The 144,179-nt window shown below is 42.0% G+C and overlaps 1 protein-coding gene across 1 annotated transcript; it reads left to right on the top strand.

The window, feature by feature from the left end:
• The first annotated feature begins 30,295 nt into the window (after positions 1-30,295).
• On the top strand, positions 30,296-137,173 carry vstm2a (V-set and transmembrane domain containing 2A). The gene is made up of 5 exons (XM_080489776.1): positions 30,296-31,142; positions 32,161-32,327; positions 108,795-108,845; positions 112,427-112,760; positions 136,026-137,173. The coding sequence occupies exons 1-5, from the start codon at positions 31,064-31,066 to the stop codon at positions 136,100-136,102; spliced, it is 708 nt and encodes a 235-aa protein (XP_080345902.1). The 5' UTR covers positions 30,296-31,063; the 3' UTR covers positions 136,103-137,173.
• Positions 137,174-144,179: the final 7,006 nt, after the last annotated feature.

Genomic DNA, 144,179 nt, shown 5'->3' with positions numbered 1-144,179 from the left:
CTGTTCATCTACTGAGCATGTGCAGAAGAACTATTTACTACAGTCGTGATGCACAGGCACAGTAGCAGCGTTTACGAAAAGTTGCATTCTCCTACATTTTCACACAGACAAGAGTAGAAGTGTTTTCAAAAAGTTGCATTTCAGTGACTCCGGTCATCTGTCGTTGTATAATCCCGCATGCAAAAATGCAACAAATGTTTTCAGTATTTACTTTGAAAGGTTTGTGTGTATGAGGCCCCACAATTGAAGAAAGTCTGCCATCTCCCTCACTCGCTTTGTTCACTTTTTAGCAAATGTGTTCTCGCAGGTAGATGAGCTCTGCTCTCTAGAATAATGAGCAGGCACCATTTTTTCTTCTCCAGACGCTGCCGGAAAACAGATAATGGAGTAGGCGTGGACAGACACGACTCATCATTTAAAGGTACAGAGGCAGGTGCAGCCTGTTCTCAATAGACCTCACCAGAGGGACTTTTAGACTGGTTAGAATTCAGGACCAACGAAATACAATTTAAATACAATATTGCTGGACCTCGGACACCTATATGAAATTATTGAAAAACTGTATAATATGGCATTTTTAAGATGTTGACGTGTAAACAGGACGTAAATGTGGTTGCAGTTCCCTCAAACCAAACATTTGCTTTGCTTCCTCTGGTGCCGGAGGAATTGAACGCATTTAAGACATTTTGAAATCGGACACTTTCCAAAGACCAATTGGAGAGTTGTGATCTTCAGAAGTAGAAGACTGAATTCAATGTGAAGCTTTTAAATCTCTGTACAAAACTTACATCCAAAATGATAAAGGGAAAAAAAAATAACAGTTTTGAGTGCTGACATAAGATTTCAAGTCAGAACTTTTGGACAGAGCGTCTGCCACTACAGGAAAAAAAGTCATGCAAACCTAAAATAACTTGATGTAGAAAACCGGGTAAAGAGAAGAGAAAGCGGTTGTCCGTGTTAAAGGTTCTACAGAGGCTGAAATGATGTTCAGATAATCACATCTACAAATACATGCATTCCCATTGTTTCAGTTATTCACCAATGTGAACTTGTTGACTTTTTTTCTCTGCAGCCCCCAGCTAAATATGACTCAAAGGAAGCTATCGCCAACAAAAGCTGCCACCGGGCCACTGCGGTTTAAAGAAAGTACAAGAGACTACTGATAAAATCTGAAGGAACAAACCATGTAAATGGGAGCCAAGACTGAAACAAGCTGAGGATGGCTCAATCCAGAGATATGTCTGATTATGCCCTCTCCCTTGAGCGAGAAAGCAACCAATTTAAACCTATTAAAACCATAACTGAAAAACAGGGCTGGCGGTGAATTACAAATCAAAGCATAACTTATACAACAGAGTGGTTGTTACAACAAGAAGATTTTCTCTTGGGAGGATAAATGAGAAGATTCTTTTGCTGCAAAGTACTTGGGTGACCTCGATCCAGGAACCCTATACACACGAAGGAAAGAAGAAGTACGGTCACAGCTAAATCTAATAAGACCTCATATCAAGCTGCGCTTACACATGTGCTCCCTACAGACATCAGAGGCGTCTATAGGTGTCTAAAGGTTACCTGGTGTGAAGGGGTCAGAAACTAAGAAATCCTGCCGACATCAAGGTATTGCACATTGAAAAAGGTTGTCACGGAGTGACGCTTTCGCTTGGAGGGTCACATTCTGCAACTTTGTCCATAACTAGTCATACTTCAACCATTTGCCTCGGGAAGCAGGCACAGATAGGTAATTCTCTCGGATGGTAATCCATATCGCTCATAGAGGAAATCATCAGGGAATGCCAAAAAGGTTTTTCCAGTCTCTGAACGCTTCTTCCTCCTCGAAGAGGCTCTGAAAATCTATGCACCGAGCTTCAAGGCCTCTTTGAGGAATGGCCATGTTAAATTCTGCCATAATTGATTGGTCAGTTGCGGGTCAGTGCTTTGGAAGACGTTGATCGCTTGCGGGGAATTTCATCCGCTTCAGAGGTATATTCAGTGCATAAATAAATATCGGGCAAAGTAAAAACAGAGACGTCTTTGTAAAACTAATTGACCCCGCCTCGTGCTCAACATTCCAACCCAAGACACTGGTCTCACATTGCAGAGTGAAGGGAGGTGGCAGACCAAGTACAACTGTGCAACAATTCAACAACCACTGTCAGACACGTGATAAAATCGACATGACAGTTTTCAAGTTCGAACAAGAAACCAAACCAATGGAGGGCAATTAATAAATGAAGATGGGTTGGGGTAAAGAGATTGTGACACAAAATTAGTATGGGCAAAACTTGCTAAATTATATATATATATATATATATATTCATCATGTAGTTGAATAGTTACAGTATTTTTCATCTCATACAATCTTGACAAAATGCAATGATGAACAAAGAGATCCATCCATCCACCCATCTATCCACCCATTCATCCACCCATCCAGCCACCGATTCCATCCATCCACCCATTCTAGACAGGTTGCCAGTCCATCCCAGAGCAACACAGGCAGACAACCACGCACACTCAACATTTACCATCGGAGCCAATACCAGGTCAAACTGCACTGTTGGACAATCAAATTTTAAAAAGGCAGGAGAGATTTTAAGCACAATGATGCTCTAAGGTGGATAAATATTTAAAATATTAATGACTCCCGTGAATGGTCTTTGCGTAAGAGTTGCCTCGAGGAAAAAAACACACATTCCCAGCTTCAGAGACTCTGAACAGAGCGGAAAGCAGTCCGGAGGCAGCGATGACTAATTTAACCCCTTCCACTGTGGCGGTCCCTGCACCGGGCTCCGGCTCAATCTCCGGTTAAAATGCAACGTGTCGGCAATTTTAGAAGGTTTCAGCGAATTGAAGGTCCACTGCAGAATAACTCAAGGCAAGTTTTAATGAAGTAAATATCATTGGCCAAAAAAACAACCTAACACTGAATTGGTCCAAATGGTGTGAGGACACTTTGCATAGCATTGATCCGTGCATGAACGGGTGAATAGAATGCAATATATAAGCAGTGGTTAGCGCTCTCGCCTCAAAGCGAGACGGTTCCGAGGCCTCAGTCCCTGCGGTTGCAACGTTTCTTTTGTGCAAATCAAATATGCGGTTTCATCAATTTCCACATCCTCATAATCAGTCTCATTTTCAGTTTCCACAACATTTACAAGTAGGATAATTCCTGAGCGGCAAATACACAACTTATATCAGAAAATGAGTTGTAATTAAGAACTAATTCTTCCTTTTCCTTGCTACTTTAACTGCTGGCTGTTTTTCCACTCAGCTGCAAATTACAGGCTTATTCAACCTTTAACCCTGAGTGTTGTTTCATAACTCGGATCATATCGATCTAAATTTACTGTGCTTGGATTGTTCTTTTGTTCAGGGAGTCTTTTGTGCTGTAGATAATGGAAGGAACCGATTATTGTTGGTGTTGAGTGTTATGACGAGAGACTGAGGTCAGACGTCTGTGTGGTTATCTGATGAATCGGCGGGCGAATCAGAAGACAAAGAGCAGATTCAGGCAGCACTTTGAGGATCAGACTTGGCTCATAATGCCAAATACATCTGCAACCGAATGGAAGAGAGACACCTCAGGCCTATCTTTATCTGACAACAACTTCCTCTCCATAGATCCAGCCTTTTAGTGCCAATGGCACATGGCCATCAGGATAACACTGATCAATGTTGCAGTCTAACCCAATGCTGCTGGTGATGGCTTATTGATGTCCTCACAGAGATGGTGCAGTTGGTGATTTAATGACAGATTGACTTGCAGGTTGAGGCTGGATCCTTTCAGAATGCTAAGTGGTGCAGTTAACCTTTTCACAGCAAGGATTTCTTCAAATGAAAGCTTGTTGGAGTGACGGTGTATGTGGAGTCTGGGTTTTCAATTTTCCTTGGACGGACCGATTCCATTTGATCACAGCATCATAAGACAGAGAGCGATAAGGATTCGACGATGGAAGTTCTTCATACGAAACTTGTTCGATTAGAAATGGAATTCATTCACATAAACAGGTCATTATTATACCCACCAGCAGCATTATGACAGTTCATCCTCACTGCAGCCATATTAAAGACAAAACTCAGATTCTGGACAGTTATCTTCTCAAAGGGGGAAATTCAGTCCCGAGGCTCTGTTAGGTCCTACAGATGTGGGGTGGAGTTTGGAGTGATTCTAACTGGTGAACGTTCCAGCCCTGCTTCTGCAGTATCTGACTTTGGTGATTGTGTTTTTCCATGATGCTTTCTGAGGAAGCTCCCGTTCTCCCGGGGATCCTCAGGAAGGAACTTTTCAAAAACATCTGCCAAGAAAAGCTCCTTTTTGAAAGCGCCGCTAGTGCAGATGCGCACCATGGTCATAGGAAATCGTTCTGCCCATGCACGAGAAGGACTCATTCATATCAATAAATACAGTATGTGCTCACTCTTGAAGCTGACAGTGCTTTTCTAACAAAGCGTACATTTACCGTACCATCATCGGATTCACGCGTGGAGACACACTTATTCCTTATCCAAACAGATACTACGAACGAAGCTTCAATGTTTACAGAGTGCAGTTCTCTGCGTTTATACGGTGGAGGTTTTATTACATAAAAGCAGCGCCCACTAGTGGTCCTACATGCCAACTAGAGCGTTCTCCGCATTTCTGCCATTGACGTCTCTCCGGGCATCGTTTTCAAAACAGATCTCTCTAAATGCAAAATGGTTCTTAAGCAAATGGGCCATGGGCCAGAACCAGCCTACAAGCGCATGCAAAACTACCAAGCAAAATAGAGAAAAGCAGAGATTATTTTAACAAATTTCTTCCAAGTAGTAGATGCAACAGAACTGAGACCCAAGAGGAGACATCGGTGAGGCTGTCATGAAAACTAGCTTCCTAGCATTAGCCTCAAAGCCATTCTGTCAGGGTGAGTTTGTAAAAACACCAATAATTCAACAGTTATAAGAGAAGTCTTTTTTGATATTTCACTGTATTTTGCAGCAGAAGGTTTTATTAAAATTGGCTGGTCATTGGTCATTTTCTGAAGTAATTGTTGAAAGCTTTTCGATGGTGGCTCTATTTTACCAGTCCAGCCTACTCAGGATGGAATAGGGTCATATGTGGCATCTGAACTAAAACGTGTTTGACACTCCTGGTCTAGAATATGGACTTTGTGTTCATGCAGTGACTTCAGTTTTGCCTCACAAAAGGACAAAGGACTGAAGATAAACAGGATTCCTGTGGTGGTCGTTTATTGTACTGAGCTATAATTGGGGATGATGAATCTTCACTAAGAAAACCCAAATAAAACCATAAGTTTATTTGTAGAATATAAACATAAAGCTTTCCACAAGCTCTCCGCCAAGTGGAACACAAAATTCAACCTTTTAAGGCTGCAGAGGTGGAACTTTCTCAGCGTTTCCTTTGGAGGACTGGGAGAAAACCGGGAGGACAGAAAGCCACATCCAGTCATTACACCCATGAGGAAGAAATTGCCAGGCTGGACTATCTCATGTAATTTACAGTCGGGGCGGTTGGTATTTCCTTGACTGCAATATTCTGTCATTGTCCTCCTCTGTTTTACGGTGAGTCACCGGCTGTTGTCTTGAATCATCCCCCGCATGCCCACACAAGGCGAGGCACAAACACTCAGTGTTGTGTTGAATGCAGGAGTTCCAGGGCCAGTTGTTTCAAAGTTAGCTCCGCGACTCTCTGCGTGCTTATTATTGTGCCATCCTGCCAGACCGTCCTCCCTCTAGTTTTGCCAGCATTCAATCAGAGAGCAAAGTCCCAATCTGCAATCTCGCAGGGCGTAATTACCACCGCCGCTGTAACAATCGGCTCTGCATACGGCGGCTGAGAATATGCACAGCGGTGTCAGAGTGAGTGTAGGTGTCTGCCGATAAGACTCGATGAGACGCTGGCGCTTCTGTGCGAACGCTTTGATTTGGAATGGCAAGCCAAGTTTCATTCTGGAAGACCTGCACAAATTTATCACAATCCCAGTACAACTGCAACTATTTCCTAACTCTTAGTCTCACCAAATTTTGCATAATTCAACCATGGTCTTCCTCCATTAAGCATTTTTTTCCCCCAATAATGGCATTTTACTGTTGTTTAGCATTTATACCAAAATGAAACAAGAATAATAAAACATCACATTCATCCACCCAGTCAAGTCCAAGTTGGGGTTTTGTCTCGTATCTGTATCGTTGTTGTTAAAGTAAAAAATTACTTAAACTCACATACCCGTGAACAAGTTGTATTTTTTTACACACCCTTAAAGTGGGGAAAATAGGGGACCCAACGAAATTGGGTTGTGGCAAAGTTATTTATTTTCCACGAAAACAAAAAAAAAATGCTGCAAAAAGAACCAAAACCAACGCTCATGGCTGCACCAATCATCTGTCTGGTTCTCTCGTGCCGTTTTCTCTTCGGCGAATGGCGTTTCGGTACACCCACAGGAAATTGTCGAGCCTTTTGCACATCTGATAACAGTTAAATACAAGACGGCAGGAGCCTGTTGAGGGCAGCTCCCGTAACAATAACCAATTCCTTTACGACTTCATACCTTATGGCATCCTCGAATATTTTTGTGAATTTTCCAATTTTCCATTATTTGTTGATCATTTCTCGCTGCAATAAAGATGGATATGTGTTCTGGGCAGAGGTGGCCTGTGAGTTAAAGAAGTCGCAGAGTACGGCGCCTTTCACAAAGAGGAAGAAAGGGTCATGAATTTCAAGAAAGACATATAGATTAACTACAATATGTACTTTCTAAGCTTATACAGTGTTCTACTTTGAAAATCAATGAATACACCCACACTTTGATAATAACATTCAAAGAAAGTTTCTCCTCTGAATATTTCCTGGGGAATAACTCACCAGTTACCACCTACATGTCTTTCACAATGAGCTCTATAAATATATGAACCCACGAATAAAAGAGCTTCAATTTAACATTCAATTTCCAGCTTACAAATGATGGTGTCTCATATCAGAACTCTCAACACACAAATAAGTGTGATATAAATACAAGTTGGGCCTGGAAATGATGTTTAATTTGATTTAACTATGAAAATGTGTGCTGTACTTTCACGTATTCCTTATTCGCCATCATAAGTGAGGTTTATAGCTGTTGAGGCACCAGGCACTGATTCCATCAGAATCAGATTTATAAGTACATGAACTCAACAGCGTCAACTATTCACTATTTCAACAACAGCAATTAACTGTAAGCGTAGTACATATTAGGCCAGGATTTTTTATTGATTTATTTATTTTTTATTTTACTTTGAAAAACATGCTTTCATGCCATCATAATTCCATCGTGAGCTGTCATGTCTCCTCCTCATTTCAAGTCTGTGTTTGACCTCTTTTGTCCCTCCTGTTTTATTTTGATACAAATTTTTTCTGTCTCTGTGCACTTGTCCTTCCTGTCTGTCGTCCCTCTGTGCACCTAAATGTTGTTTTTTTGTGTCTGTTGCCAGATCGTCTTCGTTCCTGTGTTCCTGTGTGAGGTATCCTGAAACTTCCTCGGGTTTTCTTTTTTAAAATCTTTTATTCTTGGGTTTATGGACGTTGCTGATGTTTCCAGGGATTAGCCTCTTGGGATACCCTCACCTCCTGATTGTTTCAATAAACTTCATGAATCTTCTTCATTCATCTGAGTTTGCTCTTGGGTTCACCACAAATTGTGACGGTACCAGAGGGAAAATGTTGAATGCAGAGTTTTTAGCCATAAATAAAGTTAAGCATTATTAAATGTCATGTTTTCAAAAAAAAAAAAAATTTTAAACTCTGAAATGTCCAAATTTCAAAGGTTTTCAAAGTTTTAGATGAAATCTTCCATTTTTGCAATCATGAACCCTCCCCACAAAAAAACGAAAGCCTTGATTACACAGCATTTTCAAGTGAAAAAATAAATATTTTATCACGTTGCCTCCGTTTAAATGACAGACGTAATTTGAATTTTTTTCGGCTCAGTTTGGGGCACCACCGTTTTCTTTCGCCCTGCGGGATCCAAGAGATGACCGGTCTTGTCACACAGTCCTACAGTTTCCTGGGCATGTGTCCGATCCACCTCCACTTGCCTCTTGTGCGCCTTTCTTTCTTGGTTGGTAATCCTCCTCATCACGGGTTACCGAAGGCCATCGAATCTCAAGGACAGAACGCAGACACCAGCTAACACACACCTAGACCCTCTGATGTTTTTGGTTCCCCTCCAGGTTTTGGTTCCCCTCCAGGTCTGAGGACCGAAGAGTAAGACAGCTTTAATCCTACTGAAGATTGTTTTGAACCAACATTTATTTTATAGCTTGCCTCCATTATACTAACAGGAAATTAACAAAAATGATTAAAAAAAAAAATCATGTTTTGAGAAAATAAATATTAGTTATAGTGAATTTATTTTCTCACATTTTGAGAGTAAAGATGTATGCCAGTATATGGCCCGCCAGGTTTCGTGTGCTGCATGGAAGCTTTCAGCTGTGTCCCAGGTGAAGGCCCGGACACCTTTTGAGATCTGCTGCTTCAGTCTTCAGACTTAGCTCTCGCTGCCTTGGGAAAAAAGAAAAACAAACAAAAAACCTTCCATGTAAATGTGTGTGTTGTTGTAACAAGGTCCCAGCCTTGTTTGGCTGCTGAGGATTTTTTGCGTTTTCAAAATGATATTAAAAAAAATATATTAAAAATGTAATCTTGAAATATTGCTTTGAAAAAAAAGGTTTGTGAACCCTGAACTGCTGTTGACCTCAAACGCATCCTGAGCCTGTGTAGGTTTTCTTTTTACTCTCCACATGCAAGAAATTGTGACGTAGAGTCAGTGTTGTAGTGGTTCCTGAAGAAGTAGATATGCTCACGATTTTTCCGTCTTTTAAAGCAGCCAAGAAACACCATTTTCAGGGCCCGTTTGGACGGCAATGGTTTCAAGGGGAATCGCAAAACGTTTGGGGTTTGGTCGATACTGCTACTGTGAAGGCACACCACAATTCTGGTCAATTGTTGTTCTTATTGTCAAGATTGACTAGCACAACAATGCTTCCTCCGTCGTGTCATGACTCCCAGTCCATATTCTCCTGGCACTTGTAGTTTTATTTTGACGGTCACCGCGTTAACGATCCAACTTGGTTGTCTGTCCACTAGAACGTCTGTGTTCTCCCATTGCTAATGATTATAGCACGTTGTTCTCTACTGGCGTGTGTGTGGTTATATTATGAAAAGAACCAACAGCGCCAACTCGTGGCCTGGCATGCTAAATGTTTTCAGTGGGGTTTTTTCCCGTTGCTGTGTAAACGATAACTTTCAGAATGCTAAACTTTTCTGAAACTAAAATAAAAAAGAAATTGGGCCTTAGAAACTGTCGCATGTCAGACGACTCTGTTAGCGCAAGTTCATACGCAATTCATGTAATTTTGGTATAATTTATTGATTGTAAATGTTTGACTCATCATGACCCGCCCTTCTCTGCCTCTGATTGGCTCGTCAACCCTCATGTGGCATAGAGAATATACAACAGTTTTGTATATTTGTGTAATAGTTGCATTAATTAAAAAAAAGAAGTAAACTTTTAATTTAAAAAAATGTATATGCACACTTTAGTGTGTTGTAGCTTTCATTGTTATTTATTTTTCTACTTCTGTACTTGTATGCTCTTGTTTTATATGGACCTGTGTCTGCAATAAAGATTATACAGACATCAATCAATCAAACCGGTGACAGCCAATTAGAGTAGGGTGTGTCACGGCTTTTACATCCTCGGAAAAAATGTAAAAAAAAAAAAAGCAATCTTACTCATAGATACTGCTGAGGGGTGCAGTCACCCGTTCACTGCTTTCCCTGGGAACACCCCACAATGCAGAACATCTGAAGGTGCTTTTGACCCAGCTGTCTAGACATCACAACGTTTATTCCTTATGAGATTCACTCAAATACAGCCCATTTTTTTCTGTCGAACACATCAACTCGAGAGACAAAATGGGCACTTGTGTGCCTGATTTATTCCAGCCACTAACAATTACCATGATAAAGAGGTAATCGGTGTTATTCACTTCACCTGCCAGTGGTCATGAAGCTCATTGGTGAATATATGTATTGATATAGCCGGATTTCATCTGAATCAGTCCCAAAAGTCCAATTTGGAGCAATTTGTGTCAAAATCCTAATATGATGTGCATAAATTTGTGTTCAGCAGTAGAAAACAAGACACATTTTCAAAAAATAACAACTGCATAATCAGATGTTTTCTGTCCGATTTTACTGCTCACTCAAATAACAGAGATGTGTTGATTTATTTATATATCTCTTTACAAACAATCTTAATGAAGCTGTCAGCAAACTGTCCACATATCCACGGGGAAATCTGCTCAATGGTTCCTTCCTCTTCTATTTCGTCTCCGTGACTTGAGCGAGTCCTGATTAGAAGCACCGACAGCCGAATTGAATTTATTTGAAATTATATTCTGGGTGATTAATTGCAATGACCCCCGACAACAAAGCTGTCAGCGCCGAGTCGATGGGTAAAATACAGTAGCAAACACACCAGTTAGTCATCAATAACACTTGTGATCAGATTTTCAAATTGGGTCAAACCTTTGGATTTAAAACAGATTTGCAGTGAGTAGTAAATACAAAGTGAATTCTTTATCGATTTACATTCATGATATCGTGATGAAGAGCCTTTTTGGTGACTTTCCACCAAATCACATTTAATCTTTAAAATGAGACTAACACAGCTTATGTTTGATATATTAATGAATTATTATCCTTATTATTATTATTAGAAAATGTTTTCCTTTTGGGCTCTTTTTGAAACAGTTTTCTATGTTTTTCCCCCCATTTTTGAGATATTTAAACATTTTTGGGGGTTTTTCTTGAGGTTTTAGCAATTTACCCCCCATTTACCCCATGCAGTTTTTTTGCATGTTTTTTTTTGGCAGTTTTTTTTTTTTTTTCCATTTAAAAATGACTCTGGTGTGTTAAGAAAACAACAATATTTGTCATAACTTTATGAAGGCTTGGTCAATACATTATCTGTATGTGTGTACACAGACATGTCTTTATGTACGTGTACGTCTTGCACTATATTTGATAATATGCATTTATATTTTTTTTAATAGTTTTTTGTTTCCTTTTTCTTTAATTCCCTGTTTTGTAATGTTTCCAATGTTCATTTTTTGTTCATTAAACAACAATAAAGCAACAGCAGAAACACTGAAAAGTATGTCGTTGTGATGTTGGTTGTTTTTATAATGAAACCAAACACACATGCAGGCAGAGAGGAAAATGCTATAAATATCAACGATGGCTAGAACACGGACATTCCAGTGGAGAGACGACCAAGTTGGATTGTTATTACGGTGACTGTCAAAATAAAAGTACCAAGTCCCGGGAGAATATGAACTGGGACTCATGGCACTCTGGAGGCCGCCATGTCGGTTATTGTCCATCTACTCATCCATGTGAACAATTAACTACAGATGTGGTTGCCAGTCGCATCTGGCCTGACATACTTTAAGTATTTGACTGTATATAGTAGGTTAATGACCCTCTCCAGCTCCACTCACAAACCTTTTGCCTTACAGTGTTTTCAAATGGGTGATCTGCCGCATGTTTCAGCATCCCTATAAAGTATAAATATAAAGTATAAATACATGTTGACATCATGCTGCTGAGAAAAACCGGACAGTCACTGAAAGCAATGTGGTCTGCATGGCAGCATACGTAAATGTAAAAGCTGTGAAAGTTCACAATATTTGCACGTCTACAAATGCAGTCCAATACAATCACCAATCCTGGCTTTTGAAGTGGGTACTAATAGCTGGGTCCTCTTAAGTCTAAAAGACAGCTCGCCCAAAAACCAACGGTAATAAATAAGCAAGTGCTTTCTTTTGCTTTTTTCAAAGTACTGGGTGGGGAAACAGGAGGTAGAGCAAGCGCCCGACAAAACCGTGCCGCATAGGCCAAATTCCAAACAGAGAAAAGCCTGGAGCACAAGAAGCAATGGAGCTCACAGGAAACACGATTCATTATCACTTTCCCCCCTGCGTTTGAGGAAGGTATGAATGTTCAAAATACAAAAGATTAGATGTCTTTTCACAATTTTGACCGAAGGCCAGTGTGAACCTGAAGCAAACCGGATTAAAAGAGAATGTTTCTCTTTTTTTCTCTCCAACCAGATCCACACCAGCAAGCGTGAAGTCAAATATCTTGATTTATTCAAATTGGAAAATCTACTGATCTATCCCGCATCTTGTACCAGCTTTACCCGGGATCAAATAAAGCAAAGTCACGAATCGCTGATTTGACCTAACGAGGATGTTTCCTCTCGACAATTAGTTGAAACATCGGCTGCGTCAGTGATCCAAGTCGACCCTGGGCCACAAACTGGGTTCGGGTTGAGGTCGTTCCAGAAAGATTTCACATTTACACGGCGATTCACAGCAGCGTTTCTCAAAAACGTGCGCATTTGTCGCCACCGAAGTTCCGTGGCCTAAAACCTAGAATCATCCAGTTCACCGGAGAAGAAAGTGACTAATTACTTGTTTGACTGCTATGTTTACTCTATTTGTGGAGAGACTTCACAGTATAGACACAATCTGTGGCGTTACCCTTGTAGAAATCCGGCCTTTAAGCCTTCTGACATCAGTCTTTGTGGATGGAAATCCCCGAAAGTAACTAAACATATTCTCTGAATAGTCTGCAGAGTCTAAATGAAGGTTAAAGTGTGAATCTGTGACACGTATATTGGCACTGACAAGTCCTTTGTACTGACTGATTAAGGCCTTTTTAGCATTCACAATGATCCTGCCTGGAGTGCATCTTTAACTTTGTGCCTGATCTGCTGAATACGGGGCTTTAATGGACAGCAGTGGAGGCAGCGTGCTCGCGGCCCGAGCAGCCGACACTCTTCCATCTGTTTATCTGAAGCCGTGATAGATGGGCTGTGGAAATTTCCCTCCTCCCTCGTGCGGCTGCAATCAGTCTCCCCATCACTACTGATAACACAGCTCGCCAAAAACACAGGCTCGCGACGGCAGCAGGTCCTCACAACAAACTGGGTTAATGATGCAGGAGGACTGCCTGTCACCCTCTGGACTCACAGAGGTCTGGCCTCGCCTTTCGTCTGTCCGTCACGAGCTTCTCTTTCTCCGTCTCCTCCCACCCTGTTCACTCCGCCGTGCCTGATGGAGGAAGGCGCTTTTGTTAACACTTCGCCGGGGCGAGGACACGTCTGCTTTTTGGTTCATACGTCTCATAATCGTTATTTATGGGCACATAAATCTGAGGCGGGCCAAATCGTACGGGGATGAATTAAGAGCGGTGCGTCGCATTAAACCGGTGAAGTGGGAGAACATGTGATGGAGAGCTTGTCGGAATCAGAGCCAAGGCAGTACTGAGGAATACACACAATCTGACAGTAGCAAAGCCACACAAATCTGACAAAACGTGTTGGTGATGAACATGCATGTCGAGTAAAGACTAAAAAGTGTCTGACCTACTCATTACCAGATCAATACCAAAACTGTAAACCAGTGAGTCCTTTTGGAAGATCTTTAGATTTGTTTGTGTTTCATTATTCAAAGCGTGAAAACAAAAGGTTCATAATTGGTCTTAGGAAGTCGGGAAGTATTTTTAGAGCAATTTTGTCCATGTTTAGACAATGTTTCTAAGTAAAAACTGAACACTTTTCTTTTGTTTTGGGCGTCCGTTTCCATAATAATGGTGCTTGGAGCCACTGAAAAGTAAGTAGTAGAATTAAACGATCCTTCTGCACATGCATGGGTAGATGGACATCAACAGTAATGGCGGCCTCGGGAGCGTCACGACTCCCAGTCCATATTCTCCTGGGACATGGTAGATTTATTTTGACGAGTCACCGTAATGACAATCCATTTTGATCGTCTGTCCACCAGACTGTCCGTGTTCTGCCACTGTTATTGTTGACAGAGTATTTCTGGAGAAGGTTTATATAGAGGAGTGGGCCAAAATCCCAGTGCGTGCAAACCTGGTCAGGGACGACAGGAAACACCGGACCTCAAGACTGTAAGCAAAGATTTCAATACCAATTATTAAGTTTGATTTTTCTGTTGTATCAAATACTTATTTCAGTAAAAATGCAAATGGTTTATTCAAAAATCATACGATGTGATCAAATCTACACACCTTTAGTGGGAACCCTTGCAAAATCAGTAGATGAAGTATTGTTAGGGGATACTGTGGATCGATGAATACAGCAGGCCATCTTTCCAGCACAAGGTTGCAGGTTTAATCCCCCATCATCCCACTGTCTATAAGTCCTTGAGCAAGACATTGAACCCCAACTAGCAATGGATGGACTTAACCAGCGGATATAAAAGTGAAATCCAGTTACTATTTGTTCTTGTTTCGTCTGACTGTTGGATGGACCGAGGCTGCAAGTCGATTCAAGAGCTGACGTTGGGCTCTCCATGTCCAGGAGGGTCACTGTCCTGCGTGTTTTGAGTGACTTTCTGCTCCGACATACCTGCGTTTAATGAATGCGTCATCATGTAGCTCTGCGGAAAGCAAGAGTGCCCACCTCTCCTCTCCAGTGATTTACTGCATCATCCTCTGGTCGTCAGTCAAGTCAAATTACTCAATAAAATTGGATGGCTGCTGCGTTTGCTGGCGGAATACCGACATGTTTTCGACACTTTTTCCTCATATTCAGCGACACTCAGAGTTGATTGTGGTGCAGAAGTGTACTCCTGTTTTAATGTCATATCTGAGAATTTTGTGGCTGCAGTCATAAATTTACTCTTTGTTTAGTATCCGTCCTGGCGGTACCAGAATGGGTGTATTGTGCTGATTTTAAACTCTATTGTCTTTCCTTGGATTTCTCCGCCAACAGTTGCTGCACTGATGCAGCCCTTCTTGTAATTTCTGTTGTTATGAAGGCTGCTCCTTCTTTCATTAGCAGCCTCTCAAGGAGAATATGTAAATTAATGCACAGACAGTTACTGCTTGAAGGAGCTCTTCAAGTCTCCATTATGATGTTTTTTTTTTTTTTTTATGTGATCTGATATCACTTCTCTTTGAGAAGCTCCATTCGAAAACCTCTGCGCCGGGTTCTGCAGAACCAGACTCAGAAGTGGAGACTTTCTGCTGTTGCAGTGGAGTTCCGGGGACAGAAACAGAGAGCGACGGGCAAGTCATTAATTACTTTCATTCAAAAGTCACAAGCTCAGGGTAAAAAAAAAAAAAAAAGTGGGTCGTTTTGCAGTGACACGTTGCTCATGCAAACAACGGCTGTTTGCTTGTGAAGTCATGGCAGCGTCAGATGTTACTGTTCGTGTTCCTTTCAGTCGGAAAATTCACAGGTATTCTTCAGGAATAATGCCCGCGCTCTGGGAATGATTGCGCTGCCTCAAGGTCTTCCCAGGTGTGTGGGACTTTAGTGAATCAGTAACAGTGCCGCTGCAGTTTGCGAGCACAGCAGACGTAAAGCGGAGCCACCTCTGCAGTCATCAAACCGGTTCCGCGCAAAGACAGAAGTGTTGAGTAAAGGGGACGGCTAAAAGAATTCCTAAGTTTCACTTGCATAATTCAAATGGCTTATTAGCAAAGTTATCACTGAGTAAAGTCGCCTAGTATTAAAACAATTGTGAGGGAGTCATGCATTCATTTGCAAGGCTGAGTGGACGGCTCTTATAAATAGAAGTGAAACTGCTTCCCGTCAACATTCTTTTTTTAATTTTGAATTTCTTTTCTTCGTCTCTTCTAAATCCCTTCCTTCGACCGAGGAGCCCAATCGGATTGCAGTTCCTCTTCTCCGTGGGCTCCAGACTCCATCCGACTCCAGCAAACTGTCTTGTTTTCTGCTGCGTGTTGCTGCGCATGATTTCATTAAACGCACGCCGAGCCGGGGGCCTCGTGTCCTGATGGAACAAGGGGGAAAAAAATTAATAAAATGAAAATCCCTCAAAAAAAAAATACAGTGGGCCTGCCGAAATCCAGCACGGCGAGGCAGGTAATTAGCATTAACTCTGAAATTGTGTCGTGATTTTCACGCTGCTATTAATTACCTCATCACTGGCAACGGCTGGGAGGAAACATGCCGCCTGAACGTGTCCCTCTAACTTTGTCGAAGAGATTATTTATCATCATGGGTTGTAATTATACCTGGGGCTCTGCGCGTTCAAATGGATTCGCCGCGGAGCCGCGAGCATAAATGTTTGATGAGATGTTTTCATTGATGTGCGACTGGCTTTGCATTGTCGCCACAGAGAGGCTGATACAGGTTCCCTCTCGTCACTGCTAGTGTTTGCCTCAATCACCACTGATAAGATCACAGACTCCAAAGAGAGAGAGGGAGATAGGGAGGCACTTTCACAATATACCGATTCCATGCGAATTTCTCATTTGTCAAAGGTCAGCTGTGTGAAACAAGCTGTGAGCGATTACGGTCCCCAACCCTGCATTCAATCAAATGGGCCCTCTGGGTCATTAATGTGCCGCCCTAAGAAGAACACAGATTGACCTTCTGCGCCTCAAGATCTGGCCGTTTCTTTTTATGAAAGTTAAAATTTGCCGTCTGTGCAGCAGATAAGCCAGTTTTAGGAACCCCTCCTGGAGTGTAGGTACATGAGCTAAATGGATATAGAATTGAGTGAAATGACAACACAAATGCGTGGGAAGATGTTGGGATTAATGCAAAGTCACTGGCGTGAAAACATGAGCTCGATAATGGGATGAAGCAGAGATTTATGAGAAGCTGTCACAATATCTAGTGTTCTCGTTCACTGAGTTTCCTGTGAAACAAGACTAGACAAATTGTAAATAAGTTACTGGTCCGAATATAACAAGAGAAAGGGAAGAGTGTTTGGAAAGTAGGTCAAATTAATCTGAGACACAGGAGGAGTTAGACTTAAGGTGATGGTGATTAATTCAGCTGACACTTGTGATAATTATCAAACAGCTAAACAATAGAATGAGAGATTATGGGCCCGTTTACACTGAAACAGTTTCACGTAAAAACACAAAACTTTCATTGCGTTTTCCATTTTGGAGCCACTGAAAACGCAACTTTTGAGAAAAGCTCCCAGAGTGTAATTTTCTTTAAAAGGTCAGGCGCCATCGTCCTGGAAACGGGTGATAACAACACTTTCTGGAAACACTAAGACTCCTTGTTGATGGCGGGAACGTTGCTGCGGCGCATTCTTACCAACATCGTGGTCAACAGTTGTTCTGCACATGCTCAGTAGAGACAATCAGAACAACGTTTCCTCCGTGGTGCCTTGACTCCCAGTCCATATTCTCCTGGGACTCGGTAGTCGGATCCAAAATGTGCTCCCGTCGTTAATGTTTATATTGCATTGTTGTCCGTGGTCCTCCATGCTAACGACATCGCTTTCAGCGTTTCTGCCATTTCGGTGTAAACGTGAAACTGCAACGAAAACGCAAAATGTGTTTTCCCTCGAAGCCCAGGCCTTCGTATAATATATCCCGACAGTTCACCTGCAAGCTGTCTGATCGCCCACCGGCCTGTCGGATTTGGCCACGCCCACTTTTCTCGCGAGCAATCTCCCGGCTTTGGAAGAGAGCAGGCGGAGGGAACCAAAGTGAATGAATGAAAATGAAGAAGAGCAGTGATGTGGATTTAAACTGAGTTTGCAGCAAACCAAAACACTAATGGGAGCGGGGCATGAGAGTTCAGGGTTGCAAAACACGTCTGAAAAGGCCCATGAATTTTTCATGCTACGTTCTGAGCTCCTTTTTTTTTTTTTTTTTAATATCTAAACACATTGCTCGGAGCACACATGCCTTGTTCCCATGATAATGATGATGGCCTGCGTGATCACTTATCGGTGATGGCTTTGTAGCATCGCCACAGATCTGAGAGGAACCACGGGTTGCTGAGGTTATTCCACTCTCTTGGATGTTCTCATCCTGATTACTTAAGTGATCAAAGCTGTTATATAACCTTGTAACAAAAACATACCGAGAGGACACGTTCAAGCATTTTAACGCCAAGCAAACACATTTCAGGCATTGCAGGTGTTTTCTTGATAACACTGGGAAGTTTTAATCTAAGCGGGGGAGAAAAAAAAAAAATACACCCTGCTGTGAGTCAATGGTGTGGATGCTCAGCTAAATACGGGCCGGCTATTGTGGCGGCCCCCAACCCTCGTCCGTGAAGGTCGTCGAAAGTGGCTGAATTCTAATCAAAGCTGAACGTCAGTCGGTGGGGAGGATGTCGGTTGGTGTTCGAGTAGGAGAATCTGCCCCGTGACGAAATTCAAAGTCAAGAGATGAAAACACGTCAGTAAAGTATGTGGAAAACACTGAAATTATTACTCATACAAAGAATAACAATGTAGGCAAGTTTATTTGTGTCGTACCATTCATTCACTTCACACTTTTTTTGAAAATCCAACCGTCAGCATTCTGTATAATGCTTTTCGCCCCTATTAGTAGTGTTATGTGCAGTTTCAAGTGCAGCGACGGATGCAGACAACAAAACCAACATATCAGGATGCATCATGTGCATTAATGCGTTGCAACATATCTCACTGTCAGCAATAAAGGTCGTACTTACACTGAACATTCCACGGTTCAAAGTCTGATATATCTTATTCCTCTGTGCTGGAAATCTCTCCCGCTGTTCAAAAACCATTAATGATACATAAACTGTTGCACAAACATGCGCTTTTATTACCATGAGCGCCACACACTCGATCTTATTCTGACTCACAGCCCTACAAAAGTCCCGCTGAAAATAGTCAGCCTTTTAACCGAATCTGAATAATTGTGCAAGGTATACCTGCAGTGGTTAACTATCTCATAAATATCTTATTGTATACTCTAAAATAGTAATAAAGGAACACTTTAGAATCAGAGTTTAGCTTTAGGTTGATCGAAGTCAAGGATGTGTTTTCACTTCTTCATTATTAATGACGTAAGCGACTGATGCACGAGAGGGACAACATTGAGCGTAACACCCAAGTCAAGGAGGCTTTACAGGTGGGAGACACAGACATTTCTTTCCATTTTCCTCTTTTCTGAACGCTTTTTGACTGGTTTTGCATTTGGCCGTGGTCAAGGTCACTAATGGGGTTGTAGTGCGACGGCTGGACCTCACAGAGTTCATACAGAGAATCCGACTTCTCCATGATCGGTACGTGGCAATAGCACAAGGTTTGCTTTGTCTCTGTCTCTGTCTCTGTCTCTGTTTCTGTCTCTGTTTCTGTCTCTGTCTCTGTCTCTGTCTCCCTCTCTCTCTCTACAGTGGCTCAGAACATTTTGCGTTTTTGCATATGACAGAAACACTGACAATGTGAATCTCTCTAATCTAGACATTACTGCCTCCTTTCTAAAATAAAAATAAAAACACTGCTGACAAAAAAGTTAAAGCTCGTCTCACTGACATCAAGATTTTCCCTGAAAGCTCTCTTTTGCCCCCCAACATACACTCTATTTGGGAATTATTTTTTATCCAAAAACTGTGACACATGGTACCATTAGACTATTGGGGTTCGGTTTCCACAAATAGAAGTTTATATTAAATCCAACTTTTTTGGGAAGTTCAGTGTTTAGGGACTTTTTGGAATACTCCGGGAATGTAATACGATACCCTGTTTTCACGCTGCAACCTTTTGCAAACGGTTTCCATTTAATCATCCATGTATTTACCTCAATTCACAATTTGTCTGATGGTTTCATAGTTACATACTGTCCATGACGTCTACAATTACCCACAAGATGAATCTCTGCTGTCTTGACAGGGTGAGTCGTGGACTGACCCTGAACCTTGATCTGTCTGTATGTCCAAAACAAAAAACACAAAATGTTTCCGCAGGAACAAGGGAGGTACAGCACTCCATTTAAAGTTCTATCTGGCGTTACACGCCGGGGCTCGGCTCAACTGCGAAGCACTTTTTAATGAATAACATCATCAAATGTCAAAAGACCCTACTGGCTTGTGTTGTTGGACCCCTTGCTCTGCTGAAATATCAAAGCCAGGTCATCACTCGCAGATCAAACCACTTTTGGAGGAAAGTTTTGCTGGAGGGTTGAAGGTTGAACCCGTCCACCTTTAAAAACCACCTGCATAACAATAAACTTTCATCCAGTTTTAGGGTCTTGGGGGTTGATCTTAACTGGCTCTCGGGCGAAACAGATTGCCAGTCCATACCAGGGCAAACAGAGACAGTCACACATTCACATTCATGTGCGAGGATAGGTTTGGTTGCTTTCACACTGGCTGTACTACTACTGGCTGTACTGCATATGTACCAGTGGGAAAACACAGCTAAAGCCTCCAGAACACTATTGCGTCTACAGCATGAATCCGGCAGCGACTTTACCTCCAGAAGCTCTGCGTTGAGGTTGTATGTATTATGAAGTAGTTCACAGTAGTTTTCACGCTCAGGGTGTGGAAGGATACGTCAAAACTGCATGAAACCAGTTGGCAGTGTATATTTTCCAGTTGCCTAACTGCAGTCATAACTGGAATTTAGCACAAGTATTGGCAGTGACACTGAATTTTTGCTTCGCTTGCAAGCCAGCGACTCAGAGGTGAAGATATTCTGCTTTTCTGTTGGGGGTTAGTGGATAGAATGACAGAAAATGACATAAACGAGAGAAAACTGACATAAAACCACTCGATTCATATTAAATCCAGTCCAAGTGAAAGTCCAAGTATGCACAGGGAAACATGCAAACTCACAAGCACAGGAAGGCCCACACAGGCCCAAAACCGAGTCGGGAATTTCTCTCGCCAACCGCTACGCCGCCATTAAGACTCTGACAAGAGCACTGAAGCACAAAATGTGGAGTAAAGGCAAATTCAGATGAATTCCTCATTTCATCTTGGCACACACGGGAGAAACCAGGACATTGCATACCGCTCACTGTAACGCCGGTTACTGTGGGTTGAGCGAGTGGGCGTTGCGGGTTGTTGGTATGCTCCGAGCTCGGCACCAGCAGATATTATAACCATGAAAACCTTGGAAAGCAAGATAACGAGAGATGAGACAGTTTGGTCCAAAGCATTATTATTGTGGCAGTCACATTAATGAACATTACTGAATGCAAAGGCAATTAATTACTGCTTGCATCATCACCCTGGAAAAAGTGTTTAATTATTTTTTGATGCACTCTGTTGCACTCAGCGAGCCTCGCCGAGTGTGCTCAGGCTGACAAAATGGATGCTGGCAGGGAACCAGCTAAACTGTGGTTTCACTGCCTAATGGCTATTGTACTGGCAGGGCAGATGGTGTTTCTTGACAGTGGAGATGCTCCGGGTGCTGCTGCAGCAGAGGTGACACCGCTTCATTTGAAAGGCTTTTCTGGATTTTTTTTTTTTTTTTTTTTTTTTTTTTTTACCCACCTAATGATCAATGTCTGCAGCCACTCAATATCAAGACATTAGAAGGTATGACACTATATATATGGATGTTCCCTCTCTAGCAGATTAAAAGCTGGGGTGGGTGTCAGTGAGAAAAAAAGCACAATGGATTGTTGGAAATAACGAGGTCGGTTCTCTGAGTCTCCTCTACTTCACAAAGGACAAGACAATTAACACCTGGGAAAGATGTTACCCAGTCAGTGAAGCCGTCTCTTCATTTGACTTTGCTCCGTCGAGGTTAAAATACATTTCACTCCCTCACAAATATTTCTACCTGTATTTCTTTAAAACTGGCTTTTTATAGAAGCCACCCCAGCGCCACCATGGCACAACTCAAAGCACCATCAGGTAGGTGGCTGCCTCGGGCCCCGAGGCAGGAGACATTCCAGCGCACGGCCACCATGACACGACCAGAGGAACCACCACAACATCAGGTAGGCGAAGTAAGCAAACTGCCGCGGGCGCCAAGCTGGAAGCGAGAACCCAGAGACGACTGACACTGCTCAGTGTCAATATGATGGAAGCACTTTGTGGTGAACCACACTAATGAGGCCCTCAACTCGCCGTTACCAAGAAGTGGGCCTCCACATCGTCGATTTCGACAGCACAATGTGAAACCCCTCTCATCACTGCGTTGTGAAGTTCTCACTGAGGGGGAACACTGCAAGCCGCTTTTCTTCCCGGTGCTGCTGCTGTGAAACCCGTTGAGTACACGGACTGTGTGTGTCAGAACACAGACGTTAACGGTTGTTGTGGCGGTGATTCCACTTGCCGTCATGCTGTATGTTTGTTCTACATTTGGTTTATTATTATTGTTTGTGGCCCTGTATGGTATTGAGTTATTCACTGGTTTTATTTAATTTATTTCTATTATGACGTCTAAGTTTTCAATTATGGGCATATGGGTGAGAGCATGATGCGCCCAGTACTAAGTCAGCCTGCTACCCGGTGTTATGACTGTTTGCAGGTGGAAAAATTAATCTTTGGGTCGTCACACTTGACAGGATGTGCTCTGTGCAACTGTTGCTTTGTGTTGCTTTTCCTTTTCTTATATGGTGACAGAACCTTGGAATGAGCTCGTGGCTAATGCTAGTGGGGTGGCTTTTGACTCCCTGTTAATTTTAATTTGTTTCAGCTCACTCCGTTCATGGACTGCGAGACCAGTGATGAACCTGTTTTATCAGTTTTTTGTTTCATCCCAGTGTCGGTAAAAGATGATCTGTACGGTTAAGTATCAGTGAAAGATCCCAGTGCTACCTTAATGTGATTGACCACAGCATCCAAGAAATAAGCTGGTTAAATGGGGAAACAATCCAAAAGTTTCCCAAGGGGATTAATAAAGTATGATTAGTTGATAAGCTACTTCTCAACACTCTCCCCAACATGCCTCTTGCTTGGTTCCCGCAGGGTCCAGAAATGTCCCTGCTGCTGGTCACATGGACCACCACATGGACCACGACTGAAAACTAAATTAAAGGAACAAATAACAGACATGAAGACAACGCGAAGAAAACACATTAAGACACCCGGAAATGTAGCAGCCTTATTAAACAGGGATAGGATTTGAGCCTCCTTTTAAAAACCGTCAAAAACGGAATAGAAAGATCCTGTTAAAAAGAATCCACTGAATTCAAACCACCTGGAGTTAATTAAAGGACCTCATAAATTTCTTGACGATAAAGGCCACGTTCACATGGCAGCATTTTGCAAACGATATCCGTATACATGCAAAAGGCAGAAACGCATAATAAGGTGTAATTTCCATGGCCACTAGTGGGTGCTATTGTCTTTTTTTTTTTTGTAATGAAACCACACACACATTCAGCAGAGAACAGTAGGCTATAAACACGAACAATAGGCGGACATTCCAGTGGACAGACGATTGAAGTTGGATTGTTATTACGGTGACTGTCAAAATAAAACTACCAAGTCCCAGGAGAATATGGACTCGGAGTCACGGCACGACGGAGAAAACGCTGTCCTTGTCCATCTACTCACAGAAATATTTTCAGAAAGTTCCATTTGTCGTGGTTCCAAGCACCGTTGTCACATAAGAGTTGAGGTGTTTTCATACTGATGACATGTGGTTATCCATTCTGAGCAACTCAAGCATGTGGTAGTATGATTATCTGAACACAAGGTTCTTCTTTACTTCCCTTCCTAAATATACGTGTTGTTTTGCTCCTGACCCTTTACCGACTTCACATTGGAATCCAATGTGCAGTATTGAGGTTGAGGTTCACAAATGCACATCTGGAAGCTGGTGCTTGGGTTTTACACCACAGCGCCAAGATTTTTTTTATCTGGAACCATTTCCTTAGCTCTTTCCTCTCAAATTGTTTCACATTACATGGCTGCTGAAGACTTTCCTGGAGGAGTACTGCCGCCCGGTTAATGAACTGTCACTCTCTTAATCAAACACAGAACGATTGTGGCTTCTTCTTGCTCCTTCTTCATTATAAACAAATTTAAACTGAGTGGAAAACAATCACTTGAAAAAACAATCAAACAATAGAAACTAGTTACAGCATCCATATTATTGACTTTTACCTCAAATGCACGATCATGACGGACAGCCATGTCAAACATGGTGTAATATCTGTTCCTTTCAGGGATTACTTTCATCTCCTCTGCAGAATCTCCAAACACACGTGAGATAACACTTGCAGGGCCCTGATCAGGTAGCAGCTGGAGCTCTGAAATCATCACGTGTCGTCAGTCGTTGATGACCCCGGCAGCATCGCTGAAAGGACGTCGCCATTGTGCATGCAGAGGTAGAGTGATACAGCTCAGCAGCGATATCTCCAGCCTAATTCATGCTCGCGTCTCAGAATCTAACAGAGAAGCACTTTGATGGCCCTTCAGAGTTTGAAGTGAGTTCCCGATTCGCGCATGCATCCACTTGATAGATTCTACACAACTAGGAGCCTGAGAGCCGATATGACGTTTCCATCCAGCCGTCTTATTGTGGTGGAGAGAGCTGCAGAGGGGCAGCACGTCCTGGACACAATGCATCAGCCCGTCACAAGGCAACACCATCAGACATCAGTGAAAGCTGAAAACATTTGATGTGTTTTATAGGGTCGGTTTAAACAAGAACGGAGCTTGGAATCACTGAAAACACTTTTTGAAAACGGCTCCCAACCTTGGAACTTTTTGAAATCAGATTGATTTCCATGGCAACGAGTGAAAACGTGACTTTTTGGAAATCCTCCCAAGTCCGAAAACGCTGCTACAGTGCATTGCCGCCACAACTCTAGTACTGTAAATAGTAGTTCTGCACATGCTCAGTAGAGACAATGAGAACAGTATTTCTTCCAGAGTGTCATGACTCCCACTCCATATTCTCAAGGGGACTTGGTAGCTTTATTTTGACAGTCAACATAATACAAATTCAACTTAAATGTTGGTCCATTAGAATGTCCGTGTTCTCCCGTTGTTAATGTTTATAGGGTTAGAGTGCTGCGTGTGTGTGTGTGTGTGGTTTCATTACAAAAACAGACAACAGCACCCACCAGTGGCCACGAAAACTACACCTTAAAATGTGTTTCTGTTTCATACTGAGTGTTCTGCTTTTCAGTTAACACTGGCTAACAGTCTCAACAATTATCAGTAATTCTTATTTTTGTTTGCATACTTTGGTTTTTAATCAGTGAGCATCTCCTCTTTTACCTTCCATTGAGTGACTCAAGACACTATCTTGTGGCACAAAATGGTATTACAAGAATCGAATTGATTCAGAAAATGGTATGGTTATCTTTAGTAGAGCTGGAAAAGTCTCTTATTTCCATAAAACACTTCCATGACTAAATAAATAGATTTGATTGTAAAATGATTTTAGCTCTGTTTTTGTCAACCACTGGAATTTATTAAGTCCATAGATGGAAACTATAACAATTGATCTGTTATTTAGTCCACTGAACCCTAAGCCACAATAGAAGGCTGCATGTGCTTCCCCAAGCATGTCAAAGAGTCCTTGAGCAAGATATTGAGCGTCTTATATGGCAGCCCTCACCTGGATGCTCCAAACCTTTTTGAAAAAAATAAAAGAACGGTACATAGAGCCAAGGAAGTTTCTTAATTCAAATCTCGTGTGCTTACTTATTGAGAGACTGTGTGTACGAATGAATGGATGTGATAAACAGAGTGAAGCACTGACAGATGACTAATCACACAATATAAATGAAGTTTTCCATGAAATGTGGAAGCAAAAGGGTATTTGTTAATCGCAAAAGTCGAGATTTAACTTGAATCTGTTGATACGTTTGGAAAATATCATTAAAAGATCATGAATTATTTGGTGTCTGGATTAAGAAGATAAGACTGCCCCGTGAGGACAAATCTAAAATGACAATATTTCTTTTGGTAATGCCCATCGTTATTCAATAACTTCCTGAAAGAAAAAAAAAACATAAACGAGGCCTTTTATATCATGTTGACACTGTGAGAGGAGAATATTGTTGAAAACAGAAAGTACGAGGCATAACAGGAAGCAGAGTGCTCAATTAAAGCAAGCTGATGAATTACGGCGGGTGCAGTCGGGTTTGTATAGCGGGAATTAAGCATGAGCAGCGATCACAACAAGCACTAGGGTTGAGATGAAGACCTTTGATGAATTAGGCTCTAATTAGAGGTTTTTTTTTTTTTTTTTTTTTTTTTTTTTTTTTTTTTTTGGGGGGGGGGGAGGGATTGCTGTAGTACAATTAATCTGGTGGATTAGGTCCTGTCATGAAAATGCAAATAGATTCTGTTGCATTATGAGAACACCTGCTGCAGAGAAAGCACAGTCATTCTTTTCGCATTCTTTACAGAATATCACTGGCTTACAACGGGAGCATGACGTGTTGTCACACACACGGTCCGCCTGCACAGCAAATTTGATGTGAAGTAACGATGTGTCACCCCAAACGCCAACTCCTCAAACAGGCGGACACACACAGTGTGCGGCACCGCTGCAAACAGGTGGGACGAGCCACACACACACTCCACAACCACTCGAGTTGTAGCGTCAAACTTTAGAGTCAACTGATTATAGAGTATAAAGACGCCCACCTGTTGTTAGAAATACTGGGAAATGAGTATTGTTTTATCTGATGTAATTTGACATCAGCCTCAATAGATTGAGAACTTATCATATGACAAAGGCTCAGTGCATGGAGACTTTGTGATCTATTGTAATTTAACACCGGGCTCAGTGGGTTGCATCCTTGCAAGCCAATGTAATTCGACACCAGCCTCACTGTATTGAGCACTATTGGTGTGATGTAATTTGACACCAGCCTCAATGTTTGGGTTTTGTTATCTAATGTAATTTGGGACCAGCCTCAATGGATCAAATGTTTGTTATCTAATGTAATTTGACACCAGGCTCACTGTATTGAGCACAAATGGTGTTTTGTAATTTGACACCAGCTTCAGTGGTATTGGTGATATATAATGTAATTTGGTACCAGCCTCAATGGCTCAAACGTTTATCTGTCATTTCGTACCAGACTCGTTGCACTGAGGCTGGTGTCAAATTACAATACACCATTAATGCCCAATACAGTAACTGCTTTCGATCTGTGGAACTTGACGCCAGCTTCCGTGCATTGAGTGTTTTTGATCTGTAATTTAACACCAGCCTCACTACACTTAATGCCAATGGTGCATTGCACTTTAACACCAGTCTCAGTGCATTGAGTGTTTTGTTTTCAATCTAATATAATTTGACACCAGCCACTGTGAATTGAGTGTTGTGAGATGATGTAATTTGACATCAGCCTCAGTGCATTGAATTATTGCACCTTATTATTATTTGACACCAGCTTCACTGCATTGAGCACTAGCGATCGGTTGTAATTTGACACCAGCCAAATGGGGGAAAAGAACCCATCAAATATAATGACGCGGTACATCTTATTACTTCTAAGTATAAAGAATAAAAATAAAGCGAACAAAAGGTAAGATATTTTAATTTGTTCGGAAACAATCAAATATTCATCGACTTCCTTCAAGATTTTTGCTTTAGACATCTCAGATGTATCATATAAAAACCAACATGAACATGGTGAAACTGTAAAAAGTCTGTTACATATTTCTAACTGCTGGTAGAAATTTTGACGCTATTTTGTTTCTTATTTTGGTGAAGCCTTGAGTTCTTTCCTGAATGATCGCTTCATATTTATGCATTTTCAAGGCTGACCTGACTGATTTCTCCTCGTGCTTTGCTTTCCCGTCGCTTCAAAGTGTGGTTTCCTGCGAAATAGAAAATCCAATAAAGTCATAACATCTCGGGATGATTCGATCTTTTTATCTCATCTGAGATAAATAATCCTTTCAGACCCAAATAGCCCGGGTTATTAGGTTTATTTAAGGCGGCAGGTCTGGATTTATGTGAATGAGGTTTTCGGTGAAGTCGGAGCTGAAAAGAAAGGAGTGAGAAAAGTGTGCTCTGCATGCCACATGAGTTCTGAGCCTGGTGCTCGTGTGAAGGTTTGATTCTCAGGTTTTTCAGAAAACTGTTTTCTCCCCTGCCAATCCGACTGACGAGTTTCCTTCCGTATGCACGCAAGGTAACATCGCGTGTTGAAGAAGTGAAATTAATTTCGGTGTTTCATCTCTGACAAATGTTTACGGATCTCCTTTTACCCAGCTTTTCCACATTTTCACATGTCCTCCTTCCTTTTCCTCCATTTTGAATATTGGATCATAGGAGCTGCATTCAGAATCTGCTGTGTCTGTGTGAGCTGGACTGGCTCCGCCCACACATGCCCATCTTGGGAAGAGGAGGAAGTACTTCCTCTCGTGGTGCCATATGCCAGAGCAGAGCTGCCTGATTGTGGGAGGGGTCAAAGGGAGGGGCCCAAAGAGCCGGGCTGAAAAAAAATCGGTGATGCTGCAATTGAACTTGGCTCAAAGCCTTGCTGTCAGTGGGAGTTTATAAAATCACCCAGAATGCAACAGCTGCAAGAGACGTTTTTTTTATTTGGGACATTTGACTGTATTGTTGCACTAGATGGTTTCATTAACATTTCAAGTTGGGATTGCAGTAATTTTCAGTAGAAAACAAAATAAAAAATTTCATCACATATACTACCGGCCACAATTGGAAGGTTGCAGGTTCGATTCCCCATCTGCCCCCCTGTCTACACGTCGACGTGCCCTTGAGCAAGACACTGAATCCCAAACTGCTCCCAATGGGTGGCCTGAGCTCCTTGAATGTATAGCCTCCCTTGGTGCACAAAGGGAGGCTGCTGATGGCTGAACATGTGTGAACCTGTGTGAATGGGTGAATTAAGTGCTACACAAGTGAAATCGAATTACTGTTTAAATTAAACTGTTTAGAGGTTATTACTATTATTCCTGGTCCGGCTCACTCAAAATGAAATTGGGCCCGGAACTAAAATGTGTTTGACACTCCTGTCATTAACCCATACCTCGACTTTTTTCATCAAATATAATATTTTCTGATATTTCAAAGTAGTGTTTTGCAACATAAAAATAAATATGAAGTTTAATCATTGCAGCTTCTTCACTGAATGTATGCAACATTAGTAAAACTTCCAAAAGGCTGATTTGTTGGAACACTAGCGGGTGCTGTTGTTTGTTATAGGCATGAAACAACAAACACACACACACACACACACACACACACACACACACACACACACACACACACACACACACACACACACACACACACACACACACACACACACACACACACACACACACACACACACACACACACACACACACACACACACACACACACACACATACTTGTCCTGGCATGGAAACTACATCGCTTTCAGTGTTTTTGCCTCTTCCATGTAAAGGCAAAACTTTTTGAAAGGAAAATGTAGGAATAATATGTTTTCACATCACATCTTCTAAATGGGGCCTCAGAAGAAAAGTGAGAAAAGTTCAGTCAACTTCCAGTGACGTGTGTTTATCAAATCCAACTAAGATTTAATGGATAAAAGCTAAGAAGTGTCTTCTAATGAATCTAAACACAAAGTAGAAAAAAAAGCTTTCCAAATAGATGTATGTTTATTTTTTAAGACAATGGATGAAAGAACGTGAATTCTCTCTCAGTCTCATCTTCAAATATTATGAGGATAAACTGCTGCAAAGATAAATCGTCTGATGTAATTAAAAAAAAAAGATAAGCTGATTATAAACAATGTTTACTTTCATCATTTAACTAAAAGTTATTAAATTGAATTATGTGCATTAACTTCTACAAACACACATTGTATACTTATTTTTAGTTCTTCTATAATCAGATTTTTTGAATTAAAGTATTGTTTTTTGATTGTTATTAAGATTATTTGAGGTGACAGTAGTGGTAGTAGTAGCAGTACCAGTACCAGTAGAAGTATTTATATCATTTTTAGTAGTAGTAGCAGTAGCAGTAGTAGTAGTAGAAGTACTAATAGTTGTACTAGTAGAAGAAGTAGCAATAGTGGTAATAGTAGTAGTGTTAGGAGTTATAGAATTAGTAGTAATGCAGTGGTAGTAATCGTAATGTAATAGTACCACTTAAAAAAATAATAATATATATACAGTATATATATTTTTTAAAGGTTCTGTTTTCCCGTTTACACACAGATGACGTTGGAACATTTTCAAAAAAGTTGCCATTCCAGTGGCTCTGAGCACCTTGGTTGCGTAAACGGACACCCAGAACTCAACTGCATTTGTTCCAATGCTGGCCGCTGATTGGCTCGTGATTGAATTAGGAACAAACTAACATGATTTGTCCCCGTTTCCTTCAGTGAGCTCAGAATGTGTTCTAATGAATCCTCATCCAGCAGGATCTCTCCTGCTCTAATGACTCGGGACGTGCTGTGCGCGCCCCTGCACTCTCCGGGTCGCTGGTCACCCCCCCCCCCCCCCCCATCCGTTCTCTCTCTCTCTCACCCTCTCTCTCCCTTCCCTCCCGTCTCATGCTACATGATTGTTTTGTGGACTCTCCGGCTGCGCTCCCGGACGCACCAGACACACCCACGCCGCACGCGTACGCTCAGGCATCAATTTCAAAAGCAACTTTTCCTGTTTGTGTTTTATTATCATTATTTAATGGCTAAACAAACAAAAGCAAAAAAGGAGTAAAAAGCAAAGAAGGAAACTTCCAGCACAGACATTTCAAAATAAAGCCCCCTCTCATTAGGAAGCCGTTTTTGGCTGCGACGCGCGCGGACACAGCGAGGACGCAGCATCTCTCTCCATCTTCTTCTTCTTCTTCTTCTTCTTCATCTTCTTCTTCTGCCGCCTTTTTTTTTTTTTTTAAATCAAGCGGTCAAGGTGACAGCGGCGGGCCGGATGAGGAGTGTATTTGCAGAGCTGCGGAGTGTGTGCGGATGCCACAGTGATCCAGTAGACTGACGTGTCTCCGGTTAGCGCAGAAGAGGAAGACCGCAGCCCGGTGATCGCGCAGACTTCAGCAGAGCCGAGCCAGTCGACACTTTCTCCCGCAGAGAGAGGCACGCACGCAGAGAAAATAACTTAGGCAAACGACGAGGCTGTAGTTTTTCCTCCACCAGCATGTGCAACCTTTGGAAATCTCCGTTTCAACGCCAAGCAACTGTTTGATTCCTTTTGCTGGTGTGTGTGCGCGTGCGCGCGTGTGGGATATTTTTTTCCGTGGTTTTCTTTCGGGAAGATCTGTCTCTGTTTCTGCTTCGGCTGATGTAAATCATAAAAAAAAAAGAAAAACAACCCTCTCTAATACTGGAATGATGTGGACCTCTCATGATACTGTTGGATTTGTTTTCTTAGCTGGATTTTGCGTCCAATTTGGATTCTCCTTTGAAGGTAAGCATGATTTTTTTTCTCTCTCTCTCTCTTTTTGATCCCCTGTTCTGTCGGAGAAAGTGTTAAAAGTGCGCAACCCTTTCTGGAGATGAATGAAAAGGCGAAAGGAAGGGATGTTTTGAGTGATCCGGACGGTGATGAGGGGGGGAAAGGAGAGAAAGGTTGAGACGATCGGGGGTTAAAAAAAAAAAAAAACGCAACTGGTGATTGTTTGAGGCGAAGCGGCTTCACGCCTCCGTTTTGTGCGGGAATGAGGTCGTTCAGTAGACACACCAAACGGGCAGGAGCGCAACTTGTTCTGCTTAAAAGAAAGTGGATGTTTCAGCACCGCGGACAGCTCCATCGCCGATCGTCTCCTGCTGCATGCGGCTGTCCGCGGTGCTGAACCTGAGCGCGGCTCCACACCCCCCACCCCCCTCTCCCCACCATGTCTGCTTCCTCCGGCCAAGCCTCCTCTTCCTCACATCTGGACCCGATAGTTTATTTTTCTTAAAGAATGCAAATAAGGAAACTTTCCCTTTCCCACTCACTCACTCTCTCTAATGATCTCTCTCTCAAATCTTTTCCCATTTCCGAAAAATGTCACGCGTGCTTCTGCATGTTGCGGTTTAGTTTATTTGTCGGCGGGGAATAATCACCACATCGGCTACAGACGGAAATCCGGGAGGGTGAATTGAGAGAAAACGTATACCAATAATAGATGAAGTGCTTGAATAATGTGGTCACGGTCCGACCGTTCGTTATGTAAATTCCTGATGAAGACGCGTCAGGATCTGTGACACCGGGAAAGGGGGAGGAAGAGGGGGAGGAGGAGGAGGAGGAGGAGGAGGTGGTGGAGGACTATTAGGTGTTGTTTTTTTTGCGGGGGGGGTGAATCTCCTTCATTTAGATTAAGAGCACACCATCAAATATTGCGCGTTTTTATTTGTAATCTGCGTTTCTTTTTTCTGTTGCGTGTGAAAATAACACAAAACTGCCCCCTCCCTCCTAAACCCCCCCCCCCCCCCCCCATCTCCAGGTCGCTTCACGGATCTTCCCTCCAACATGACGGTTAAAGAGGGACAAAACATAGAAATGGCGTGCGCTTTCCAGAGCGGAACCGTGTCCGTGTATCTGGAGATCCAGTGGTGGTTCGTGAAAGCGCCGGAGCCCACTGACAGTGACGAGGACGTGGATCCCCAAGAGGTACAAGACACCCCCAGAACCCCCCCCCCCCCCCCCCCCTTTAATCTCATGATCATCATCATCATCACCACTGGCCGGTGCCAGTTATGTCCAAAGCATCCAATGTGCATCCGCACTATTACGCAGAAGCGCCTTCTGTCTTTGACGTCGTGCCCTGTACGGCATCTGCCTCCTCTGTCGGGCAGAAAAGAAGCAACTTGGGGAGTGCAACTTTTTTTTTTTTTTTCTTATTTAGTGACCCATTTTCTGACAAGGAACAGCATGTTGACCTTCATACATCTGCAGCCTCTTGCCTTAAGTCAGCCCCCTTTATAATGAAACTTCATGCAGTGGAACTTCTTTTCAAAGGTTATGTGAGCAAAAACAACTATGTGGAGGCAGATCTTCAAGTTTCCTCTGAATCACTCAGTTTTAAAAAGCATATAGCAACCCCATCAAAAGAGGGGGAAAAAAATTATACATAATAGCATTAATCATTGTGAAAGGAGAAAAAAAAGGTGGTTCTGGATATTAATTACATGATAAATGAAGTAAATGAGCCTGGTTATTCTTGAATGGGCACACGAAAAAAAATGGATCAATACAGCCAAAACATACTGTATATCCCTGCATATTGCCTCATTAAACAGTGCATTGGAAGGCATTTTTTGTTATGTATTCACTGCTGCATCGCTGGCCATTCTGACAGCTCCCACCCCCTCATCGCCCGTCCACCCCCCCCCCCCCCCCCCCCACCCCCCACCCCCTTCCATATAATGATGGCCTGCTACGGTTGCTTAGTGGATGTCTAAAATGCTGTTTGCTGTGGTTTTGGAGGGGGCGGGTCTCTGTGCGAGCAGGTATATATCCGGCAGGTCAAAGATTTGGAGAGGGGCTGCTGTATTGTCATGACAGACATCAAACGATGCTCTTTCTATTCCTGTGACAAAAGGAGACCACAGAGATATGTGTGTGTGTGTGTGTGTGTGTGTGTGTGTGTGTGTGTGTGTGTGTGTGTGTGTGTGTGTGTGTGTGTGTGTGTGTGTGTGTGTGTGTGTGTGTGTGTGTGTGTGTGTGTGTGTGTGTGTGTTTGTGTGTGCATGTCAGCTGATATCCATGCAGCTTTAATTATTGTTCCATTGTTGCCCTGCTCTCACTTTGATGTGGGTTTGATCCCACGTGACTCCCCGGTTGTTGGGTTGAAGTGGCCTATTGATGCAAGACGTCACATTGTCAACCCATATTTCTTATCAGAGCTGTTTGAAATGAAAGCTGCTGCTGCTGCTGCTTCCTCTTTCTTTCTTTTTCTGCTGCGTGTGTTTGTCCTGCAGTGTTGCAGTGAGAATGGAGTCAGGGCTGTGACCATGTGTGTGTGTGTGTGTGTGTCAGGCTGCATGGGAAACCTTCTTAGGATGTAAAATGTTGACGCAGACACTGACCAGTGCGAGTCGTCGTGTGGCTGAGAAGGAGTGACGTGAAGGAAACAGAAGCGGGAAAAAGTTCGGAGGAGGTTTAATGGGTGGGTGCTCTCTCCTCACCTCCTAACGACCCGGGTTGAGCTCTACAAGCACACCGTGTCCCTGGAATATACGTTCTAGATCATTCTCCGAGGAGACGGACTCCGAGGTGCTAACGTACACAACCCAACGAGCCGCCGCTTTGTTTTGCTGCGTGTGCATGGAGAAAAAGAGATGGCTCATCCCACGCAGTCACCGTAATTGCTGCTTACATTGCAGTGGAACGTGGAATCTACATGCAGAGAGAAAAGAGGGACATCAGCAGGTGCAAATAGTCAGAAACGGGTACGATGACGCCATCAGGTCCAGATCAATCAAATCACATTTGATCCATCAGAATAAATTCACACATTTTATCCCTCCATTGTCGCAACATAAACCAACACCTTACATCTACAAGTCACTGCAATGCTCACTACATAGAAACTAATACGAATACAGCATTTTCCATTTAAAAAAAAATTGTAATAAGTAACAGGAAACATTTCATATTATGACACTTTTCGCTATTCTGAGATCATTTATATACATTTTCAATTGCTATGACTGATCAGGATATACACAGTGCTTTATAAGGAAGTAAATGTAATACATTAAAACAGAGAAGTTATGAAATGCATAAAAAGGAAATAATAATGAGCTAAAATGATAAATGATAGAAAAAAAAAATGCTTGAAATGTTGATGTCAATTATCGAGAGAATTAACTTTTCCATTACATTCTATTTTATTAACACATTTCTATACGCCTTGTGATATAAGACATAGGTGCTCTCTTTCCCTGCATCTGAGATACACATTGAACTAAATTTGACACCCAAAGCATTGAATTTGTTTGAAAAGCTCCTTATATTAGTACAATTCTGTAGCCAAGAGGCACCACAGAAATCAGGTTTAAGTGGCAAAGCCGTTAGACATTAGATCACTGCTCCTTCAGACAAAAAAGAACCATTGACTTGCTGTTCATGTTGACGATGTGTACAGTGATACATCGATTGGTCATATTACTCATTTTACATGTCAAAAGCATTAATCATAGAATGTGTCAGTGTGATTGGGGGACTGGCGGTATGAACGTATCTTGCATTATCACACCAGATAAATTAACACTCAGATGACTATTGTGGACTTTATAAATGGTAAATCGCTTATGTTTATTCTTCACACGTTCAAGCACAGATCCACACGCCGATGGAGAAGATTTTCTGCACAGATGCTGAGGAGTGACTCGTGGTGTTTGGATGCCGCACATAGCAAGTGAATAGAAATGGACAACGGGCTTCTTTAAAACATGACTCAGCATATTTACGCGATCTCCCCCGACCTCATCTGTAGTTCATTAACAATCCTCAACCCAGCTAAAAAGGGTCACGAGGACAAACTGTCTCGTCATCGAGTCTTTGATTTCTCATCAAATTGTACTGAAACGGGACTGAATTCGTAGAATTTAACATCACATTGAAAATGTATTTCCCTGATGAACTCCGTCCAGTCGACAGCATTGGAAACATCGCTCGGCTGGATCCACTCGTAATTACCTGCAGGTCCAGCATTTCATTTGTCATCCTTTTAACGTCCTCCTCATCTCATCAGCGAAGCCTCACGGCAGTGATGATCCTGAAGAGAATGAGGAGCTCAATCAGCGAGAAGGAGAAGCAGAATCATTTATTTAACGAGCGAAAGGTCACAAAGTCTGGATCTCTGTCCCTCCTTCATAAACCAAGATATTTATTTGTTTGATTTGATGATTGGATTTGTTTAAAGTCCAGATATCACAAGTAGAAGTGATTTTTGCTTCAGTAAAATGTGGATATATTTGCAGTTTCTGGGACGGTTGGACTGGGGGAGGTCAGAATTTCTCATGACTGTAATGCTTTGCATTGAAATACTGCTTATTAATTTAGCTGTATCATAATACGAACTGCAGTTATGCATTACTCACAGAATGTGGGAATGATCTATTATTTAGATTTGATACTGCTTTCAGTTTTATTTTGAAGTTGTGTAAACGTCCAATACATAAAGCTGTGACCAAAAAAAAAAGTCCGATTTTACAAAACAAACACCTGAAAAAGCCTCTAACTCGTGTTTTATGCGTGCATCCCCATTCTACACTTTATTTGAGAGGCAGGAGTTTACTACATATAAAAGGTTTAATTTTGTAGGTTAAGATGATATTCAGGGATGAATTTACTTCTGAGTTCAAGTTGTCCAACAAACTGGTTGGTGTCTTGTGTCACGAGTCAAAGACAGACCGAGACTGAGAATGTCAGTTTCCATCCACTAAACATTAAATTAAGCTTAAACTTCATCCTCCGAATGGGATCCAGTTTAGAATTAGAGCAGATCTAGAATTAGTGTCAACACTGAGGTTCAGATAAAAAAACACATTTAGATTTAGTTTGGAGTTATTTTGGGAGGAGGTCACGGATTAGGTCCATGTGAAGGTTGAAATTAAGATTAGAGGATAATTAAGGTTGATCCAAGGAAGAGGTACAGGTTAGTAGATTTAGAACAAAGATGATGGTTTGATTTCAAGGTTAAGTTCAGGATTAACATCAAAGTTTAGTTTAGGACTTGGTCCATGAATTAATCCTGAATTTGAGGATAAACACACCAGATAAACACAGCAGATCACAGCAATAGTAACTCATCATATCCCCCTGCAACGTATACCAAGGAACAGATAATGTGAATAGATTATAAAGTTGATTATAAAGTTTTTGGGTTTGTTTTCTTAAGTTTTGCCATTACTGTTTGACTTCAGGAGCCACGGACTTAAGTCTGGTCTCCATGATCTCTGACCATAATCTTTTTCTGATATATTTCGTGTAATGACTCTCCTCAATCTTCACTGTCTAATTGTCAATCGATCATATCCGCTCGCTGTTCTGTCAAATGTCTTTGCCCTTAAAGTGGTATGACCCGACTTCTGCAAAGGGACTTGTACCATTTCATTACTGCTTACATTTGTTGAAGCTGTGTAACCTGAAGAATATTTCACCGCTGATCACGTTGTGCAAGAACTGGAATGTGATGAACTCTGAGTGGTTGGACTTTGTCCCCGATCAATGAAATCATGAGAAACAAGCCAGGCTGAACTGGACAGTAAAAAAAAAAAAAAAAAAAAAAAGCATGAGAATGTGCTTTATTTGTTTTGTCCAATAAAGAAACAAAACAACAGGAGGAAAATCAAAGTGCTAACGCGAGAATAAAGACCAGCACAGAAACAGAGAGAATGTTTCTCCATCAACGCTGAGAAATGAAACATAAAATCAACACTGAGTCATCAACCTGTAATGAGGGCTCTTTAAATATACATTCTACTCCTGCAGGAATCCAATAAAGAAGCCCAATTCAGAGAAGACGTCTTTACCTCTCTAATTCAAAGTGCCGGCCGTGGCTCTGGATACAAGGAGCAGAGAAATGCAGAATCCATCCACACAGACGTACCGCATGAAAGTCATTCAAGAGATGGATCCAACTGACTGCTTCCCAACGGTCACTATCCGGAAAGGACCCGGGATCTCGTCTTTCCCGGGGTTTCTGTTTCACAATAAACACACCCGAGTAAATCGATCAGTTGTTGTAGGTACATATAGTTTAACCTCTTGAAATGTTCATGAATTCAAATGAAACGCTCGGAAAACTGTGCTACAATTAGGAATACCATAACGGACCCGATACCGACACCAGTATCGATACTGGCACGGGTATCGGGTCCGATACTCCACGCGGTACTTGTAAAAGCTCCCCAGTACAACCCAGCGAGTATTCCGTGACGTCACGGATATTTTGGAGTTTGGAGATTCGTTAATACAAATGAGAACAACAGAAGTAAGACAAGACTGTAAATTATGTTCTGACAAAATATCAAGAGGACGAGGAAGCTAGTTTGACTGCTCAGGGGATCCCGTAACCCCGAGCCATGCTACATGCTACATGCTAAAGAGTTTCAGGGCTCACACTACATCAATGCTACATGCTAAATGCTAAACACGAATAAAGTACGACTGATCCACTCCTCAACGGTGAGCTCGGTCCCTCAAAACATAACCTTGGCGTATTGTTTGCAGACAGAGTATAACATTAGGCATTAGGTATTTGATAAGTACTCGTATCTGTACTCAGTATTGGCAAGTAACTTAAGGTTGGTGCTCGTCCTTTTAAAACAGTGGCATTGGTGAGTCGGTGTCGTTTTCCTCGGCTCCATCCTGAAGCACGACGTCTGTTTCGCTGTATTTTGAGAGTCATTCTGCATCGGGGTTGAAACTTTGTCAAAACACTGGTGATCCACAGACGTGTCCTTGAACTGCTCTTGAGTAGGTGGAGGATCCTGCCGCCGCTGAATTTACAGCTCAGAAAGACGAGGAGACAAAGTTTCCTATTCATTCAACCAACGCATCTTTGATGACTAGGAAAAAAAAAGAAAAAAAAAAAGTTTTCTTTCAGTTTTGCTGTAAAGTGGATTTCTTCCATGCAAGAATCTGCATGTGATGGATGCGTTATTCCTCTTGCAGTTCTATTAAAGTATTCCTGTATTTTTATGCCGCTGCAACATGGAGTCACCCGACGCTCGGCCACCGTTGCTCCTGAGGACTGATAGCACAATTATGAACCCCATCCAGCTCCGGGGTCCCCCCGCACCCCGATCAGGCTGTATCTGTTGTTAAAAGGCCACCTGCTGCCATTTCTCTTCCGAGGTTGTTACGCGAGGCACATCCACTGAAAAGGCCACCTGGTGCCGCAGTGACTAACACTGGCTGCAGCCTTTTGTTGCATGAGATCTGGTTGAGAATTTTGCGAGCAGGTTCAATAGCATTAGTGTCACTGAGTCATTGTGGCGGGGTCGTGATGCTCTCTAATTTAGTGTTTAGGTGGGAAAATGGTCCTCAGATCTCTCGCTGGCCTTTTTCTGCAGAGGCCGAGATTGCTCATTTTGGCCAGACAACTGTGGAGCTGCTGCAGACTGAATTTAGAGATGTTTATTTTACTTTTTTTTTCTTTCTTTTTTTTTTTTTTACCCAGGCTGACATTTGAATTGAGAACTAGAGAGACTTGAATGAGAGTTGAATAACTGATAAGCGGAGGCCCCTGGTGTTTGGTTTTCATCACAAGCCAAAATGCAGAACATCACATGTCGAAAAGGAGGGAATCAACACTTACGATCCGCATAGTTGTTATTGCGACTTCACCATGAGATGTTCGGATAACTTACTTTTCTACTGAACTCACACAACCCACACAGTGTCCCCATTACAGGAAGCAAGAAGTGCAACCGCAAGCACAACACATTGCTTATTGTTTTGACACCCTCCCCTTCCCTCGCTATATAACTGTGTCCAGGTCAGTGCGATGCTTTTCAACAGACAAGACAAACAATACACCTCAAATAAACGTCCCCAAAACTTAAAAGCCACAATGCCTGTGTCACCTATGGTGTTTGCATTGTTGGGCCACTAGTTGGCGATAGTTCTCGTAACGAAACCACTCACACACACACACACACACATGCAGCAGAGCAGAACATGGACTGGGAGTCATGACACGACAGAGGAAACATTGTTCTGAATATCCGTTTACTGAGCATGTGCAGAAGAATGTTTTATTACGACCGGCGTGTGCATGACCATAAGTAGTGTTTCATAAGATGTTTCCACCCTGAGACGGTGTCAGAGGGTTTTTGAAAAAGTTGCATTTTCCCTTGTTTCCTTGGGGAACAACTGGGAGCATTTTTTGAAAAGTTATGTTGATAACCCCCCCCTTTTTCAGAAAGTTGCATCTTGGGAGCCGTTTTCTAAAAGTTGCATGTTCAGTGGCTCCGTTGTCGTTTAAACGGAAGCACAAAACACACCAAAAAAAAAAATCAAATCTTTATTTTTCCACTTTGTCAACAGGGCTTTGAAAGACCATTTCTGTAAATCAATCTCTTGCTGCTTGTTAAACATGGATCTTTAAAAAAAAAAAAAAAAAAAGATCATTATGACCTTCACGGTGGGAATTTCTCCCGTTGGGTCGATGTTTGGGGACTTTTCCTGTGTGGGATTTGCATGTTGCCCCTTTTCTCCGGGTCCTCTGGTCTCTGGAGGCCGGATGAAGCCATGTGTTGTAGAATAGAAGACAAATGGGTTGACAGAGGTCTTAAACAAACCTGCATGCCGCAATAAAGATTGCAGGGTTGTTGCAATTACGGTATACTCTGGAGTCTGCAGTGACACATCCCAGAAACGACGGGGCGGGAACGCCACCCACCTTATTTTTTTGACACAAATTGCACTCGAGAGATCGGAGGACACTTCCTAATCGTTTGTGTGAAGACGATAACAAACCCAGCTATTGGAGTATCACAAAGACAGCTCCAGTTCGACAGTTTTGCTCAGCCTCATTATATTTTGAATAATTTCTGATATTTGCGTCCCTTCAGACCTTCCCCGAGAATATCTGCAATACTCTGGATTACTCCTGTCTGCCGTGATTATTAAACTGAAAAAAAAAAAAACCTCTGTCAGTGAGAGTGGGAGGATCATAATCCAAATTTATGTCTGAGCTGCAAGAATAAAGAGGAATATATTAAATATTAATGTATAAATCATCCATACTCGCAGTCCCCTGTCTCTTCTATAATAAGAAGGCACTGAACTGTATCAAATATTAACCCCTCGAAGCAGGTTAAAGGCTGGAGAGCGCTGCGTTCGCCCGCACCGTATGACGCCGTGACGCACATCCTGCCACATACACACACACACTTAGATAACAGCAGGAACACCGGCGGCGGCGGCGCTGGATTTAAAACATCTCCAACGCCCACGCCGTGCATTTCAGGCTCGCAGCTCTCCGTGGCGGCGCGGCCCGAGCCGCCATATACACAACGTGCGAGTATACATTACCTGCTCCGTCTTATGTAACCGTGTTTGTCCACATCAGCAACAAGCACGTCAAAACCAACGGGAGACAGTTACGCAAGAAGTACGGCAGACATCTTTTGTTCCAGCGTCGATCCCTGAGATCCTCGCTGTTTCATTCGGCTGTCGAGTGAACGCTAAGGTCATCTTCAGGAGTCGTTTCCAAACGTATGACACCTCGAATCACTTCCTGAGAAATCTGCAGATTATAAGAGGATTTTCAGTTTGTACATTTTGTGATAGATCCACAAAAGTAAAACTTTTCCAGCTTTTTAAAATTTTTTCCCAGATTGACCATCAAGCTGTAGACCTACTTATAGAAATACAGAAAAAGTAAATTTATACAAATATGAAATTGTTTATATGGATAAAAACTTGCACATTTGCACACACAAACATGAATGCACATACACAAATATACTTAAATATATCTAACATACATATTACTGCTGCGTGTCGGAAAAGTTGCGTTTACAGCCGTTTCCACGGAGGTCGAGTTGTAGTATTTTCAGTGGCTCCGAGCAACAGAACAAAAGTTTTTTTTTTTGTTTTCACTTGAAAACATCGTCATGACTTTGTCCAGCTGTGCTAATCCAGTTCGGCTTGGCTTCCTGTCTCCCTCACGCGTATTCTGGAAGACATGACTGGCTGACTAGTCACCTAGTGGCCACAAGGAAAAGGACTAAATACTATTTGACTAAAGTCAAGGCTTCTTCATATTATTTGGACAAAGCATGATACAATTGGATAGAAATACATAGAAATACCTAAAATTCTATATTTGTTTTAGCATTGTGAGTCGCTGCATAACAATATTTGCAGATATATTGCACTGTATTGCCAACAATATAGTTTTTTGATACTTATCAAAATGCAACTTTTTACCTGAATATGTAGGTTTTTTATCAGATTTAAGGTCGTTTGCATATTTCCCAGCCACTGTCTTTCTTCAACAGTTTGTCTGAAGTATAATGTATTTGCAGCGAGTTGTTTTCAATCATGTTTTACGAGTGCAATGTGCTGCTCGTCATCAGAACCGCTGGTTAATTAGTTTCCGTTTAAACTTTCCATCGTGATTCCGCCCGGCTTCACGGTTTGCTGGGGTTTCGTAAAGATCATTAAGTTATCTTAGCTAAATGTTGGGAAAGATAAAAGAGCCTGGTGTCGACTATCGGATGGAAACAAGAGGAAATGGTCCATTTGATGAGGCCTATTTACAGCTGTTAATCTGCATTTACTGCTCCACAGGCTGTTGCCATGGAATTCCTTACACGTTTTGGCTTTCTTGAGGATTTCAGCTCGATGATGCAGAGAGAATCAAGACGTACGTCCTTCCTCTCCTCTCAGCGGCTGACTTTGTGTAGAGGGAGAGTGAATGATCACAATGTGCTCGTTTCCTGAGCTTCCACGAGCCCGACCTGCACGCGGATTAGAGGAGCGAGGGGAAGAAAAAAACTCGTCGATGCACAACAAGTGGCGAACGATTCTCCTCCCCGATTGCAGGCGACGCACCGCCGGATGCTAATTGTGCACAAACACCGGCAGACGGACGCGGAATATTCACTACCCGTGTGACAAAGAGGAGTCACGCCGCTGACGGGATTTGCCACGCTTGCGATGCTGTTGATTCACGTCGCGGGGCAAAGAAGGTATACAGAGGGGGAAGGATGAGGGGCGGCGGCGGCGGCGGCGGAGGCCGGGTGTGAGCCAAACATAGCAGAACGTGAGCGGCAGAAACGTCAGTCTGTGTGGCGTCTTGGCTGCTTTTCCAACTGCAAACTGCCTGCAGACCCGAGAGTGAACGCCATCGCTCGATCAGGACTGGTTACTGTGTCTGCAATGACCGGCACATTTATTTATTTATTTTTTTCAATTCAAGATTTTAAGAGTGAAGTAATAAGTCGATGTGGTTCAGGATCGGAGGTGTGGTGCCGTCATGCAGTCGGCAGGGTGAGCCGGCCGAGCGCACGGGTAATAAAAAATGAGATAAGATAAACCTTATCGAGCCCACACTGGGGAAATTTGCATGTCAGAGCAGCTCAAGCTGTACAGCTACAGAAGAAGATGGAAAGAAATATTTACAGCTCTGAAGTTAAGGTGCCACATACAGTCCATTTCCACCTTGAATGGAGCGGGAAAGTAGTGCCATACTAACCTCTAACTTTAAACTTTAAACTCTTTCTTTCAGCGTATATTTGATGGAAAGGTCGAATATCTTCACAAAACCAAACAATTACTACAGCAAAAGTGGCAGCAATGAGCTACAAGAACTTTTACATAATGAGATATTTTTGAAAACAGTTGTCACGCCAGCATGTGTGTGAATTATTAAAACAATAACATGATGATTAGTAGTTTTAGTTGACATTCAAACTTCCTGTTGAAGGGGAAGCTTTCGCCTATGTCAGACTAAAAACGAATAAAGAAATGTGTATTTGTATGTCAGTGCTAAATGATCTGAACAATTTGAACAGATACAAATCGTACGCAGCGTGGGTGTCCCACACATTTTATTTCAGGGGCCACATGCAGCCCAGACAGAACTACAATCTCAACATAAATACAATTTTACTGAAACCAATTGGCGCCAAAATGAGTTAAGGTGTCCAGAGAACTTCTCCTCCAGCTGTTGCATTCTGGGTGTTTTTACAAACTCACCCCGACATTATAACGGTAGAACTACATAATAATTCCCCATACCATTTTAGTTCTATTATTGAGTTATTCTATTGTGGGCAGTCGTAACTGATCACTTTGAAATTAGAGGCACGTTTTAGTTTTTCTTTTGTTGCACATGAAAACTGTTGGAGAGCAGTTATTTTTTCTATCGGTCACTATAATTCTAAACTCCTGTTTCCTGAAGAACAAGCGTCTCGCTAATCCCAAAGTAACTCAGTGTTTCTGCCTTTTCACATTTTACAAGGCCAGAGAAACTCACTCTTAGAACTGTGTTTTATGGTAATTCCTTGCAATCTCGTCGTTTTATTTATTTATTCATTTATTTATTTATTTATTTATTTATTTATTTATTTATTTATTTATTTATTTATTTATTTATTTATTTATTTATTTATTTATTTATTTATTTATTTATTTATGTATTTATGTATTTATTTATTTTAGTCTGGTAAAAAATCTTCAATATTATAAATTGAATGTTCAGTTTTCAACTTGAATACAGCTATTTGCATCCGAGCTGACACAACATTACGGTATTAGTCACGTAACACACATTGTACGAACCGACAGCCCGAGTGAAATAATCTGCAGCTTCATTTGCATCTTCCAATATGTTTTCCTGTTATTGCTCGCTGACAGCGTTACTCATCTTCTCCACAAGCCCACGTATCAATGCAGGCCCTTCTCTTAACAACAAGAACAACAAGGTCTGCTTTTTTTTTTTCCCACACCCTCTAATAATGTAACACTACAAAGCCCGGAGAATGGCAGCCTGAAGAGCAGCAAACACAAAATGTGGTGATAACAACCCTCAGCTGCACTTTAGCACCGTGTTCGCCTGCTTTTTGCACAACAACACAGGATGTGTGATGCGTCTGTCTGCACTCACGGCGATTGTGCACTTTTCTGTCCAATGTACTGTGGCGTGAAGCCGGGAGGTGGAGGACAATGAGTTCGAAACCAGGATTTGATGATTTGATTAAACAGACAGGTGAAGATTCTCTGTGACTGTGAAGTGAGCATCAGGTAATTCAGCGTAATTCAAAACGTCAGGTAACGTGGGAGGCGGCTTTATGACCCATTGCCCTTGTGAACCCATTGGTGATCTTCGCACAATTCTGTCTTCACATTCAAACCCACTGGATTGAAAATGATGAAATTCTTTTTTCCCAAAGACTTTTTTTGAACTAAAATCCGAGATATTCGATGTCTCAATGAACAACCACATTCTGGAGCTTCTTCCGCTCACTCTAACCGTGTCTTTACCACGTTACTGACAAGTTTACTAGCACCATTTCAATCACAGAAGACTCGTTCTTGCTCTCCTCTGACTGTGCTACTATTTCACCAAACTCCTGTTTATTGGAGAAAAATTGCCTGGTAACCCAGAATTAACTCAAGCGCTGTTTACACGACAAACGTTTTAAGTGAAAACACACTGATTTTGCATTTTAATTTCAGAAATGTTCACATGGCAACATCTTGAAAACCATGTAGTTAGCATGCCAGGCCACTAGTGGGTGCTGTTGTTTTTATAATGGAACCAAACACACATGCAGCAGAGAACAACACTCTATAAACATTGGGAACATTAACATTTGGAGAACACAGACATTCTAGTGGACAGATGACCAAGTTGGATTGTTATTATGGTGAATAAAAGTACCAAGTCCCTGGAGAATATGGACTGGGTGTCATGACATCAAAGGGGGAAACTTTGTTCCGAGAGGTTCTACTGAGCATGTGTAGAACTACTATACTGCGGCCGTGGAGCGCATGCGAAGTAGCAGCGTTTTAAGAAAAGTTTTGTTTTCTGCTCATGGAGATGGAATGTCAACGACTTTCACCTTGGAGCCATTTTCAAAAAGTTGCGTTTACAGCGAGCACTCGGTTCTGTCTGCATGTTAAAAGTTTTCATTGCCGCTTATTCTCATTGTCATTATTTTAATAACATGCTAAATGTAGCATGACGGACCAAAATCAATCAAACCCTATATAGTGTCATCGGGGGTTTAGCCAATCCCAATCAAGGAAGGCCCTCCCTTTGACTCCTCCCACAATTAGGCATCTCTGCTCTGGCACATGGCACCATGAGAGGAAGTACTTCCTCCTCTTCCCAAGATGGGCAAGTGTGGGCGGAGCCAGTCCAGCTCACACAGACACAGCAGATTCTGAATGCAGCTCCTATGATCCAATATTCAAATGGAGGAAAATCAAGGAGAAGCTTGAAACGTTGAATACGATGTTTATAGACCAACAAGATCAAGTGGAAGCCATGGAAAGCTGGATAATATGACCTCTTTAACTAAAACCAACTTATCCTTAAAAAAGCAGTTTGGCTGACAGCAATTATAAGTAACATTAGTGTACGGTAGCCTGTATATCCTGCAGCAGCTATGAATAAACATTAGTTGCTGCTCCTTACATTGTCATTCCACAAAAAAATTCAAATTATAGAGCATCTTCCTCTCACTCGCGAAACTGCAGCGGAAGTAATAATCATCATATACGATGTTTCAATAAAACCCCGGAGGATGGCCTCATATCCAAGCTGCTTATGCCCAGTCTGCTGCCACTCTCATATCAAACATAAAAATGGTGCATAAGGTTCTTTTCCAAGCCGGAGGTAATAAATACAGCACCGGCAAAGAAGTGTATCCCGAGGTTGTGGCTTTTTCTGCTCTGCTGCTTTGACCTCCTGCTACAATGAGGAGAGCTCAGAAAGATGAGAGCCTCCCGGGCTTTAGCGGTAATACCTGCAGGGTCTGTCACACTGTGGCGGACGCCGCCTCATTTCCATCTATTTCACTTTAAGGAGACATTAGTGAATTTCCCTTTTGGTTTTAAAGCCTAAATCCCTCTCAGTCGGAAGAGGTGGATTGGAATCTTCTCGGGGTTTGATCTCTCTCTTTTGTATCCGGATAATCCGACCGCTGTTGTTTGCCATAAGATCAATTTATTGAGCAAATCTTCACCACTCTGTCCACTGGTAATTCTATTTGGTCTGGGATTATGTCTGGATTGAAAAGGGGGAAAAAAGGAAATGGAGGGGAAGGAGAGTGGCTGAGTTTTATCTGTGGACATAACTGTTGTGATCCAAGTTTTAAGGATTTGTTAGTCTTGCTGGAATACATTTGAAAAAAAAAAATAAAAATAGAGCTTCGGATCGATTTAATCTTTTCCGCTGGCGGGGGAGGGAAAAAAAAAATCTTTGCATAACAGGAATATCTGAAAGAATACACCTCGACAGTGTGAGTTTTACTGATGGATCAAACTGAGGCACAAATAATCACAGATGAGTCTGCGGCGGTTAAAAATTCATCTCTTTTCCTCAAATACGGGCCCGGGAGTGGTTGAGGGACCTGGATTCACCGAGACTGGGAGGCTTTTTAAAGAGGTGCCGTGATGCGTTTGAGAGGGAAAACAAAGCGGGGGGCGTGCGCTGTGAACGAACGCCCTCGGCCAGGTGCCGCCAGAGAAAATCGGGATCAGCCGACGGGGGGCCCGCGGTCAGAATACAAATGATGGTTACATAAAACATCCGCACTCTGACCGGAGCCGCGGCCGGCTTTACCTCTTAACAAGTGAGTGTATGAGTCCACTGGGTGTAACAGCGTGGAGGCAGAAAATCCACGGGCGACCCAGCTCGCCCCCACGAGGCGCTCGCCGCACGCACGGGCACGGCCATCCGTAATGATCTCTAATGGCTACCGAGCGCTTAGTCGGCGAACACGGGCTGTCTTCGGGAGGTCGCATGGCGAGCGTGCGCAGGAACACGACAGGAGCCTGCGGCTTTTATTTTCCCGAGGTGGACTGTGGAGTGCCGGCTGCCTGTCAGGCTTCACTGAAGCGCCCGGACGTGGAAAGAAGGCTGCTGTTTCTACCTCCTGGCTGGATCCCCGGTGGTGCCCCAGCTAAACCGGGAGCAACATCAGACAGTCAGGAAGGACGTTGTGGTGTTTTTTACATTTTCATACTTTTTGGGCAGGGTAAACAAAGTAAAAGTAGCCAGGACTTCCTGTACTGTGACTCCAACCTCTGTTCCAGGCTGGAAATCTAATAAACAAGTCTGTTTTAAAGCTTCTAGAGGGCTTCAATCAGGCCAGACCACCCAGCAAATTACTACAATTTCAAAGAAAGAATTAGATTTTTTTTTTCCCCCAAAAGATTCTTTAAAGTAGTGACACAATACGACACGGAGACCCCGAGCTGAGAAATCCACGATACTGCCATGAAAGTTAGCAAACTAGCATTAGTCTCAAAGCCAAACAAGCATAATGCAAAAGCTAAAGGAGGCGAGGACATTTCACTGCATTTTGCACCAGAAGGTTTCATTGAAATTGAGTGTAGACTTCATTTTCCAAACTTCGCCAAAATGAAAACCCAAAAATGCATTTTCACCTGAAATGTTTTCATGTAAACAGTACCTGAGATACCGTACATTTAAAGAGATGTTATCTCCAATGCCATCTAGTCAAACTTACAATTGAATCGTCACCAAATGTATTTTTTGGAAGAAAATTGTCGGCAGGTCCCTCAAGTACTGGAGATGTAACATAAACCAACAGTCATACTCATGGCAGGTCCAAATCACATACATGCGTCTCTTTTAAGCTTTTAATACGTCCAACTACAGCCCTTCTCTCCTGGCAATCAGAAACCCTGTTATTTATTGTAATGACTGAAAGCCAGAAAAAAAGTCTGGAACAGAAGGTCAATCAGAAACACCAACGTTTGACTGACAGCGGCGTGACAAGACCATTTAAAAAAATGTAAAAATATATAAAAAGCTGAGAACACACACACTTAGCGACTACTTAGCTCCACAGTCCACAATCTGATGAAATAAACTGTATTTTCTTTAATCACATGTTTCCCATATCTGGTTATGTGTTTAGTAATTTAGCTCAATTAAGCGAGAGCTGAGTGGGTTGTGGTTGAAACACTGTGGCTCTTGTTAGGAAGTGACACTAGTGTGATTGTCAGTCCGTGCACAGAACATTACCGAGGCCCGGCTATATAAAGATCTTAATGAGCTGCCTCCTCTGTACATGCATGACATGCCGTCAGCGTTCTCTCCTTATAGTCGCCACGGGTCACAGTTTGCCTCCTCCTCCAGGAGCCTGAACAGCTCAGGACGTCTGGATGTCAGGCTTTTTTCTTTCTTTTTTGTTCCTCACAAACATATTAATAGAGTGAAACATTTCTACATGAACGCATGCGAGTTTTAAATGTGGCTGGTTTTATAAATTATGTTCAGTGTAAGTCCAGCACATGTGTGGGATTGGTATATATTTGTAGATAGGAGGAGTCCCGAACAATCAGTTAACACTTTTCTTAGTTTTTTTGAAGTTTCACCAAACTACCGCCTGGACACTTGGTCCATCAGCCGATGTTCCAGAACATTCCGTTTCCCCAAGTGCTGTGCAGCAACTATCGTGTTTCCCTGAATATAAGTTGCATCTGTCATAAAGTGTGTCGTGAATAGAAAAATATATGTCTCCATGTCCAGCTGTAACCTTCAGCGTCTGTTCCAGAACCTTCTGTGAATTTGTTCCTCGGTTCTGGATGCCATACGTTTATCCCACGAGTAGACCTTTGTCTTCTTCACAGTAAAGTTTCACACACATTCTGAAATCTTTCTGTTTTTGCTTTGAATTATTCAGTGGAGAGAGTTTACTTTTAAAAGACATTTTTCTTGGTCAGTCAATTACGGTAGTGATGGATTTTGTTTCCGTGGTACTGTCATAGCATTCTGTTGTCATACAGTGACACCTAGTGGTCCCAGAGAGTACGCACCTTTATGTTTTAATATATACTTCTTAATATATCTCACATGAACAGCCAAACTCCAGAAAAAGGTTGTAACTTATAGTCTATAGTATACGGTAGTTGCTTTGCAACACAATACTTTATGCAGCCTTTTACCGTATTTCCCAGACTATAAGTTGCATTTGTCAAAAATTGCATTGTGAGGAAAATATAATATGAAGAGCTTTTTATTTTTTTCACGTAAAAGTGTAGCTGTCGATAATCCTGGTCCAACAGCTGCTGTTCAAGAACCTTCTATGAATTAATTCCTCAGCTCTGGCCGTAAAGCTTTCCAGACATGATTAGCCTTCTTTGTAACGGTTTCTTTGGTTTTCTTCAGTGTCTCACACACTCTGAACTCTTTCTGATACTTTGTTTCTGGTTTCCATTTTTACTTTAAATTCTACTGTGGACGTTTTTCTTGCTTTGTCAATGGAATTCAGCAGTGAAGGACGTTTTTCTGTGGTTCTATAGCACCATTCTATTTTAGTGGTCCCAGGTGGTTTTTACTGATAAATATTGATTCTCAAGATGAATCCCATGAGCATCAAAACGACTTCACATCACTGACCCCTGTTACTTTAACATTAAGCTAATTGATTAAAAAAGTCCAAGTGAATTAATGTGCTACGGTATGCTCTGACGAGGAATCAAAATGCCCCCCCCCCCCCCCCTCCAAAATTAAAAAAACATTGCTGTTGAGAACTCAGCAAGTTTTTTTTTTCGAAACGGCAAAAACTCCAAAAAATCACAAGGCCAAAGTTCATGACATCAAGGGAGAGTAATGCACAGGAGCCACAGAGACACAGTAACGCTGACAGAGTAACGAACAGAACACCTGGAAGACACCCACTATAAACCAGAGCCACCAGGTGCAGACAATCACACACTCAAACAGGTGAAAGACATCAGCAGCAATGAGGCAGGAGGACGGGAAGGCGCCTGAGGCCATGTTTACCTCGTGTATCTGAAAAACTGTGATATTTCTCTGCATTTGGGCCGCGCATTTACACATAAACACAGCTACGACTCATCACAAACCAAGATTCCTGAAAACTCTGGCCACAGTGGAGATCTGGATAAAATCTGTGTCTCTGTTTGCATCTAAAGCGGGGTAGGCAGATATATACGTCACAATTCCTGTTTTTCTTTCCAGGATTCTGATTGGCTATCATGGCTTCATGCTTCTTGCTACACAGCCCCCTACAGGTTTGGCATGCTCATAGCAGCTCTGAACCAGCTGTATATGTCGGTCAGTGGAAATGAAGATTGTTTTTTGAAACGTAGAGAGGGAAATATCTGTTTTTATTTAAACTAGGTCATGTAAATGTGGCCTGAGACCACAACAGCAACTTCCGACGCAATACATCTTTTAAGCAAACGAAAAATAAAAAAAAGCAAATAATCAGTAAATAAATGAATAAATAAACAAATAAATCAAGTTGATAAATAGATACATACCTACATACATAAGACAAACCTCAAATAAATAGATAAATAAATAAATGAAGAACTATAAATAAAGAAAACTAATAAACACACGCAATTTATATGAATTCCAAAATAAACAATTTAGAAATGAGTTAAACAAATAATAAGTAACTAACTTTTTTCAATTAAAATTGAAAAAAGTGCAAAGTTAGGAAGTATTAATTGGAAAAAAAACAGATGAACATGTGTAAATATATAAATAGGCACTTCCATACATACATACATACATACATACAAACCGTTTAAAAAGAAATTAAGAATTAAGTGGTATATAACTCGCTAATTATCTAAATGAAATCGGACATTTAATCAAACAACAACAGATCAATATGCATAAGTGAATAAACAAATGAACGAATAAATAAAATTTGCTGACGAAAGCAGGTCCATATTGTCTGTTGCATTCATAAGGCCTCTCAGTGAACCATACCTATAGTTTCACAAGAAAACCTCCAATTGTTTTTGTTAGATTTTATGAAATATTACTTCAGCATGAGAAGGTGTTTTAAAAATTATCTGGGACTATTTCCAGGGGTGGGTTCGTCCTCATTTGTTGCCGCGGTGAGTTTCCCAGGCAGCGTGCGGCTCACTGAGGTGTTTTTTCTCTTGTTTTTGAAAGAGTGCAGCCCGGCGGCACCGAGGAATAAGCAACATCAGGCTGCGGTACACACTCTGTGCTTGTTAGTAGAAAACTATAATGGTGAACGAGCGCAAGATGAGACTCATCCTTTAAAATATGGATGAACCAACTGGTTAAAAGCACATAATTCCTGGGTAAACGGTGAGCGCAGTGCAACAGTGCAGGGAAGCTCCATCAAGTTTTTCCCAGTTAGTGGGCACTTATTCTTTCACGATGGCACCGGCGCAAGCATTACGGGATATGATTGACTGATGTGGTGTCACGGTGACGGAGAGGAGCAGCTCTGTAATATCTCTCGAAAAAGCCAAAGAAGCCGGGGCACTCCTCCTCCTCCGGATTGATAAATCAGAGTCTGATGCCAGTGTGCCTTTCTCCTCCCGGAGAATCAAAGGGCTGGAATGACTCATTGGGACTGTCACGCAATACAAGCATAATGTGTTTTGAAATTTCAAGGTCACACAGAAGATTTCTTTTCTTTCTCGCTCTCTCTTTCAAAGGGTTCTTTTTTTCTTTTTTTTTTAAGTGCACTTGGATTTTCACAATTGTAATTTGGTCTGCCTTTCATGGTATTATGATGGCTGAGATTTTTTTTCCCATCCCCTCTGCTGTGCTTATGTTTCACTACTTTTAAATAGGTATGTGAATAGCACATAGGCATGCATTCAAAGCAGTAAATAAGGTTAATAGAAAAAGGCACTTTTTCCATTTTGCGTGAGCTGTATGCACCCCCCCCCCCCCCCCTTCCCTCCCCCTCTCCCTTTGAATCCTGCCCCTCCAAAACGTGCCAGGAAAACCCTGATGCGGAACTTTAAATGGCTCTGTTGTTCTCGGCCATGTCGACTCCATTCATGTGCTGCAGAGGAAAGGCGATGATGGAGAGAGGGATAAAAAAAAAGAAAAAAAAAAAAAGAAAAGGAGCGGGCAGATGGAAAAAACATATGGGAGGTGTGATGCAATAAGGATACAGAAAGCTCCGGGGAAATATGTGGAAGGGGTTCATACGTGCATGCAAAACAAATCCTCATTTGCTCGTCCCGCGTGCATCCGGACGGCGACTCTGCGCGCCGGCCAGCCTGTGCCGCGCGAGGAACACGACGGACTCGCGTCGCGCCATCAAAGCGAGCTGTCGATGAGGGGAGAAGAGTTAACAGAGGCTCGTTACCTCAGTGGCTCATTAGAAGCCATTGTTTTTGGTGCCTGCGCACGTGTACAAAGGAGTGTAAACTGTCAGTGAACTTACACGTACCGAACAACGAGCCAGCAAACCAAACTGCAGTCTGTTCATGAGCGTGATCATTTACTGACAAGCCTTTGATATGGTTTGCTCCAGTCTCACTTGGCTGCAACGATTCTCCTAGTTGGAGACGCGAAAATGTGAGGAACGGTGCAAATGAGCAATAATTTGAAGGCGGAATCACCTGAAATTGGTACTTTGGAAAGAGTGACGACTTTGAGACTTCACCAAGAAATATGGAAAACAATTTTTTATATATATATAACACAAACATATATGTATATATATACCTGTATATGTTTGTGTCTTCACATTTGTGAAACACTGTGACACAGAAAAAGGAAATTACGACTCCATTTGAATGTTTTGAGGTAATGTGAAAGGTCCTTTCACAATTAGTCGCTACAGAGCGAGATGTTGAGGCTTGTTTACACGACAACGTTTTCAAGTAAAAATGTAAAACTTTCATTGTGTTCTGTGGGTCCGTTTAGTGAAAATGCAACTTTTTGAAAACCCTGCTACTGTGCATTCGCACCACGGCCGTAGTAACTAGTAGTTTTGCACATGCTCAGTCGAGCCAATCAGAACAATGTTTTCCTCCGCGCTGTCATGATTCCCAGTCCATATTCTCCTGGGACGTTGTAGTTTTATTGTGACGGTCACCGTAATAACAATCCAACTTGGTGGTCTGTCCACGAGAATGTCCGTGTTCTCCCGTTGTTAACGTTGCCTATTGTTCTCTGTATGTGTGGAAACAAAACGACATCATTTTCAGCATTGCTGCCATTTCTGTGTAAACGGACATCTTTTACAGAACATTGTTGTGTAATTGGAAACTTTTCTGAAACGTTGTCACGTCAACGGGGCCAGAGCTGAAGGTGGAGGCTCCAAAGCCACAAGAGTTAAGAGAAGATCCTGTCTTGGTGTGAAGCTGCTTTGATTGCAGTGTTACCGTCCATCTCCTGGTCTCATAAAGCTCAGTGGTAATCCATCCTACAACCATATACCCCCCCCCCCCCCCCCCCCCCGAACGCCGACTCCCTTGCTCTTTTTAAATGCCCCATTCTGTTGCATTCCTTCTTCCTCTTCCTCTGAAGTCCTGACTGGTCTCTGCAAGGGGGCAACGTGTGCATGAGTCATTCTTGCAGCTTACATAACCCTTTTGATTTTGATTGATATTCCGTCATAAGGGATGCCTAAATCTCTTGAAACCTGATCGACTCCTGCGACCCTTACCTCATATCTATCCAGCAGAAGCATCGATTTTCCGAATTTCAAAAGCATTACTCGAGGGAATGCAAAACAGCCTTCAGTTTTGATATTATTATTAAAATATTCATTATCCAGCCGATCTTTGCAGTGACGTTGTCGCACTTTTAAACAAAGCACTTATTGTTGTTGTCCCAATAATCCCGCTTTATTCGACGTCTGAGTCCTGGAACATGGAGTCACGGCTCCACTTCAGAGAGGCGTGTCAAGGAGGGGTTGTAGGAAAGAAAAAAAAAAGGCTTTCAGTTTCCATGGAAAATCTTCTGAACTCTGCGTCGGCTTTTCTTTGGAAGATCACATGACGCATTTGACTACCGGAGAGCAGGGCTTCGTCATGACGTGACATCAGTGCTCACGTCTGAGAAACAGCCTATTTAAATCATTTACGTTGCTTCTCATCCATCACAGAGGCGTCTGATCACCCATTCTTCACCCTGCAGCCTCACAGTGGATTCGAACCAGAGTCATGGGGAGTTATCTTTAGCCACAGAGCCTTGATCTCCACATCGTGGCGTCGGTCTCTCAACCCTCCTGCCAAGCAACTTGATTGAGTTTTTCTTTGTTTACCACTCTTTGTATGTAAATATCTGCTCAAGACATACCTGGAATATTTACTTCTCTATGTGTGAATTGAGGGTTAAGAGATTATCAAGCCGGTGTGTGTTCCACCTGTTGGTGAAAATGTTGGAGTAGCTCTTGAGTAAATGGCTCCAAACAATAGGTTTTGGGTTTGAATGCCCCCATTGCCGAAGTTTTTCAAGTGTAACGGAGGCAATACTGTGCAGATTGCACCATTTACGCTTTTATTCCCCACCCTTTCGAGCTGGTGATGTGAAATGTACCCGTGTAAGTATCTTATCAAGAGACATTGGCGATGTGTGAATATCCTCAGTTTAGATCAGGGGTGTCAAACACTAGGCCACATTCAGCCTTAGTGGGCCGGACCGATAAAATAGTCCTATATAAACCTTTAAATTTACACCTTATGGACATTTTCATCGTGTATAAACTGCATCAGAACAAAATAAAACATATATTTTTCTTTATCTAACTGCTTCGTACTAAACTGTACACAGTTGTGGCCCACAGGCCTTATGTTGTCCCCCCCGGTCTAGTCCATAGAGACTCTGTTGTTGGAGGGTTCATTATTAAAGTCGATCTGATGAGACGTTTCAGTTTTGATAGTGACGGCGTCCACTGGGCTTTCGGTGTCAAAATTTCGATTTCTTCTGAGCCGCTAGATGCAGTTTCTGTGGAAAATAGACTTACTGCAAATCGTCCACTGAGCTGCTTCCGGAGGAGGCCTCCGAAATGACCAGACCAGCGGTGTGTCAGGTAGAATAGGCCGGGGATCACTTTTAACACCATTACAAAACGGTATTCAGAACCACACCGGGAGCATATTGGGGGGATCACTTTTCCCTTCAACAGCTAATATATCATCTATCGAAGCAAATCACACAAATTTCTTAATGGAAATACTTGCAGAAGCCACTCTGGCTAAAAAATTACATAAAAATGATATACAGACAGAAGAAATTGATAAAAATGTTTATTTTGCTGACAAAATTATCTAATCTAACTGAAATCAAGCACACAGTAGATTTAATCCATATCTTTGACTGTAAATACTATTTCTTTCTTGGACATTTCAACTGTTGCTGCTGTTTTGCACTTTTTCGTTCTCGTTTGCACTATTTTACTGTTTTGCATTGATCCCACCGGGACAAATTCCTCGTATTGAGAAAACGCCGTTTCATTCTGCTTCTGATTGTGGACTTTTAATGACACAGCCTCCCTTAATGCCCGTTTCCTATTTTCTTAAATCAAACAAAGAAGAAAAAGAAAATGATTTATTTCAGCATCAGAAAAACAACCGAAACGCTTTCTGGGTAAAAGTGATGCTGCTCAATCTATCAGCTCCATCAATCAAAGACACAATGTCGAGATCTATTCCTACAAGTTTATTCCAAACACTTAAAGTTCAACCTCTCACGGCGGCCTTTGGAGGAATCAGTTACAGCGCGCGGTATCGATTCAGAAACAGCCTCCAAATTCAACAGCACAACACGTCCATCACCGCCGCGCCGGCAGCCAGGATACTGTTGTTTACCAACAGCCTCATCTTAATCCACCATATTCCTTTTGGTGCTTTAATCAGTGGCAGATAATGACCAGTGATGGCAGGCAAAAAAAAAAAAAGGGGCTTACGCACGTCACAGTGGGGCAGGAAATTAAACAGGGATTAGGGAGATGGTTTATCCTGGCTGTTTGATAGCACAGGCAGATTATAAAACATGGGTAATGATGGAGGTGTTAAGGTTGGCTGTGGAAATCAGCTTATACACACTGACTATTTTCTGTCACACACCGGCTCTGTACTATATCTTTTAGTGCTGATATGGCAGTGAGGATTACATTGAAAATGGGACCTGCTGCTGCGGCGGCTGCCTCATCGGATGCCTGTATTCATTCAGAATATCAATTCTTCTGCTGTTTTTGTTTTGGAGTTCAGGGTAATCTGTGAATGTCCACCTTCATTTGCTATAATAGTGATCATTTAAAAGAAAAGAAAAATGGCCTCATGGTAAAGCAAAACCGAGCATCCACGGCTGCATTCGGTATCTATTTATTTATTTATTTTATGGATCTGATACGGACGTGCTATTTTCCATCTGAAGAGCGACATTACATTTGTTCTTATCGTACACAAGGGTGGCAAATCCACCGTTACAGACACGCAGTCGTAAACAGCAAAGTCGCTTTATTGCTTTTGTTGTCGGCGAGGGGCGGGGGTGTAGGTTGAGGGGGTGTGGGGCTGGAGCTGGAGCTGCCTCCGTCTGCCTTTTCCGTCTGCAGATAATTCAATCAGCGGATCCTTTGCTGTCACTGGTCTTCTTGACCCCTCTGTTACACTGTCACCAAAAGAAAACGGAATCCATTTGGTGTCCAAACAGCCGTTGTCAGACGCCAAGAAGCCCTTTTTTTTTTTTTATAAATGAAATCAGACGTTTCTCTAAATGCCCTCAGACGACATCGTTGATGTCTACTGTGCCGGAATGCTTTTTTTTTTTTTTTTTTTTTAACCCAGATGTAGTCTTGTTTTACACGTCTATTTTTTCTTCTTTTCTTTTCCCCATCTTTGAAGCGCTACAGTGGGAAAGTGAAGTTCATTAAATCATTGTTTTATTTAAACTGACAGTCTTTTGAGGAAAATTGTGCCGCAGCACTTTTTCTTATATAAATTCATGTTTTAAGGCCTCCAACAATGGACTGGGATACTAGCAGTGAATTCTTGTACGTGCGGTGTGGCCACTGTTCTGATGATGGAAACAATGAAGGCGTTCATTAGAGAAAGAATTAAGGGAAATTCAATTCAATTTTGTTTCTATGGCACTAATAATAACCAAGGCACTTTTAAAGAGAAATTCTGCTTTCTGCTGTTCCAGTTGAGGTTTGGTTATAGAAGGAGAGAATGTGATCGGACAGACAGACAAATCGTTGGCAGGGATTAAAACTTGTGTTCGGGTAGGGGGTGTCAAGACTCCCAGTCCATGTTCTTCTGGGACTTGATTTTTGGTTTTATATTGACAGTCACCGTGATAACAATTTAACTTAATGACAAACTTTTCTGCAACAAATGCGTTTTTCACTTGAAACGCCATGTCTTAGATTAACGCATCACAGAGTACATATTTGAATAGTTACATTCATGCCCCGGGATATGATCTGAATACGCAAATACCAGAACAACTTTGCTGCTGCGGATGTGACTCAGACACAATAAGACTTGATCTTGCTCACAGACGGGAGTGCATGCGATCTGAGTTTCCTTCATTATATTTCGAGGATTTATTCAGGAGATATCCCGAAAACGATGTCTGCTGTCAGCGAGCGTTCCAGCAGGTACCCGTCACTGTCAGCGCACACGTCGCCTTCCTAAATTAGTCATGAGGTTTTTTTTTTTCTTTTTTCTGATGCCACTGGCATGTTTCGGCGATATAGATCCCCGCGTTGTGCCGACTCGCGATGCAGATCTCAGGCGGCGCTGAAGCGTTGGCTGGACGGGTTGCACGCCGACAGAGAGAATGAGAGAGAGAGAGAGAGAGAGAGAGAGAGAGAGAGAGAGGAAGAGAGGGAGATCGTTCAGATTATGTCGGGGGGATGTCAAACACAAGGCCGCCTCCTCTCCGCTTTGTCTTTCCCCGAACACAGATTCACACACAAGACACGTACTTTGGAGGCGAGCGCAACCGCGATTGTCTTTTGGCTGCAGATTAAAACTCGGGAGCAATTCTCACTCGTGGCCACACCTCACTTGGCACCGTAAATAACCGGTCGGAGCTAACGACTGAGCGGAACCTTGTGGCTGCGTTTTTCAGAAATGTCACGACATCGCGGGCCTAAAATGCTCCTCAAACAAAGGGCGTTTACACGACTGGAGGTTGTTGCTCGTTTGGGGAATCCATTAGTTTCCGCAGTGTTCGCAGCCAGAAAGTCGTCCTCAAGGACTTACTGAGGGATCTTCAAGGTAGACAGTTGTCCCTCATTAGTGAATCAGCTGTACATGTGTTAGTGGTGATGGGGTATGATAGTGCATTAGATAAATCCTTTGCCTGCTAATGTAGACGTCCACTGATGCTCTGGTGAGTTGAAGACTACTGATACTTCCACATTACTATGTAATCATCAGAATAAACTGCGAGAGGGAATGAGCGATATTCGTGTTATGGAGATTTTTTTTTTATATTAATGATGACAGAAGTAAGACAGCCTGTAAATTATGTTTTGGCAAAATGCGAAGAGGTGAAAGATAGTTCGTACAACACCAGCAACTTCATCACCGGCAGAGTGAGCCCAATGTCTATGTAATCTAACAAATGAAATAGGAATGCACGGATATCGATACTAATATTGGGTTTGATACCGCACAGCGTGTTTGAATAGATTCCCGATACAACCCGCCGAGTGTTGCGTGACGCCACCCGTTAGCAACGTCAGCGGCAGGCACACAAGAGAGGATGAGCGATGTCCACAGTTTGGAGATTTTTTAAAAATATTAATGACGTCAAAAGTAAGACAGACTGTAAATTATTTTCTGACAAACTATCAAGAAGAGGTGAAAGATAGTTTGTACAACACCAGCGATGTCACTCAGTAGTTTACCTGCTCAGCACTCCGAGTCATGCTACATGCTATATGCTAGACGCTAAAGACTTTCAGACTCACACACCAGTGATGCTACAAGCTACATGCTCAACATGATTCAAGTCTGACGGGTACACTCATTAACAGCGAGCTCAGTCCCACGGTCTGCAGTCTACAGTAGCAGCGCGCAATGCTTTTAAAGAGGCTACACACGGCGCTATGCGTCAAGGCAACGCATAGCCTCCATGTATTGTTTGCATATGGAGTATAAATAAGGAGAAATGGTGTATAAGAACTCCGTAGTCGATATCAGCAAGTAGCCAAGGGTTAGTTACTCCTAGTCATCCTTTAAAAGACTGACATCGTCGCATCCCTAAAAATTGATTTGAAGTGGTTTTTTTTGGGGTATTTTGTGTCTCAAAGTTATTTTCGCTGGATTTCATAATCAGCTTGTGCTTAAAAAAAGCTTCCACAATGCGATACTGAGAACTTAATGTTTGATGTGATAATTACACGAATGAGGAATGTTCAGAGGCTCCTAATTGATACTCATAATCAACTGAAATGAATCAGTGCCGAGTACATTCCTGAAACAAAATACCCTAAACCCTGTTTTGTTTAATTTTAACAAGTGAGAGAAATATGTTCACATGCCTCACATGTGGTGGATATTGTCTCCCCAACAAGAAACAACTGTAATGTGGTTTTCAAGGAGAAAAACCTCATTTGGAAGAACTGATGTTTTTTCTTTTCTTTTTTCTTGTGCTTGTAGTGACTTCTTGAGAGCCTGGAGGTATGAGCCGAGCGAGTTCATGGCCATCAAAGTGTAGATTAGTGAAAAGTCCCAGGGATAAATCAAAGGATTAATCCATAATCTGGTTCTTTCATATATACCAGAGTTGGTTTAATTGTAACAAGAGACAGGATTTTATACAAACTGGAGAAAAAAAAACCGACAGCAAAAGTATGGCAAAGTTGAGTTTGCCGTCCTTTAAGCATTAGCCTCAAAGCCATGCTGTGAGGGTGAGTTTGTGAAAACACTCATAATGCAAAAACTTTACTTTTTGCATCATTGAAATTGGCAATTGTTTGCTTCAACAAAGACACACTTGAAAGTTTTAATTTAAAGATTATTATAGTGCTATTTCAAAATGAAATTGTATTTGGACCCTTTATGTGGTCAATATCTGCTTCCATTTGTTATTTAGGCCATTTTACTGTATTTTGCACCAGAAAGATTCATTAAAATTGCCTTAAGTTATGAACCATAAGGTTATTATGGCAATATTTGACCATTCCAGCAACCTGCGAGACCAATGGCTTAGGTCATCTTGTCACAAGTTAAAGTCTGTGTTTGTGTACTTGTGCACTTGTTGCATCTAAATGTAAATGCAATACTTATACCTGAACAAACTGTGTACAGCCATGGTGCCATGACACTCTATAACCACATCATTACACGCAATCGATTTTTATCTTTTCCCCAAAATATGATGGACGTAAAGTTTTTGAGATGTCGCAGCAGTCAATTCGTTCCCAAGGTTTTTGAAGGTGGAATTTTGAGAGCTGAACTCTGAGAGCATTGATTTTAGTTTTTCCTTTAGATCCCGGCAGTCGCAGCTCGTAGCCAGAGGACGCGCGGCGGATGATTTGTTTCATCTTTCAGGACTCATGGCCCATAATGCCTTCCCCGAGGAGCTTAGATCTAACATAGTGGACTTTTATTGGCTATCATGATTAATTTCTCTAATGGCTGCGGGTCCTCTTCTTCACCCACCTTCACTGAAATATAGTTTATTACGAGCCAGCTGCCAGACTTGAGATTTCCCTCCGTATTGTTCATTGTTTCGGAGCAAAAATAATTACTTTTAACCATTTCTAACCAATTCATTTTGTGGAACGCAGACAAAAAGAAGCGCTGTGTCTGCTGAATCACGGTATAATACAGACGTAAACAAGGTCTTGGCAGGGAACGTAAAGGTTTCTGGAGAAAGATTTGAATTCTCTGTCCAACCCAAACAAAAGTCTACCTAATTATCTTTGTCTTGAGACGCAGTGGAGCCAAAGACAAAATATGAAACAGTACGAACATCAAAGCAGCAGTTTCTTTCCCCTCCTCGCCTGATATCTTGAGGTGACTCGGTGGAACCCTCAGAGATGCCGAGAATAGTGCGCAGTCATTTTCAATAATTAACAGCAGTGGAGCAGGATTAACTCGCTCGAAGGGATGGGGGGGGGGGGGGGGGGGGGGGGGGGGGCTGCTGGCCCCTGTTGACCATCAGGTTTCTTCCCCTCTGTGTGAATCGTCGAGCTGGAACTGAGCAAGAATACATTAGTGCGATAATGTGTCCTGAACGCTTTTCAAATTTTCTACATTTAGATTATTTTTTTCCCTCTCATTCCCTGCAATTCCTACTCACTTCCCAAAGTCATACGAAAGGACAGAGAGATGTTAATACTGCTCGCTCTGCCAGCCAGAGGAACACATCCACATGTTTACTGAGCACGCCATACAGTATGGTGACGCCCTCTCCGGCAGCTTCACATGTTCACAGCTTCACAGAACCGATGACACGCAGAGTTCACATGTGATGCATATTATCCGAAAGTGAATGCCTCTTGCCTGGCCGCTCAAGACACTTTGAAACCTCTGCAGTTCTTTGCTTTTCTCTAAAACAATGATGACTTATGGGCAGTCATGAACTATTTAGCAAATCAAAGCTCGCGTACTTGGCCACGGGAGAACACGAGGAGACGTCGAACTAAGACCTGAACGTATCGGTGAAGCGTGAATGACACAACGACGCGGGTCAACGCATTGAGCTGTTGTTTATTTCACAAACTAGTTAACTTACCCACTGCTTGGTTCTCAATTTTCACTCTTCACTACTTCACTCTGCTGTGCGGTGACTATGGGGAGTGGCATGAAATGAGGAGGAGCGTCCTCTACTGGAGACGTAGCACATGACATCAGAAAAACCCCACATTATTCCTGCATTTTTATTCGTGAAAAATAAATGTGAACATCGGCCAACTCGTGGTCGATTACCAACATTTGCCTGCTCTGAGGTTGTCAACATCGTATTTGTACTGTCAAAGTAAACTAGATATTGAAACAATCTGGGAAACTGCCCATGACTTTATTGGGATGTTGGTAAGAGTCTACTGGAGTTTGGCTTCACTCTGTTGATTTAAATCAGTGGTGTCAAACATATTCAGAGTTCAGCGGCCACATACAGCCCAAATTTGTCTTGAGTGGGCTGCAGTAGTAAAACATTGCCATAATAACCTTTAATTCAAAATGTTAAAATTGTCATTGTTAGTGTGTGTGTATGACGAGAACGTCTGTATTTTCGCAAAAAACAATTGCTCCCGAAAACGACTACAATCTCAACAGAAAGTTTTATTTTGATGAAACCTTCAGGTGCCCAATACAGAGAGATGTCCACTGACTTCCTCTCTAGCTGTTGCATTATGGGTGTTTTTACAAACTCACTCTGACAGCGTGGCTTTGAGGCTAGTTTGATAGCACCCAGGTAGCCACCGTTCACCTCAGCTCAGGTCTCCGTCCTGTGTTGTGTCGCTACTCTTAAGAAATCTGTTAAAAAAAATGATGTTTTCTTTGAAACCGCTGGTTTAGAGAATAACACGCAGTCGTTGAATCGAATTAATGATAATGTGTTATGCTTCAGGTGGTGAAGATAACAGATTAACAGTTGACCCCAGCTGGTTCAGTTTTTTAAATCCAGCTCAGTCTGAGTAGAAACTTAACTGAAAAGAAGGACTGAATTTGAGGCTGGGTTTTTTTAGGGTTTTTTTCTAATGCATGAAATGTCATAAAATTACTCCTTTCAGTTGAAATACTCAGTTTCCCAAAGAATGTATTTGGAGCCAAACTAGAAAACAGGAAAAAATAACAAATAGCAAACAAACAAAAATCTTTTCTGGCTGCTGCCTTTGAATTGCTATATTTTAAAATAACATGTACAATATTTTTATTTTTTGAAATTACACAATACAGCTGAGACTTATTTTCACACTATAAACAGCCTCCTTTTATTACCGTGTCTGCTTCTTAAAGAAAACCAAAATGCAATATCCCCATGTGTGCTGCGGCAGTGTGTTTCCTCCCCCTGCCGAGGCTGTCCACTTCCATTACCGCTGCGGATTTCTCACCCTGATACACAACGTTCTTACTGCTCTGTATAGTCCCCACCGTAATTAGTCATTTTCTTTCTGTTGAGATGAAGAACAAACACGTTCATGAGGCGGGTACACCACACTGAAAAGATCCAGGTCTTAAATCTAAATGCTACCATCTGCGTGATGATGCTCACCATTATTATTTTTCTTTTTTTTTGTAATGTTCGCACCATTTGGTATCATCATTGCTACTAAATAGATTTAAGACTTTGGGGTAAACACCAGTGTTGTAGTAGTCTCTAGAGAAGTGGGTATACTTTTAAAAGGAGCCCAGAAATCAAACTGGCACATAACACGACTCATTCAGAAAAAAAAAATTGTCCCCAGTATTTTCTCATTGTCACATAATTTCGGTATACTTTAGCGGGTAACAGTATTGACCTTATTTACCTAACGTGCCCTACTCTGCCTCTGATTGGCTCATCAGCCCTCATGATACACCGTAAACATCGACATTAACCAATCAAATCAGTGAATGCAGCCTGAACTAGCCAATTAGACGCAGAGTAGGGGGTCTTGGCTTCATCATCCTAGGAAAAATAGAAAGGAAATCTAACTCATGGGTACTGCTGAGTGCTGCATCATGGGGGATTTGGAAGTGGTTGTAAGCAATGCTGACTGAAAAATAAACGTGTATACACCGTATACCAGCGTATACCCTGGACTACGCCACTTGTGTCAATACCTTATTTGAAATAATTTTCAGGGTCTATTGATTGGAGGGCTTCAACCTCTCCAGGTTGAGTGCATGAGGATGGCTGTGATGACTTGAATTGCCACCAATTTGTTATCATTTTTCCCTATTTTCATACCTATTTATGGAACTCATCAGGAAGACTGAAACACAACAAATGCAATTTGCACAACGTTATGCATCGATTTCCAAGACTAGAAACCTCATCGGTGTCAATTTGGGTCATTTTATTAGTTGTAGGAGTTCTGTCACCATGGAAACTGTGATAACGCGACTTGCAGGTAATATATCTTGATTTTGAATTGACAGGTTAGTACAAGGAGAGAATGCCCAACCAATTATTTCCTGTGACATCCTTCACATGGCCTGAAGGTTACGCGGGTACAAACGTTGTCTGCCAAAGCAAACCATGAGCAAGGTGTTACATAAAACATTTTTTTACACATTTCTTGGATGCACCATGCTATCAGAATTTGCATTTTTAGAGAAAATGTGAAAAAATCCTGCTAAATCCCAGACGTATGTGGGACTGAAAGGGGAAATTACCTGTATGCTTCCTGAACATAAAGTAACACGTTGACCTCCATGAGTTGCTGAAAAGCAGCAATCGGTCGTGTAGTGCCATTAAACACCGATTTTCTTGGATGTTGAGAAATAAAGCCACTGTTTTTCTCTAAGGTAATTTGAATATGTTTTAAAGGTTACCTCGAAAGTCTCTGCCAAACGTCATGGCGAACCATCAATCAACTTGGACCGAAGCTGCAAACTGACCCAAACGCTGTTTTCTTCTCTGGAGCGGCGATAAACTGAAATCCTCTCCACTTGACTTTTCGTGCTGGCCTAAAGTGATAAATTAGACCAATTATAAACTGCCAAGAACACAGTGTCGAATGAGTCCGTGCCTCTCCACGCGCATCTCAGTACATGCTCGGGAGATTATAACGGAAGCGTGTCTCACGTTTGTCAAGTTTCGAACAGCAGGAGGAATAAAACAAATTGGTCCTTGGAGAGCACATCAACGGAACCATCAGAGTGGTAAACACTTCCACCAGCGCTCTGGATCTATCAAAAGTTTACTCCCGCTGAAGTGCTCGGCGTTTAATGAAGACAGGATACAATCACGCTGTCAGCGCGGCCGCTCCGAACAATGCAGGGAAGGACACGGGCGGAGGGTTCATTAGAGATGCTTGTTGGGTGAGCGGCGATGCCGGTGGGCCGCCGGACGCGCCACGCTTCATTAAAGCGTCGCGGCATCGAGGGGAAGTGACGAAAAACATGCAAAAGGTCTCCATCAAGCGTGACTCCATCAGGCAGCGTCCTCATCAGTCTGCGAGCGTCAAGCCTGATTCTTGGACGTTTTGACTGATGCAGCGTCTGCAGGTTCGCGGGCCAAGTGCCTCTCATTTTCCTTTAACCTGCATTTCAGAACAAACGTCCACTTTGACTTGCTGGTGAGATATTTTTCTCTCCACTGAGAAGCCTTGACTTTATGAATATCATTACGAAGCAGGTGGCGTGAGAGTGGAGTTTCCTCTCATTCTAATCAATATGCAGTGTAGGACTTTACGCAGGGATTTAAATGGATTTTCTCACATCATTCACGTGGAATAATTCAAGAAATAGACATGACAAAAGATATAAGAAGGACTCTGGCCTTTTTGCATTGTTTTTTTGTTTAAAGTTGGGAATAATTTTGCATTCGCAAGGTAAAGTTTCGGAAATCATGTAGTTAGTATCCACGGCCATTAGTGGGTGCTGTTGTTTGTTTTTATAATGAAACCACACACATGCGTGTAGACAACAATACTCCTAAAACAATGACAATGGGAGTACACAGACGTTCGTATGGACAGTCGACCAAGTTGGATTGTTATTACGGTGACTGTCAAAATAAAACTACCAAGTCCCAGGAGAATATGGGAGTCATGACACTGTTTACATCGGCTGTGGGAGCTTCCGTCGTCTACTCTGTTCCTACAAGATGTCCAGGCACTGGTGGACCATTGTTGAGCATCTGTGCCTGATTACCGCCTTTAGCTTTGGCTGTGTGTTTGGCATTGTCTGCTGGCTTTCGGCACTCCTCATCAGCGGTCAATTAGGCAACCCATCATGTCGAATCAGCAGCGGAGGCAGCTGTCCTACGGGCTTCTCAGCGCAGATTGGTGGAGGGTTAAAAAGAAGAGTGAATCCATCACAAGACCTTTCCTGTTAGGTTTGTCTGTCAACAACTTTTTTCATGTGGAGTAGAGCATTTTCGAGAGACAGTGAACAATAAACTGTAAAGCCTCGGTCAGCAGTGTTTAACACATTTTAGTTCAGGGGTCACATACAGACTCATTTTAATCTGGAGTGGGCTTGATCTATGAAATAGTGCCATGTGACCTTTAAATTTAAACTTTAGCGTTGAGTATTTGTGATGAAAATGTTTATATTTTCACAAAAACCAATCAACTACTACCGAAAAGGACCACAATGTCAACATAAAGCCGATTCTAATGTAACTTTCTGGTGCAAAATACAGTGAAATACCATGAAAACTTTACTCCTATAACTGCTGGATTATGCTTGTTTTTACAAACTCACCCTGACAGCATGGCTTCGAGGCTTATTATTTATGGAGAACGGTGGGATTTAATAAATTATACTTCTTCCCACTCCTTTTCAGACATGCAACCGGATGATTTTGTTCTGCTGCTATTTATTCACTGACTTATTGTTTGTTTGATGACGTATCTTTTTATTGATTGGTATGTACTTAATTTTGTGCATGTTCGAAATTAAAAAAAAAAAAAGAAAAGAAATGAAAAAAATCCATTTCCATGTCACGAAATTGACCTCAATAGCATCAAAAACATGGACTGCCAGTTGATTAAAGTTTATGAAATCTTTGGAACGAAGCTCAGAAACACACTCATTTCACATTTTGGACTGTTCTACTGCCATGAAATTAAAAAAAATCCACTCAAATTAATCACGAGAGGGTTAATTTCCTGTTTGATAATGAGCGTATAAACGCAGCCCTCTTACGTCATTCGTAGTCTCACCAGTACTGAGTCCTAGAGCCTTTCTTGTTGAACATTTTGTCAAAATCTCATGAACTACTATACACACTTACTCGCAGTCCACAAGTGATTTAGGACTGTGATCTATGTGACTCCTAGTGCTACTATAATCCTCACATTTGGTACTGTGATATGAACTACAGACTAGCTGTTGTCAACAACTGGACACCCAAGGCCTGTCATTACGTGCTTGTATGTGGGCCAGATTAAAGTGAGAGATGTAGGTCAGAACTGGGCAAGAATAATTTGGCCGTCTGGGGAGGAATGTCCGCAGGTATTTCTTTCATGCCGAACTGCCCTCAACAATAAGGCCAGGCAGACGGTATGAAGGCAAACAGAAACCCTTTGCTTTTAAGGACGTTGCATTGGTGAATAAATGTTTATCCGCCTACATCTTGACAATTTTGGCAGGGCAGACTCAGTTCAGTCGGAAAATGAACTCTACGACAACATGAAAACGTTGAACTGAACTCAAATGTGAGAAGTCTGGTTTTACGGTGACCTTCTAGTGGCTTTAGGAAATATGACCACAGCAACGTGATCAGAGACTGAGGAAACATGAGTGAACGCACACATGTTGGGGGCATGAGAATGAAAGCCATGAAATACTTGATGTTAGGACTATTTTGTTTCTGTCCGATTATGTATTTTACATTTCTGGAGCGGGCTCCGCAGTACCAGTCCACCACTTTTTGCAAGTGTCTCAACCATCTAGATTAAGGCCCCATTTACATGACAATATTTTAATTGAAATCACTGTTTTTGTTTTTTTGTTTCAAGAAAGTCTTTTGGAAAACAATGGCAGAAACATTGAAAATGGTGCCATTTTCAAATTGGGCCACTTGTAGGCACTGTTATTTGTTTTGACAATGAAACCACACACACATGCAGCAGAAAACAAAATGCTATAAACATTAACAATGGTAGAACGCAGACATTGATATAGAGAGATGACCAAGTTGGATTGTTATTACGGTGACTGTCAAAATCAAAGTCCCAGGAGAATATTGCCTGGGAGACATTGTTCTTATTGTCCAGCCACTGAGCATGTGCAGAAGAAACAGTTACCATAGCCGCAATAGCAGTATTTCAAAAACACAATGAAAGTCTTGCATTTTCAAACGGGGTCCTTGTATTTATAACGCTAACGAGTCACCTAAACCTAAATGTGTCACGGTTTGTTTCGTGTGAAAATGGGTTGTTATCATGTATGAATGGTATCAAAACACACAGGGTTATGAATTTGAGTGCTTTATTTGCCCTCAGGTCCACAGTGTGGAATTTAAAGATACTCGAGTCATAATTTAAATTCTTAGTAATGACAGTTTCAATATTATCTCCATTACGTCTGATTCTAAACGCAACACAATAAAATTGATATAAACTTGATTTCTCACGCCAGCACAAGATCACACAAAACTTTCAAGGATTTCTGCAGCAAACATCAGTGAACTACAATATTTTTTACAACCTTTTCCATGTCGTGCTTCATAACCTTCGTCATATTGCTTCAATGCCACATTTGGAATTAGTATAATCTGCCTTAAAACGTATAAATACTGTCTCTTTACATAACGGCCTCGTTCCCTGAAAGAATGACCTGAATGTCCTGAACGGTGGTTAGCTCCTCGCTCGGCCGGCTTGCTGTGTCAGTGCGCCGCGCGCCGCGCCGCAGAGAGAGAGAGGGGGGGACGGGGGGACGGGGCGAATGCAATTTTGAAAGATTTATTTGGGATAATTTTAATCTCACTGTAGCTACACTGGTCAATGAAGCAAAGTATTACGTGTCAAAATGAACAAATGCCGTCCCGAAATCATTTTACCTGCGGTTCCTGAGAGGAACCAAAATGGAGGCCGAGCACATTAAAGAGCGCGGACAGATGAAAGCGCTGTCGGGGCTGATGCGCGGCTGACAGTGACGGGCTGGATTTCTTCGGCGGGGAGACTGATGCTGACAGACAGGGAGACAGAACGGAGGAAAGGCAGGTAATGAAGGGAAAAAAAAAAAAGTATGAAAATACGAGAAGGGATTATTTCTGACTGCGGGAATGCTCCGGGAGGGGAAGGAGAGGAGGAGAATGGCAGGGAACGGAAAAGGTCGGCGTGCGACATGTGATACTTACCGCGCTGCAGATAGTTAAGGATGAATATGGGAGAATATGTGTGAAGCCTGCAACATGGAGGGAGAGGAATGGGACTCCGCCAGGCCTCCTCGATCCGGGGATAATAGAGCTGTCACAGTGTTTTGACTCGGGGCATTGATTCAGCCTTTAATTGCTTTAGGCCTCCGCTGGCCGGCCTCGCAGTCCGAGGATATTAAAAGCATTGTATTGTTGCAGCAGACCAGTTATGACACTGATCACACACTGATATGTACTCATGTGTTGTCAGTGCCAATAATCCTTTTATCGATTGCGAGTCGAGGGGGGTGGGGGGGGGGCACTGAACAATTACAGTGATTGTTTGAGGGCATAACTCAGACGGAGTGGCACTCTTGTTTCTATCCAGCGTGGTTATTTTTATCGAGCCAGACTGATGATTTCCTGTGTCCCTGCCCTCCTCTCTTTTCTATATGTTTTTTTTTTTTTATCCCCCCCCCCACATTGATTTTCGAAGAAAGAAGAGTGAAGTTTATATTCAGCAATAAGTCACAATCAAACGCCAGTGGGACTAGAAACTCACAATTCTTTCTAGTTTAACGCCCATATTTGTTGTTTTCCAGCTGAATCCATTGACACATGTACTGAATCAGGTGTAAAAGCTTGAAACTTCGTAGAATACCTGGTCCAATCAAGTCAGAAGACACAGGTTTGCAAGCAGAAATCCCTGCATTTGTACAAAGGACATCATGTGCTGGCAAAATTAGAGCCAATCCAGAAACTACACTTTAGATTGGTGAGACTTTGTCACTATGTTTGACAAGTTGCTGCTCACAATTACTTTTCTGACATCTTAGCAGATGTTTTTCCAGAGTCTGAATCAAACCTGTTCAGAATGCAGATAAGGGATTCGACACATACTCATGATATACTGTGCAAGAGGTATTTCATAAACTTGTTTGACGACACGTCACCGGATCGGACGTGACGTTCGGTGAAGCCAGATGCCTCGTGCATCGAGGACAATAACGTTGCAGCGTCACAACATCACATGGTCACGGTCTGATGTGTCAACGATGCTTCTGCTGCCCAGATGTTGCCCTCTTTTTCAGAATCCCACAAACGTCTGCTTTTCGCCTCCATAACAATCTGGAAATTTGCTTGGGTGTTGTTCCAGCATTGTGTCATATCCTGCCTCATTTCTATTGGTGTGTGAGTCGCTGTGGTACAGTAGCGGAGGTTTTACCCGGTTAACTTCTTATTCATTTGTTTTATAACTTTTCATGTTTTGAACTATTCTGATAAATGCATATATTTTGAAATACGTTTTATAAAAATAAAAAAAACTTGCCCCAATTTACCACTAGAGGGAGTGTAGCACCATTTCTACACATACCACAGTTTGGGAATCACGGATGGAGTGAGTTAGCGCACACACGCAGCAGAGAATGATCTGCGATGAACGTTAACAATGGGCGAACACGGATATTCTACTGGACAGACGGTCAAGTTGAACGGTTTATAATATTTTATATTTGCTACGGCCATCCTGCGCATGCGCAGCAGCAGTGATTCAGTAAAGTCAAAGTTGCATTTCCCCCTTTCCCACAGAGGTGGACTTTAAAAAGGTTCATTTTTCAGTGGCCAGAAGCACCACTATCATGTAAACGGAGCCCGAAAAACGCAACAAAAGTTTTGCTTGTTATGCAAAGCATGTTATGCAATTTCACCGTCGCGGGGAAAAGCCCTGGTGTTGACCTGAGTGACTAAAGTTGGCCACCCGAGTTGCTGCGGGAAAAGCCACGTGCAGTCCTCACTCCAGCTGTTGTTTCCCCGCAGCACCTTGAATTACGGCGTTTCAAACGAAAGAGCCTTGAAATTTCAACAACTTCCCTCTCAGATTGCAGCAGCGTTACGCATCCGAGATGAAAACGACATCGACCCTCTGATTTCACTCGGGCTAAGATGGCAATCAATGTGTATTTCCGCAAAATGTCAGACTGTTTATTTTAAAGCCCGCGCCGTATCGGTGTCTCTCACTTTGGCGGTCCCAGATGACAGCAGGAGATAGCAGCTGGTGCTTCAGAAGTTTTGATAGATTTTATTGCCCAAAGCCGCTGTGAGGTGATGAAATGTTTTTTATTTTCTACCCGGTGCCAACACTCAACACCGGAGTTTTACATATTCATGATGAACTGACTGTGTCGCTCACTGGCAGGTTAGGACACTCCAAGTTTTAATGCAATTGGCCCCTTGCTCTCTTTTATTGGAGTGGGCTGCACGGCTAAAATTAAGAGCTACATGCTATTTGTTTGATTGTAAATGGCCTCTTGTTGACAGTGTTGCCGCTTCAATCCCGAAGGTTTGTCTTTCATCGCCAGCGTGTTCTTGAGAGGCTCTCATGTGAGCACCGCTACTGGTCCCTTTACATTTGGGTTGGTTGCTTGAATTATTTTCAACTTTCCGGTATGAAACTTTGATTTTAATGAAGGGAACCCAGACTAATCGACTGCGTATCGACATGTGAATTAAAATCGTATTCTCGCTAAAGTCGGTCACTTCTTAAACGGCTGTTGTTGTGCAGCTGTAGTCATGCTACATCAGTTATTATGGAGCTGAGATTATCTTAAACACTAATTGCAGACTGTGCTGGGTTAATGTAGGTTAATGTATGTTTCTAAGTAATGCTTGATATCGGCTTTTGTAAACATTGGTCACCGTGGGTTTTAAAAAGTAGAAAAACACAACAAAGCTGAATGGAAAGCAATTTTCTTTACAAAGATAATATAGATCCCATTATTAAGTTTTGACCATTTATTCAGTGTTTATACAGAAACAATACTTGTGTTCAGTACTATTGGCAACAATATTTATAGAAAGGAAGATAACGTTGTTAATCTTATCGTATAAGTAGAGTACAATAAAATGTAAAGTACAATTCTATATGATGTATACCCACATGTACCCACTGAACCATTGATTAGAATATCTCACAGCAAGAAGACATGGGTTCAATGAAATTTCCATGTTCTCCCTGTGCCTGGATTTTCTCAATGTCGTCCGACCTGCCTCATCAGTCAAAAGACATTTGTGTGGAGTTTAGTGTGTCTTTGAAAGACGGCTTCCATAATGTTATTGGGGCTTTACCTTTGCACAATAATTCGGATGAAACACGTCCAGAAGCAGGATGGATGGATAGTTCTTTTGGGGTAAAGTCACAACTTTGTCTCTCTGAAACTTCCATGTGGACAATCCACCCCAGTAACCTTAAACATAATCCTTCTCGCATGTTTATTCCAATATATGTGCATCACATTAGTAAGATCAATTTGATTTCGTTGAGAGGTCACATGCACATGAGTTGCTTTTTTTTTTTTTTTTTTTTAACGTCTTGAAAAATTCACAGTGTACGGATGTTTTTCCACATGAGGATGGCCTCCTCTGTCTGCTGTTTGATAATGAGCAGTATGCTGGAGCATGTAAGGCTTCATTTTTTTGGTCTGGAACCAGCTGCCTGCTGCAGCAATAAATGAGGTTCACAAGAGCAGCGAGACTCTGCGAAAAGCGAACCGGAATTCAGGGTTATAAAACTCAAACTGCTCGGTGGGAGATGCTGTTTAGAGACATGTTATTTCAGTGAGTGTATTTTGGATTCACAAATACTGTAAGATATACTGAATAGTGCAGCTTTTTATGATTGCAAATGATTCATGATGTGGGATGTATTTATTTACCTCACCAATTAAATCCAGCGCCGCGTTTGAAGCTGATTCGGGTTCTTATTTTTACGGTGACTTTTTTTTCTTTGTTCGTGACTCACATTCTGAATATGAAGTTAGAGTTTACGTTGGCATGAAACCCTAGACAATGGACTTAAATTGGCTGTCGTCTACATAGAGCTGCGAGGCGGGCTGTTAATTTCCCCTGGGAAATAACAGCCGAGGCGCCAGAAGGTGCCAATGGCCAAAGTGCCAGCACTCTCACAGTTAATGGAAATATCAAAAAATATAACGTAATGAAGTTTAAATGTCAGCGTGAAGCAAAAGTGTAACTTTATTTCGAGAAAAATGAGTTTCGTGAAGATCGGGGCAGGAGCGGCCCGAGGGTTATTGAGGCGGACTTGGCATTGGAGGTTCACAGGTTTGACTGCGTAACGTGGCGACTCACCGCTACTAGCATGGGTAGTTAAGGTTAACTGTTAACAGGATGGGTTAAATGCAGAGAAGCTATTTTCTGAAGTGGGTCAATAAGTATGCTTCTCATTTAAATTTTTATAGTTTTCTGTCTCAGTTTTGCAGAAGGGTTGAGTTCTCCAAAAAAAAAAAAAAAATGGCTGATAACACATACCAGTAACAACTGTACTGGATGTCTTCGGCTCCATCCGCACGACAACATTGATTGTGTTGCTTTTTGACGGTCCCTTTACGCAACGGTGCTCCGAGTCATTCAACAATTTGGAAGTGGCTCCCAAAGGCGAAACTTTTTGAAACTTCGTTTCCATGGAAACTTGTCATGTGCTCCTTGTCATGCGCACCAACAGTCATGGTAAATATTTCTTCTGCACATGCTTTTACTTTGACAGTCACCATAATAACGATACAATTCAGTCTTCTGTGTGTGGGTTGTATTACAAAAACAAACAACAGCACCTACTAGTGTCCCAACAAAAAACTGCATCGTTTTCAAATTGTTGCCGTGTGAAGGTGAAAAATCTTCGGAAACAAAAACGATACGTATTCACACAATATAAACGGGTTCCCAGTCAAAGGGAGTAAAAAAGTTTAGTTTATGACATCCTGAAGTTGACTGGCTTATTGCCAGGGTGTCACAACCTGAATCTGTTGCTGTTTCCCTCCCGAGCAGCTCCATCACTTCATACCTCGTACTAAACTGATATAAAATGACTGGGATACTGGAATTAGTTGCTGCTCCTGCTCCGTGGGACTGAATCTTCCTGAGCGGTTATCTTCTCGCGCCACTGACAGCTCGGGGCTGAGTATTTCCTCTCACTACCAGTTTTATTGTAGCTGCTTAAATCACTTTACTGCTCCATTTTATTAGCCAGTCGTTGGGTCCACCTTCTTTCATACAAGTTTTCACCTGCCTACTGCAGAGACGAGTGGTTCCTCTCATGTTCTTGCAGTTTCTTTTTAGTCATTCCAATTTGGTTTGGATGGTCAAAGACTGACTCAAGAAACTTCAAATACATACACTGATGAACCACAGCATTATGTCCACAGACTGGTCTGGCAGTAAGTAAAATTGTGTCTTTAAATTTGAAGAAGCCGAAGCAGAAAAATGGACAAGCACAGCAATAACACTGAGTTTGACAGTTGTGGCAAGATGATGGAGCCCTTGTGTCGTTCAACATCTATCAGAAGTAATTCAATGAAGGAAAAGTGGTTAATCTGTGACATCGTCATAGATGACCAAGGCTCATTGGTGCATGTGGTAATTTGAGAGCTCCACTTCGCACCGTCCACGACCTGAAGGATCTATAAATAGCTTTTGCACTGCTTTAGCAGCACCTGAAAGGCATTTCGTCCTCGTACCTTTACCGGTTATGCAAACCGTACAGCATCCAGGAATTGTTGTTTCTGAGGCCTGTTTTCGGATAATTCTAACTTTCCACCTCGGCTTTTCTCACTTGCTTTAAGACATGTTGCCAGTTCCACAACTGCAAAGGCTGGGGCTTGGAAGACTGAGGTCGTGGATTAAATTCAGAAACATATGGACCCTTTTCTATAATTTATAAGTTTGGATAATGAGCTCAAACTTTTTTTGTGGTTTACACTATTTCACTTAATGCAAGATTTTGCTTTCAGCTGATTAAAGTAATTTTGATGTATTTTTTTTTTGTTCGGGTCTTTCTTGTGTATAATTCATCAAAAAAAGAGGCGGACCTACGCGTTGTTCTGGCTGACGAGGGTCCGCATTACCTGTTTCCCTCAGAAGTTAATTCAAAACTAAGACGTCGTGTCCGAGAGGGTCAATTGAAGAGCTGTTTTTCCCGTCAGTCTTCCTGTTTGGGTTTTTCGTCTGAGCGAGCTGAGATGAGCTCATTTAAAACCTGCTCCCCGTCACCTGAGACTTCACACTCATTCCACTCTAACTCTTTGCACTCAATTCACACGGCCACTTAAACCTCCTCCTGTGAGTTTTCATTTGAATTACTTTCGGTGTCTGATTTTTCGTTCTTTTTTTTCCTCTAGTTGTTTTTTCCTGGGAAAACAATGCAAGTTAGAATAGTTATTGTTGTAACTTCGAACAAAACCGCTGAAGGTTGCCGTTGTAGAGGAGAGTTGCTACGAGCTTGTTGGGTTAACGTTTGGGCATTTTGGCACTCGGTGCTTGTGATGATGAAGCCACTGCACATTTTGCATTAAGGGCTCGGAAATTACGATCACGGAGGCGCCTTATTTGGCTATTATCTGTGGTCTCTTGCATCATCCTCTGATGAAATGCCTCAGCCCCGACAGGAGCTGTCAAGAAACCGTCTGTAAAAATGTTCGGTCGTGGCTGTGAAATAGACAAAATGCATGATCTGTGTCCGCGCAGAGACAATTGCTGGAATAATTCAACGCAATGAGGTTAGATAATACAATCGTGTCCTCCAGACCATGTTTGCTGAGAACGAATGAGTCTCGGCTGCCTTAAAGAAATGGAATCCTCTCACAGAGCAGATATGCTCCGATCCGTCTCAGGTCAATGACACTCTGAAGGTCGGAGTACAGTTTGAAATAAGAAAAAAATGAAGACGGTCTTTACATCCTAAATTGTGTGCTTGAGGATGTCTGTTTGGAAGAAGGTGCACGGGGGAAAAGACAGATTCAATATCCTGAGGTGGACAGCGACGGAAAGCACTTCGGGTGAGTAAAGAAAGTCATTTCAAACTGTCAATCAAAGAGAACCGCTGACATCTGCCTGAAGATGGAGGTATCAATCACACCGAGTGCGCCGCGTCTTATGCTGGTAATGCAGTGACATTAGACTCAGAGTGAGAGCTGCTTTCTGGACATCGCACTCCGGTCTGTGCATGTGCTTTGCCACCTGACTGAGATCTACTGCAGTCCGAGGAGAGCCGCTCGAAACGTAATTTCAAAGACAATCACCGATCTGCCAGTTCGGACGGATGCTTCACGTATGAGCTCCTTCCAGCTATGTCCAGAAGGAAACCACTTACCGTAAACCAGTGGTTCACAACTTTTGCTCCAATACCGACTCGAGGTGTCGGAAGACGCAGGAGAGCCGGATCTGGGATTGTTAAAATGAGATTTGGGAAAACTGGGAGGGGAATTGTTTACGTGTTGAATGTGAGTGTTTCTGCAAGCTTTGACTTCACTTTATTGTTTGAGCGGATCAGAGATCTGAGAGGGGGTTCTGCATGCATGGATGGATGGATGGATGGTATAACTGAATAAACAAAAGTAGATTCATAAGTATCTATTTTGATTATTTTGAGGGTTTTTTCTTCAGTTTATTTTTTAAAAGTTTGATAACCACTGCAAAACAGCTGGATGGTGATGGTGTACTGAACACTAACCAAGTACAAAACTAAACACATCTGTTAGTCATAGCCTCCATCCAGTTTTTGGATTTACTAAAAAGATTTGGAAAAATGTGACATTGTAGAAAAATCTCAATAACCTAAATTTACATTTGTGGTTGTAATGTGACAGGATGTGGAACTCATCAAGGTGTATGATTACGTCTGCAAGCTTCTGTAATATCAATGAATTGAATGGGCAATCCCATTGAGTGTGTATCTTAATTGTTGAACTATCGTCTTGATTTGTTCAAAAGGAATGGGCAGAGATGGTCGATCCACAATGGAACAACTCGTAACTAATACTTCCATTCTTTTTTTTTCTTGTAATTTTTATTCAGACACATATATATATATGAAAGGTGTCATAGCGAGATCTCATGATTGGAATTCATCCCCCCGGGGTTTAGTGGAAATCTTGCATGTTAAACTGAAATGGGTAGGATTGAACTGTCAGACTGCTGTGTTGCAACGCAACCATTCATCAATACCTCATTACAATACCTAATGATTCCCGTAATCAATTACCTCTTCACAGTGAGATTTGAGTGAAAATAGCAACTCCAGTGTAACAGAGTTTAATGTCGGGGTCTCTCAGCCACTGGGCCTTTCCATGATAGTGCAGGATTGTGCTCCGTTCAAGCTAATTACCAAACAAATTTGTAAGTAATCAAATTAACAAAAAGCAACCGGCGCACAGCGAGCCGGTGGGACTTGTTCCTGATCACCGCTCCATGCAGAATCTCTGCTGATTGGCTCCTCGCTGAGCCACGAGCCAAAGTCAGGAGGAGAGGACAAATATACTCCTTTTCCATTGCACTTTTTTAATTTCCGTCGCTGTTGTGTTTCCGGTGAAGGGGACCCCGCCATGCTGTCATCGTGTTTTTGGAAGGCGTGTCTCACGCGGCACCAGAGAAACTAGTCCCCACAGAGGGACGGGAGGCATAATATGATCAGAAAAGACAAAGTATGAGGACCTAATCGGACATAATTGTGCTCGATTAGTCCAAAGGACCAGGCAGGATTCAGTGATTTCCACTGAGTCAGGATGGGAGTGAATATGAACAGCCTCCGCAATAAAACAGAATCCAATACGGAGTGAGAGCATGTATTTTACACACAATGTTACCGCCGCAGCTTCTTGTGATTCAAGGCTATTTTCAATGAATGAGTTGAATCGAAGCAGTTCCTTCATGAACCCTGAAAGGTTTACATAAGACTAACAGCAAAAAAATAGCTGAAATAAAGATTATATCTCCCACGATGCCATACCTTTAAAAGGTTAATTGGAAGTTATTATGTAACTGAAAGTTATTTGTTATAAGAAATAAAGGTCACAGCAAGGTAATTCTAACAAAACAGGGGGCAGCTTTCTTATGTGGAGGTACAAGGTCCAATGCCCAGCGAGGAGCCAACTTTGTGACACGACTTATTAAGACTTTATTGCAAACAGTGCAAGCCACGCTCAGATAGTCGGGTGCGCTCCTGACCTTGAACGCAGCCTCGTCTCTGGCGGGGAACAAACCGGTATATTCAGATGAAGTACGCCTCTCGCATGGATTCTGGCTGAACATCGTGACGAGCGCCTGTATTCAGTCGGACTCGGCAATGATTTCAAGTGAAAACACAAAGCTTTCCGTTCGTTCACCATTTTATTATCACTATATTTGCTTCATGTTCCTCCAGTTCTGTGCATAGCACACTCTTTAGATCGTTTTTTTTTTTTTTTTTTAGGGGGGGGGGGGGGGGGGGGGGGTGCTGGGACTATTCCAGCAAAATAGAGCCCTCACCCCCTGCTCAAGGAAACTTACTGGCAGGCTCTTGCTTGCCTATTATTTGCATAAAATTAAAGCTTTAAAGCTTCCACAGGTCGTGTGGCAGCGCCAATTTTAGTCGCACTAGGCGGTACCCAAATTACACTTGAAGGTTTGCCTCCGTGTGTGAGCTTTCAAATTTAAAGTCGGTTTGGGGTGCATTAGGAGACACATAGGCCAGAAAAATTAAAGCAGACGTTTCCTCTAGCAGAAAGAACTTGTGTGAAAGTTGTGCTCTGCCTCCGGCGTGGTGCCAGAATTCCAAGACACCACAATGGAAGGAGAAGATTATTACTTTTTATGATCAACGGGGAAATTTTTTGCATTGAAGCGTATTGAAGCAGCGGAAGCCGCTTGGCGTGACACGATGAGAGGAAATTTCTCATCATGACATCAAAAGTTTGGCTTTATAACATGATTTGAAATGACGACAATATTTAGTGACGGTGTAATGCTTCCAAATGATAATTTAATGGCTACAACGGAGAAAAAAATTTCTTGTAATCGACGGGAATTTCTACACAGACGACCTGAGTTCATTTAATATAAATAATCATTTAACCTTTTGCTGTGGCAAGGTTTCTTAGTCCAGGGTGGATTGCACCAGTTTGTTGAAAACGTTTTTACAATTGTACACATATGGATCGGTTAACCGATTACCAAAGTTCCCATTATTTGATCAGTATGAGCGATGAGGTAAATAATTAGCAGGCAAAGATGTCAAATAATAAAACCTTCAGTGGAAACAATCAGGCTTCAGCCTGGCCATTTTGTGTGCAGTCGTCCGATATTACCTGCAGCATTAAAATTCCCGATCACAACCACCAACATATGAGGTACAGTTAATTGAGGGTTTTTTTCAGAGAAGTGTTTTTCTCCATCTGTCTCCCTCCGTGCACGTACTGTACGTACCTCCCATCTCTCAGTCGACCGCTGAGCTCGTTTACCCCGTAAAATTGATTAAGACACTAATGCCTGCCGGTGAGAGGGATGAAAATGTTGTCCAAGCCTTATCTGAAGACTGAAGCCTTATCCATTATCCACAAGCAACATGCAGTTAAACTTTACAGATAGAATAGCCGTCTGTCAGGTTGATGGGTGCGTGATTTGTGGCTCCGGGCCGCCGGGGCCGAGATAGTTAAAGCAAACGGAAGCTTTACGAGCGGCGCTATACCAGCGAATGCTCTGATTTATGAAAATGTCTCAGGAATGTTTTAATTATGTAATATAGGCTTGATGCACTTTGCCCGGGGAGTTAATTCTTGCGTGTAATGCAAATTCAGTCTTAGTAGTTGCCCAACCTGGTGTAAAAAAAAAAAAAGAAAAGAAAAAAGTGTGACATCTCAGTATAACTTCTCTGCCTCTCCCATTGCTTTCATTCCTCCTCTTTTAACTTTCGGGAAATTTGGTGATAACTATTTCATTACTTTCCAAAGTCTGCATCTAAACTTCAAAGCTGATATGGATTCGTGGTAAACTATTCTGAAGAGGCTGCAGCTCGCAAACTTTTTTTTAAAATTTTTTTTTTATCTGCTTAAAGAGTTCCAGTGTGTGTGGAATCAAAGCTGTGGCGAAGCATCGCAGCAACGCAGCTCACTCTCACCTCACTGGGAGGAATCGGAGACGGTTCAACTCTCCCAACCAAGAAATTATTGAGCAGTAATGATTTGCAGCAAATTCGCTTGTTTCCACCGTGATAGAAGAGGGTTTTTTTTTTTAGTTTTTTTTTTTTACTAATGCCGCACAAAATTTCTCCTCCCAAACTTGTCTGTGCTGACGAGCCTCCGCATCACCTTTTGTCGATTTCGTGATGAAACTTCATCATGTCTGAATCTAATCAATCATTTCATTGAATGAAACATTCATTAACACTCCTGACATGGAAACCATAAAAAAAAAGAAAAAAAAAGTGTGATGGATGTGCCAATTAATTTCACTGGAATAAGATAATGTCTTACACTGTTATTATACTCAGCATAAGTTATAGCTATCGCATAATTATAGCAATTAATCATTCCTGATGTGACAGACCCACAATAACCTTACATTTTAAAAAAGATGGAGTGACTCTAAACAGCAGGAAGTCGACTAAACACTTGATGCTTAAGACCCGTTTGCATCATTTTTGCATTTTATTTTCCAATCCGTTTTGTGTTTACAGCGCAGCTTCTTGTCAATGATGTCTGTTTCCTCGGCAACAGGAGAAACACTGAAAACAATGTAGTTAACACGCAAGGCCACGTCTTGGCGCAGTTGCTTGTTTTTGTAACGAAGCCAGTACTCTATAAACAATGGGAGAACACAGACACTCTAGCGGACGGACGGCCAAGTTGGATTGCTATTACGGTGACTGTCAAAATAAAAGTCCCAGGGGAATATGGACTGGGAGTCATGACACTCTGGAGGAAACGTTGTTCTGATTGTCCACCCTCTCGCTTCAGCGGTTCCGCCGTCAACTCATGACTGAGCCCAGGTGTATCAACGACAAAGTGTCTTCTCCACCCGTCTACACAATGACGGAGGTCCAGTGTTTTTGAAAAGTTGCGTTTTCAGTGGCTCTGAGCACCATTGTTGTGTCACACGATATTTTCACTTAAACTCGCCACACATACGCTTTGGCGAGCACAACAACGTTAAACATTCACTATTATCTGTCGGGAGTCTTTATGTGAAATGCGCACTCAAATAGAGACATCTACAAAAATGAACTGGAGTTTCACCATCTATTATCCTCGATTAGGGTCATTGAGATGATATCCTTTGACGTCTCAAGCCAGTTCAAATCTAAAAATACATCATTTATGCCCACGTGATCCAAGTTTGACCCTCAGAAGGAGACCAATCCTTGAAACAAATCGCAGTGATTGAATGCAAAGGGCTTGTAAGTGCCTTAATTTCCTCCACAAGCTGTGTGTTCGAGACACCGCTGCCACCAACTGCTGACAAGATTAGAGGACGACCAAGTCAGTGGGCCAAAAATACAATCTCCCAAATATGCGCACAAGAGTTTTCTGCATGATGAGAAAACAAACAGCTCAAAGCAGAGGGGTTCGCTGCTGTCAGCCATTTCCGCCCTCTCAACTAGAACTAAGACTACGGCTGAAAACCGCCGAGAATCCAGTCGTACAATATCACAGTCAGTAGCAGGGAGTATTTCATGTTCACCAATGTATTGCAGTTATCCTGATCTCGAAGCGGGAATATAAAGAGAAAATAGCAGAGCTTATTTACCTTCAGACAATCCAACGCCAACCTACTACCGCTCAGGAAACTCGAAGGAAACCAGCTCTCTTCTTTCAAATGTTTGAAAGTGCTTCATCCTTTAGCCATCAGACGGCAGTGTTTTGGAAAGTTATTGAATCCATTTCTCCAGAAAAAAAGTCGTTGACCCAGGAAATCAAGTCAAGTTTGATCAGTGATCATAATTTGGAGCCTTTTTCAAGTTGTCTGACATAAACAATGACAAACCATCAAAATATAAGCCCCGATCACACAGCAATGTTTTCAAGTGAAATCAGAACTGCATTCTGAGCCGCTGAAAACTACAAAGTTTTTAAAATCTGCTCCCAAGGTTACAAAATCGAGATAAATCTGCTGAGTAATCAAAACAATTCTCTCAGTGGTTCTGGGAATCAATACATTGTTTTGAAGTTGGAAATGGTAGCTCAGGTGACAGTGGTCATCCCTCAATCAAAAGGTTGAAGGTGTGATATCCCCCATGTCCACATGTAGAAGTGTCCTTGAGCAAGACAATGACCCCCAAACTGATCCCAATAAATGGATCAATCGCCTTACATAGCAGCCGCCTCCACTGGTGTGTGAACACGTGTGCCAATGTGATTAACCAGTGTCAAGGTATTTGGGGGTTGCTCAAGCAGAAAAGTGCTATATAAGTAAAACCATTTATCTTCCATTAACTATATAGGAACCATTGTTGTTGTTTTTTCCCCAACAACCTGTAGTGGAATATCGTCTTCTTATGTACATCAAAAAGAGATTTTATTATTTTTGTTTGCGATCATAACAAAAGACAAAAACGAAAGCTAATTTGAGAGTGTCTGCTGAACAGTTAAAGCCAGAGGGAATATATGTCATCATGATTCAAAAAGTAAAAATGTTTGCTACAGTCTCTAACAGCTGCTATTTTGATTATACTTTGGCTCTACACCGTCTTAGAGTTACTAATAATGACTTCTTTTTAACTGACTTGAGTATTTGTATGATGGATCCACCCTACAATACACAGACTTTTCGAGCACCAAATCACAATATATTCATTGACTGTCAGACATTTCAATGGCTTGTTTCTCCAGAAGTGGAGAATCCACACTCAACAAAAGCCCGATTTTTAAGGATATTGGCACCATTTATCAAGCTGGAAGTCAATGATAGCTGAACAGCACAACAGATGTCACTACATCCCTCATTTGAGTCCACGAGCGATGCTGTCCGTCACACTCAAGTCACCCGGAGGCCTCGGCTGGGCCCCAAACCAGCCAGGTGGAGGTGAAAGCAGGTGTCATTTCAGTGTCCCCCAGTGTCAAAAGCCAGGCAACGGCACCAGGCTTTCCAAACTGCTGTTCTCGCTCATCTCCACTGTGACACTGAAACAACCTTGAAACATCACTGCTGATTCGTTAAGTACTGCCAAGTTCACCGATGCGGATGCAGCCAGGCTCGCAAAACACAGCTCATTAAAACTGGTTGGCTTTCTCTTAGATTAAACATGTATATAGATTATAGACTCATTATTGCCCATTGGCTTCAAAACTTTGCTTATACCAACAATACATTTGATTGTATGATATTTGTTACCTTTGCCATTGAATGTTGGGGCGAAGGTTATGTTTTTGTCGGCGTGTATTTATTTATTTATTTATTTATTTACTTCAATTATTGGTTTGTATGTATGTATGTATTTTACCAACTTTTCGCAAAAACGATTAACCTGAATTGCCTGAACAGTTCAGAGATGATTTGTCATTCAAGGACCAATCCATTCGATTTTCGGATCGAATGGGAGATAAGATATTTAATCCATTGTAGACAAGCTGGAGCTCTGCTATGAGCTGTCCTATAGGACTGAAGCTGCCATTAGAATAGAATAGAATAGAATCTTTATTGTCATTTTAACAGGTACAATGGGATTTAAATGTGCATCATAAAATATATCAATAAAAACGTCTAAAAAAAAATGGTCCAAAAATAAAAAATAGAGGCAGAAAGAGTTGCCAACTCACCGACGGTTCGTTCAAGTAACACAAAAGAATGGGAACAACAGAGCATCATTTAACCTAAACATTGCAAGGTGGCCTTGGCGAAGTTATGCGCTCTACCAAGTGCCGGTTCTAGTTTGTTAATGAAGACCTTTGATATTTCCTAACAGTCATGTCAAAGACACTTCAGGTTGTAGATTGTAGACCGGACAAATGTATAGAACACCGTGATAACAATCCAATTTGGTCGTCGGACGTTGTTTTCAAAACACAAAACTTTTCTGAAACAAAAAAGATACATTTCCACCTGAAACGTTGTCATGTAAGATACAAATCAGCCCACATGTTCACGCTCAATGGCTGACACAGAATCACAGTTAACCTGATTAGCACGTCTTTGTATTTTGGGAGGAAACATCTAATCTGGCGATCTTGTGCCCGTCTGTCCCGGTTTGAGGCAGTTCCTGCTCCGCTAATCGTTTACAGCTCAGTTTGAGGTGGCCCTGATTTCTCTTTCCCTACGGGTTCTAAGATAGCACTTTTCTTGTCGCACAGTGTGTCTGATCCACCTCCACTTCCTCCTGCGCCAATCTCCCATAGATCTTCATTAATTGCCGAAGGCCATCGGATCTGAAAGACAGAACAGAGGAACCGGTTGACAAACATCAGAACAATTGCCTTTGCATTAAATCGAGCACTTCCAGCTGTAGGAAGAAGTGGTGGTGATTTGAGGAAGGAACTCGATTATATTCTAGTATCCACTGTCGGAAAAAAGGTTGCTGAGTGGCAGGCAGTCGGTGGAAATGCTGACATCCGGTCTTATAAACAGCAGTGGCAGTGCGCGACACTCCACATATGACAAACGGAAGCAGATAAAACTTGAGGCATGGTTATATCCGCTCAAGCACACATTGTTGAAAATGACAACCGCCAGAAAATCCTCTGCGGAGAACACAAAGTATTGAAACTACACGTTTTACGAGCGCAACAGAAAATTGCAATATGCCAGGCTACCTCACAGGCAGAACCTTCCAAGAGTTATTTGTGAGAAATGATGGATGCTGTGGCTCTTTTTCTTTTTTTTTTTGCTCCCTCCCCTCTGGTATCCTTTTGCTAAGGAGCACAATGCATCGGTCGGCCGGGGTAAGCGTGCAGCGTTTGTGGTCTGCTGCAGTATTAAGTGATCAATAGAGAAATACTTCCCCATTCTGAGTGCTGAACGCGCCTAATGCAGCTTAAGTTGCCAAGTCATAAGTGAATATACAAGAGAGGATTGCAGCGAAGGGTTCAGCCTTTTTTAGAAAAGACAAAAATATTCGGGCAAAATGATGCCCGCTGTTCCCCATCCATTCTCTCCGGTGATTGTCAAACAGCAGATGTTTTATCAGACATGCTGACCCTGGAGGCACACTGCCGACTGAATAGTGACTCTGAAGGCTCGGTTCGGCTTGTGCGAAACCGAGAGCTTTGATTCTACGTATTCAAAAGCTACACACAACCGAGACATCTTGTTAAACCGAAATCGTCTGCGGATGATGTGTCAGGAAGTATCTATAGAAGTTGAAAGTCACATATATTGAACTGACAAAAGTGTCCTGTCTTTGATAGAGGCCGGGGATGATTGGATTGCAGCAATCACAGTTTGAGGAAGTAGAATATGGGGCATGATTTCACTGAGAGGGTCGTCTGTCTTTTTTTGGTTAAAAATGCTGTATCCAGAATTACTCATACTCCACAGCATGGGGCACAAGTTGATATAGGACACATAGAAGGAGGAGGATTTTCGTCTTCTCTTTACGCCTGTGTCGGGTTTCTGAAGGTCCTCCCCATATGCTCTGATCCACCGTGGCTGGAGTGTGGGTCAGTCAGGGGCAGAAGATGAGCAAGTGCTGCATCCATATCAATCATTTCAACAATGCTATATTATTCTCAGAAGCTATCAACCTCAAAAGCGCTTCCTTTATAGTATGGTATAGTGCAGCATTTAGAAAATAACACAGTAGACCAGGTAGCATTATGTTCACTGACCAATCATAAAGCCCAAATGGTGTGTGGCTTCTAGCCAATTTGCCAGATACAAGCAACATGACAGATTTAGCTGATTTACCATTGCAAGTTCATATATATTCAATTACAAACAACAAAATGAAGACGTCTTTCTTTCCTTGTGTGAAAAACAATCACAGCCTGAATGTGTATATTTTGAATCGCAGTGGATAAAGAAACACAAAATAGTGATTTAGATTGTAGATCGAGGAAGGAACATGAGTATTTGTCGGTAATGTTATAAGACTGACGACCATTTGAGAATAGCTTTCGTTTCAGGAAGGGGCCTGAACAAGGTTATTAACCTCCGACTTCTCGTGCTGCATCAGGAAGGACTGGCTGCGGAGACTTTCTGCAGAACCAGACCGGAGTGGAGACTTTCTGCTGCTCCAGTTGGGGTGAGGGCACAGACGAGAGCCAATGATAGGACAGACAGATTGTTGGGAGGGATTCAAACCCTTCGTCTGCAAGTGGAACTATCATGGCGGACATCTGAAATGCCAAAGCGGCCAGTATCAGATGTGTGAATTACAGGCTCTTGTTGTATTATACAGCAGAGAGCCAGAATTCTGTTTGTAATTTGTCTTTTTAGTTATGTTTGGCCAAATGCTAAAAAAAATTATTCAAGATATATATCCATCTGAAGTCATTTGGCAGAGTAGAACTTGAACTGGACCTAAGGACCTATTTATTTTGTTAAAGGTTTTTCAGATGTTCAAGCTGTAAATGAAGCTGATTTGTCGAGCGGTCGTAAGCATACTGATTATCGAGAGAAGAAGATCTTCGGCACCGCGCTGTGTTCATACCCTTCCTACTGCCTCCTACGCCGCAACAAACACGCCGATCATCCAGCTGTTGTAGACGACACGATGCCCTGACTCGTCCGGCTTCCGCTGATCAAGAGAATGTGTCAACTCCTGAAATCACGGCGAGGAAGACTGTTTTCTGCCCACTGACGCTCGCCTGTCATTTGCTCCTCACACTGGGTGATAACAGCTCAGGCGAAATGAGCTGTTAGCGATGATGTCGGACATTCTATTTATCCATTTCTGGTAATGACAAAAATCACAGCTGGTTGTTCAACAACAACATCAAAGCAAAGAAGAAAAAAAAAATTTATTCTAGTTTCCAACCTAATGACAATATTCGTTTGCCACCGCTGTTTCTCTTTGGGACTAACTGTGAGCGAGTTGCTTTCCAAGACTTTCTCTTGGGATTTCTTCTGCAAACAAATCTCCAGGGTAAACATCCAACCTCCAGTGGTGGCTGTTTTTCTCCTTAACAACTCTAAGTAAAGTAGAATAATCATATATCCATATGGGAAAAGAAAAAAAATATTATTTCTGGACCAGTTGTCATGTAGGTCAGTCTCCCATAACATATAGTTCAGGACCACCTTAAGGCAGCACCAGCAATCCAAGGCCGGGACGGAGGCTTTGTGTGTTGAGAGATGGTCAGATGGAGGCTCGAATAACTCAGAGAAAACCATAATCAGACCAGAGAAACTGCCCGTTGCTTTAGTAAAGCTATCTCCAAAGTAGTCAAAAGTTAAACATTTCCAATCAGATTAATCATGATGATGCATTAACACGTCAATTTCGACACCCATAATCCAAAGTACAACCCCTGCGTTGTTTTCCCTTCACCGACAATGCAATATTAGGAAATGCAACATGTGATTACTGATTCTAACTCACGGTGGCAGTGTCGGCTTGTAGCTTACATATAAAGGACGTGCCGAGCAGAGGGATCACCGAATCGGTCATGAGATCGGTATTTAATAATTAGAATGAGAACAGGCACCTGGGCCCAGTTTACACAACAACGTTTTCAAGTTGAAGCAGAACATGTTTGTCTTTGGGTGTCGGTTTATGTGACAACGGTGCTCGGACTTTTTTTTTAAATGCTCAGTTTCTGTGAAATATAGGGAAAACGCAACTTTTCTCAAAGTCTGCTCCTGCTTACGCAGTGTGAATAGTTCTTCTGCACATGCTCAGTAGACAGGCAATTGGTGGTCTGTCCACTAGAATATCTGCGTCCTCCCAGTGTTAATGTTTATAGTGTGCTGTTCTCTGCTGCATGTGTGTGTGGTTTCATTACAAAAACAGCACCCACTAGTGGCCCTACATGACAGCTACATCATAATTATCATTTCTGTCATTTTTGTGTAAAATGGACGTCGTTTTCAAAACATTGCTTTGTAAACTTTTTTTGCGTTTTTACTGGGAATGCACAAACAAAGCTTTTATCTAAATGTGCTCCAAGGTAAGGAAATTGGAAGCCATCGGTCTGTGTAACATTTTTATCATTCATCTACCTCGTAAAAAAATCATCTTGCTCTCAGTTTAAAAGCACTGGCAGCCAAACAATGCTAAATTTCCTCTGCTGACGAATAGAACCCTAATTGTAATTCGTCTTGATGCGACTCACTTGTGGGGCTGAACTACGTGATTGTGATCCAGTTATTTCAAAACCCTTTTTCGTGTGCTGCTTCCATCATTGTACCACCCTGCTGGCATTTTGTTTGCAAACAGTCCCACCATTACTGTAAGCACTGTACAAATCATTTGTAGCCTTCTTTGAACACAGGCCACTCTCTAAAGACATTTCTTGTGGGGTATGCTTCAAATCCACGAAACTTTTTTGGGTGAACTCATTAGGAATGTAGCCTGCGCACCTCGATGTGTCAGGACCACACTGTGCTAAGATCATCAGTAAGTGGGTCTGAAGTAAAAAAAAAAGTGATCTCATTAGTTTTTAAACGGGGACTGCTGACATATTATAATGCGCTGAGCAGAGAGGAAAAGAAAGGTTGATTGGATTTCTCACATTCCCAGGAGCGGGGCTGATTGGGAAGTTTCGAAAGGCTTGACAAGAGGCTGTAATAGGCTAAACACTGATGTGTTGGGACTGGAAGAGAAAAGGGCTTTCCTTTCATTTGGCCTCTGTAGTTTCAGCCTTTTGTCCAAATTAAACGTGATCCACTGTGTTGTCACTGATGGAAAAGTCTGACTAACAGAGAGGGGAGAAATCTCCAATTCTCTCATGGCGTCCCTGGAACGGAAACAAAGCAGCACCAAACACCGGCTGATGTCACCTTTCCAGCAGTTGTTAGCACAGCTGCCGATGTACGAAAAAAGCTCAGTTGAGCTTTAAAAACTCGACTCAAGCTGTCACAATTTAAAGTTCTGCTCAAATGTCACCTCTTGGCTCTCATTAGGCATTCTCATTGCGGGTAGTAAGCACTTTGTCATTCTGCTAGCCGTCGACTTGAATTGGCATTTCACTCAGTGTCTCTCGTTGCGTTCAGTATTCTCTGGAGGCTGCCTTTGCCTCTGTCCCCTTCGTTCCCAACCCTGCTGTTTCACCTTTTATTTTTTTATTTTTTGTCTCTGTGGAAATGGATTAACCAGCCAGGACAAAAATTAAACTGCCAAATCAATTAGGACTCCTCAAAAGGGGCAGAATCATTTTCATGCTTGTTCATCACACCCTTCTTTTACGCTTGTCTGTTTCCATCCTGTGGATCATTGGCTGCTACGTGCCAGCCCACAAAAGGTAAGACATTTAGAAGATAGAGCGATGCTCAATATGAGGCTTTCTTCTTAGGAACGAGCTCAAAGTGCTTTATGGCATTCAGAAAGTTTCGCATTCACGCCGAGGTACAATCGATTGTGGAAACTGACATTTGACGCGAGACTAGCCAGAAGCAGCTGATTTACTATCCATTTGGGGACATTGACAAACAGAGTTAGGTTGACATTTTTCAGTACGATTAAAAAGACGGACTGTGTTTGGGTGTGAAAATTGAGCAGCGTGGCTTCAGGGATAGTAATGTCCTTGTGACGCACTGAAATTTCTCAACAACTGCCGAGAAATGTGTGAAGACCTTAATGATCCCCCTGAGGATTAAGTTAAAGCAGGTTGATACGGTCAATTTTTAAAACAACAGTTAAGTCCACCTCTTCAGGCTCAGTTGAGAATGAAACAGGTATTTAAGATTTCCCTTCTCGTACTCCCATGAGCGTCATGTTGAGTGTTTCTAAAACTAGCAAAGGCCAGATTTTTGCATGACCCCATCAGCCACTGATTGTGTCACGAAGAAAGTCCTTGATTTGGTTCGGGAGTCCAGAGAATTCGCCAGCGGGAGTTTGCAATCACCTGGAATGGATTCTACCTCAGACGCAATGAGGGATTCGACCTGACACGCAGTATGAGGTTTTAAAGCAGGGATTAGACTATTGTGAGGTGGAACCCGGGAGATCTCGATCAATGTTCAAATGTATGACATTTCAGTCTGGGCAACCCTTTGAGAGACTTCATGTGAGTAGAGAAGTTTAAAGAAGCTGTATGTTGGTGTAGTTGTTTTCAGAATGAGGGGTTGCACAATATATTACAAGTTTATTGTCATTGCACCGTCAACATTCTCTATATACATATCCTAAAAGGCTGACTGAGTCATGATAAATTATGTACAGCTGCCTGTCTTGGCCAGGACACTCTTGAAAAAGAGATTTTTAATCTCAACAAGGTTTTGTCTGGTAAAATAAAGGTAGACTATATAAAAAAAATATATACCGGTATATTTTTCAATGATTTGTACATTCATGCCCGGCATGTTTATATTTGGCCATATTAGGCCTATCAAATGGCGCTTTACTAAAATAGCATTACTAGATCCTATCTCATCATTCCTGGAGGTAAAGAGAGAGAAGTGCATAAATGACATGACTGAAAGCAAATCTGAAAGCTGACTGGCCTTCTTGAGAGCGTGATCAATCCAAAGAAATCCTCAAAAGCTGCTTTTGTATCCACTATTATTGGGATATTTCATATTGCTGAAATTAAAACCGACCAACCTGAGAGGGGGGAAATATTTACTGGAGATTAAATGTCAGATATCGTGAAAAACTGTGTATCCATGTGTTTGGTAATATGTGCGTCGCCCTCTGAGTTTGGCCGTATATATTTATAAGGTATTTTTTTACAACGGCTATTTGTAACGTCTCTGGAAGGGGGGGGAGGACAAACAACATGTTTGTGTTGCTGTTTGGTTTATTACTTTATTTTTCCTCTCCTGGCACTCGTTCATGACACTTTTATGACTGACTATTAATATGGGTTGTCAGACTTGGCGTCTACCTCTTTTGGGACCTGGTGATTCGCCTTCCCTGTGTTTTTTTTTTTTTTTTTTTCTTGTACTTACTTTCAACAGTTTTGGTCAGCTCTTTGGCTCTTGACGGTGAGGATGAAAGATCACGTGAGCACCAGGGTGTTGATGAATTCAGTTGTTGTATTTAACCATCATCGAAACGCAACTCCAAATTCTGGTTTATTATGCAGCTTATGGTCATACGGTCGCAGAAAACAAACACACATATGACAGAACATTCGGTATCTATTGGATCCAACTGCTCTGCAATGCAAATTTCTCCCATCGCATCAGCCAATCACATCGGGGGAGATTTTCTTTGGACACTCTGCTTTCTTTTGTCGGCACTAAACGCACCGTTTGCGTTTCGGGTGTTTAGGGGAGCCACTGAAAACGCCGCCCAAGGTAGATCTTTTCAAAAACGCTCCAACTCCGTAACCCCGGGTTACCAAGATTACCTTAATGTACTGTGTTCATTATGTCCAATCACACTTTACCCAGTAAGACACCCGAGGAGTCAGTGAAGTGGAATCAAGACTCGAGCGGCTTTAACAAATTGGCCTGCCGAGGAGGTTTTTCTTCTCTCTCTCTCTCTTTGCAGCAGCTCGACATTGAAACTATGACACATGTATGAGACGGAAACATTATCTCTTTAACTGCAGCAATTTGGCTGACATGTGAAATTGTGACCAGAGGAGCTGAGCGCACTCGCAACATCCTTTGGTGCTGGGCTCACTGATTTGTAATTTGTCCCCGCCAACGCTGTGGGATTACTGAATATCTTTGTGTCTATTCATGACTAAGGGATAGTGCTCGGAGGCACTGAAAAATCAACTTTTCCCAAACAAACTGCCGAAAACGAGTCTGGAAACGCTCAGACATCATGTGGACGGCGAAGCCCTGCCACTGCACAAAATGCACCACGGTAAAAAGTCATTTTCCACATACACAAGTAGATGGACACTGTTTGCCTCCGTGGTGTCATGACTCCCAGTGCATATTCTCCTGGGACTTGGTAGTTTTATTTTGACAGGCACCATAATAGCAATCCAACTTGGTCGTCTGTCCACTACAATGTCCGTGTTCTCCCATTGTAAACGTTTATTGTTTTCTGATTGAGTAGTGTCATTACAAAAGTAAACAACAGCACCCACTAGTGGCCCGGCATGAAAACCACATCATTTTCACTGTTTCTGCCCTTGCTGTTTAAACGTGAAACTTTCCTGAAATGAAAGAGCACAGGCGATAAACGGGACTTAAAATCTCAGGAAAAAGGACCGACTGGACTGTTCTGCTTGGACACAGGGAAATAATTCTTTCACCTTCCAAAAAAACTTAATGTAGAACTTTCACAAATTCAGTGTTAAATTCAATACGGGTCCGTACAGTCCCAACCTTTCCTCTGTTGTGCTTTGAGACCGTCTCACAGTTCTATGGGAGCGTTCCTTTGGTCGTGTCAAGTGGTCATTTCCCCTTCACTGAATAAAGTAATGGAGTAATATCGCATAATTCCAACACTTTCATGTTTTCTGCACGCACAATTGCAGGCTTTACATGTAATTAACATGGCGCTTGTCATAAACCAATGGACTGTGAAGGGGGATTAGTGTTTGCATGTGAATGGGACCCTTGTCAGCTGAGGGATGTAATTAGCGTTAACGACTAAGCTTAGACCCCAAACATCTCTGAGCGGGAGTCAGTGAGTATTGTAATTAGAAAAGCACTTTATGGGGTGCGCTACTGTGCATTATGTATCCTACACCCACTTACACCCCCCCCACCCCCCCACTCCCCCACCCCCAGGTGTCAGCTAGAGGAGAGATTGTATTTGAAATGCTCGCAACATTCCGAAGTCATTATTGGATATGATTAAGTTGTCCGGCTCATAATGGGTCTGGGAAACGCATCCATCATAATTGAAGATCTGTCACTGAGTATCAATACACTGTCAGCTCGCCGTTCCCTGGTGCGTTCGGCTGCCCCGGGGGCTTTACGACACGCGAGGTCAATGATCTTGTAATAAAATGAAGAAGGGGCCACTCAGACTTATGTTTTCCACTTTTTGATTGTGGGAGCTGAAAAAGCAATTCCATTGTTTTGAAAGGACAAATTGAATCGAGCCTCATAACGGTAGCAGGATTTTACCGGAAGGATTTTTTATTTTCACGAGGGGGAAGATTCACAGAGGCTGAACAGGGATTTCCTGATTGTATTGGTCCTCTTGAACGGTTTAAACATTTTTGAAAAAGTTAGAGTTGGTCTTAACGTCTGAAAAACAATCAAACCAGCATCTCTAAAAGATTATTTACATTTAAAACCTCTGATAAGGCAAAGTTAACATACAAGCTGCATGAGAGGAGCATTGGGGAAATATGGGGCTGGATTTCTTGCTATTCTTATTAAATTGAATTTAATCAAAAACTTTCGATTTAACAGGAAGAAACCCGCAGAATCAGACTCAGAGGTGGAAATTTTCTGCTATTCCAGTGGTGGTTGGGGGAAAGAAAGAGAGAAAAGGAGAGGACAGAGACAGAGAGTAACCAGCAAACAGACAGAATGTTCGCTTCTGCGAACTGAACATGCTGAATTTGAACTTTTCTGAACCAACAACACATTTAACAACTACATTTCTGCCAAAGCCCAACAGACAGGACTTTATTTATTGTGATAACGAGGTGAAACACTGGTCAGACCTACGACACATTTCTGGTTTATGATAAGGAGCATGGAAAAGTAACTTACTTCAGGACCATGTCCCCTATTTATGTATATTCACTATTACTGTCATATCAACAACAATCAGCCCCAAAAGTGGAATCATCTTCATAAAAACAAGTAGTTTCAACATATATCCAATAATGCACAATTTAAAATGACTTTTTTAATTGAGAGTTGGATGGAAAAAAAACAAACATCTGCAACAACTCGAAACCAATGAAAGAGGTAGAAAGAACATGCAATAACAAGATGGATGAAGCAGGAGGACAAACAATGATGACCATGTTGAAGGACGTGAAAAGTGGCGCCATGGTTCTTGTATTTCTATTGACCCGAGCCATCCAGGTATTTTGAAGGGGACTCGGTAACTGAATACATTCAGCAGTGGCGATCACATAATAGGCTCCTCACCCCAAGGCTGTTTCTACAGCCGCGTGTTTGAGTGTGTTTTCACAGGTTTTTAAGGACAGCATTTGGAGATTCTGCTTTTAAAAGTCACTCAGAACGACGGTTACAAAATTGCCAATTTAATCACATACTGCATGCGTTCGTGGATCCAGTCTAACTGATCCACGAACGCATGCAGTATGTGATTGTGGATCCAGTCTAACTGATCTGAATCCAATTTTTAATTTCTAAACGGACACCCAGAACGCAGCAAAAGTTTTCACTTAAAAAAAAGTTGTGTAGTCCAGTGATTTATCTTTTGTTCATTAGATGCAGGGAAGCAGAAGTCGGAAGTCGTCCTTGACTATTGGTAAAGTCTGAAAAGAGGCAAACCACCACAGAGCCCCACGTGCACACTTCAACCTGCGCATTCAAAGGGTTAAAAAGCATGCGCTCAAGTCGACAAATATATTTCTACCCTTTTATAAGATTCATTTTCCAAATTTATATAGAGCTTTGCAAACAAGACTTTGCGGGACTCAAAGTGTGATTTCTTCATGTCCAATTTAAAGCAAAATCTTGGCTCAAAAACATCCCATTTAGTTTGAATGGTTGAGTCGTGTGGCGTTCAAGGTCTCGTCCGATTGCTAAAAGAAGTGATCCAAGCATGACTGGGGAACTCAAAACATGTTTTCATGGAAGCCGATTGTGTTCTCAGATGATGACGCGAGGGTCTAATTTGAGAAGAAAACATGACGTAAGGATCTCGGTTGATTCATTCCTGTGCTGCTGCTTCTTGTCACCCCCCCCCCCCCCCCCCCCCCCCCCGCATCGGAGCGTGTGGCGTCTTCCGTCTTCAGAGGTGCAATAGAAAGGAGATCATTTGGTTTTATCCCCTCTTGTGGCAGCTGTCTTTTTTATGGCGTTCATCAAATCCAACCACCTCTTATAATCCGGCTGCAGACGCGCGCTCCCCGCAGATACTCGTACATTGTTAAACATCATCAATTTGTGATGTTTGATGCGTCGGAGTCTGCTCCATCTACCTCTGCTCCAGCTCGACGTGCCCCCACATCAACATCCCGTCGCACAAAAGCCACGAGAACCCGCTCCCTCGAATCACGCGGCGCTGAAGGGGGCATGTAATTAGCTGCAAAGTGGGGAACATTCAGCAAGCGAGTTATATTTGTCTAACGCAAAACATATCATCACGCCGCTGCCGCCGATGCTGGTTTATTCTACTGGAACTGTTATCTCAGCCCTCTTCCACAATGGTTTTTCTTCTTCTATCATTACCGAGCATCAGCAGAAATGACAGCGCCACAAAGACTTTGATTCCGAGACACCAGGATGCGGGCTTTCTCATCTCAGAGACATTTTCTGTGACTGTCAGGAGGCCGAAGCATCCCGACACATCGGGTGAGTTACAGGCCACAAAAGACTCATTGTCACGCTAATAACAAAAATAGAGCGAGGCGTGCTTGGAGATGGATGGCATTAAGTGCAGGGAGCATCATATCATTTTGTGTTCAACAATTGTTGCTTTTTTTTTTTTTTTTTTAACAGTTTCAATTTTATATATATTTTCTATAAAATGTGAAATAGTATTTAGTTTTGGTTAGTTTTACACTTTCCGAACAGGATTTTATTACATATAAATAACATTCGCTCGTGTTTTTCAAGACTCAAACAGAAACTAAAGTTTAGAAAATTCTCCAAACACATACGTAAATGAAGGTTACAAATCTTTCAGATTCAGAACAACGACAATAAAGTTCTGCAGCTCAAGTATCACAAGGTCAAGATAGAGGATGAGAATGAAAATACATTATAAATGATTCCGCTTGTGTATTTAGATGATTAATGTATAAAAAGAATGAAGGGAAAATACAATCCACAAGAATGAAATATAACTTTAAAGCATTTAAAAAATTGAAAGCTGCTAGTGCGGAGGTTTAATGGGAGTTCATGCCTGAGGATTCAGGGTTACTTAAAAAAAAAAAAAAAAAACTCTTGATAAAGTGCATAACAAGTATTTAATCTAAACGTTTCTGGGATGCCCAAAATTAAATTTGAGGGGGTAAAATAATAAAAAAAAAAATAAAGTCAACCTGAAAATGACTAAGTTCAATAAGAAAAAGGAGGACTCTCTAGAAAGGCTTCTGGAATTAGACAAACTTTGGAAATTTCACATTTTAATCTAAAATAACTGAGAAAAAAAAACCAAAACGTTTGTTTTGATCTGACAATTGGTACCTTTAACAAATAGAACTGGTTGGTTTTTATATTGATTATACTGTTCGTGCAAATGGTGCATATCATAATTCAATTGTGCTCTTTTGACTCCATACAGCAGACATTGCTAATGCTCCAGCAGGCAACACACTTTACTTTGAAACGCACATGCGCCATACCAATTGTTCATATCAGCTTAATTCTGTTTATCGGACAGATACCAATTTTGTTTTAATTACTCATAAGGCCGTTTCCAGATGTGACAGCTGATATAGTGTGCACCCAAAGATAAAATAATTTTTGAAGCAGCTCTCATTCTTTTTCTGTGTGAAACAAACGTAAATTCGATCAAAAACACACTTGGACAAATTCCAAATTCCATTTCCCCCAAAAAAACAAAAAGCAGTGCAGGAGCCAGGCTGGCATCCTGCGTGGGTTTGGACTACTTTGTGGCCGTGAGCATCCTGAAGTTTGGCCCTCATCAGAAGGTTGCAGGAAGGACGAGATGTCCAACTGCTAATGAGCTTAATGACTTCAATCAAACATGAAATGAGCTGGCCGGGCGAGAGCCGTGCTCCCCGTTTCTCGACGCGGGGAAACTCTGCCAAAGATAATGAAATCATCGGGAAGACTTCCGGTTACAGCTCGGTAATCACAAAGTGAGGTCATGTTTAAGAACGTGAAGAAAAAAATAGAAAATCACATTTTTAGTTTGTGTTATTATGGAATTCAGTAAAGATTACAAACGTGGCACAAAAATGAACTAAACCATGTTATGTACAGGTTGGACAGATTTCTGAGCAGGTAAACCAGGCAGGTTTGGATTTCTGCCTCTTTGAATCAGTGTCATAAGCCGTAAAAAAACGTAATGTGTCAAATAGTTTAAACAGCTCATATTATCCAGCTTTTCAAAACTTCCACATGGTCTCATTGGTCCAAAAAACCTTGTATTCACAGTTTATACCTTTTCCTTGATTTTCCTCCATTTGAATCTTGGATCATAGGAGCTGCATTCAGAATCTGCTGTGTCTGTGTGAGCTGGACTGGCTCCGCCCACACATGCCCGTCTTGGGAAGAGGAGGAAGTACTTCCTCTGGTGGTGCCATGTGCCAGAGCAGAGCTGCCTAATTGTGGGAGGAGTCGAAGGGAGGGCCTATCTTGACTGGGATTGGCCAAACCCCCGATGACACTATATAGGGTTTGATTTCTGATTGGCTGGTTGGAGCAACACACTTTTTAAAAACTGAAACAAGCCAGGGAGAGAGAGGACAGACTGTCTTTACTTCTGGGACGTCATTTCAGGTATGAGGATGATTATTACTGTTGGAAAACCTTTAGAAAACAAATTTTGTATAATACGACCCCCTTAATCCAAGGCTGTCAAACACATTTTAGTTCATCACAATATCATCTTGAGTGGGCCTAACTGGTAAAATAGTGCCATGATAACTGCAATCTCACCATAAAGCTGTGGAAGAAAACCCCCCAATAAAAAACGATATACTGTATTGTATTTTGCAGCCTTTTGCATGCCTGGTGGTTTTCTGGATCAAATTGGAGTCTCTTGCAGGCCGGATGTGTGACACCCCTGCTGTAGTGTCACACACACACACACACACACACACACACACACACACACACACACACACACACACACACACACACACACACACACACACACACACACACACACACACACACACACACACGTGAAAGACAGTTTCGAGGTCTTTTCATGTGTATTTCAATGCTCCTTTTAAGCCGGCGCTCTGATCTGCTCAGAGATGAAGGGGAAGCTTTTCCCTGCAGGGTGTAATGACACATTTGCTCCACCATCACTGTTTAAGATTACAGGCTTTAACGAGTCGTGTGAAGTCCACGACCGGACATTAACCTCCTCCGAGTGTTTGTGTTGGTGAAGCTGATGATTCCCGGATAAACTCATTAAAATATTTGTATTTATTTTTTTACTAGTTGTAGATGCATCATTGGCGGGGTGGTCGGGTTCTCGGGGAGTCAGCAGCAGGGCGGTCTCGAGTTTAAACGATGACCGTTTTCCCTTCGTGTGACATTCATTTAGCGGCAGCAACCCAGTGAAGCCTTCTTGATGCACAATAATTGGCGAGCGCATTTTTACAAGAAGTCAATTTGGAGATTTGCATGAAGAGTGGCGCCGCGTCACAGCGGGAAGAGTTTCGCGATGGCGAGACAAGCAATCGGAATTGAGATAGTCGTGGGCGGCGGCGGCGTCGACTCATGCGGCAGAATTGAAATCAAAATGTGAAAATAAAACAGCAGCGGAGGGAAAACTTTTCCATCGCTGCCACGGGCTGCAGACTCACTTCAGTTTGTCAGGGAGACATTTAGATAAGAAAAAGACCTTGACGAGGTGGAATAGTTAAAGGCTACAAAAGTGCTTATTCTCGATGACGACTTTCTTTCTCTATGCCAGGCGACATCTTATTCGCAGATAAACGTCTGTTCGCCGCGGGTGATAAATGCCAGCATTCTGAATTGATATTGGACATTCATTATGTCACAATTACCTTAATTGCACTTGTACAGCGCTGGGTGACTAATGGGTTCACACTTGTAAAATACAGACTCTTGATGTATTTTCTTTAGTTTTCTTTTCTGTGAACTCACCGAATCAGTTTGGATAAAATATACTTCTTCAATGTTTGAAAGCTGAAGGTGAACCCAAACGTGGATTTATTCTCAATCTGTGAACAGAGGCAGTGCGGCGGGTTGACCTGCAGTCAGAGCAGAAAGAGACTGTCACAGAAACAATTCCTCTTATCCACCTACACACTGGATGTGAGCAGCTGGCTCTTTAAAGTAATGCTGCGCGTGTTGAGCGTTTGTGTCGCAAAGATCATGGATGTGTATTATAAAGTGTGTATTACATCAACCACCCATCCAAATACCTTTAAAAGGGGTCATTTTCTCCAGCTTTTCAACACTTGGTCCAGAAACCTTGTATTCAAAGTTTCTAGCTTTTCCTTGATTTTCCTCCATTTGAATCTTGGATCATAGGAGCTGCATTCAGAATCTGCTGTGTCTGTGTGAGCTGGACTGGCTCCGCCCACACATGCCCATCTTGGGAAGAGGAGGAAGTACTTCCTCTTGTCGTGCCATGTGCCAGAGCAGAGCCGCCTAATTGTGGGAGGAGTCAAAGGGAGGAGCCTACCTTGATTGTGATTGGCTAAACCCCCGATGACACTATATAGGGTTTGATTTCTGATTGGCTGGTTGGAGCAACACACTTTCTAAAAACTGAAACAAGCCAGGGAGAGAGAGGACAGACTTTATTCACTTCTGGGGCGTCATTCCAGGTATGGGGAAGATTATCATGATTGGAATACCATTAGAAAGGGAATTTTGTGTATTTTGACCCTTCAAAAGTGCAGTATGTCAAATTAAGGTAATCTCACTTGTGTGCTTCAGGTGCCAGTATTGAGTAACTGTAGTGGACAGCTCGTCTTATTTTAGTCCAAATCTAAATGCTTGCATGTACTGATGTAGAAACTCCAGATCCAAAGATTAAAACTTAGAGAGATTAATTAAATAAGCGTCAGAAGAACTGCTTGAATATTGAAGTACTACAAGCTCAAATTGAGGTTCATCATTTTATTTCTACCAGATGCCTCTATGCAGGCAGCGACCTTCAATCCCTCTTGTTTCATATTAAAGACGCTCATATTACAGCACTGTAATAAATTTAATGAAATGTCAAATAACCATGTAATTTGCCATGGTCGCGAGCTTGTGCTAGATGAATCTAAGACTTTATCAGGACTGATTATGACAGCTGGTGCAGCACATTGAGGTTATTTAAATACACAAATCGGAGCGAGCGATCGTGTACCAGTGATGTTCATAAAAAGGTAGGAACAAGCCTGACTATAAAAACGTGTTTGTTTTGATGACGGTCCTGTCTTTTAATTTGAGAGCATTGTAATGATGTAAGATGGTTATTCTCCAGATACTTTTACACTAAAAAAATAACAACTTTCATTTGACCTAATTCTACACTCATCATGGGGGTTTCAGTGACTATGAGCACCCTTTGTCGTGTAAGCAGACCCTCAAAACACAATGAAAGTTTTCTGTTTTCACTTGAAAGGGGGTTAAAGTGGGTGTCGCTTGCACCGATAGCAGCCGCCACGGTTTGACGCAGTTTATAATAGAAAGTCTTTGGTTAATGCGGCTTCGCATTTCTCCAGTGGAGTGATTACATCGAAAACAAACTGATTCCTATTTGTGATGCTGAGAAACAAGCATTAACTGTTTAACCAATCAGCCATGCACGCCTCTGAGTACACAGACATTCGCTTCCACCTTCCTGCATAAGAATGAAGAAATGGGCCAAGTTGCTTGAATAACACGCGACTCTCTGCTTTTCACGTCGATAAAACAGCTGTGCAAAACTAAATCAACTCAAACCTCAATGAGAATGAGAGGAGAATTATAGCCCACTAAAACCTAAACTTTCATGCTCGCCAGTATAAATAACCATTAGTGCTTCACAACATCTGCTTTAATAAGGCAAATTGTCAGCTTGTGCACATTGTCTGATAACCGCATCATGAACGGAACATATTTTATTCATTTTGTCAGTCTCAACTCTTAACTCAGGCCAACTTTTGAAACTTCTTATTGTCACACTTTATTTTATTTTTTTTACCTTTTTGGGTGGAAAATATATCACATCGGTTCAAAATCATGAGCCAATGGTGTTTGGGTCGTCAATCTATGGTTCTGTTGCTCCATTTTTAATATATATGTGTTTTTAAACTGAGGTAAACAGCATTATTATCGCTTGCTTTTGTGCTCATAAGGATGTGAAATGACTTTCTAGAACTGGGGTGTGAAACTTAAGGCCTGTGGGCCAAAAAAAGAGGAAAAAAAACAACTTTATTTTTGAAAACTTCAAATTTCTTAAGTGTAGCACCACATAGATTTGTTGGTTTCTATAAGTTAATTCCTTTCTCGCATGTTAATAAACCCACATAACAGATTGCAACTAAAGATACTAAAGATATTGAAGATTCTGTGTAATTAAACTCACAGTCCTGATAGCCTTGATGACAGATTTGTCACTTACGTGTGATTGGCCATTCAGGTAAGTCCCCAAATGATGAAAGTCAACCGAAAAGCAATTATAGCAGATAAAGTATCTGGCTTTCAAATTTAGAGTCAATTAAATACACCCTTAACAGGTCAAATTAACTTGATTAAAATGATTATAATACTAAAGTTAATTACAACTTCCATATTGCCACTTCTGCTTCATAGATATTACAGGATCATAATAAATGTATAGAGTCGTATTATAATAAATGCGTAGAATCATTTGCATGGCTCAAGAAAGAAAAAAAAAAAATCCTCTCTTTAGTTGTATGAAATTATATGTTACTAAAAATAACAGTGGCCTTTCCCTTTTACAAATGTGACTGGCATCGTGACTCATTTTCCCTTGCACAACTATTAAAAAGTAATTTGCCTTTACCCCTTCATACAGAGGGTCGAACTGCTCAGCCCTTTTTTTCAATGGATAGTCTTAACACTAATTGATCCAACATACATAACCCAACAATTGAATTCTCAAGTGTAAAGTTAAGTTAATGAGTGTATAGGTGCAAAATTCTTGTCCACTCTTATGGTTTTCATGGGACGACACAGAGAGGCCTACTTACCGCAACGCCTCTATAAGTATATAAACTTGATTATCTTTTTGGACAAAGCTTCATCTTTTTACCTATATTATTATTTTTTCGATCGGTAAATGACTGGAGCTCTTTCTATAGCTACAAGTCTGTCAGTCTGTAGTAACGTGGCCATCTATACACTGACAGGTGACATGGTTACTCCTTCGTGGCTCTCTGAGCTCTCGAGTGAAATATCTACACTTCTTGAGGTTATATGGTGATCTCTGTTTATAGCTGATCACTGTCTCTCTTTGGCTTGAAGGTTGTTTGTGTTTATCTATAGTGGCATGGCTAACCCTTGTAGCTTTGGTATATTTTACTCTCGATTGTTGCCTTTTTTTTTAAAAGCAGCATAGAAATAGAATGCACGTAAGACGACTCATATTTTTGTGAAAATCCTCCTGTAGTATTTTCTCATAGTCACATAATTTTGGTATAACTTATCGGTTAGCACCATTTGCCTCGCCAGCCCTCGGTAAATACAAATATTATCAGATTAGTGAATGATGAGAGGATACTTTTTTGATATTTACACTATGTGAGTGTGCTTCTAAATTAGTGATGCACAATATATGAACATATAATGATTTTTAGTAATGCAATAGCAGTTTTATTTCTCAGTTTCTTTCATGAATTGTGCAATTTGCAGTAGCATAGGAGGGTTTTTTTTCAAATTATTTTCCCACTATAGATTCTGACATTTGTTCTAGAGCCACCAAGCTTCAAATGAATTTAAAAATAGCTATTAACATAATTCTGGTGATTTCAAATTTCGCAAAATTTCAAAGCAGTTCAATTTACAGTGCATGGAAACATACTTTATTGTCTTTTTTGATAGGTTGGTAACACAAAAATCAATAAATTCAAGGAATATTGCATTTTATTTTTTTAGATATAGTATCTGTTGTGTTGGGAAGCATTGCTCTGTGTGTGCATTTTAAAGAAAAAATTCTGCCAGTCCACGTTAGAAACTACAAAATATGCATAATTATCCAATCAAAAACCTAACATACACTGCTCTGAACACAAGCGCTGACTTTGCTTGGAGTCTTTAGCACAAATGAGTCTGATGGGCCCAGAGGCTCCCAAACGGTCTCCAGAGTCATTTTTGTTTTCTGCTTTCCCGGCGTACGGGCTGCAGTCGGCGAGCCCTGTCTGAGAGCTGAAATCAGCAGCGGCAGCCCAGTCCGGCTGGGTTGAGCCGCGCATTCAGGTTTGTGGCAGCGAATGGCCGGAGACAGGAGTGCACGCCGCCACACTGAGCCGCGAGCATCAGGCGCCCACTGCGCTTCTTAACCTCCACCTCTGCGGCACAGCGCTGAGTGGGTTTGAGTCACCATTAGTGCTTTAAGTGTGCGGGAGAAGGTGAGACCTTCTGTGCGAGCCTGACGACAGAGTGAGCACATGGCTGCCTGCTGCAGGCAGAGTGGGCCAGCGTCCACACGATTTGTATTGAACCATCAGAAATACCATTAGAAAAGATCCAGTGCAACTTATTGCGGGCCAACACTACACAGAGAGCCCGGCAACACAATAACACAATGAAGCAAGGGCAGTTTAGAGAAAAATACTTGAACATTCTCCATTATTGACTGTGGTGCAAAGTAAAACATAGAAGTAGACAAAAAGATCAAATTTTTATATATACAAGGGAGCAAATAAAGCTATAAGTAGGGTATGTAGTAAAAAGAACAAGCATGACAGCAAACAACAAGGTAGTTGTTTGCTGTCAATAGGTATTGATATTTTTCACAGTTGACATTCATTTGACTTGAAGTACTTCGGGCCAAGCAAATTGAAATAGTTTAATTCACGTCAAAGTCCAAGTGTTTTTTTTTCCAACATTCTGTAGCTTTAACGTGCTTTAACGATACCGTCATCATCAGAAATGATAAATAATGGAAAACCATCGCAGCCTTTTCAGTATCTGTTCACACCTTTTGAAAAGTTCTTTAGTTGACGGTCAGCCCGTAGTAACTATCCAACTTGGGTCGTCCGGCCATCTGAATGTCCGTGTTCTCCCACTGTTAGTGTTTATAGCGTATCGTTCTCTGCATGCATGTGTACGTGTGGTTTCTTGACAAAAACAAACAAAAGCGTCAACTTGTTGCCTGGTAAACTGACATTATAGTGTTCCATTACAGTATAATGTCATCATGTTTGATTGTCATCATTGTGCTTTCGTAAACTTTTAGTTAAGATTAAAATAAATGCATCCTGCGATTCCTGTTTTGAATTGGATATAGATACACTAGATAGGATGGAAATAATGTTATATTTTCATATATAATCCAAACCAATCACTAAAACCTGAATTCTCTTGTTTGATTAATTCCTTTGCAGACACCGAGATATTCCTAATGTGCCGTTAATAAAAAAATTAAAAAAAAGGAAAAGAAATCTGTGTGCTCATGTTGCATGTTGAGCAAAGCACAGCGAGCGGACACAAAACAAAGACCAGCGAGGTCAAACTGTGCTTCAAAGCTTCAAGGAAGTTAAAATCGATCTGAAATTAAAGAGGAGGCCGGGAAAACGAATCCCGACCGCGAATGTCTTTGTTGGTAAATGTGCAAGCAGAGGGAGCTGATTTGGAGGGCGTGCTGTGGCTTAAACAAGCACAAATAGCCAAGATGGCAGGAGATGAAGCCACTGTTCACAGCAACAATGGCAGTGTTACTTGAGCGACACAACCCCTTAGTCATTATGATCACTAATATGAATACAAGGTGCTTTTCCAGCCAGTTTCCGGACAAAGAATCAGAACGTACAATCCAATAACAGATACACGAAGATGAAAGGTCAGAGGAAGAGATTTTTCTCTCGGGTTTAGAATGATAAACACGATGACAAAAATCAAAGCAGAGCAGCTCGTTGCTCCCAGACAGAAGTTAATTATCCCCCAGTTACACATTTAGTTTTTTCTTTATTTTTTTTTTGGGGGGGGGGGGGGGGCGCTTTGATCAGTTTAAGCAAAATACAGCAGATGGTGACAGGCTTGTTTTCTGGTCTACACAGTAATGTCTGCAGTGGCATTTGCAACCTTGAAGCTTGAATGGATTTTAGTAAAAATATTGTCTTTGTGTGGCCGTAGAATATTATTACTATTCAACAATTCATACTTTAAAAATAGCTTGAAAAATTACCTAATTTACTTTAAAGGATAATAACAATAAGTCACCTGAAATGTTAGTAATTTTGACATTTCATACCTTATTTGTCAAGCTATTGTATTGTTGGTCTACCTTAAGAGACTTTTACTGCACGGCAATGCTTTCCAGTGAAAAGGGCTCGGCGTCTCTGAAAACCCAACGTTTCAAAACGCTCCGTCTGAGTGGAACTTTTCTGAAACGCACCACAACGGTAAATAGTTCTTCTGCGCATGCTCAGTAGATGGACGTTAGGAACAATGTTTTCCTCTGTGGTGTCATGACTCCAAGTCCATATTCTGCTGGGACTTGGTAGTTTTATTTAGACAGTCACCGTAATAGCGGTCCAACTTGGTCGTCTGTCCAGTAAAATGTCCGTGTTCTCCCATTGTTAATGTTTAGAGGTCATTGTTCTATGCTGCATGTGTGTGTGTGGTGTCATTACAAAAACAACCAACAGCACCCACTAGTGACCCAACATGAAAACTACATCATTTTCAGCATTTCTGACGTTTCCGTGTAAACAGGCATGGTTTTCAAAACGTAGTTGTGTATACATTAAACTTTTCTGACGCAAAAATGGAGCGTTTTCTCTTGAAACGTTGCCGGTAAATCTTGGGAAGCTGGTGAAATTATAATCGCGACCTAAACTCAGAAAAAAAGACTATTTTCTAAGATGTTGTGTTCAAGTACGTCACCAAGCTCATCCGGCTGGAACTCCAAATATAACTCCAGTTCCAGCGTCGTTTCGAGGCCCGTTGTCTGGGAGACAAACTGTCAAGTGCCAATATGCCATGCCCCTAATCTGCGACTTATCCTGAGAAATGTGTACACTCCCCAGCACAAGACAGCCCCGCTGACATCGTCAGGCTGATTAGCCCGTCTGTTGATTAGACTGCTGTGTGCATGTGCGAGGGTTCACGCCAGGCTACAGAAGGTGGACCTGAGGGCAGACCTTCACACAGTTCCGTCTGACTTTATTTAAAGGAGTCGGGAAAGCTCGCGGGCGGGAAAGTGTCTGAGCAGAACAGGTACAGGATGGCGAGAAAGCAACAACATCTAAAACATTAATGAAGCAACAATCTGCCAGACAACAAACTGGGGAGCGACGGCTGTTGTGCGTCTGTGGGATGACGGGGGAATGGATAACAGGTGACTCACGGCTTTTCAGGTGCTTTTTTATCTCCAGACTTCCACCTTATACTGTGATAATGAATTCTGGTTCTGTTCTTAATAATCTGATAGAATCTACCTCGTTTAGTATAACGTCCTCTGTGGGTGTTTGCTTTAATAGTGTCAAGGTCTTAGTGCAGACGACTGGAAGGTCCCTTGCCCGTACTTTCTGGCCTGCAAGCCACCCTACCCCGCACCTCGAACCAGGGTTTGAATCCCTTCCCATAATCTGTCCAATCATTTCCTCTCCTCCTATCGCTGAACCCCAACTGGTATACCAGATTTCAGCAGGTTCTGCAGATTTCTTCTATGGGAGTTTTACCTTTCCACCGTATCGCTCACGTGGAATTGTTTGTTTTTCTCTGTAAATATTCTTTGAAATGTTTCTCAACTGGCGGTGGAATGACGGTTATTTGAAACACATTTGGACCAGGTGTAAACTTGAATCTGTCAGATGACATCATTCCTTGATGACCCAAGTGTATTTCAATGGTTCTGAAGTCTCAAAAATCAAGAAATAATGGTGTTATGCACCGATTTAATGGTAATTGGCATCATGAATTATGTTAGAATTGTGTCTGAATGAGAAGGATTTCTCACTGCTTCTGGGTGGACGCTGTCATTCAGTCCCAGAATCTGATGAATTCCTGACAAATATGTTGACGGACAAGCCTACAATGTGAATATTATCACAGAGATTAAATAATGCGGCAAAGAGCCAACCACATCGGTATTTATGTGAGGATAAAATAAAGTTTCTTGCTGAAGTTGTGCCATTATTCTCACAGAAAGAGGCATCCAACTCAATGAACTTGAAATAAGAGACATATAAATATTAACTTTCTCAGAAATCCTCATAAATCATAAAGCCTCCAGATAAAAAACAATTGGACATTTTGAAAGTCTGCGTGAAATCCAATAACATTTTTATTTTTATTTTTTATGACTTTCTATCCACATGCACTCATTTCCCTTCTCGTGATCGCTGGTGCTGCCCAAGTGTGTGTATTTGGTAACAGGTTTAACTCACGTAGGATAACCAAGAAACGTGGCAGGCGACTGTAGATTGACAATAAGATCATTCGTATGTCACTTACTCGTCATCTCCACAAAGAGAGCGATTCCCGAGTGCAATGGCAACGTTTTCTCAGAGAAAAGTAAGAAATGGATTTTGAGTAAAACAAAACAAAATGACAACAGCTCATTCCATTTGACTAGAAACTGTGCGAATGGATTAGTTGCTGGAAGCTGCAGAAGAACAGTTCAGCTCTGTTGTGATAAAAAGGCATTTTAATAGGCCCATAGAATTCTCCATAATGAAATGTTTGAGATGCAATTAAAGCGTTGCACTCTTCCAGTTTTGTTTTCCCGAACACAGCGGCCCCCCCTCCATTTGATCCTCCACAGGTGACATATATAGACTGCACACCCCAGCCCATATAACTTCTGTTATAGTGGTTTGTAAAGGAAGAGGAGGCTGAAATTGATGACTCGAAGCGGTCCCAAAGCCAAGACTGGGGGCAATTAATCCTGCCTGGCCGTTGAAGACGTCTCCCCGATACAATGGCGGATGCCAGCTCCGTCCGAGGAGTCGCGATGTAGAAGTCGTGCATACATGCGGACGAGAGAAAAAGCTACGGCTCCTAATTCTGCTCGTTAATCACCTGTCTGCCCGACGTCCTCCTGAGTAAAAGCGGCCCGGTTCCTCTGAGGTAATTACAGCACTTGAAGACGCGCCTGCTGCAGCGAGTGCTCCTAAGTAGTCGCCTTATCCCGCTCCTGCCCTTCCCTCTCTAGAGCCAATCGCTTCCATTGCCTCTGGAGGAGCTTCCTCCTCACCCCGAGCCGTTTCTCCTGCACCGCTCTTCAGCTTTGTAGTCGGCAGGCAATGTTTTTTTTTCATTCGGGCATGCGTCCACTTGGCATGCAATGTGGGAGAAATAAATTATGGCCTTGAAAATCAATGCCCACTCCATGATTTAGGCTGGAGGCCTTGTGTTTGCCACCATGTCAGAACGACGCCAGCAGAGCTCCAATGGAGGGACTTCGGAGGGTTTGTTGCTATTCAGTTGTTTGGATTGGACTTGTGAAAAGTTTTGTGAGTTTGAACTTTGCTTGTGTAATATTGTTTCGTGGCCCGGAGCGGATTCGTCTCTCGTCGCTGTTACGTTGGTCCCACAGCATCCCGGTTTGAACCTGGTGTTTACCCCACCACCACCACCTCTTTTACGCTCGCCTAAATTCCGGATGCCATCTTAAATTTCTCCACAGAAGCACTCAAAGAATCTAAAAATAATTCAAAAACAGTGGCAAGAGTGGCATTCGCCTTAAAAGGGGGTGGGGGGAGGGGGGGGAACAGCAGTACTGCAGTCGCTCGGTCCGTAAACTGTGTGTTGATGTCTCTTTGAAAGATTTATAACTCTTGGTGGAAAGACGATGCCTTTTCTCTTCAGTTGGTTTCCGGCAGTCCGACACTAGACTTGCATTAACTTTGGCTGAGACTGTGTCCTTGGGGTTGCACTTTACACAGCAGGCGATGATTGCTATGCTAACGCTCTCTCTCTCTCTCTCTCTCTCTCTCTTTTTCTTTTGCCAGATGGAGATGATACCGGAGCCCGATCCTGACGACGAGGGGACGAAAATAAGTGTAAGTTGAGCAAGCGCCATGTGAACATACGGGAGCAATGCACCAGCCGCATGCCGTCGTGCTCCCGGCTGGCAGCATCTCCCTCGGCGAAAATACAACGGCAGCTGATTTCGGGGAATAATACACCTTCAGGCAGACAAAGGAGCTAATCAGTGAAATCAGTGGCAGCGTATTATTACTGTCAGAGTAGTTCCATTCCTGCACTCATGCTCCGGCAACCATTCCGCCCCCTTTTTCTCCCCCTGCTGCCACTCTGAATGTGCCCAGTGTGCCACACAGCCTTGCAACCATTGACCTCACACATGTGTGCAATTGGAAGTGACAGATTCGAGATTAAGCTAAAATTGTAAATGCGGCTTTATTACAAACGGGGTCATTGTTCCTCTGTGGCGCTGGTTGTGTCATCTTGACGTCGCCGTAGTAGTGATGCTGTTTTTTGTGAATTCCAGCCATTAATCAGTGCGGCGTTTGTTAGGTTGTTTTTTTTTTCTTTGCCGCTCGCCCTAATGGGAACAAGAACAATGCAGACAGCCTGACAAAGTACTGTGCAGAAGGTTTAGGTTCGTTTTTGGGTAACCACACTGTGAAAGTGTTAAAAAGATAACTTGTTCTTCAATAGTTCACTTTTTCTCATGGTACAGAGTGAATAAGAAAGACACTTCTTGAAGAGAATTGTGGGAGTAAACCAGACGACCTGGAAAAATGGAAAAAACTCGACACAGGAAATTAAATTAAACAGAAGTACTTTCCTTGGCTAACGTTCCCAATGAGTCAGAGAATGTGGTTTTGTTCAGATGCTAACATGTTATTTTGCCTGCGTGGACAGAGACGCTGTTTTTTAGCCTTTTTGTTGAAGTATAAAAGAGTGCATTAAGGCATTATGAGGTAAGGTAATGTGTCATTGCAGAATTTTCAACAACTGTCGCTGATGGAAATTACACCCAAAACCTCCCATCTCCTCCACTACCTCATTATCCTGAAGTTTTTGCGCGCATGTGTCACACGGTGACAATAAGTGTTAGTTGAGTGCCTGAGGTGTCCAGCATTCACTCTCTGTGCTCTCTGGCCGTGTTGGGCACAGCATGCGCATACTCACACAGTACTTCCTGTCTCGTGACGCTTCTGCACTCAGAATGCAATTGTTATTATTATTCAGTTGATTTTTGCAATTTCAAGCTTTTCATTAAGGTCCCATTTACACAAAGTGTAAAGGGTAAACTTGAGCCACTGGAGACACAATTTGTTTGAAAACGGCTTTCAAGGTGGAGCTTTTTGAAAGTGCTCTGGCTCCGTCTCCATGCAAACGCAGCTAAACACAACTTTTTCGAAACGCTTGTACTGCTCATGTGCACCAGGGCGTACTAAATAGTTCTTCTGCACGTGTGTGAGTAGATAAACTATAGCAAACATGGCGGCCTCCATCGTGTCATGACTCTCAGTCCATATTCTCCTGGACTTGGTAGTTTCATAATTGACAGTCACCTTAATAACAATCCAACTTGGTCGACTGTCTATACAAATATTTGTGTACTCCCATTGTTTGTTTAAAGCACATTTTTCTCTGAGTGTATGTCTGTGTACTTTCATTACAAAAACAACCAACAGCACCCACAAGTGTCCCTCCAGGAAAACCACATCGTTTTCAGCCTTTCTGACATTACCGTGTAAACGGACATTGTTTTGAAAATGCTGCTTTGTGAACAAGGAACTTTTCTGAAACGTAAAAATGCCTTTTCACTTTTACACGTGTCGTGTCAAAGATGCCTAACAGATACCACAGTATGAGACGCAATTTGAAAGATAAATTACTTTACAATAAAGATATCCACCAGCAAACACCAAAAACTCAAGCTTCTTTATCCATTTCACTCCAATGAAGCTGATTTTTGAGTTCCAAACCCTTCCCAAATGATTTTTGTAGCTCCAAAAATAAATGTAGTATTTTCGTGTTTCAGTTCTGCTCCAACACATTTTGAGTTGCTTTTTTTTTTTTTTTTTACCCCTCCCCAATTGGTGTCAAATGCTCATTGTAATATATTCATTTCTCAAATGGACAGCTCTTGCCTGGTGATGGGAAGATAGAGACTCATTGTATCTCTAAATTCTCCCAGGTGTCTCCTATCCAAAGAGCCCAAGGTTGTTAATTTTTGGCATTCAAGTCGTGATTGAATTTGGAGATTTTTCTTTTTTTTTTCCTTTTTTTTTTTTTTCCTAGTGGAAATTTAAAAATAACAGCCTCGGGGTTAAGCATGGTTGGAATAAAAGAGTCTTTTCACAGAGTTGCAGTGCACAGCTTGCATTGGGCATTGCAAGAATGTCCACTCATGTGAGTAGTAAAAAAGTGGTATCTGCGCATCCCTAATCTCAACTACTAAACTATAAAGTCCCAGGAGAATATGGACTGGGAGTCACGACACTCTGGATGCAAACATTGTTCTTATTGTCCATCTACTGAGCATGTGCAGAACAACTAGTTACTACGAACCTGGTGCGCATGTGCAGTAGCATCGCATCAGGAAATGTTGTTCTCGCCCCGTTTCTACAGAGACGGAGTTGGAGTTGGAGCGTTTTCTCAAAATTGCGCATTCTCCCATTTGCACGAAGTTGGTTCCCCCTTCTGAGCCTCCCTTTTTACTCAACTTGTTAAATGTCACTTTTGAATATGATTGAAACAAACATCATAAACACCCGAATGGATTTGGCCTCCAATAATTGTTGTCGTCAACCATTTTTTAAAAATTCACACACGTTGAATTTCCATGATAGTAAAAGTGGAAAGCCACCACATAAAGCCAATGGTGGAATGTCATTTTTAGTATTCTAATGTTAGGATTATTAGGCCATATTTTCCCAGTGCTCCACTGCGTTTTCCCACAGGATTCTGGGAGGCCATAGTAGTCTCGCATGGACCCTCTTCAGTGTGTTAAAAAGGTCCCTGAGGGAAACACTGTGTATTTTAAAAATGAAATGCATTAATCTATTGCTCTGGTGCTCAGACTCACAGAGTAAAAGATGATTTCTGACGAATATTCTCAAGGTTGAAGTGAGTATATATATGGTGGGACTATCAAAATTCGTCTCTCATCAAACATTATTCTTTATTGCCTCCATTAAGCTCTCATTTGTTTTTCAGCCGTTGCGAGCGACGTTGCAATTCGATGATCAGGACGGCTTTCTGGTAATATTAGATTTACAAAATCGCTGTGTCACCGTGATTGAGCATCTTAATTTCGAAAAGTGACAAAAGCATACATTGTAAGTTTATCTATAACAACTTTTTCCTCAGTTCACTTTCCAGAAAATTAACTTTGATCCGGAAATTGGTTTATAAAATTACATGAGCAGTGATAGAAAGTTTTATCAGATTGCGTGCTCGCACCAGTAAGTAGGAGATATTTTCTCCAGCGATACCAGTTTAATAGGTTTCTCTGAGGCTGACCCTCAAGCTGAGATTTTGAGAATTTCACATCCAGAAGCCATGCAATGAGACTCATGCATATTCATGATTCATGAGACCTTGTGGTATTTTATCATGCCTCTTACTGTTGTGACAATGTGGTCCCCTTTAATTACTCCAACAGACAGTGAAAGTCCAAGGAAATGACATATCGCACAAGCTGCAGATCTCCAGAGTCGGCAAGAACGACGAGGGACTGTACGAGTGCCGCGTGACACGGGCCAACTACGATGAGATTGTGGAGTACAAAGCCCAAGCCTGGCTGAAGGTCAACGCCACGGCCAGGCCTCGACGACCACCGCCGCCCCCGAAGAAGAGCTCCCCGCTGCACCTGACGGACAAGAAGCCAAGGAAATCCAACTCGATGGGTCAGGACAACATGAGCTCCGACCAGAGAGTGGCCTCCACCTCCACCTCTCACACATCCTCCGACACAGCTAAACACAACCCCGGCTCAGGTAAGTGCCCTTAAGGGGAGCATTACATAATGGGAACGCAAAAGTACCTCTGCAGCAAGACTTTCCAACTACCGGGACAAATCGTTCTTTTTGCATCCTTTCTGCTGTTTTTGTGAGTCAACAACTTTGGTTAAAAGGGTTGTTTGGCTTAGATTCAGAAAAGAAACAAGAATAGACATCGTGATGGGTTTTACACAATGCGGATGCAAACTTGGTGATAGAAATCCGAATATGAGATAAAAAATATCTTATATTGATATTTTTATCTTTAGATGGGTGTACCAACATAATTTTGTTGTGGCGCTGTTAACAATTGCACAATGACAATTTAAAAGAAACTTCCTTTCCTTATGTTCTTAGAATAACTGTCCATTGAAAAATAACTATTTGAAACTGCTGTTGGTCTTTAAAGAAAACAACATGATCACTGTGTCCAGTATTATTATACAGTCTCAAGTCATTTCATCTTGGTCAAGTTAAGTCAAGTCATAGGTGCGTGTATTGATTTATTTAATTATTTATTTGTTGGTTTGTTTGTTTGTATGTATGTATGTATGTATGTATGTATGTATGTATGTATGTATGTATGTATGTATGTATGTATGTATGTATGTATGTCTTCTTCCTTTTAATGTGCTTGTAGCACTTTGCGATTTTTAAATGAAAGTAAATGTATTATTATTATTATTATTATTATTATTATTATTATGATGATGATTTTTATTATTATTATTATTATTATTATTATTATTATTATTATTATTATTATTATTATTATTATTATTATTATTATTATTATTATGTAGTTAACTAACCATTCACCCGGATTGCATGACATTTTCATGGATGATTTGTCCAACCATTCAAGGATGGTTCCATAAGATTTTGAGATCAAGTTGGTCAAAGGTCAAGGGTGAAGTGAAGTTTTTATGCGCATGTGGACTCCTGATTTCCCTATGCATAATAAACACCTAAAAACTTAATGCTGTAAAGCTTCAGAAGAAGACAGGCGACTCATTTGGGCAAGGGTACGAAAGCCCAGCCGAAGCAGAATCAGCCGATTCCTGCATTTCAAAGTTCAAGAGGCTCTGGGTTTGTCCACGACATAATTGTTATAGCTCATGGGTGTGAACAGCGCAGTAAACCTTTGAATGGAATGCTCTCGTGTCCACATGCCAACGATACCAAGTCATATCTTCAGTGAGCTCTGCAAGCTGTTCGGGGGAACTATCCATTATGATAATTATTATAATAACAACTGATAACCAAATAATGGAGGTGGTGGAGTCTGACTTTCTTCAGCTGAGGATCACAGCTTCAGTCAACATGGATATAGATTGGTATGAATAAACATCTAGTCGTGGTGAGTAATCAGATTGATAACGGGCTTTGTAATAAATGCAAATAATCACATTTCAAACTATTTAAACCGTTTGATGCAAGAGGCAACACTTGAATGAGGCATTAAATTGACTTACATATGTTTTCACAACTAAACTGTTATTGGCAGTGTGTCACTGGACCACGAGGAACAACTTTCACATCAGTTGGTGCGTCCATTCACACAAAGAGAGGATACAAAAGACTTGAGATTTTTGGGGGCAAATATCGAAGTATGACGAAATGTTTTCAAATGCCAATTTGTTTAAATTAAACGTTTACTGCCGGCCAACGAAACAACAAGGCTATGGCCCCATTTAGACAATGTGGATGACACCGTTTTTTCTTTTCACTTGAAAATGGTGTCAGGCACTCTTAGTATGTTTACACAGATATATCTAGTATTGATGTCCAAAATATTTGTTCAAATTCTGAGACATGAAAACATGAAAAGTTGAAGTGATGTCAGCCAATCCTTTTAAAATGATCCACACAGTAAATAACAATCTTGTGATCTTTACTGTGTTTCAGTCGGTATTTCAAAACACCAAATACTACAATGACCACAAGCCTTCAGCGTTCCTGAGCACCACAGACAGGTAGAATGAAGATATAAAACAAAGCCGGGGAAATCGCTATATTCGTGGGTAAAATAAACCACGAACAATCTATCAAACATCCAGTTTATAAAGACGATCTAAGGATCCCGAGGCTGGAAAAACTGTGACTTTACTTCACTTGGATTCTATTTTCACCGTAAAAAAATTAAGTATTTTTAACAAGAAACAATCTTGTTTGATCAACATGAATAAATGATGTTAAAAGTGGCTTGTTTTTCTTAAAGTAGATGAAGTAGAATATTTTTATCAGTGTAAACGGCGCCTCAGATTCATCACAGCTTCTCACATTCACTGCATGTTGGGTACATTTTTTTGCCGCTCTTCCAAAAGCCCCAGTGATTAGAAATAGCGTCTTCTTTTTTTTCGTTTCCACACATGGCTGGTCAGGAGTCAACACAACTTTGAAGATGCTGGACTCATACAAGACTCGTAGAACGGCTGATTTTATTTTTATTTTTTTTTAATTCACTTGTAGAATAAAGCCATGACTCGCTCGGGAGTGGGAGCTCCCTCCCGTCTTTAACAGCCACTTTACTCCGACACCACAGTCTCTAATTACACGGGGCTTTCTTTTTGCGTGGAATATCAATGCGACTTTTGTCCTTCGTGAAAGCACAGCGAGGCCCGAAATGCTTTCCGACAGTGTGTGCTGTGTCATGCCGCCCAGCTGTCTGCACGGACGTGCACATCAGGCTAATGGAGAGTAATGATGTTGAGGTCAGCCACGTTCCCGCCGGATCATTTGGACGAAAAATTAACGGTAATGCTGAGGGAGAGTACCCGCCACACAAAGTGAAAAAAATAAAAATAATCCAAAATTCTCCACTGCTGCGTACAAATCAGACCGATTTTTGCCAAAGCAGGCAAATTTTCTCATGTGGTACATTCAAATTAGGTGAATTTGGTGGAGATTTTCTTCTGTTCCGGTTTGGTTCGCCGGATAGAAAAGTATCGGACAGGCAGACAGATTGCGGGGAGGCCTTCCAACTCAATTTATTCTAAATTACCTTTTTATTTTCCAGTCCAGCCAATGTTTTTAAATCAGGTCACATTCGTAACAAACCTTTAACAAATGAATTCATATTGAAAACACCTCTCATTCATTTAAAAGTGTGAGCAACAACACCAGAATGTTGTTTTCAGTGAAAGTCCGTTAAGACTTAATAGCTAGAAATGCACTCTAATGTATTCACAAAGAATAAAAAAAATAAAGAAATGAACTCCACTTAATAAATGGTCGCGCCAATGTAGAAATTAATAACCGATTCAAACAGATTAATTCAGTGTGATTTAATTGTGACCACTTCCACTTCTGATGACAAAAATGATGGTTTTTAGGTTTTTCACTGTCCCTAACTATATTTTACAGCTGCTTCTCTGTTATTACGGCTTTGATCAGTGCCGAGTCAGCGACTGATGAGAAAATGTGGACTGCTGCTTTTGTACCTCATACTGAACTCTTGATTACATTTCATCAAATGATTTGTATAAAAATGGTTCACTTTTGAGAATACATAAACCTGTCCTGCTTCTCCTGCAGTGTTAAATAGCTCCTATAGCAGTAAGTGACGAAGTGCACGAGTCAATTATTCGATTTTGAAGGCGAAGGCCACTTTTTAAATATTTATTACTATCGTATGTATGTATGTCCACAATTAAGGACTACCTTGTTGTATCGATAATATTGCATCAAATCAAATATATATCATCTTACTAAATGTATGAATCATATCATATCTCTATTTTATTGATTTTATCGATCATATTATGTCTTATAGCCCTGCTGAGGATCCCTTTTGAATACAGAACGCAATTAGCTGAAATTCATCGAATCTTTCTCCATTCAGACCACGTGGATAATCCTTATACCGAGAACATATTTTAAACATTCCCGATTCCCTCTTTCCTTCCGCACTTCAGCTTTCAGGAGCGGCCAGGCGAGAGTCATCTCGCATTATTAGCGGCGCGGTCTCCTACGAAGCAATGTTAGCCTCAGGTGGCGCCACGTAAAGTCCGTCTCATCACTCCTGCGACCGGCGGACCGTGTTACGATTGCGTTGCTCCTCCTCGCCCATGAGACACCGGTCACCAGTTTCTCCGCCGACGGGACGGGTCAAACACAAAGCGGACCCCAGATAGCGCCACCTGCATCCCGAGGAAACATAGAGACTAGAGATATCGGTCCTCACTGAGAGGAGGTAAAAAGTTGAATAATCCCCAGGGCTGCAGAGTCGGAGATTATGAGGGAGCCAAATTATGCTGACAACTGTGTTGCTGCGAGTCCTGAGCGCGGTGTGTCTGACACTGATAAATGCCTCTGTGTGGCTGCTCAGGCAGCCGCAGCCACCTCCTCGCAGCGGCGGAGAGGTGTTACGGCTGAGGGCGACAGAGTTCTATTACGGACAGGTTGGAGGCAGACGGGCCACAATGGGTAAACGGCCCAAGATGAAATTAAACCTCTGAGAGTGCAGATATTTTGCTTTTCCGCATTGCTGCTTCTGTAAACAATGAGGCACCTTCCATATGGAGGGGGGGGGGGGGGCGTCGGTGGTGACGGTGGCTGCACCAGTAAAGTGGTTTCTGCACAGTGACTCTCAGCCAGTCTGTCAGCCATCGTTAGATCTCGACTCGGCCTCCATCGTTCCCGGCAGTGGTGTCCTCTCAAAGCTCAGAGGTGACCGAGGCTGAATGTATGAGATTGGTGGGGAGGTAAAGAAATAAACTCCCCTCCCCTCCCTCGAAGCCAGACTCGTCCTTTCACCCCAAGGCCAGTCAGCCTGCTTCCTGAACAGATGAAAAACAAACATGGACTGGGCTTCATTGCATAAGCATTCAGCCATACCAGAAAAATAAAAAAAATAACATTCTGACCTTGTTTTTAAGCGTGGCCATATTTCCTCAAACTGCCTCGACTGCATATATCTAAGGAAAGAACAGCAGTGAGTCATCTTTCCAGGAGGTGGTCGGGAACGGCACTGGTGTGTCATTTTAAGTTCAATGATCGCACACGGGTCTGTACTTACTCATACGTTTGTCCTTTCGGCACATCGAAAAAGACTGAGAATACTCAGGGTAGAAGTGGGAAGATGTTTCAAAACAAAGGAGAATAAAAGACAATAATGTGGCTGAATCAGGCTATTAGAGCAGATTTTACAGAGATCAGCCAAAACATTACAACCATCGGAGTAATATCTAGGCCCAGATGTCACCATGTGTATCAGCGAACCAGTCAAGCTCTTTTCAGACCACTTTTAAATGGGTCATATACTGCAAAATTCACTTCCTACAGGTTTTCCAACAGTACTAATCGTCCCCCATACCTGGAATGACACCCCAGAAGTGAAGACAGACTGTCCTCTCTCTCCCTGGCTTGTTTCAGTTTTTAAAAAGTGTGTTGCTCCAACCAGCCAATCAGAAATCAAACCCTATATAGTGTCATCGGGGGTTGAGCCAATCCCAATCAAGGTAGGCCCTCCCTTTGACTCCTCCCACAATTAGGCAGCTCTGCTCTGGCACATGGCACCACCAGAGCAAGTACTTCCTCCTCTTCCCAAGATGGGCATGTGTGGGCGGAGCCAGTCCAGCTCACACAGACACAGCAGATTCTGAATGCAGCTCCTATGATCCAATATTCAAATGGAGGAGAATCAAGGAGAAGATAGAAACTTTGAATACAAGGTTTCTGGACCAATGAGACCAAGAGGAGGAGATGAAAAGCTGGAGAAAATGACTCCTTCAAGAGAAAGTGAGGACGTCAGAAGGGCTGCAGCTTTGCATTCAAACAAACCCAATTCTCAGTTAGTTCAGTTCATTTTGTTTAGAGGTCTTCTATTTTTCTTCTCTTTAGACAAGGAGGCTTTTTTGGAACGTATATTTTCGTTCTCCCGACTCATCAGAAGTGTCATCGGAAGGTGGCGGATGACGTGTCTTTATGTCAGCTAGTGTTACTGAGGCGTCTCCAACCGATCCATCAAATCAAGGAGCAAGCCACACAGAAAAACCTCAAATCCGCCAAGTTAGAACTCTGCATAAGGAAAAAAAAAACAAACATATAATGGACAGGGTCATCTGCACTGAAGAGGATGTATGGGGGCTGTGGCGATAACGATCGGGGTCCGAGGGCAATGAACCGGGACGAGGGAGCCGACAAGCCGTCCCACACCTGGAGCAGCGTCCCAACGGAGCGGGCGGACAGCAGGGTGCGCGGCCCGACTGTCAAATGTGACAGGTCGGTCACGTCTCAGTAACACCAGCTGATATAGAGACACGCCATCCACCACCATCGGCCGACGCTTCTGACGAAGACGGGCGAATCCGGTCGGAACATGTCAAAAAGGGATCCTGAAATAGAACCTTCTTGCCGATCAGAAGAAAAGAGAACAAACTCACTTTTTCTGCCTCCAACACATCAGCTTTGAGGAGAAAATATCCACTCGCTGCCTAATACATCCCACCCACTAAGATGCACCGTGACAAAGAGATAATCAGTATTATTAATATCATCTATCAGTGGTCAGAGTTGTCCAGCTAAAATGGTGTACTTTTGTACTCTAATTCCACAGATTTTCTCTAATAACTGCCTGACCGCGAAGTCGACACAATTATCTGTCAGAGATAATTAAATACTGTTGAAATTTGGGCAAAAGCTCTCGGTTTTGTGTCCTCAGATTGTCACACAGGCAAAGAGGTTTCAGGTGTAAACAATGTTTGACACGCAGGACTGCAGGCCACGCTATCGCTACAGTCGTCACAGTCCAGGTCATGAGCACATGTGTGGCTCAGCGTCAAAAGCACAGGATGGAGAAACAGAAATTGAATTTTAAAGAATTTTATTCAAGTGATGGCAGAACAACAAGTCTCAAGGCTTGTTTGTTTTTGTTTAGTTTTTTTTTTTCTCAGTAAAAATACTGTTCTCTCAACACTTTATTAGGAGGCGAAACAACCCAAAACAAACGATATATATGGTATTTGTGGTTATCCAATCAATTTTCCAACGAACAGGCCCTTCTTAGATGGAGTATCTTTTTCTGGAGTTTGAGTTATTCATCCATTTTAGGAATGGGTTTTGTCTCCTTTGTGTTTTGTTTTTGCGGCAGCATCGCAACTGGTAAATTATACTGGAACATCTAATTAGTTCTGTCAAGAACTGTCAAGAATTCACTATAATTTTCTTGATGGTCAGTTTTTTCACTGTGGATAAGTGGGAGACGAGTTTACCGTGTTTCAAAATCAAAAGAAACAGCAGGACGGGGGCGAGGGGGATTGTGTTGTATTGACGAAGTGCAATGAACTCTTCTTTATGGAAAACATGTTTTGATTCTCTCTCTCTCTCTCTCTCTCTCTCTCTCTCTCTCTCTCTCTCTCTCTCTCTCTCTCTCTCTGTCCCTTCCTCTCTTGCTCATCCTTTTCTTTATCAAAATCCTGGATCTGTTTTAAATTAAACGTCACTGCTGTCAGATAAAAGCAAAAGAGTGAATTATGATCAAATCTAGTTCCACACGCTGAAACATTCCCACAATTTATACTTCTGTATGTTGAAGAAAGAGTAATACTTGCAGATGAGTGAATAATCAGAGCAAGAGCCCCTCGGTGAGCCCCCGACGTTCAGCCTTAATCGGCTGTTTGTTCGTCTTGTCAGTCACGGTTGTGTGCTTTGGAAGATGGTCAGGGTAATGTGGACTAAAACACACAGAACCGCCAGTGAGTGTCGTTCAAATGTACTTGATGGATTTTTTTTTTTTGGGGGGTGGGGGGGGCTTTTGCGTTATTCACCAGACTGTGTTATCACATTTACCCTCACTCGTGGCTGAACCGTCAGGCTGCATGGTAATGACATCCACTTGTGTTTGAGCAGCCAGTCAGGCGAAAACCCAGAGAGCGGATCCACCGACGAGCGAATCAGACGGCAAGTTTTCCAACGGACAAGTAGGAGAGCGAGTCACAGAGACAGTCAGTCAGTCATCCAGCCCAGCCGGGGATCAGCAGCAGGAGATGGAACTGGCGCTAAGCCAGTCTGAGCTCCCTGCGGAGGCGCTGTGGTGATTCACCTCGCCGCCTCACTGAACCTGACTGCCTCGCTTGGCCTGGAATCGATATTCCACATCGCCATCTCGCCGAGCCAAAAACATTTTGGCAAAACGTGCGGCGTGTTGTGTTGGGTTAATAGGAGACCAAATGAAAAGTGTTCGGTGTGGGCCTGCTGCATCCCGGCGTGCATCAAGAAAGCAAGCGCCACCCCCCCCCCCCCCCCCCCCCCCCCCACCCCCGGAAAGGTCTCCGCTCGCAGAGGCTGACGCTCGCGCTAGTTACACCTCAGAACAGCTCAATCTTTAAAAACCTAAAAGCAAAAAAACCCCAACATTTTTAAGTAATCATGTGGGATCTGCTTTTTAGCTCAGAGTTGAATTGTGAAATGACTCGAAAGGACAAATTGACCTTGGAGACACCATAATATAATAAGCGCTCCATTGTGGGAGTGTTTGTATTTTTCTTTTTCTCTTTGCTTGACTGGTACAGTGCAGAGTAGTGCAAAAAAAAAAAAGAAAAAAAAAAGACAATTATTCACAAACGTTTTTCCTTTGTTGTTTGCTATAAATAGCACCGAGCACTGTCTTTGAAAAGCTTTTACCTGTGGTGCATTGGCGCAGGGCGGTTTGGAAAACAAAAACCACTGTATTCATGTATTAAAGTATACGTCGAGGAGTGAGAATCTCAAAAGAAAACTCTGCCTTTAGTTTGCTCCTACAGATTTTCTCTTGCCTTGTCTTCAGGCAAGCGGGCTTTTGCAACATATCTTTTGACATGTTTCGACTGGATTCATCAGAAAATGTCATCCGGTGGTGGTGGACACGTCACACTGCATTAAAAAATCAGCTCTACTATTGAGGGCAGAAGTTGACTTAAGTCAAAAAACTGTTTAATTTTTTTATTGTTGTTTGTTTACTCGGTTTCTATGAGCTACTGTTGCTCTGCGTCGCTTTTTCTCAGAGTGTTCCCCAGTCTTTGGAAATCCAAATCAAAAATGTCTCCGTTTTAAATTCAGTAAATAAGTAAATGGAAACATTTCAAAAACAGGCTTTTCTTTTCACCGTGAATCGCCAAATTCGTGAGGTAATGATTGCTTGCGCTGCTAGTCAAGGTGCGAGACCAAAACAATAATGGAATAATCCAAAAATAATGTGAAACATGTGACCATTTGAGATGTGATAAAACCAATATTTACATTAATGTACATTGGATTGAAGATATCCCGGCGACACTCATAGGGATTTTGATTAATTTGATTAATTAATTTATATATTTTCCACAATTTCACGCATACAACTAATGATTTTGACTTGTGCATGAATTATATGAAATTATGAAAAAATTGGCACCCAAAAAAAAAAAACCTTATCGTGCTGGGGTCCAACACACCCCTGCCCAGTGCATCTTGTTCTGTTCACTTAACCAAGGATGGCTCAACCTGGACAGTCTAAAAAGAGCTAAACATCCACGTGTCTTATGGCACCCAGGTCTGATGTAGATATAACACGTAAACCAGGGTTGGATCTACTAGTTTTGAGCAGTGAATCCTATTTTCAATTAAACTCTCTTGGTATACTCATTTTTTTCTTTCTTCTTTTTGACTGATTCATCTTTCTCCAGCATCACGTGCAGCCGTTTTTCTTTCTTCCCCCCACTTTGAAAGTAAACGCTTAAAACTAGTATCAAATCGAACTATCGAATCAAATGCAGACCCACCCCCATTTCAAATACACAAAAAAACATTTTGCCCGTTAAAATCAAGTGCTACTCGACTGCACATGAATCTCTGGTGACCCCCCCCCCCCCCCCTCTTCACTTGCCGTCCTGCTCTGGAATCACTGGCTTAGAGAATCATTGCTAAATAGAAGCAATAGAAATCCTGATGGGTGGAATGGCTACACCGAGATGTGAGTGTTGGATAAAAGCAAACTGATGGGAAGTTGATGGGAAGGACAACGTGTTAACACTGATTTGAAGCCACACGACGCAGGCGAGGCTCATGAAACCGAAGGAGGTTCCCAAGGAGGACGTTGAAGAAACAGAGTTGCTTTCTATTGTCGGTGCAACAGAACAGACGGACTCAACCTGACGCCAGACGGGAGCAAAGGAACAGTCGGCTTATGTCAGCATGGCAGAATGGTACTGTATGGTCGTGTGACTGGTCCTGAGGGGGAAGCTCCGTATGACTCATCCCAGAGAGCAAGAAGTCATCGGAGGGTTTTGTCACACTTGAACACACGTGTTCTTGCAGTTTTGTGAAGCACCCGAAGAACAAACTCGGACTCTTGTGAGAAGGATCCAGACCACCACCTCCTCCACCCCCCCCGGCCTCCTTCAGGTGCTGTGTTTGTGCTTTGCCTAATTTGTGCTCTGTGCACACAAAGCGCTCGGGGTTTGCTTAGCTTACTGCCATTACGCGCCGGCTCTGCAGTTGTTCTGTTCACTCGCACGAAAATAGATACAGTGGCTTCAAAACGGAAAAGATAATGAGGGCGCCGCGTGCGAGTCGAGTACAGTTTTATACCAGAAATCTCTACAGTTGTGATCAATAAACACCAGCTGGAAGTGACATTTTCCCAGAGTTAACCAACAGCATCTGGGGTGAGATACAATGCATCACATCCTTGATGGATTTGGTTTCATCCAGTGCGACATTGATGAGGACCTTTTATTCATTCATGCGCGCTCACGGTTTTTTGGGTTGCACTTCATTGTGAAAACATCTCACTTGATCTTTTAATATGAAAAGCACCTACTGTACATATTAGTGTCTCGTGGGAACCGAGCCAGAACTAGAAGCTTTGCTTTGCTGCTTGCTGCCCAGATGGGGGCCCGGAGCAAAGGGAAACAAAAAAAATGTGTCACTCAGTGTAGCTTGTCTTGGTGATTTGTGTGTAAGTAAATATTGCATAATTACTGAGTTGTGAGTCTAACTAAAGTTCTATCAGTTAGAACAAAGTCAAATATTGGTGCGCGCATGTTTTGGTCTCTTTAAGTTAACCATCCATCATTAAAATTGGCTTTTGTCAACAGCACACATCCTGGCCTGGGGGTTAGAATCGAAAACTGGTTCTAATTTCTAAGCGTTTCCTATAAATGTGATCCACTGGCATCTTATGCCTCTGAGGGGCATAGAGATTCCTCTTTTGATACTTCCTGGAGCATCATGGAGCGAAGGAAACTGTCAAACACTTTGCATTTTGCAAAGAGCTGATGAGTTAGTAGTCAATATCGAGTCCTTGGTGGTTGTAAGGGAGGCAACAGAAGCAACGTGCTTAAACATTCAAGCTCTCAACACTATTAAATCTCAAGAATGTGTGTGTTTTGCATCCTCTGAGCGCTAACTCTGAAGATGCTGGTAACTCTGCCCCTTGTTCGAGACGGTCTGTCAAATTTACACTGATTGGATGTAGGCCGGCTTTCAACACAGGTCACTGTGTGCGACTGTCATTTTACACATTTCAGTTTCCCTCCCAGCAAATCCCTCCTCGAGCCAGTGTTTGAATCCATCCCCACCATCTGTCTGTCCGCTCGTTTTCCCTCCCTCTATCCCCTAACTACAACTGGAACAGCACAAAATCTCCACCTCTGAGTCTGGTTCTGCAGGTTTCTCCCCGTTAAAAGAGATTTGCTTCCTTTCCACTGTCTCTCCAGGTTTGTTGTCTTCTCTCTCCTGCTTCCACTGATTTCAAAGTCTATTTTGTTGCTCAACGCTTCACCTGCACAGGTTTCTACTGTCATCACAGACTGGTCGGATGTCGATCATGCCCGCAGGGGCATCAATCCTCGTCTCTTTCAGTTGCATTTGAGCTACTGGGGTTTATTCTAAGAGGACCATCTGCATAATTGCATTACGTTTGTTTGGCGAGTGATGCCCACAATGCAATTTGAGGCTCTCCGCACAGCATGTGTTCCCCGTATAGGGAGGGTTAATCCTGTTTATACAAGTCAGGGTAATCCAAGTAGCAATTCATCTTTGAAATGAACCGACAGTGTAATCATACATGGTATTGGATGTCTCTTGTTAGTCTTTTAAAGATGTTAATGTGAGAATATCATCAATCTTGACCCGAAAGGCGAGATTTCCAACCATCCGAAAGGCCTTATCAAGGCAGCCAGAATCAAAATAACCAAATCCCCTCCAGTGGAGTAACCCTCGTCTTTAGAAACCGTCCAGATTATGACCTGCTTTCATCTAATATCAGGTCATTTTATAAAGATGAAATAAGAATACGCAGACGAGAAACGTCGGTGACCCCTCTGGAAGGTCTGAGTCCTTTGGATGCAGATGCTGATAGGAGCTGCACAACACTGAAGGGGCATTTCAGATCATTCCACCTCAGAGAACCGGCACGTTCTCACAAAGTCTGCTGCGAAAAGCTCTTTGAGCTCATAAAAAAAAAAAAAATAGAAGAAAGAAAAACATCCTTGTTGGTCTTAGGTATGAACTCTGACTTTGTCGCTCCAGACGTTTCACAGAACTGTGTTTACTCTGGTGTTTCTGCCTCGGCCGACCCCCGCCGAGCTTCAGCTGGCGGATAGCCACTCTTGACGTTCCCCCGTAGGATACTGAGAAAGTTGGGAATCCATTTTCCTTCACTGATAGAAAGCAATCCAGGCCATGGGGCAGCAAAGTCGCCCCAAATTGTGACGCTCCCTTCAGGATACCGTTCGCGGTATGTGGTGACATTTTGCTGCATTATCTTTTTCCAACAATTGGACTCGACTTCACCGTTCCAAAGATTCTGATCGTTTAGCCATTCCTCCTGGCTTCTTCTTCACCTCTTCTGAGAATGTTCTGTATTGTACCTCCAGGGTCATCTTGGTCTCTAGTGAGAGTAACCACGCAACTAAATGGCCTCCATGAATGGACAGGAGAAAGTGTGGAAGTCAATAAGATGGTTTTTTTTAACCCCTTCTTGTCCGGTGTAAATTTATGGTCTTCCATTTAATTCACTCACGAGACAAATCTTTTTTTTTTTTTCAGTCACTTTTTGATTCACTTCCTTTGTCCATGACCATTATGTCGCCTATAAATGCTTAATAAATGTTTTCTGTGTTGAAATATCAGGGTTAACATGGTGTTTGTTCTTAATTGCCACCTTATATGTCGACCCAGTCACAATGTATTACCAGTTGTGTTCCAATACATTTCAAATTATTTCCAGAACTTGTTTTGCTGCTTGACATTATTAGTGGGTTAAATATAAATCAGGTATTGCTTAGGCATCACTGAATAAAGCCAACCAGGAAAAGACACCTCTTTAGAGACGCTTAAACTTGGAGTTTCTTCCAATCAATCCTCCAGTCAGTCAGTATATCGCTTAAGCATTTCAGCTACAAGACCAAATTTTTTGAATAAAAAATAAAGTTGACAACTTACTGAGATTTTAGATTCGTGAAAAGGTTGCCATTTCGAATCATGTTTTGCCAGGCCCTGGGTTGACGTTGTTGGCTGTTGTAATGAAGTCACACATGCGCGCTTTCCATGGAGACGGAGTGAGAGTGTTTTAAAAAAAAAAGGTGCGTTTTTAGTGTCTCTGAGTCTCAGGCCATAATTACACAACAAGGAAAATGAGTGAAAATGGTTCCAATGCATTTGGGCCTTTTGTAAACGTAAACAAAGCCACAAATCGATGAAAACGTTTCTATCTGAAAACTCCAGCCAAAGTGGAGGTTTGGAAAAACGTTGTCGACACTCAGGGGGAGACGGAGATCGTCACATTATGCAACAGAAGCATCATCGTGTGTGCGACTGTGTTTACAGCTATTGTTCCAAAAACAGTCCAACATTTACCTTTGCTTTCATTGATCAATATTTTCTTGTATTTCACTTGTTTTGGACTCCAACGCCACATTTAGAAGGAGCTCCACTTCTCTATCGGTACAAACTAATGACCCTCGTGGCATTATCGCTGAAGGAACAGGAAGTAATGTGTGTCATTCGTTGTCCTTGTTGTTTGTATTCGAGGATTCTGATTGGCTAGTGTGGCTTCATGTCCTCTCATTGCAATAAGGTCTATAGGTTGAGCATGTTCATGGTCGCTCTTAACCAGGTTTTTATGCAGGTTTGTGTAAAAATGTTTTTTTTTAAAGATTTGCTGTGAAAAATGTTGTGTTTGAAAATGTCGAGGGGAAAATGTTGTTTTTTGTAAATGTGCCTAAGTGTTATATCTTGTCATTAAAGATGATGGAATGTTGCTTACGCTGCCGTTGCCTTGCCAAGGCGTTGGTTTGGCACAGATGAAGTGAAGCTGTCACGCAACATTTTAAAATAACGCATGCGTTCTCCTTTGAGTGAACAACAGCTTTTCTTAACTTCCTCTTTTTCAAAGTCTCGGCGTGAGAGACCGCAAGACATTGTGCTGTTTATCTGCATGAAGAAATTTTCTTCTTAATGAGCAGAGAAAGAAAAAAAAAAGAAGCTTTGGTACCACAGAGAAATTTGGTTGTGCCAAAAGCACGAGCGCATTTTTCAGGGAAAGTCAGTTTTTTTCGTTCGGTTCGCCTTTCGCCTGATAAAGTGCTCTTCTCGGTACATGCATTCTTTCATTTTGCAAATAGGAGACTAAACAATAGAAACCACTACAACAGCAAATCAATAATGTATGAACAACGGTATCCCTGCTGTTCAAGTGCAGATTCGTCGCCACATTCTAGAGGGACCCGAGCACAATTTTGAGTTGGTTCAGCGGATTTTAAGAGCGCGCCGGCGACACTAAAGAAATGATCCGGCACAGCTGTGCTGAGAGACGTGACCCATCATGTTGGGTTATACCCAAAAGGAGGTCATTATGCTCCGGCACTGACAGCCCTGCCCGTGTATCGCTGCTGATTATGCTTTTGGTCAATCAATTCCCATAGAAACTGAGGAAAAACAGACTTTCCATCTTGAGGTCTTCATCGGAGAAATGTCTTGGTTTACTTCAATATGAAATGTGACTAATCTTATTTAAAATAGGCTAAGCCAGCAAATACCTCTTTTATCATAACACTTAGGAATGTTACTGTGACATTTCCTTTCAGATCGGCTTTCACATTGTCCCGTACACTGAATGATTTAGATGCCAATAGAAATGTCAGTGGTGGTGACCGGGTCAGGGGTCTGTCGCTGCCAATCTACAATCCTCAGCTTGTGTTCTCTGAACTGGGTCCTGCTGGGTTTTTTTTTTAGATGTGATTCTGCTCATCATTGAGAGGTAAGCTTCTCCTCAGTTTCACTTTCTTGATTGACAGTCAAGAAACTTGCTGTATTGTTGAAGAATCAACTTTTCGTTCGACTTATCAATTGAAAGATGACTTACAGTCTGCTTTTTATGTCTCAATCAACTTATAATGTTCAATTATTCAATGTGTGCATGCTTTGCAGCAATAAATACTGTCAACATTTGTTCCTAGTGTCCGGGGTGTAAACGCAAACTAAAATCATCTACAGTTTATTTGAGTACTGAATGAAGCACAGCAGCTAAATCACCATTTCATGCTTCAAGGTGTCACGCTGGTTGAGCCTGATTGGCTGATCCACCAACTCCCCTGCTCAGATCGCGCCATTAATCAAGCTTATTATGAACACAGAGCCCAAGCAACAGATGTCTGCCCGTGTCTGGTTTCCGCCTTATAAGTCGTGCACATATATCTTCTTTCTGCATCAGAGACTCCTCTGGAGAAGTTAGTTAGCTGAAAATTCCAAACAACTGACTTGCACCCAAAACGTCTTCAGACTGTTGTGTAGAGTTTCCTTCGGTTATGAACTTTGTCCCCCTTTTGCCTCTTTTCTCATCAAATAGAATCTAAATACACAATGTTCTTATTACTTTAGCAGCTATCAGTGTTTGCTGGAGTTGGTTCAGTATATACACATTTAGTTCTTCGGTCTGCTGAACATTTGGGGCAGCAAGACAGTGTCAAAATGAAGTGTTTAATAGTTTTGGACTTAAATGAATTCCGCATAAAGAAAAGCTATATCTTACTTCACTGAAGCCTCAGACGCCATATTGCAATCCTTCCAAACACTGCTATACGCAAAGGAAAGCTAAAGCTGAGAAATTGCATCAACGTAAGACGAGACGTTCCTCCAGCCGAGCAGTGTGGAGTTCCTCCTACTGATATCATCCGACAGCGATCAGTGTACATCGACGCTCAAACCGAACGCGGCTTTCCCATCTGAGCTGTTGAAATCGTGCTCAGTGAACGAACGAGAATAAATGTGGATTTTTACGCGCAGCACGCCGGCAGACACTCAGAAAACATTTGCTCATTGGTGGCTCAGCAAACAACGTTGCTAAATGACGTTCCAACGTTCCAACGACGCCGAGCGTGAAGGGAAAGTTTCGCCTCCAGTTTATGAGAGAGTCTCCATGATGCACTCAGCAAACACAGTGACCCAACCAGTGACTCAATTAACATTGCTTAAGTACTACTTCATCAGGGTTGTCAAGAACATAAAAAAAAACAAAAAACCTGAATACATCCCTGTGGTTGTTGAACATTGATCTGTTTGTTCCAAACATCCCACGACTTGTAAATCATACATGGTGGATGAGGATAAAATAATTCAATTTGGTGAATATTTTATGGGTTGCTAAAGAAAAACGCTCTTTCCAAAGTTTACCATCGAGAGATAATTGTCACACATGCAAATCTCAAGTCATTTTTTCTTGGTCAAGTCAAGTTCCGTTATTTTCATGTGTCTATTTGTTTATTTATATTTGGCATGCATGTGTGAATTTTACGAACTTAACGCAAAAACTGTTCACCCGAATTGTATGAAATTTTCAGGGATGATTTATGATTCATCCCTTTCCAAGGATTTTTCCCAAAACATTTTGAGAGTGATTTGGTCAAAGGTCAAGGTCTAGGTCACGGAAAGGTCCTAAAAGTATTTTTGTCATATCGCGATCAGCTTTAATTCCATTGATGGTCAAACCAAAGCCAAAATGTTCAGTCGTCAATTCCCTGACCTCTGATAGGCCACATGATGCAGTGATGTCATTACCCCTATTAGTGGTTGGGGGTCAAAGTCACTGGGGTTATTCTCGTCATAACAGGGTCATGATAGGGAATTGAGAACTAAACATTTAAGCCTTGGTTTGCCATCAATCAGAATAAAACTGACTGCGTTTCCGTGACCTAGGCCTTCACCTTTGACAAAATCGCTCTCAAAAATGAATGAAACCATCTTTGGATAGGGACAAATCATCCCTGATGATTTCATGCAATTTGGGTGAATAGTTTTTGTGAAATGTTAGTTAAAATACATACACACATAAATACATTATAAATAAATAGATAGAGAGACATTCTCATGGAGTAAAACTTATATCAACTTATGTCTCTGCCCTCAATAGTTGTGCCACTATATCATGTGGCCTTTTTGGGAAAATCCGTTGCCCAGCTCTGATTTGGATGATACTCTGACCTGTACTAACTACCTAAGAAAACTGTATACACTCTTTTATGGAAACAATCTCTCCAATTTTTTCAGCAGGATCTCTGCCACGAAGTACAAACGATTCATTATTGGTTTAAAGAACACCAGACCGAGGTTGAGTTATGTTCTGAGACCATATCTCACAACCCTCAGGGAAAACAAGACACCTCCAGAGGTCTCGTCAAGTCAGGATTAGTCTGGGGGAAAAAATTCAAACATGCACAATTTCAGGCGACTGGTTATAATGTTCTGGTTGATGTACGCGGACGGCAGGTCAGAACGCATTTGTGCTCTTCAATCGAGTCTTTCGAGTTGAGTAAATACAGCAATTATTCCTCCAGGCACTCAGTCTCAGTGAGAATCATCTAGTCCGTCTCACAGTTATGGTCCAGCTCCTCCATGATATTGGCTTATTGATGTATACTGGATCATTATTCTGCATTACAGTGGCGGCGACACAGATGAAAAAAAACAACCAAAAAACTCGATTTCTCCTGTTGTCTACTGTCTTCTGAGTTCTGCATTCTTCATTCAGTGGTGAACTTGCCTCTTCTGTTCAGCTGTGACATTTAGCCTCTGAACATCTAGGGATTATGAGGGATGGTGTTCTATAAAGGCTGCAAAGAAACATGAATATTTAATAAATATGGAAATGAGATCATTTTTTCCCCAGAAACAACTGTCTTTATCCAAACAGATAAAAGAAGGCGACTTGCTGTTGAGAAAGGCTCTGTGATTAGTCGTTAGCAGGGGAAGGAAGCAGATATATGCTTTCATTGAAAAAACGGAATTATTATGTGATGTAGAATACAGTATTTAAATTAATGATGGATTATGTGGAGACATAGTAATGGTTAATTATAATTGGCTGAGTGTAAAGCTGCGCCTTTCTGTGTTTTGAGATGAAGTGAGCTGGTTTTAATTATTTAAGGGAGAAAGTTGGGAACTTTAACATGCTGTCATGCTGTAAACTTCGAAATGGACAATATGCACTTGATGTCACTTTATCCCCTCCCTCTTGGATTTGTTTTCAATATTCTGTGTCATGTAAATATGCATGTGCCACTTTGCTGCAACACCAATTGCCCAGTGGGTACACAAATTAAACTGTGCTGAACTAGAAACAGCCGGAATCACACTGGAATATAAATCGTCATGTTACTGTGATAAATACGTTTGTGGAGAGTCTTTTTTTTTTCAGAAAAGGCTTTTTGAAGATATTTCCATGAAGATTTGACCATTGTGTACCTTGCATTAACAGCCACTATTTCAGCACCTCTTCAGAGACGTGGGACGCTTAACCACGCCGGCTTAATGTGACGGCCCTGTGTCTTTCGGACCTACGTGACATTGACATGAGTGTTCTCGAGGTTTCAGAGGCTCCAGTATATCAGGCACCTGGTGTGTGTGTGTGTGTGTGTGTGTGTGTGTGTGTGTGTGTGTGTGTGTGTGTGTGTGTGTGTGTGTGTCTGTCAGGACTCTCAGCAGCTACGAATGCCATAGCCTTGCAGCTCCTTGGTGTCCCTGACGTCCTCAACCCTCAGGGGAAACCTGCATGGCGTCATGTTTGTCAAGCACAGAGCCGGAGCAAATAGGAGGGAAAAGAAGGACACATCCTTCATCCTGAGATAATTAAACGCTTTGTTTTCGGGGCTGTTTTTCTCCTAATGAAGACGTTCGCGTTGTGAGGAGCGTATATTACTGGATTAGTGTATGTTTTTCCTCTCATTTTCTGTCCCATCTCTCTGCCTCTGTGGCTTTTTCTGACTCTTCGCTGGAGGCTGATTAATTATTCTCTGTGTGAAGGATGTTTTGGCCCCGAGCGATTGCCGGCTCCTCTGTGGCACTCCTGTTCTCGAGATCAGCGCAAGCCAAATGAGATGTGGTGGGGAGGAATAAAGGGTCAGAGCCCTCCATCTCTTTACCCTTCGCCATCCCTCGCTTTATTCCCCCCCCCCCCGAGTAGCACTGACAATCCAAAGCTGAACCGCGAGGAAGAAAGTGTCCCCCCGGACGATTTCCCCCTCAGAACCGCTGCTCGCTCCGACACCGGAATCTCGTAAATGTCAATATGATTTAGTGAATATTTTATTCTCCATTTCCCCCAGTCCTGCCTTGTTTTGCAGGCTTACAGTTTTGTGTTTCTCTTGTGTCTCACTTTGCCCTCCGTTCAAACCTTTCCCCCCCCCCCTCAGATCCTCTTTTTGCCCGTTATCTGAGCAATCTCCTCTTCACAGATATGTCCTGCATGAGATTATCTGGTTGTCGCCGGTTAACGTTTTCACTCTGCCGCTCAGGTTTGATGTCTCCGAGATGGAGGGGAGTCAAACCCGAGGCTGAGGAGGCGGCGGCGTTCCAGCATGCAGTTGTTAGTCATGTCAGATGCTCAGCAAACAGTCGCGGCCGCCCGCAGCGTGCCGGGGCCGACACTATCTGCTCGTGGGAAAGCTTTTTTAGTAGAAAGTCCTTTTGGGGCTTTTTCTGTGGCTATTGTTTGTTTGTTTCTTTCTCAGACATCAAAGTATTCCTGCATATTTATTCTGTTGTCATGTGTCATTTCTTGGTCTATCATATATCTACAGGATGCCCATGCATTAACTTTTTTGATTAGTTTGTGTTTTACCTCACTTCTTATGATTAACAGGTTTTTCACTCTTGATGGGAAAACATCGATTTTGCATTGTCGTCTTTTCAAAAAGTTTTACCTTGGAGCTATTGTCGAAAAGTTATGTTTTCACTTATGTATTTTATAGATATTGAATCATTTAGGGGTTTTTTAGTGCCTATTTTGTGTTCTACGCTAAGACAGTATAGACTTTATGGTGCAACCAAATCTCTGATGTTCGTAGATCCATGTCTTGTCACTTAATGCAATATTTTGGTTATTCAATAGTTATTTTCATTTTGTATTTCCAGTGTAAACAGGTCGACTATGCTGTCCTGCCAATTTGTTCCATCTCTTGGCTCATATAGTATTCATGTAGTCAGTTTCTATTGTCTTTTGTGGACTTTTTTTATTCATTATATTTATGGTGTTGGCACCATGTGCTATTTATTTGGTTGATTTCCATCACTTACCATCTACTTTTTGTGGTTGTTTTTAGTTTTAATACATACTGTGTTTGGCCTCTTTATTGGACATTTCTATAGTCATTTTGTGTTTAACTGAAAGTAATAATCACAAAGATTCAACACAATAATTGGCTGAAATATTGATTGGCTGAAGGAGGGAGCTTGGGTTCAGAACCAGACAGCTGATTGGTTCTGCCATGGACCTGGATGACCACTGATCAACATCAGTGACTGGAGTGGGAAGGTGTTTGTGGCTAAACTTGATTTCTATTTGAAAGGCATTGGAAATACGTATGGAGCTCAGTGTAGTCCTAATTTGTTGATTGGTGCTGATTGTTGCTATTTTGTTTTAGCGTCGTTTTAGCACTTTTAGGCCCTGTCCACATGAGCCCCAATTGTCTTTTTTGTCCCCGTCATTCCTAAAACGTTTCGTGTCAACAGAACACCATGAAAACGACTCACAGCCTGAGGCGGACATCCATCACAAGCAGAACATTTTGGACTTTTCTTTTAAATCCACTTCAGTCATTTTGATTTATCTTTTTTGATAAGATGAATATGTAAATCAGTCACTCGGGCTTCTTTTTCCCCACATTCCAAACAAAGTAAACGACTCACCCGTTGAGTCAAAAATACAGACATGAATATGACTGATTACCAGTTTCCTTACATTGGGGGGGGGGGGGGGGGGGGGGGGGGCATCCGTCTGTAAAACGACAAATTAAAGGCATCAAGATGTCTGTGTTGGAATTCAGGCTTGTGAAACCTGCTCGCAGTCTTTATAGGTGACTGCAGCTGTATGGGCTACTCTGAATGGAGCCATATGGCATGAAAATTGAAATGCAGAGGAGGGTGAAACACGAATAGGCAGCCATGTGTGCGATGAAATAACAATAAGAAGAGAAAGATGAGATGATGCTGCATGTTCATATCGAGAAAGAATTTACTGAGGTGAATGAGCACGAGAGGCTGGGGAGGCTTTGTGTGAGCTTGGCATGGCCTCACAGTTCTAAGACACACTGTTCTGCAAGCCGTGCTACATGAAACACATCGATATTTGTCTGCAGGTAAAACCAATAAAAATCCCAACAATACAAAAAGAGACCAGCATCGACTGATGGTGAATCAGAATGACTGCCAGTGTGTGTGTGTGTGTGTGTGTGGTAAAAGTTAATGCCAAAACTGGATTTCAAGGTGAGGCGCCCTTTATGTGTGACATGATTTTTGTAGAATGAGGTGTGTTTCGGCTCTACGAGTTTCAATCAGACCTTTTCTTTTATAGAAATATTGCAGATTGAAAGAGGGAGAAAACTGGCTTTTTATTTCAGGCTGTCATGTGTACGGTTTGCATGCTTCCAGGTCTCCATGTACTTCCCATCCAAAGATAGGCTAGTTGTCTGTAAAATTGCCCAAGGGTGCGAATGTGTTAGGCTTATGACTAATCCTGTGTGTATTCTGCCTTTTGATTCATGTTAGCTGGGAGAGTTTTCTAACTCCATGACCTTATCGTGGATAAAAAGATGTAAAGATGGATCTCGCCTGAATCTGTACCCTGAATGGTTTCTCCGCACGCGTTCAAACGGGTTTCTTTTCATTTTGGTCTGTTGTACTGATTGGCACAGTCATTAAATCTGTGATTCCCAAACGTAAATTCCATGTAAGGAAGGCTGCAAATTCTGATCCAATTCACCAAAATATCCATTTCTTTTCTATATGGTGTTACCCTGCTCACTATGGGCACAGGTCGGGTAAAACTAAGGCACCATATCGTCACAGGATCACAACACAAATACTCCCATTCACGCCTTTGGGCAATTGTAGGCCCTGAGTACTTGATAACGATTTAAACTGAAAACAGAAGCCCCCTCTTTATGTTTTGTGTGTCCATTTATACAACAACGGTGCTCGGAACCACAGAAAATTCAACTTTGTTAAAACGGCTCCCATGGTGGAACTTTTAAAAAAAAATGCTCTGACACTGTCTCCATGGAAACAGGAGAAAATTGAACTTTTTGAAAATTCTAGGGCTCTGTCTCCAATGAGGAAATGCTGCAACTATGTTTTTATATATTTGTATATGTACACACACACACACACACACACACACACACACACACACACACACACACACACACACACACACACACACACACACACACACACTAATAAAGACAATAAGCAGATTCACAGTGGTTCTCAAGATTCTAGAATTTATGATGAACCATTTCTCATTCGTTGGTGTACAACTATTCCCACCACCACAAGGTAGTCCGTAGACCCCAGTTCGAAAATTACTTCTCTATATAGATGCACAGTCGCTTTTCTAATAGTATTGCAGGCCCAGTTGATGCAAAAAGGAGGTGCAAACTTTGGCAAATCTCTCCGACATTCAGCCTTCGGAGGGGTTGCTTGTATATATGTGGTCATAATTTGCAAGTCATACAGACAAATTAATTCAATAAAAAGAGTCAAACTTTGAATTTGCCAAAGAGAAACTTTATTCATGGGACTCAGCACTGTCGGTTATTTTTAAAGTTCTAGACATTATGTTTTTAGCCGGAGTTGTATATGCAGACAGCCACTAAAGCCTGCTGAAAAAAGCAGGATAAATTGCTTGGCTGAGCTTGTCCAGGTATCTTTTTAATGTCTTTGCAGAGGTTGTCTGGTTTGTCGAACAACACAGTGAAGGAAAATGGAACGGGAGCGTTCCTAATCGTCTCTTTCTTGTCTTCACAGGTACAAGAATATCATCCAGCTGTGGACTGGCTGTCCTCCTTCTGGCGTGTGCTTTGGTGAGGGATGCCTTGTTATAAATTCGAAGAACTGACATGGTTTGCGCCTAGATTTCTCGCTCTTTCTCCGTCTGTATCTCTCTTCTTTCTCTGTCTTGCTCTCCGTTTGCGTTCAACGCGAACGAGGGATGAAAAAAAAGAAATTGCCTGTTTTTGCTCCCTCGAAACCTTCCAACTCCCACCATCGGGCTCTCGACTAAACCCTTCCGCCGCCACCGTCGACACCCTGCGGACTGCACAGTTGCCCCCTCCTCTCACTCATTCCCCTCTAGCCACGACCACGCCGTTCCTCCCAGCACATTTGTCATCGGCTGCCAATAATACGCCCATCGTATAAAGCAAGTTGGATTAACCTTTTGTACAGACGCCCAACTCCACACCGTTCGGGGTGCCACGACGCTTCCGGTGCAACGGCTGCCTGGACACTCGGTCTTCTCGAAAGACCCTCACAAAGGAATAACTCTCTTATGGTTTCGCTGTTCCAAGTCCACATGTTCATTGCTCAGAAGTGAACAAGGAAAAAAAAAAAAAAAAGAAGAATCTATATTTGTGTAATATATATATGATTCTAGATATATATATCTGTTTTCTTTGAAGCACCTAGACTTTACTGTATGTGCTGTATACATAGCTGCCACTTGTCATACTGGCCAATGAAACTTCATTGTGAATAGGCACTCTAGCCCTCTCCAAGAGATAAATTAAATTCAAGTACATGTTAATTTAGACTGTTAACATTAATCATCGGCTCAAACAGAAGGTTAAATTCTCCTCTTTTTTTTTTTTCCCTTTTTTTTTAATCTCCTTTCCGGTGCATTGGCCATCCAAATTTCCAGTGTGCATAATTTTACATCTTGTTAGTGCTACATATGTGGATGTGCATGCTTATTGAACTGAAGGCCTAAACGAGAGGGAAAATATTTAAAGTACATCAGTCAAAAGTTTGGAGTTCAGTGTAACAATATGTTGACTTTAGCTTTATTTCATGTGCTAGCTTCGGTGTGGAAAAAAAAAAAAAAGTAAAAGAAATTGTCCCTTTGTCACTTTGATTTGTATTGCATCCTCAGTAGGAATAAAAAGGATGTCACAGTTTATGAGTCATTCAAAATTGTGATTATATGGGTGAAATTGGACGATGATACGGAGCCGGCGTTTCGCATGCGCTCAATCTCGGGGTATGTCATCATTACAAATGACGATTGCTTTTTCACACAATTCCAATTAATTCCAATTTTTGCATTACCATCCTGCACATGGTGGCGAGTTTGACCAGCACGGTGGTGATGAACAGTCCAGTCAAACGCCTGTCGACGGAGGTGATTACACTTTTTGCCTTCTCTTGGATCCCACAGCTGTATATGTTTCAGCTTTATTTCCCGATAATATATTCAAGATTTGTAATTCACGCAGAGCCTTTATAGGCAAGACGCTTTGACAATCCGACACAAACGCCGGCAGATGACCTTTTTAGGTTTCACAGTGCAACTCATTTTCCTAGTTTCTCCTCAGTATCTACAAAGAAAGAGATTCTTTCCTTTAATCATTGTTAGCTTTTGAGCCAAGGAGAACATTCTGCACTGTCCATTCGAAATGCAGTCGCTCTCAAACTGAAGTGAGCGATTAATAGGGTTGCTGACGTATGTCTCAAGAAAAATACAGTGCCTCCAAAGAGTATTCACCCTTTATTTGCTTTTATGAATGGAATCATAGTCGCTATGGGATTGGGTTTGTCTGAAGGCACGTGGGAGACTGAGTTTGTCGTGAGCGGGGCGTTCTGGCACTGAGACCAAATGTTGACTGCAAAACTATGAATCACAGTGATGTCTTGAAGAGGTAGATGGCAAAATGAAGGTGAAACACTTCCAGAAGCAAAAATCGCGAGGCAATCCGTTGGACAGAAATGGTGCAACAAATGGATCAAAAACACAAAGGTGAAGCTTCTACAGAAATAGAAGCCACTTTCTAGACTTTTCAGCAGACGAGGAATTGTTCCCATGCTTTCTTTCAGTAGGCGTGTCAGCTTTTGGCTTCTGTGTAATGTTGTGGAAAACAGTCATAGGGTGACTCTTTATGCAGCCATTTATTCCCGATCATACATTTTTCATTAAGAGTGGAGAGAGTCCGGTTGGGAAAAGAGCAATTGTATTGACCACGACTGCATTTATAAAAGCAATATGAACGGAGAACCTCCAAAGGGCGAGAGTACTTGAAAAAGGCACTGTGTTTGTAAAGTGAATGTAATCCACCGTGAATACCACGCGGCCGGAGCGCTGCAATGAGATCAATATTTTTATTTTGGCTTCCTCGGACTCGAAATATAAAAAAGCATGAAACCCCCCCCCCGTTCGTCGTGATGGTATATCCCAACACTCACGTGTAATTTGCAATATACGTATGGAACTGCTTAGTTTTGTGGGGGTGGGGCTTTCTTCACATGGAGGTTTCATTAGAAGCAGATTAGCTCCTCCTCCTCTACCCCCGCCCCCCAATCTCTGTATAGTCGATTTCCCAAAGATATGTGGGAAGGAACGCACTGTCGGTTACGGAAGTTTTGAAGGCTGACAAAGGTAATGAAATGAGATGTTGAAATATGGGCAACGGCAGCAACGGATATCCAGTCGGGGTTATGAGGCATGATGTACGGTAAAGACCCCCCACTCCCACTCCCACTCCCACTCCCACTCCGACTGAATCCCTTCAACTCCAATTGACTGCAGGGCGTATATTCGGAAGGTTTAAACTCACATTAGCATCATGTATATTCACACCCTGCTGTGACTGGGGACTGATTGTTTTTGAAATGCGATGTAATGGGTTATCTTTTTTTTTTTATTTGCAAAAAAAAAAAAAAAAAAAGGACAGAAAGAAAAAAAAAGAGAATAGCTTATTTTGAAAAAATATTTTTTTTGGACGTTGATGGTGGTGAAGGCGAACTCCCGGCGCTTATCCGGGAGGGGCGTGCACGGCCCGAGCGGACAGTTTGTCCAACCCTCATGTAAAAAGCTATAGATCTGTACAACTTGTAAATGAAATAATCAGCATGTTAACATTGTTTTTTTATTTTTCCTTTTATTGTCTTTTTTTTTGTTATTTTTTTTAAGATCCATCTAAAGAGGCAGAGGCCAGTGATGTTCTGTACTTGTAACAATGGTGTCATGTACTCACATTCAAGTGTTAACAAGTCCAAAGTGGGGTTTCATCTCTTCAAAATGAACTTGGATAAAATGTATTTGACAAAAAAAAAAAAAAAAAAAGACTATATCTATATCTATATATATGAATATTAGAAACATCTCCTTTATTAAGCTTTCCATCTGAAATAAGGGGACACGCTTGATGGTGGGTTCTTGCAACTTGCTGATTAACGAAGAGAGAGAGGGAGATCGGAGCGATCGTCAATTTGTGTTGCAATGGAAAACGAACGAAAATCGATACGTCGTTTGGGTTTCGATGGAGGCCGACTCGCCACCGAGCAGGGACGCCTTCGTTACCAAAGAGGAAGAAGAGCTCACAACAACAGCTTTGAGCGGCGGTTCCTTCATCCAGGGATGTTATTGCAGAAACATCACACCACCAGTTTTGGGTTTTCTACGCCACACTACCCACTCAATCTAGATGTATTTGTTTCTTCTAATGTAATTTTAATTTCAATGCCGTCCTGTCTGTTTGTTGAGCTGTCAAGAATTCTGATGAATTATGATTCTCTCTTTTCTTTGGTATTGTGTGAGGCTTCTGTACTGGAACATTGCAACAGTTTGTATTATAATGACGATATCAGAATAATATTTAAATAAACCATTTTCACAGATGAAATTCAAATACTGACGGATTCCATCTGTTTGCTTGGCTTTTGCATCGGGTGAACTGATTGCCATGCAGGAAACCTCTTGTGGATTGGCCTCCTGATAATTTAGTCTCTTATGGAATATGAATCTAAGCCAATTGTCAAATGTGGCTATGTATGTCTGAACTGGTTTACTTCAAATAAGGCTGATACAACTTTGTCATACTATAGACCATGAAGAGAAGTTGCATCAATTATATATGTGTACATTACCATAAGTATGTAATACATGAACTCTACTTTTGGCAGTAGTGCATATTAGAATGTTTTGACGGATGGGGTTATTAGTTATTATGAAATGATGCATCAGGATATTTCAATAGAGTTCATGAGTTATCAAACAATGTTTCTCTCAAAAACCAAATTTTTTGACCAAGCAGCCACAGTATGACTCCAAGGACAGCTGTGGCTCTCCCTCTACGTACACATCTAGTTTGGTCTTTTGCAGTGACGAAAAACCCAAAACATTAAAATGTGTCAATGAGGATTTGAGCAAGTCGTTGAAGGACCAAATTATGCTGGTTAGATGCCAATACATTTCCCAGATTGGTGTGGTTTTCCAAGTATGAAGTGGTCAGTGTCATGTGGTTGCTGTCAACTCTTAACACAAACTGCTGCAGATGTTATTCCTTGTTAACATTGAACGTCGGTAGAAAACACGGTGCTGTATACCTGCCAAACAGTTCAGTTTTGAAAACGCCGTCTGAACTGGACCACACCACAATAGAAGAAGGTCTGATGGATATAATCCCACTATGGGAAGTGGGTAGGCTCGTAGAATCGCTGGTCAACGTTCGGCTGGGAAACCTTGAGCCCTGCCATTAAATTCAATGTAAGTTTGACGGAAGGTATTGTTCTAATCGCCACTTCTCCTTCCCAGCACACGTTCACAGGTCTAGTGGAGTACATACCGCCTCGGGTAATGGCTGTTTTGGCAGCATCAGCAGTATCTGTACAACATTAGGCCATTCTAATGGTATGGCTGACACGAACAGTAAATCCTTACCAGGCATCGCTTTGATGGTGAAGTTAAGGAGGTTGGAGAAGATGACGGTTCCTCAGTGGTGTCACAAATTGGACTCACTGATTTCTCAGTTTTGGCAGAGTTGTTTCCTGCTGCCTTTCAGAGATACAAAAACATCTTTCCTGTTGGTAAAGAAAAGGGCTTGTGATATCTTATCAACCATTCATCTGTTAGAAAGACAAGATAGAGGAAGGGAAAATGAAGAGAGGGAGAGAGAAATCCTCTTTGGAACCAAGGAGTGAATTTGGCAGGGGCGGCTTGGCTAATCAGGTTTACTTAATCAGTGAATTCAAAATGCAAAGCAGGCAGAGCTGGAAAATGGGTGAGCAAAGGCGGGAGATATGGACAAGTAGTGAGCGACAAAGCAAAATTAACCCGTGTTTGTGAACCCGACAAGCAGTGACACATTTTAGAAAGAGAACGAACCACCAACCGAGCCTTTGGCAATCCAATCAGAGCACTGAGCCCTATCGCTGCATAAAGAAATAGGAGAACTGGAAATAACTGGATGACTAACCCTGTCTAAATCTTGCATATTCAAATATGTTTCTTACTCGCAGGGCTGATGAATCACAGATGGGGAAAAAAAAAATAAAAATCTGTTCATCTTTTAATGCGCTTCCATCGAGGAAACAGAAGAAAAAGAAAAAAAACTGAGCGAGAGGCAGCTGAAGTTTACATTTTCACAGGCTCATGAAATATACATGCATACATTGTTGAGACAAGATCCACACTGAGGCAGAAAACGGCTTGCGATTCCTGCCTTAATGCTGTGCAAAGCAAGGCTGCGTGGTACCGGCTGTCTTTTCAAGCTGCGGGGATGACACTGTGCAGGAGATGGAGTGGTAAAGATGGAGTCGTAAACGCTGTGGGGATGCCACGGCCTAAAGGTTAGACATGTGGATTATCGCTGATGTACTGAGGAAAACAACAACAAAAAAAAAAAGGTTCCTCCTTTCCTGGATGACACGGCACAGAGGGAGAAATTCATGCCATCGAAGAGACGCAGGGTGATGGAGCCAATCCCAGCTAACCGTTGGTGAGGGCAGGAATCTAAAACAGGTTATTTTATTTGTTTATATATATTTTTTTTTCACTTTTAACAAACACATATTTCCCAAACAAAAACATCAACAGACAAAAATAACTAATGAAGAAAACAACAACAACTAAACAAACAACAATAATAATAGAGTTTCAGTCAGAATTTGTTTAAACAGGTTGAAGGTTGGGGGTCTTTGCTTTGGCTCCAGTTGAGCAGGATGCCTTTCTTTGCTATGCGAGATATTATTGTTAATCCTTTTCGTGACTGTGTGGGATCCAGTGTTCCTGTCCAGTTCTGTGCCAAAGAGAAAACATATTTTAGGTTTAAGGTCCAGTTGGGTTTCCACGGCTTTGATAGCCAGTCCATGCGCATCCTTCCATAAGAACTTTTAGTTTTCTGCATTCCGGGAAAATGTGAATCATTGAGCCTATCCATGTTTTACAACAATGACATTCAGAGGAAGAATTTACGAATATCTTGCTTATTAAGATATATCCCGAACATAAAACTCTGTTCAATGATTTTATTACAAGGTGGTAAAGACATTGCGGCTTAAGGAGTCCCAGAGGTCTTCGCTAAGTTCGTGTCCTAAATCCTTTTGCCGTATGGTCTGAAGTGATGTCAAAGAGGAGCTGCGATATTCTAACAGTGCACGATAGATTACAGAGATTTTGACCTTTTAGCGATGTGGAATTCATCAAAATCTTCTCAACACTTGTCGGACCCAGAGCCAGTTGCAACCGGTACTTGTCGAGAATCCGGTTCCCAGAGTTTCAATGCCTCAGAATCTTTTGCCAATTTTACCAACGATTCCCTTATCGACCCCAGTGGGCGTGAATGGCGCCGCCACACTGTGCTTTATTTAAAGTTTAGTTACATTTCGTGAGAAAAGGCAACAACAGGGCAACTTGCAATACTTGCAAAGTGGATATTTAATCAGAGGGAGGAAATACGATCAATATCCAGAAATATTTGCTCAAAAAGCAGAAAGCATTATTGTCGTGTTTTCAATCTGCTGAGGAGTGAATCTCAACTCGGCAGCAGTGGTAGCGTTAGCATGTCCTCTGCTGTTAATGCTGCAGCTTTCATTTCCAAAACAAGAATCGTAGATTGATGGTGAACAGGACTGTTGAGCAGAATCGAAAATGGAATGGGACATGCAGAAATCTTATCATTTCACATTCCTACCCCCCGAGCAGGTTGACAATCACTCACAGCAGTATAAACCATGTGACAGGCTTCATCCTGAAATTTAATACGGTCCTATTTGTGGGGGGATCATCAGCTTTTTGGAAGAAACATCAATGAACTGGAGCTATAGAGACACAGTCTGAAAGACCACAGAAAGAAAACTGAGACGCATGGACCTGATTCATTGTGGGATTTATTTATTTATTTCTATTCACCACTACCCCAAAAAAATAAAGGATCTTTCAACTAAAACAAATCTAAACTGAACTTACTACTAAATGTCCACAGTCAATGAAAGTTACAGTGAAAGTCCAGCAAGCTGATTGCTGATTATAATATATCGCTCAGTGCATCTCCAGGTAGCAGAACCAAACTGTGCCAATCTGTTTCATGAACTTGACCGAAACAAGCTCCGTATCTCCGTCCCAGACTTAAAGAAATCCCTCCAGATGCCGCCGAGATGTGCTCCAGATTAACTTGTAAAGCCCTGACCCCAGTGGAGCAAAAAACTCTTAATTGCATTGCTGAGCTCTCAGGTGTGAATGTGTCTTTCTTTATTATGTCGCACTTTCCTAAAGACGAAGAAGAAAGCAGGGGAAAAAAAATAAATATATATATATATTAACTCGAGCAACGGAAAATCTATGCTCTGCCCTCGGCAATGCTTGAAAAGATTGTGCTAATTTGGATATCCCAGAAATGAACACAAATGTCCCGCATGCTTTCACAAACGCTGACCAATACCTCTGACCTAACGAGACGACGGGACCGTCTGACACCGTCTTGTTGGGATCTGGTGGCTGGCAAAGTGCTAACGAGCAATTCTGCTCAAAGACGTTCCAGCAAATCTGAAGCAATTGAAGGGCATTAAACTTTACTGGAGTTTCCATTGCCTGCCTGTGCTTATGCGTCTGTGTGTGTGTGTGTGTGTGTGTGTGTGTGTGTGTGTGTGTGTGTGTGTGTGTGTGTGTGTGTGTGTGTGTGTGAGGCCTTG

Source organism: Lipophrys pholis (genome assembly GCF_963383615.2).
Source record: "Lipophrys pholis genome assembly, chromosome: 20".
Lineage (NCBI taxonomy): Eukaryota > Metazoa > Chordata > Actinopteri > Blenniiformes > Blenniidae > Lipophrys > Lipophrys pholis.
The sequence above is the reverse complement of the archived record's forward strand: the minus strand, read 5'-3'. Positions and strand labels throughout refer to the sequence as shown.

Bases quoted from the DNA above. Each gene is read 5' to 3' on its own strand.
- vstm2a (XM_080489776.1), top strand. From the start codon at position 31,064: ATGATGTGGACCTCTCATGATACTGTTGGATTTGTTTTCTTAGCTGGA. The intron at 108,846-112,426 runs GTAAGTTGAGCA...TTACTCCAACAG, and splicing joins ACGAGGGGACGAAAATAAGT to ACAGTGAAAGTCCAAGGAAA. The intron at 112,761-136,025 runs GTAAGTGCCCTT...TTGTCTTCACAG, and splicing joins TAAACACAACCCCGGCTCAG to GTACAAGAATATCATCCAGC.